This window comes from Caloenas nicobarica, chromosome 1 (genome assembly GCF_036013445.1).
Source record: "Caloenas nicobarica isolate bCalNic1 chromosome 1, bCalNic1.hap1, whole genome shotgun sequence".
NCBI lineage: Eukaryota > Metazoa > Chordata > Aves > Columbiformes > Columbidae > Caloenas > Caloenas nicobarica.
This window is the reverse complement of record NC_088245.1, coordinates 117,989,844-118,134,022: the sequence shown is the minus strand read 5'-3', so window position 1 is coordinate 118,134,022 and position 144,179 is coordinate 117,989,844. Positions and strand designations below refer to the sequence as shown.

At 40.9% G+C, this 144,179-nt stretch overlaps 2 protein-coding genes across 4 annotated transcripts; both read left to right on the top strand.

Annotated features, from left to right (window-relative positions):
* The first annotated feature begins 37,323 nt into the window (after window positions 1-37,323).
* Window positions 37,324-53,542, top strand: FUNDC1 (FUN14 domain containing 1). 2 transcript variants are annotated; one of them, XR_010606531.1, is made up of 6 exons: window positions 37,324-37,480; window positions 39,702-39,858; window positions 41,735-41,810; window positions 48,438-48,566; window positions 50,096-50,249; window positions 51,658-53,542. XR_010606531.1 is itself a non-coding variant. In XM_065640370.1 (5 exons), the coding sequence occupies exons 1-5, from the start codon at window positions 37,450-37,452 to the stop codon at window positions 50,171-50,173; spliced, it is 471 nt and encodes a 156-aa protein (XP_065496442.1). In that variant the 5' UTR covers window positions 37,324-37,449; the 3' UTR covers window positions 50,174-50,727. The 2 variants fall into 2 exon arrangements, 1 of the variants encoding a protein (XP_065496442.1); XM_065640370.1 differs by lacking the exon at window positions 51,658-53,542 and having other exon boundaries at window positions 50,096-50,727.
* A 23,453-nt stretch (window positions 53,543-76,995) lies between these two features.
* Window positions 76,996-143,851, top strand: EFHC2 (EF-hand domain containing 2). 2 transcript variants are annotated; one of them, XM_065653016.1, is made up of 16 exons: window positions 76,996-77,103; window positions 82,525-82,678; window positions 87,560-87,748; window positions 92,671-92,821; window positions 100,524-100,747; window positions 103,527-103,778; window positions 105,379-105,489; window positions 105,812-105,950; window positions 114,233-114,398; window positions 115,413-115,555; window positions 123,502-123,698; window positions 128,205-128,338; window positions 133,598-133,795; window positions 134,394-134,486; window positions 141,153-141,258; window positions 143,660-143,851. In XM_065653016.1, exons 3-16 carry the CDS (start codon window positions 87,617-87,619, stop codon window positions 143,753-143,755), a joined length of 2,142 nt encoding a protein of 713 aa, XP_065509088.1. In that variant the 5' UTR covers window positions 76,996-77,103; window positions 82,525-82,678; window positions 87,560-87,616; the 3' UTR covers window positions 143,756-143,851. The 2 variants fall into 2 exon arrangements, with proteins under 2 accessions (XP_065509088.1, XP_065509079.1); XM_065653007.1 differs by having other exon boundaries at window positions 82,525-82,779.
* Window positions 143,852-144,179: the final 328 nt, after the last annotated feature.

Sequence of the window (144,179 nt, the reverse complement as noted above, 5' to 3'; positions counted from 1 at the left end):
GCACAACCGGATAGTAATGGCTTCCTCGGGCGGGGAGCAGGGACCGTGCTGGCTCAGGTTCCATGCTCTTAAGCAGAAGGGAGGAGAAGGCGAAGCCGCCGCCCGAGGGGTTGGTTGGGTGGCCGGTAACGCCCGTGCGGAAGGGCGGTGGCGGACGAAGCGAGGGCAGCCCCCGTGGCACGGCAGTTGACTTCACCCGCCCTGGGAAGCGGAGGGCGAGGCGCAGAAGCGCCGCTGTCCGGTCCGTGTCTTTTCGCCGCCCCCTCGCAACGGCGCAGGGACTCTTCTGCCGCCGCTTTGCGGCGGGCGCACGCGCCGGCCGCGGGGGACCCGCCGCCTCCCTAACGGCCGGGCGCGTGGCTGTACTCGAGGCGAGCGGGGCGGGAGGGGGAAGGGAGAGGAGGGGCGCCCGGGGGAGAGCCGCCCCTCCCCGGCAGCCAGTGACAGGTGGAGCGGCGCCCGCCGGCGCGAGCCCGGCGGCCGTCACGTGGCGCGGGGGCGGGGCGGGCGCCGCGCGGGAGCGCTCTCGCGAGGCGGCAGCGGCCCGCAGGCGTGAGGGCGGGAGCGGGACAGGGACAGCGACAGGGCTGAGCGGGGCCGCCGGCTCCTCGTCCCGGCCGGGCCTTGCGGTAAGCGGCTCGGCTGCGGCCCGGGGGTGCGGAGCGGTGGGCCGCAGGGGGGCTTATTCGTAGTAGAGCGTGAAGGACCAAAGTTGGGCTTCTGGGAACGTCTCACAGGTGAGTAAACTGCTGAATTTCTTTGGACATTGAGGGGAGAGGGGCTTTGCGTGCCCTGCTTGCATCCCCTCCTTTATTAAGGCCAAGCCTAACCACAGACTTCCTCATGGCTTAAGAGCTACCTGGGCATCCTTGGTTCCTTGACCCTTCCCAGCTTACCAAGGAACTCAAAGGTCTGGTTTTCTCTTTACAGTCCTGTTAATTTGTCCCTGCAGCCTGGAAGCTCTGGGGTTTTCTCAGCGAGGGTTTTGAAAATCATCAGATCTTGCCTCTGCTCTGGTGCTTATGAGAAGATCAGTGTTTCGCAGGTGTGAGGTGACACAGCTCACTGCTCATACCCATTTTGCTCAAAACAGTTGAGCAACAGCATTCTGTAACATCACTATATCCCTTCTCCAATGTCTACCTGAAGCCCCATGACTGGGCAGAATTTTCTCTGCTACTTGGGTTTTCTCCCCTTGGGTAGGGGCCTGTTTTGTGACCGCCAGGCGCTGTAAAGGATAAGTGAAGCTATTAACCACCTTTGGGAATTAGATGAATAAGGTCAAAGGCCAAATTATGCAAGGGATGTTCAATCACAGTGCTGCTCTTGCTGGTTCTATCTTTTTTTTTTTTTAATTGCCAACTTTAAATCACATACTCCTGAAACTGAAACGTGTTTCTGCCTCTGTAGGTGTTACAGCTTACGCTTACATATCAGTGACTCTTTCCAAATGGATCCTCAAATGTTTTCTGGTTCTGATAGTGTGTATAGCACAGTGCAGAGACACTGGCAGAAGTGTGCAGGCCTGCACTGCTTCCCAGAGTACTGATTGGAGATCTGGTCAAGACAAAGTCTTGAATAATGCAAGTCTTGAATAATGTTCTTGGTCCTCTTAGAAGCAGGGTCTTGTTATGTAGCCGTGCTTTCTGATACAAATGCAACTGCAACAAGAAAGCATTTGAGCTTACTAAGGTTGCATATCTTTATAAAATAGACAGCAACCAGTTGAGTATTGGTATAAGAGGCAGGCATTTGTGTTTAAAGTACTTTTGAGTTTGGAATTCAGATAAAAAACAAGTTACTTTTTGTTCCGGGAATGGGCCATAGTCTATTAATAGCGAAAACAGCTATGGTCAAACATCTATCCTTGTCTGTATTTTACGTGGTTTCTCAGTCATGTATTTTCTCACCAGTGCTTCCTTAGGGACCTAACTTGGGGCCAAGAACTCACCTTATTTTTGGCACATTACCAATCAGTGATTTGAGCACATTATTTCTGAGGATTTTGATTATGAAGTCATACTGCAAAGTGGAAACATAAGCCAAGTGTAAATCAACAGAAAGAATAGTAGATGAAACTATTTCTCAGTACAGGGAAGGTAACTTCTAAATTACAAAGCAATTCAGGAGATTTCATAGAAACAAACAAGTCTCAGCTCAACTGAAAGCAGAACAAGAAAATTCCATGCACTTGAAGTCACAGCACCCGAGTTCCTCCTTTAGTACACCCTGCCTGTATTGTTTTAATTTTCAGTTGCTTTTTATTTTTGTATGTGAACTACTGGTGGGCTGACTTAATTGGTGCCATAAAGGCCTTTGTATTGTTTCAACTCTTTCAAGATGTATCCAAAGCTCACCTTCTTTAACAACAGCAGGAAAAGCTTGAAAATGCATACTTAAACTAGTGGTCCCTGCTCTTGCCGTCAGATAACAATTTTGGAAGCTAACATTGATATGCTAGCACCTGTAAGAAAGGAGAGAAATTATTTCAGACAAGTGTGATGCTGGCCTCCCACTGTGAGGAAGCTGACTCCAGAAGGAGTATGTCCTTAAATTCTTCAGAAGAAAGAAGGAAACAGCGCTGTTGTTCTGTGTCTATCAAATATTAGTTAACTTGTTAGGTTTTAGATTAATTTAAATTCCCAGGTCATCTATGAGTCCCCAGAACCACTTTACTACCTTCTTTGTGAAAGTTGTGGACCCATAACTCTCTTGGACTGAACAGTCCTCTTTGCATCCCCCTTTCCTGTATGTTTTCAACCCTGTTAATTTTCCATGCACATTTTCTTTGTGTATTTCTATACGCTGTGTTAAGTGTTGCCTTGCCATGCTGCAAAGACTTGCCCAATCTGTTAAGAAACTGAACACTGTTAGTGTGTATACAGTTGCAGAGTAGTTAATGCCAGAGAGAACTCTATGTAGGTCTTTGGCATGCTGGTCATTCTCTGCAGCTTGAAATTGAGATGCAAAATTAATGTCCCACTTCTTGAAAAGTAATGTTAGAAACAGCAAAAGGTAATTCTAGAGTTCTCCTTGCAAATACGCATCACCTGATGTCTTGCTAAGCTGAAAGGCAACTCCTGAAATCACTCAAAAAAAAAAAAAAGTTGATATGGGGGAAAGATTCAGCTTCAACAACTGGGATCAAGCTGCCATCTCACTTGATGTTGGTTAGTTCTGGTACCACAAGCATCTAGCTTCCTTGGCAAAGAGGACAAGCCTGAGCATACATATAAGAGCTCAATCTCAGGAAGATAACTTCATGTAGCATGGAACAGGGGAAGGGTGACCTGCTCCAGGTCTGCTTTTTACTTCACATGAGTATTACATTTCACTGCCATCAACCCCAGAAATCAAGTACTAGCTTGCCATTGTCATTTAAGGGAGGACCTTTTTAGAGGTGATGGTGATCCTACCATTTTTGTGAGCAAGAGTATGGTGGTCTGTCATGAATGTTCACCACAAATTCACTATAAATCTGGTGATAGGAAGTCCTTACTGGAGGCTTGTTTGCTACAATAAATACTGTCTAGTGTCAGGAATGCTTCTTGCGAAGCATGAAGCTCCTTGCTGCAAGTGTCCTGAATGGCAAATGCACAAGGCCTGATCTGCCTTTTCCCATGTCATGATCTGGGGCAAGACAAAGCAGCAGTTTGTTAGAAATCGGAGCCCGGTGAATTCAGTAGCTTTTTTTTTTTTTTCTAGAGAGAATTATACCTTCAAAAAAGACTTGGTCTTCAAAATGTAAAATGTTTTGGGCTACTTATGTAAAATATGGGGAGCAAATGGGTTCATAAATATTAATAAGCTTTAATGTGTACATCTCCTTAAAAAAGAAAACTCTGGATTTAAACTTAAAAGGGTTACCTGGTGGGAGTATATCACACTGGTTCGTTTTAGTTGTACCTAATCTTCTCACAACTCAGGAGGTGGAGCTGCCCATATGCTTTATTTGTGCTTGCTTTTGGGCTTAAAAAAACGAAGAGAGCTTTTTCTTGAACTCTCCAAATATTTTGTATAGTATCATACAAAAATATTTTTTTTCTAAAGGCAGTTACTTCAGTGTGTAGTCTGCAGGCTGAACTTCCTTATACGTCTTTCAGCATGGACAAGCTGGTGGAGGAATGATTCTCCGTGTTTTCCTTTGACATGGAATTCTCCCTGGACAAAGCAGCTACCACCAACTCACTTTTTTTGAAACAGCATTCTTTGCTGGACAAATCCAGCCTTATTTTCTGTGTCTTTATAGCTCTTGCTCTCCAGAAGTGCAGAAGTTCCATGCAACACTTCTATGGTCCATATCAAGTGTATTGAAAATCCAGACTTGCTCCATGAAGATTTTCTGGGTCAGTGTTTCCATGGACAGCTGCTATTCTCTTACCATCTGACTGCCTCATCAGATCCATTCTCAGATATGTGCTTATTTTCAGGAATAATGATCAACAGAACCTGTTGGTTATTATTAACTTATTTGGTGTGACTTCCAGGTCAGGTAGCAAATTTGAATGAGAATATATCAATCCCTGCTGGATACAATTTAAATCTCATGGTCTTCTCTTGTCCAACACATATTTGCTAGTCACCTACAGCAAGATTCATTATTTCAGCCCCTGAAAAACTGTGGTGCTGTAAGTTAAGCATATGAATTCAAACTGATTTTTCATTCCTGCTTTTTGAAGTTCTTTGCAGCTGCAAGCTATGAGCTGCTAGGGAAGTGAGGGTAACAGTCACCTCCTTATGCTGTTACGGGAGTTTGAAGCAGCTCAGGATGCACATGTGGTCTCTATTGATGCTACTGTTCAAAAAAAGTTTTCTAGGTGTGGAGTCAACATTGTGCTTTTAATAGCTCAGAGGATCTCTAACTATAAGGCAAAGCATTTTGCAGTAGCCCAGAAGAAACATGATGACAATTGTGGATTTTTGTGACAAGGTATAGCTACTGAAAAAAATGGCAAAGGAAAAGCAAGCTAACCAAAAGAACCTACAGGATGCCATTTTGTGTCTTACAAAATACAAATCTAACATTGCATTATTCCCACCTTGCCAGATTTTAGTCAAGCTGTCTGAAATATGTGGCTATTGGGCATATAAGGGAAAGTAGCATAAACTAACACAACCTGACAATAGGTTAGTCAGGGAGAAAGTATTTCCTTTGTTTAATCTTCTGTGTTCCTTAACAGGTTTTTTCCTGTGGTGTTTTTTTTTCTTGCTGCTCTTCATTTACTCCAAGGTAAAGGCAGAAAAACTTAAATTACTAAATTACATTGCTCTTTAAATTTGGAGCAAAAAAACCTGCAGTACCTAATTTTTGTATTTTAGCAGTAGCTCTCATTGTCCAGGAGTTCATAACAAAATGATCTGCAATTTGTTTGTTCCCTCTACTACCCACATTAAAGTTCTGATGAGTGTTGTGTGATGATACATGTAACATTTCGACAGTGGATGGTGGTCAAGAAAGGGGAAACTGATCTAAAACCCAAGAGTTTGGGGTTTTTTTCTAAATGCACAGAAAAGTCAAATGCTTTTGCTAGCTGTAAGAAAAAAAGATACATGTGTCGCAGTTAATTATTGAAACTAGAAAATGTTTGAAAAAATGTCTTTCTGCTACTCTTTTATCACTATGCTGATGAACAAATTGCTCTTCAATCTCAGAAATGCCATACTACCTTTGAGTGATGAGGGCAGTAAAAGTGAACTTATCTAGAAAATACATTATTATCGTGAAGATATTTTTCTCTTTATGAAGGTGTTAGGAAACTAGTAATTACTAAATGCTTTAGTTATAGACCTTGCTTAGTATTGTTCTGTCTTGCTTGAATCATGTAGTCATTTTTGTTTCTTGCCCTCTCCTCCCCTTGGTCAACTTCATTTTAAAACCTGGATTGTATCTGAAAGGCTTAATGCTTGAATTCATCTGGAATTTAAGTGGTAATTCATAGTCATAAGAAGTACATACAGCTATCAGTTAAGCAATGATATCCTTCACTGTTCAGTGTGTCAGCAGAAATCATAAAATTCCCCTTGAGCAATAGAAACTTCAATGGAATTGTTACTTGTTTAAAAATAACATGTCAAAAATTGAATCTAGACATGGAAAGCCATGAGCCTTAACTGTATTTTAAGCTGTTTCATGAAATTCAGAAATCAGTTGGTTTGGATATTCTGTAGATTTTCCTATGTGAGAGACTGCAGAATTGGAGAAGTAAATAATATGAAAAACTAAACTTGTCCAGTGGTTCCTTTACAGTGCTTCTGTTAGCAGATTTTAATTTTTTTTAATCATGCCAGTTCCTTCCCCTCATCTGCCACAATTTTGGCCGTGTCTGTTGGAGTGTATTCCGAATGTGGGCATGCTTTCATTTGTGTTAATAGTTTCAGAAGACAAGAGGTAACTGTCCACCCTCCCACTAGGAACTGGATGGGGCAGCTTATGATATTACACCTTCCAAAGAAGTCACCTGTTTGGCAGAAGATGATCATGCACAGGTACCTCTGCTCTTCAAAAACAGTGCAAAGAAAGGGACATTGCTTTCTTTCATGGCTATGCAGGAGTCTAATAAAACCGTTGAAGTTGATAATAAAAATACTGTGTTTATATTAATTTGTATTCATTGTCAGATTGACAATTGTAGCTGCCCTGTAACTTTATAGAGTTTGGCAAATGATATCAAGGTGGAGGGGGAAAAAGCAGCTTTGGTTTCTATGGCTAGGTATTTACCTATGTATTGACTTAACATAAGATGCTAAGCTAATAACTTTGTAGCTTGCTGGTTTCCTGCTTTGTAAGTAAAAAGTAAATATCATTTCTAAAACAGCTCTGAAGCAGAAGTTAAGGGTTTTATTTGAAAGGAGCTGTTCATGATGGTCAGCCAACTAGAGGAATGGATATCCTCTTTACTTTTGTAAATCCTGGAGCAGAATGCAATATTATCCAAAATACATTATTACCTGATATTTTCATTTTTCTCCTAAAGCAGAGAATGTCACACGCTCTTGCTGGATTCAGTTTTGTGCTTTATAAACAAATCTTTTCAAGAAAGTATCTGAACTATTTATTTTAAAAGCCTCAACTGTTGTATATGTTGCTTTTTGTTAACGTTCTTGTAGATGTCTAGAATGATAAAATCTTCCTTAACCAATCTGACAAACTATTTTGGTTGTCTACAAGTCTTTCCTATCTATTTCCTACTACATCTGCCTTTGCAGCAACTTTTAAAATCTGATGATTTGCACAAGTAATGGTATATATTAAATCTTGTAATCATGTATAGATGAAAGTTTTAAAGGTGCAAATAGCAGAAGGGGATCTGTGACATTGGATATATCTTGTCTGGAGTTAAGGCAGTGGCTCAAGAAGCTCCATTGTACACTTATTAGACACAGACTGGCAATTCCTTATCCTTGTCTAAACACAGTTCAGGATTCTGTTAGAGGAATTGGTGAGTCAAGGGCCAATTCAAATAAAACAAAACATGATGCTTAAATATAAAAGATGTTGCTGTAGTGCATGCAAGTCTTTATTTCTTCCCCTGTGTTTTAGAATTTTATCAAAATAAGGTGGCATCCCATCAACTTGATACATAAGACTCAATAAGGAACAAGGTTGTGCCCAAAGCATGTAAACTTGTTCATCATGTGTGACTGGAAGTTAAAACCAGTCTCGTACTAAAACACTAGACTGAAATTTGGTGGTTGTTTTTTCATAAAATTGCTATTATCAAGAGGTAGATTCTGTTTAGAAGCTCTCTAGTGGTCTGTGCTCCCTTGCATCTTTTGCCCATCAATAAGAGTTGGATCAGGCCTCTAACAGAGCTGAGAACATCGGGAGGGCATGAGGAAGACAAGTAGTTTCTACCCCAAGCTTGACTTTCATAACCAAAAGCTAATCCTGCCTTTGAACTATACATTTTCCCTTGCTTCCCTCACCCATTAGCTGCATTTCGCTTTAGAACCTGTGAAACAGGAAATTGCTAGTTTAGGAATGGTTTGGAGGATTTCCCATCTTAAAATTTCTCAAGGTATGGTTTGGTTTCTGTTTGAATATTTATAGTTGTATATTTGTTTGTTCAATCACACTCAGTACTATTGGAATCAGTTTGTGAGCAGTTTTTCTCTAGTGGTGTTTTGTTTTGTTTTTTTGTCTGTAAATGAGGCCTGTGGTGGTTTACTCATGTGAGGAAAATTAAAGCACAACATTTCTCACTGTGGATATATATAGTCCCAAACTGAAAGCCAAGTGAGAGGAAGGAAATTGCCCTTGGTATCAATGGGAGAAGAGCCTCTTGGGAAAGGAGGCATTAAGGGGCAGCTTCACTAAGAATGGGCAATATTTTCCAAAGCTGTGATACATTTAAATTGGTACTTCATACAACTGAATCAATGTTTGTCCAGTGCCTTCTGGAAAGTCCCTTTAATATTCTTCCAGCAATTAAAATTCCACTATTGAATTCACATGCTTACATGTAAGCATCCAAGCTTACCACTCTACTAGAGTCTCAATAGCATGAAAATATCAATGCAATTGGCACTATTTTAAAGACATTGAAGTTTAAGTATGTGGATACATTTCTTCTCTACTCAGAATTAGTCTATATTAAAATGATGGGGGCATAATCACAAGAAAATTATATTGGTCCTGCTAAGGCTGTAGTTTTTACCTGAAAAAAAGGAAGACAAATGTTTTATTATAAAATGTAAATATTGTTGTTGCCAAACATGTCATTGGTTCTTCTTTTAACAAGTGAGTGGTTTTGTTTTTATTACATGTCCCTTCAATGCAGGCGCACTTCTAATGAATAATCCCATCTTGCTAAGGACCTGAACCTGCAAATTGCAGAATAACATCTGAAGAGATTTTCTGCACATTACTTAGCAGAATCAAGTCCCATTTTTAATGGATTTATTCAGATAAGTTTGCAAAGTTTGAATGTTTGTCATAACTCCTTCATTCAGGAAATTGGGCAAGAAACAGGTTTTCTTGTAAATTCAGTGGTGTTCCTCGTTTTTGTTACATCAGCCCATGCTGAAGGAGACATCCTGTACTGCTTATGCTTCCGTTCTCTCTGAAAACATAATTGAATGCAATATGCATCATTAGTGAAGAACAACTCTTACATATTTACTGTTAAGCCTCTTTTATGAATCAACTGATTTTTTTTTTTCAAGTGGATTTCTATTTAGGGTTATTAATTTTGCAATGTAAATGCTAGGCGTCAGTGGTCTGCAAAAATGCAGGGAAGATACAAGCAGGATGAATAAAATTTCTGTCTCCCAGTTGGAGGGGTTTGGTTTTGAACACTGCTGTGCATGTGGGTGGTTTGGCAGTGTCCAAGAGTTGGAGATCACGGCAGCAGCTGGGGAGTCTTGAACAAGCAGGTGAGGAGAGAGCCAAGTGCACGAGGTGGATTTGACCACTGGTGGTAGCACCGAGGCCTTTTCTGTCACCAAATTCTTGACTAGTCACTCCAATTCTTATTTCTGTTACCGTCATACTTTTTCCACTAGTTTTGCAAAATATGAATGTTCTATTAAAATTACAAGGTGTCTGGCAAAAAGCAGAAATGAACAGATGTTTTGGGGTTTGGGTTTTTTTTGTGTTGTGTGGTTGGTTTTTTTTCCCCATCTTGGTCAAACCACTGATTATGACAGCACTTCATCAAAAATTACACAGCTGTGCAACCAACATGAAGGTGCCTCAGAACGTGGATAGGTGACATTTACTCTTTAACAGCAACCCCTGCTTCGGACAGTCCCGATCCCTCCCAGTCACTCTTACCAGCCCTGTGCTGCAGTTTGCTACAACCATCCCTCAGCAATACTGATTTAACTGTTTACAATGCTGAGCTGTAAACTGAGGCGAATTCATTGAAGTAACCTCAGTTAAAAAAAAAAAAAAAAAAATCTCCCTGCCCTGCCACCACCAACAAAAAACCCCAAACTTCTGGGTGGAGATAAAAGCCATTTCCATGCAACTTTTTTGGTAATTACTCACATGCATTATTGTGTAGCATGCTGAAAAATACTAGACTAACATTTTAATATGAAATTAAATGCCAGAAGAGATGAGACAATGATTGTATTACTGCATAGCATACTGAATTCAATTAAAACTTGTCGTCTTAATAAACCTTACATCATTGCTGGCTGCTGCTATGAAGAATCCTGAGATTTTTTTTTTTTGTAAGGAGGTCCAGGCTGTTCATAATAGTGTCTCAGGAGCTGGTTGACTGATGCACAAAGCAGTAAGATGATTGTATCTTGTGAGGTTGACCAGAGATTGCTATCACAGGAATAAAAAAGTTTAAAATTACAGAAACTGGAACCTCTAAAAACTTATAAGCCATAGGAATAACCTACTACTAGCTCCTTACCACCTCTAAGTAATTGTCAATTTGGTTGCCGGTTCATCAGATTTTAAGATGGGAGAGGTGGACAAATTGCTGTTGGTCTTTATCAGGTAGAGCTCTCTTTTTGTGCTGTTTCTGTACTGATGCACCTGTTGCTGGGAACCAAAACCCTGGTCCACACATAAGGAGGAATAACTCTTTTTTTTTCAAGATAATGCTTTTGAATGCTGTGTTACCTGTGTATACATCTCTTTTCTAACACGGTTTGATCAAAAAGGAGCACAATTCTGTGCAGCTGGCAAGGCTAAAAAAGAAACAGCATCTACCAGAAGATAGAATTGGTAGACTTTATAGGAAAATAACCCACACTCTTCTTTCATTCTAAAGGAAACTCTTACCAGGGTTTTCTCATCTGATTGCTGTTTGTACACTTTTTTTTTTTTCTCCATGTAGGGCACTTTACAAATCATGTCATTATTTACAGAAACTTTTAAGAAAAAACTCGTGTATTTATTAAGTTCAGAAGTATAGAGATTTATTTTATTGAACTAATCACTCCCTTTTAAGCCCAGCTTTAAAATATTTCCGTTACGCTTATTCAGAAGTGTAGGAATCATAACTAAGTTGTCAATCCAGGGAAATGTTTAAAGTAGTGATAAATAAACAATAAATACCATAAGAGTTAAAGGTTAAAAATTAAACTTAACTCCTATCTGCTTGCTTTGTAGCCTTAATATGTGGGCTATGATTCCTGCTCTACATTAACATTCAGAAAGTTTTTCACAATGTGTAATTGTTTGTATTAGAAGCTTAACTGTTGTATGCAAAATTAGAATCATGCCTATGGGTATTTAAAATGGAAGAATAATACCAGCTAATGACTTCAGTGTAACTAGTACAATTACATCAGGGAGAGTATTTCAGATTTTGCAGATTGGCCAAATTTATATTGATGAAAAATATATAAGATTTAGCTCAGTAAAATTTAATGAAACCAAGCATATATTTAGGAAATGAAAGTGTACAGACTTATTTGTTGCAATGTGTGGAAATTGGTTAACTTTTTATTTGAGCAAGAAATGAAGTTGTGCTTTATGGAAATTTCTGATTATTTTTCTGAAACATTGTTACTTCTTTTGACATAAACAGTTCTATGGTCTTGCAGATAGGTTTCTTTAGTAAATTAAATTTATGAACTTGCTGTTTCTTTACAAACAAATATATTTCTTACCAGGAGTACACAGAGGCATGTTCCTTTGCAGAAGGAACTGAATCGTTTTGAAATACAGAAAGAAACCAAAGAGTTTCTGTTCAAAGTTCCAAGTGTTTTCTAGGAAAATGCTGCACTGCTTTTCTGGCTGTTTCCAACTTTGTAACACCCTGTTCTGCTCAAAGACACACACAACTACTCTAAGGAATACACAGCTCGTTGTGTTGGGTGATGTCCATAGGCTCCAGCACTCAGGCCCTGGCAAAATTCATTTGCGTTCATCATGCGGCTTGCTGTATGAGCTATGATTTGTATCATACGTTTGGTTTTAATTACTCCCAAGAAGTACAACTGCTGCTCACTTTTATCTTCAGTGTGTGATGTAACTGCATCCTCCCATTTCAGCGAAGTTTTGCTTAATCTAAACTGTTGGGTGCTGTAAATAACTTCTTGCTGTGAAAGGTATGAGACGGCATTTTTGATCTTGATACTAATTGCAAAGAACCAAGAGGTTCAAGATGAAAATAGGACTGGTATTTTGATCTTCCTAGTGAAGATATGAAATCTGAAAAGATTAGAATATAATTAATTAAGTAATGTTGTGGTTTAACCCAAGCTAGCAATACAACCACTATAGTTGCTTGCTCACCCCTTCCCCCCCACCTCCCCAACAGAGGAGAGAATCAAAAGGGAAAGGAGAAACTTGGATTGACATAAACACAGTTTAATAAACTGACAAAATACTAATTCACTACTAGTAAATCTATATATAAAAAATAGAAACAAAAGATACTCAAGGCAATTCCAAATGAACTCCATCCACAACTGAGCAGCCAGTCCCAGCAACCTAGACCTTGTCCCACAGCTGATCCCAGAGAGATAAAAGGAGGAAAAAGGCAGAAAAGCCCAGAGGCCTCTGCAAAAGGGCAAAAGGCTGAACTAAATATCCTGCACCAAAAACTCCCCTGGCTGCACCCTAGAGCAAGCAAGAAGAATGGAAGAGCCAGAGAGATCAGAAGAGCCAAACTGGAAAGCCCCACTCTTAAGTCTGGAGCACAGTGCTAATGGGATGAAATACTTTCATTAATCAGGCTGGATGTCAGTCAAGCTCTGCCCCATCCATGCCCCCCTTCCTCGCTGCCTCACACCTGTGGGCAGAGTGTCCTTGGCTCTCAGACCAAAGCAATTAAAAACATTAACTCTGTCCCAGGGTGTTACCTGCTTGTTCTCAAACTAAGTCCAAATAATGAGCATGCTAGCTATGTAAAAGAAAGGTTTCTAACTGCATGAAGAAAATTAACCCATTTTCAGTCAAACCAGCACAAGTAATTAGTTTATTTATTTGTTAATTAATAGAATTAGTTATAGAACTTATAGCAAAATAGTGGACACTTGAAAGTGTTAAAAAAAGATGGATATTCAAATATACCTGTGCTTTAATGAACCAGATACAACTTTCAGGCAATCGGTGGATGCAGGAGTGCTAAAATAGAATGAGATAAATCTCATTTTTAAAGTTGGACAGTTTATTCAGAGATTGAATCAAAATAAGCATGTGTATGTTCTACTAGCATAGAAATAATATAGTGAATGAACAAAAAGGTAAGCCTAATAATGTTATCCGTAGCAGATCTGAAAGGAAGTAGAACAGAACAACATGTTTTAACCAAACAGCTCACAAAGCAGTCCTCTGATGTATGAAAGCTAATTAGGACAGAGTCCAACAATTACAAAAGATATTTAGTTGTAAAGAGATACCCAGCAATGTTTTGTCTTATCTCTGAAGCAGATCATTAAAGGCTTTCCTGTTATATTTCTTCATTACTTCTTTTCAGGAAAATCTATTACCCTCTCCTCAGGAGGAGACTAAGACCTACCAGAACAATTCGTGTGGCCTATTCCCAGCTGCCCCATCTTCTGAGATACAGCCAGGGAAGAATAATAGCCTGCATGAATAGTTCTTGCAACAACAATCTGCTTTGATTGCTGCCTTTCCTCATTTTCCTCATCATGCCGCGCAACAGAGGTTCAAAATTTTGATCCAATCAAATCTGTTGCACGTGTGCAGACAAACTTCTGAATGTATCAGCAAAGTCATCGCAGCACAACTTTGAGCCATGAGTTTTGTCACAGCAGCAAGTTTGGTACTGCTGATGTAGCATGAGTCTCAAATCCCTGAGGAAAAGATAGAAATTACCTGTAACAGTTAATATAAGGGAAAGAAGGGCTGGCATCATATGAGAAGTTTCTTCAAGTCTTTCTGTCAACACCCATCTTTTGCTTTCATATGATTTTGCTTGTGATAGTGGCCTCATAGTCTGGGGCACAATCCTTAAAACAACAGCAGCTCTTTTTTATGGTTAAACAAAGTCTGGATAGAACAGTCCTCCAGCTGCTTATTGGGGGAGTCTTTCTTTCCTGTACATACAAGAGATGGGACAATAGAGGTAATTAGCTAGCCTGTGTTCCAGACTGATGCCTTTTTACACATAGGTATCAGTATTTTTAAAATAACTTTTTAGCTGGATCTGTTCTCATGCTCTCAGTTGGTGCTTGTTCTTTTGTCCTTTCTTGGCCTTTCTCCACAGCCTTCTAATGGAAGTCACTGCACAGTTCTTGTTTTTCACTTGGCCTTTGCATTTCTAGCTCAAATTTATCATTTTGGGGAGGGGGAAATGCGCATGCCCCACAAGTATGTTTTTCCCTGCTTCCTCCTTGTCACGCTGTAAAATTGATGCAAATCCTGTGCTGCCATTTTTCTAAGCAGAGGGAGAAACTGCATAATTTCTGCAGAACAGATGCTTCATTGCCACTTGACCTGTATGCTACCCACTCTTAAGTCCTATCCATAGGTAGTGATACTTTTTAATGAAAAAGTGTTTTGGTCTAGAAAAAGGCAGATAACGCCTCTGTGTTTTTCATGTGGGTTTCCCCCCCCCTCTATTTCAATTTGTTCTTCAACAACGAAGCAACTGAATAGAATATTTAAAAATCAGTTTGAAATCAAGCAAACTTCATCCAAGCTCAAAATCCTGACTGTCAGTTCTAACATTTGCAAGTACACACTGAATAAAAATATTTTGACATTTAGGCTGTCAGATAATCTGTCAGTAACAGTTATATCATTCAGGGAGAGAAATTATAACTTCCAGAGTAATTTATTGGGAAAATAATACATTTACTGCAGTGAAATACCCTACTGGATGCTAGAGAAGTTACTTAACATTTTTGCAGGGAAAGTAGTTGGCTTCAGAACATGGGTTATTCTCTTGTGATAAAAACACAGAAAAATAACTACCGTCGAGAAATCATCAAGGAAGAGTACATACCTGCAAACAGCAGTATGTTCCCATACGTTTAGGAAGCATTAGTAATCTCACACTGAAGGATGTAATACACAGAGAAAGGGAAGGAGTGGTCAGGATCGTACTCCTTACACAAGAAGCTTGTGGGGCACAAAGAGTCATACACCAAATGCTTTACTTGGAATAGTTTTTTAAAAGCTGGAGAACCTCTTGGTGCTGTTTTGCTGTGCCGGGAAAAGGGCGCTGTCTTTGGGCAGAGGTGTTTCCTGGCATGATGCAATGACTCCTCTGTTGGGCTTTCACAGCTGCTGGTTTGAGGTATTCCAATTTTACTGATATTTTTCATTTTTCTCTGTCTGTTAAAAAGTAGTCTCATTTCTGTAGAGATGTGTTTAAGCGTTTTGTGTAATGATGGTAGTAATCATTTCCAAAGTGCTCAAGAGGACTAAAGTCCAGGTTTTGTTGGCTTGCATTATTACTGTTAGATGCTGTCAGTCTGAGGCTACATAGTGTGTCTGCTTTTAATCTGGCATAATTTGTATCCCATACTGATATAACATTTAAGTCCTAATTGTGGATTCTTGGAAAGAAAATAAGTTTTTTTCATTAATTTTATCATGTAATTAACGATTACTTAATTTGTTACTCTATTTATTGCTATTGTTGGCAATGATGACAATAAGAGCCATGATTTTGCAAGAATAAGCAAGACCAGGCCATATAAGAAGATTGGCAACTTTAATGATTATTCAGCACTTAAATAAACGTGTTTGTATAATAGCATAGGCAGTCTCAGCTTTCAGATTCTCCTTAACTCTGCCACTGTCTAATTAATCAACCAAGTCTCACTGGAGCTTACCTTTCCCTTGATGGTTAATGCCACTAGCAGTGCTCTGTTAAGCTGCTTCTTCCAAAGTATTTTTTCAGTGCTTTTCCTGATGCAGATGTTTTCCCTTTTCAGATCAGCTAAGCCATTGGATTCAGTTGATGACATTTTCTCTGAGCTTCATGTGTTCTGAGTCACTTGTTAGAAATTACAAGATAAAATGTGTAAGACATGATCTTAGATTGTTGCATCTTACCACATCTACATCCACTTTTTATTCTGTTGTCATTTTTAGTGGAAAGGAAACCTAACATTATTGTGGAACTTCCTTCTTTTATTATTTTCGTTTATCTTCAGTGAAACTAAAAAGTGAAAAACTCTTGCCATATTCATCTTTATTTATCCTCCTTATTTGTTCTTCTGTATTTCTTCTTCTTTTTCTGAGACAAAACAGAGGAGGGGGAAGGAGAAGGCTGAGGGTGAAAGGAGGAAAGGAAAGGGTAAAAGCAAAGCAAAACCAAGGAGGAAATTTTTTTAAAGTTTTGATACTATTTCATGAAAACTTTTAATTTGAAAAAATATCCTATTTAAAGGGTTTACAATTATTCCATATAGAATAACACTAGTTTTGTCTTTTAAAAAAAAAACCAAAACCAACACACCTCTACCATTTCTGATGTAAATCAGCATAGCTCCACCAAGGTCAACTGAGGACAAGTTATGCGAACTTTAACTACTGTATTAGGCCATACTTAGTACGTTTTAAAATACTTCATCCAAGCTGACAAATGTGTATAGGGCATCTGAGTTACCAGACTGAAGGGCCGTAGACTTTAGCCTTCCTCTCTGTCTCCTCACTGTTGTATTTCACTCATAATCTTACTGCATCAGACTTAGATTATCATCCCTTTTTAGTCAATAAAGTATCCAGCCTATTAAAATGTTTTGTATAAATTATAAGAAATTTTAGCCAATTTCAATGAAAAAAATTTTTTTTGCAAAATCATAGCAAATTTTTTAGAACAGCAGTTTAAGTTTTTTGAAATGTGTTGTGGATGTAGTAATGATTCATGTGCAGTCAGTTATTTATGTATAAATAAAAAAGACAAATTTCTATCTCGCATTTCATAAATCAATTTTTTCAGTATACAAAGCACATGTATCATCATCATAATCAGTATGCCAGTTGGCTTCTCCATGTGGCAGCTTGTAAACAAAAATATTTGGGGACTGCACATTTGTGATATGATGACATGTAATACAATGTACAAACACCAGTTATTTGGAAATATCTTGTTCCCCTGCAATGAAAATAGAACGATAAGTCATGCTTGCATTGCTGCATCACAGTTCAGCTGGTGGAACTTTGCAAATTCAGGTGGTACTGTTGTTTTCTCCAAGCAGGTGTATTGACAGGTTAAATACTTTATTAATAACGTATCTGCACCAGAGTGATGCATCAAAACTGACATGATGTTTTGTGCGTTCATCTTTAAGCTATTTTGATATCTTTTCCCCCATATTAACTGTGTTTCAATCAGATACAAGTCCTCGTTGTACCGAAATCAGTGAAAGGTTTTCCACTGGCTTCAGCGGGATCAGGAATCAGCTGCCAGAGGACAGGGGTGAACGCTGCTGCCTCCTGAAGCTCTTCTAAAACCGCGCTGTTGCCAAACGCAAAGTCGTTTTCTTCCACCAATGGCCACATCTGTCATGCAGGTCTGGCCATCGTGTGGCTGTGCGGAACGCATGGTCAGCTCGCCGATCTGCCTGGAAAGCATCACAGGAAAGGAAAAAAAAATGATTCATCTTGTGATAATTACCAGGGTAAACAGTGTCAGCTATTGTTCACGTAGTACAGGTTCCAAGCTGTGAATCAACATCCGCGAGATATTTAAATTCAAAACGATAGGAACTGAGAACACAAAATGCAGTACTGCTAACGTATTTTATTTTGTGAAAACCAAAACAAACAGGCTGAGTCTCATGGAGAGGACATGAAGGCACATTTTTATATTTTTCCAAAATAAATGCAGCTGGAAAAGGCTAACGAAAATCATGTTTAAAGCTAAAAAGTTTGAGCAGGATATAGGAAGAAAACTAGAATTAAGCAAAACTAGTTGCTATCTGTCTGAATGGCTATTTAAATAAGCATTGCAGTGCAGAAGCTTTCAGGCAGTGTTGAGGATCATCAACAGGCCTAACATATTAGGTAATTTTAAAACCCCAAGCATTTTATTATTACTTAGTCAATGATGTAGATTCTTTTAACATTTTATCCATTTTTTTTGTTGCCAAGCATGCAAATATATTAAACATTTATAGCATCCTCTATAAAATTATTTCGTGTTGTTCTTTAGTAAAAGTCTTGCATTTATGTTTATGTGTCTTGTTATTTTTTGTGCCACATCCATTTTTGTGAAAACAAGAAATACCAAATAAGAAAAATACCGCTAATGAACTGTGCAAAAGGTAAGTAGCTTCCTAGAGCGGTGACGGGGGGAAAAAAGCTGGGTTTATTCCTCAAATATTCCCATAAGTCGAAGTAATCATGGAAGTATCTGAACCTTTTATCTGTAATTTGCTTTCATAGCTTTTAAAATCTCTCTCTTTCAGCTAAATATAAACTAATTATGGTTCCAAATCTTTTAAAATTAGAACAGAGTAAGTTCTTTCTGCCAAACAGACATTGTAGGGTGAAGGCCAGACTCCAGATTCTGATGTTCTTGAAACTTAATTTCAAGAATTTTAATAAACTCTTTATTGTTTTGTTCTTGTATTAACACACTTTTTGGTGTCTTCTCTGTGCAGCAGATGCCTAGAATTACAAATTGCATTTCTGTCTTAAATTTGGTTGGTTGTTTTTTGGGTTTTTTTGGTTTTGGGGTTTTTTTTGTAGCTGAAACGTTCTGCTGCTGCTTTTTAAAATCTGACTACGTTCACAGTGTCTTTCTGTGGACTTTTTGCAGTTCAGACTTATTTGTTTAATTTATAATAGCTTTGCATACATTTTTGTATTCCCAGCTGTGCATCCTTTGCATAGCTAGTTTTGTAATTATTTCAAAAGAAGAAAACAAACTTGAAAAACTCAGTAAAGCTCTGCAGTTACATGGCTATTGAATAGAGAAACGCAGGATTAGTCAGTGAAGCAAACGTAACAAGTAAAGTATAACTGGGACTTCAGTGGAACATTTGACAAATGTGTCATTCAGCTTGGCACAGATAAAGTAAATGCAACCTGGAATGCGAGCACTCTCCTAAAGCCAGGGCAAGGGTAAATGTCTCAGACTGGAAGGAACACTGGAAAGCATGGAGCACTATTCCATCCTATTTGATATCTTGGTAAATCATTCAGAAGAAAAGGAAGTTGGTTATTATCAGTCAGCATGAATTGTAACACACAAACACCAGAGAGGAATGCAATAATGCAAATGCAGGACTGAAAGCAACAGATGACGGAAGTCTTGGCCAAGTGCGACTTAATGCTTCTAAGGCAATGTGATGAAGAACAACGCTGTGCCATGGGAGGAATAAGCCTGGATGGCAGAAATGCTGAATGAAACCTCGAAGCGGCATCTGGGAAAGTATATACAGCAGAAGAGTAATGCCATTTTGAATAGCAGAGATATGATGGAAGAGATCAACGTGGATGGCCTTCATTTCTCAAGGCTTTTGCAATCACATTTGAAGTACTGATTTCAGTTTCATCTTGATAGCAGAAAAATAACAAGGAGATTTACAAAACATCAGAAAACTGACAGGGAAGTTAAAAGTTATGATTTAAACAGCAAGATGTAAAAAAAATCCAAGCAGATCAAATTCTTACTGATTATCCTAATTAGCTATCTCTCGAGGAGTGGAGTTAGTAAGATCCCTAAGGTTTGGATCCCAAGGTTCGATGTTATGTGTTTACAGTTTCAGAGATTAAAATTGTCAGCAAAAAATAGAATATTGACCATGTTTATTTTGCTTCCTGGTTATCCCATTACCAAAATTTACCAGATGCTTGTGTGTACTTCTAAAACAGGTTTAAATATTCAGGATTGATGCACAATTGAAATATGTAAGCTGAGGAAGCCCTGCAACAGCAAGAAAGGAACTAGAGTAAAACTCATTAAATAAAATGAAAGAAAATAGATTCGATTTAAAAATGTAAGATTCAGGCTAATTATTAGCAAACATTTAGTTACTGATGTCTACATGGCAGCATAAATCATAGCTTTCAAAATTTAAAACTAGACGGAAAAGATAGGGAAAAAACAGTGATTAATTCTGTATTGGTTGGATGTATTAGAATGACAAATAAAGTAGGTTTTTAATATCTAAAATCTGTACGGCATCCAGGAAATTGAAACTGGCTATACATGCGTGCAGGAGATGCCAGAATTTGACCCTATAACAGGTAAAATCCAATTACTTCAATTTGGCAAGACAATCCTGAAGTATTCTATGCTGCATGAGAACGAAGACTATAAATAAGTAATGTATTTATTTTTAAATAAATGGGAAAGAGGAAATTTTCCCGAATTCCTAAATGCTCATAAATCATTGTGATTTGCTGTGTCAGTCTTATTTTTCAGTTCTGCTATCTATTTCAGTTCAGTTTAAAGGCTGTACACATGGAGAGACTGACTACAAGATTTTCAGTCTCTGGAAATCCAGATCTGCCAGAAGAAATATTCTGGAGGCAGAGCTTACCCCTTTACCTACAGGAAAAGTGGCAGCAATTTTAATGAGACATTGTCTCAATCAAAACTGCATTCTGTTTATTAATTCAGGGCCTGTGGGATATAGCTACACCTTTGTATAAAGAAGTACATTGAGGATTCACTGGAAGGAAAGCAAATAGCAGGTGTCAATAGTAACTTTTATGTAGTTGTGATGCTGTGGAGGTTGGTAGCTTAGTTTGAGGTCACCTTGTTGTAAGAAGGGACCAAGAAGCACACAGAATCACAGAATGTTAGGGACTGGAAAGGACCTCAAAAGATCATCTAGTCCAATCCCCCTGCCAGAGCAGGAACGCCTAGATGAGGTTACACAGGAAGGCGTCCAGGTGGGTTTTGAATGTCTCCAGAGAAGGAGACTCCACAACCTCCCTGGGCAGCCTGTTGCAGTGTTCTGTCACCCTCACTGAGAAGAAGTTTCTTCTCAAATTTAAGTGGAACCTCTTGTGTTCCAGTTTGAACCCATTGCCCCTTGTCCTATCATTGGTCGTCACTGAGAAGAGCCTGGCTCCATCCTCCTGACACTCACCCAAGCAGAACTGATCACCAGTTAGTATTTCTGCCGAGTGCTGGGAGTGACTACGGAGACCAGAGCAGAATTTCAGCTTTATAGTGTGTTTTGTCCAAATGCTCTCTTTAGTTGTCTCTCTCGGTTTCATTCTGCTCATTTTTCATATCAAAGCTAAAACTTCCTTTCCCTGCAATTCCTCCATTTCACATCAGTTTGCAGCCCAGTGCATTAACTCTTCCAAACCAGGAGTCAATAACGTCTTGCTTCAGGAGGTGCCTAATCACTGTGATGAATTGTCCTAAAAAATCACAGACCTTTACAGATGACATTTTCATTTGCAGTAAGTTGAAGATGGGTTTAGCGAACAGCTGCTTTCCACAACAGCCAGGATTAGTCATCTTATTCTTACACCAAGCAAAAAGTAGTTATTTTATATGGGGAATTACGGAAGAGACGAATAATTCTGGATTATCGATCTATTTGTCTGCTGAGAGGTTGTGGGTGAAAAATCTTTTGCTCTGTTGTTCTTAATTCAGATGCCATTAGTGTGGAGGTTACTCTAGGATCACTATGAAAGAAATTGATATAATGCCCATAGCGCTGAAAAAAAATGTTTCTTTTCCAAATAAAAATAAATGGAAGTTAACATAGCAAAAAAAGTGGTGTTTGGTAACTTAGAAACCATAATGCTTTACAGTGGCAACATCAATCAAACGCTGCTATAAAACATGGCTTAAGATCTTGTAGAATTGTACTTAATACTTTAGATATAAACTGCCTCACTACAGCATAATCAGTAATTATGACTGCTGTCTTCTGAAGGATCTAATTGCACTTATTTTCTTTGACTATCATTATAAAAGATAGACTAGCTCAATTTTATGTGTGGTATAAATATGTTTTTCCTGATTTCACAATAATTGCCTCTGGTCGTTTAATTTTTCACTGTGATTGAGATCTTTCCTCATTTACACTTCCAAACTTCTATTGACTTGATATAACGGTAACGTATTGTGTAACGATGAAAATTAGTTCTGGCTATGACGCAGTAAATAGCATTTGCAATAAAAAGTGGAACATAATTTGCCCTTATTTATACCCAAGTAATTGAGAGTGGTATGTACTAATTTCTACAGTATGTTTTTCTGTATTTAGAAATACAACAATGTATCTTTTGTAATAACGAATAAGAAACCGCAGAAATCTTCCAGTTCAGTGCAGGGTTTATTTTTTTTTTACATTTTTTTGCCTTTCTCCTGACTTGTGCCGGTTTGCATAATGGCCCAGTCGCCTCCCAGCACGCACCTTTCGGGAGTGCCCACCTGAAGCCCTTGAGTGCACCTGCCTCCTTGGATCACATCACGCTCCCCTTTCTTGCTCCTCCACTGTACTTCGCTGCCCGTTTAAATTTTTTTCACCTGAAGAGCAGAAACAATTTAGCTTTCTAATTTTACTGTTTTATTTTTTTAAAGAATTCATCATGTTTCTGGCTGCGTAGTTCTAAATGTCAATTTGAAACCAGGCCAGAAGGTGTTTTGGCCTGATGGGAGCAGGCAGCCGTGGGGTCCAGCACTTTATTTCCCAACCAGCTCTACATGGCTGTGCCCAGGCGGCCACTGGTACAGAGCATCGTGCCCAGCCCAGCAGTCCTTTGTCGGGCAGCCTTCTGGGCAGGCACGTGGAATATTTCTTTAAATAACATCTGTTCACTGTGAATTAGAAGTAATTTGTTTTCAAAATCCCCCTTTATTGGTAGGTACGTCTGTATTTAAAACCGGTAGTGGGAAGGAGGGACTGCTGAGTGATGGTTGTAGCTCGCCAGAAGAGCTTTGCTGAAGGCGGGTGCACGTGCAGTCCTGAGTCCTGCGGAGCTGCGCAAATTTGGGAGCAAGGAGGAAGAGTGGGACTGAATCCATGTCACCCATCAAAAAGGGAAGAGGCGCACCAGGCTGCTGGACCCAGAAGGGAGGACAACTCGCTAGAGATATCCTGGAGGCCCCTCAAAAAGTGGATCTTGGGACTTCTGGGTAAAGGAGAGGGTAGAGAGTTCTGGAAGACAGAAATGTGAGCAGGTACCATGATTTGTGTTGGAGAAAAAGGCTAGACAAGACCTCATAGATGTGTATGTGGTCCTTGTGTGTGTTTTGAGTGTCTTTCCTAAATGCTCTGCATATCTCAAGTGGTCAGAGAACTTAAGAGCCGTCTCAGGCTGCTGGAGGTACCTTCTGAGATCAAATGTTCACACCCTTCAGTTTCTCCTGGACAGACCTTTATTTACATAACTACGATGGACAACCTGCTGCCTGTTCAGACTGTGCTCACTTCTACCACCTGCTTTGAGCAGTTCCCTGCATGGAAGCTCCTTATGAGTTTCAGTCCACATGATCCCGAGTGTGAAATGGTGACCCCAGTTTCTCCCTGAAGTTCAATGATGCGCTTCCATTCTTTATTTCAATATTGTTATTGTCTGAGCAGCTTTCACTACAGTCTAGCACTAGATACAGACTTCAGCGCCGCACGGGAATCTCAGTATGAGTTAAGAATTAAAAGAGATTTTACAAAATACTACTCAAATTCTTTTGATATCAGCATAAATTAATATGCAGAAGTGCAAAGGCATGATAGTGTATGTTAAACAGTGTTTGTACAAGACTGCCCTTTAGCGAATGCAGTTGCTCGGAGCAGACTGTGTCACTGCTGTATGCATAAGGTACCAAAGGATTTTTTTAACAGACTTTGTTGAAAAGAAAAACTCGTATCTCATTTTATTTTTATTCTGTGGAAGATGCTGTTTATTTTGTAAACAGAAAGCAGCTGTTTGCAGCACTAGACATTAAACTATGAACTCTTCTAAAAGATTTATGATAACTAAGAGCATTTAATAAGTTCACAATGTGAGTGCTAATGAATGAGTTGATTTTAATAGGTAATACATTTCACTGTAGAAACATCCTTATGTTTTGTCTATCCACATTTTAGTTTTATCCTCACTTGACATTCCCAGTAGGCAAGGCCAAAAAAAGTAAACTGGGCTATCCAGTACTACCAATCCAGATAGATACATTAAAAAATAATAATAAAAAAAGAGAACCCTGGGATACATCTGAGCCAGCTGAGAGAACAGAGAGATGCTTGAACTCCCCAGCTGGTGAGGATGAAGCACAGGATCACCTACCCCACCATAAAATATAAGAGAGTGGTCAAGGCAGGCACCCGCTGGAAAAAAGCAGAGTGAATTTCAGGCTGAGAAAGGGAGGCGTGGGAGTAGGAAACAATGAGGGAGAATGGGGATCCATTTTTCATCGGATTTTCTAGCCTCTTGGATTTGCCATCCTCCTGCTTGCCAACAGGGGAAGTCCCCTGTTCCCTGCTGCTTTATGCTCATTCCCAGCTTGGCTTTGTGTGGCGAGGCAGCAACATTGTTCATTGAGGGACAAATTTGAATTCTTTGATCTTAGGATCCTAAATTCCCATTTGCCGGGTAATTAAAAACAGGCAAACATGCAAGCACACGTTAAAATACAGCAATGTATTTGCAAGTGAAATTGAGCTGTGAGTAATTCCTCACATTTCATTACAAACTAATAAAAATCCATTACAGGGCAGTGAATGGATCCTGCTAGGCGCAGGCCTGTGTCTCCTCTGTTCTGCATAATCTGTAGCCACACAGAACTTTGCAAAGCACGGGCAGACGCTGACAGGACGACTTGGCAGTATTTCCTATCTGCATTGCACATGTGAAAGCGACAGTGCAAGCTGTAAGAACATTTAGCATCAGAATGCCAGCAGACCTTTTAAGTCCTACGTACACTTCTGCCTCTGTGGAGGGTAACAGCATTTATTCTGTTCCTGAGATAAAGAGAAACTTGCTTTTCTCTCCTTTCCTTCAAAACAGACACTACAGGGACAGATGGATACTGTCTTCTTGCTAGTGACACGAAGGCAACATCTCAGATATGGATTGCCTCAGAATTATCCTTCCTGACAAATAGGTTATGAAACCATCACTTAGTCTTCTGGCAGGTCCCAACCCTGCATTTGCCCAAGGAGCCTCGAGCAGCCACTGCCTTCTCTCTGCCGCTCACCGCAGGTCCGCGTTTTCCTCTCCCTTTGTTACCCTGTGCCTTTCAGAGGCTTTTAATCCATCTGGTGCAAGGTGTGTAACTGCACAGAGCAAGCGCAGCGAGAGGGCTTTATCTCCTCCTTGTTCGGTTGAACACAGCAGCACCTGCCAGCTATTCCACCAGAGCCACAACCCATCTGTGTGGAGCTCTAGCTAAGAAGTTCTTCTGAAATACCCCTTCCGTGCTAAATATACTGATTCCCTGATGTCATCTTGCACCATTTGCTCCTGCTCCCAAATTCATGCAACAGTAGCATCCGGTTTTGCTCCTCTAACATTTGGGGAGGCAGGGAAAGGCACAAAGAGTATTTTTAGTTCCTTTTATTGCATTTCAATATGATCTCTTTCTGGTTTCAAAGGAAATGTAGCTGAAACTCAGTGTGGTTTTGGAGTAAGGAAAATGTTAGATAAAAATTAACATTTTAAATCAGGGAAATGATCTGTGAATTAAAATACTTTTCTTCTTGTGGCTTTGCAGAATCACCTTACCATTGCCTTCAGGGTAGCCAGAACAATTTTCGGGCCAAACCAATATTTGAATTCTTTTACTTCCCAAAGAAAACGAGTGGGTGGGTTTCTGTCTAGAAGCTAAAGCAGAGATCTGCCCTACTGTGGAGTTGCAGTTCAGCTGCGGGGAGGCCACCACCCTGTCCCTTTTGCCGACTTCTACCAATAACGGGCACGTGGCGCCATATTGCAGACACAGGGACAGCGTTATAGCAAAGTTGCTACAATACTGGCTTTCCCACTGATCGGCGGTAGAAACACAGGCTACAGCAAATACAACTTCATTTTCATAAAGGAGTGATCCACTGCTTTAGAGTAACAATGCTCAGCAGTGTCTCCAGTTGGCTGTTCTGACTAGTACAACCCAAAAAGGAAACACTGACAATATTCAGCAAGAAAATATCCTGCAACAAGCTTAATGTTGGGGCTTTTTGTTTTCTTTTTGAAGTTGCTTGTCTTTTTGCTTATGAAACAGCCAACTTCTCAGTTTGCCCTTCAAACCCTATCTCTGCCTGTCGCTATGTTCGTAACCTACGGCCTCCATAGGGTAGGGAACGATGGCACTTGTTCCCTTAGGTTTGAGGGAGTCCATTATTCATTGAACTCTAGAAAAGGGAATTATTTTCAGCATAATTTGGGTTGGTTTTGAATTGTGAACCAGGGAAAAGATGCTGGACGAGTGCAGGCTGTGCAAGCGTTGGTTGGCTGCAGCCCACGCGTGGAGGCCGCGTTGGGCTGCCGCCCTCGCTGCTGGTCTGCTCATGCCACCCTCTGAGGGGCCTGATAAAACCCCAAAGCCTGCAAACCTGAGACACAGGAACCGGGCTGTCACTTTTCTAGATGTGTTTCCCCGCACTACACCCCTTTATGGGGCAGAATGGCTTTCAGCTCCAATCCCTCCTGCAGCACCGGCATGAGGAAGGGCCGGGAAGCACCAGCGAAGGGTGAGGAGCAAGCGGCCGCTCCGGGGGGACGGGCACCACCACATAGGCTGCCATCCCGGCTGGAAGCACCGCCTTGCGAGCCCGAGTCCCAGGTTTACGGCCTCATCTCCCCAGGAGCACGGAGACATGAGGCTTGGGTCGTCTGGAGACAGAGGTTTCCAGTTAGATGTCTGCAGGTTTTTTTTTAAGCCTATTGCACTTCACCATAATGAACCTGGATCAGAACCAATGCAAAGCGGGGAATACAACCTTCTGTTCCTCAGTCAAGGACTACGACAGAGTTCTTCATTCAGGCTGCCTTTCAAACCCCATGCTGCAATCATATGATACCTCAAAAATTGATGATCAGCAAAAGATATTTCTGCAGGCCAGGAAACTTGGAGCAGGAATCCCCAGAAAGGAATCCTCCAGAAAAAATTACCCATTATTGTTTTGTTCATCTAAAGTATCTAGCTATCCCTGATCACTATGGATCTGAGTTTTTCATTCTTTAAATTATTTATCCTCTTACATTCTTTGTGAGATGTGATGTAGATAAGGCATAGAGACCCCCACACAACATGATGTAGGAGGTCTGAGACAAAGTAACACCTGAGCTGAAATCCCAGGCTGCAGCTTTGACCACCAAACCAACTTCCTCTATAATCTTGCTGGATTATGGAGAAAAATAAACAGTTCATTTCACCAATAACCTAATAATATGGGTTTTACATTATATTTTTATGTGCAAAGACACATACAAAATAGAAATGCATGTACATTTATTTCAGGTAATATTTATAACCTAATGGCATTTATATAATATATGCATGGTTTCTGTGACATTTAAATTATATATATGCATATGTTTTCGAAGTGCATCATTATGACATGTTGTCTCCCACTGCAGAATTAGTATTTTCTACTTTTTTTTCCCCCTGTTCATTCCTTACTGCAACCCACAAGAAAGCAGCTTCATCAGTAACTTATTTTGGCTGACATGCACCTATAAATGTGTAGCATTTTTTGCCATATTGCTGCTCACAAAATGTTGCCATGCTATTGCACTCCTTTGTTTAAAGTTCTCCTCTAAAAGGCTCTCTGCAAGGGCTGCGTAGGAGGCTTTGCAGCAGGGAGGTTTGAAATTGTTTTTCTGAAAATTATTCTGAAATGTCTGTCCTTTTCAAGGTCTTGGCCAGCTGCACAGATATTTTCCTCTTTTCATTTTCTTTATTTCTGCAGCACCGAATAACAGTTTCTATCTAATATTTTATATATAAAATATATAGTTGAGTCTCTACCATATACTTGCCTCTTTAGCAGCTTTTACTGAGCACTGAGCCACTTTCGGCCATTCTCCTTTTGCCAGCGTAGTCCCTTAGAAACCAGCCAATTCAGGGGTCAATTCTACCACCACTACTCTCACCTGGCATTCCTTATATTGCATGCAGTTCCTCCAGATGTCAATGAGCCTCTCTTATTTAGGGAGTAAATTGATACCATCTACATCAAAACCTAGCCTTCAGCAGTTGTCTCTTGCTCGCCTGTGATGCCAAACAGCCTCACGAGGCATTTCCAGGAATACTGACCAGCAGCATTAGTACAGCCACCAGACCCCTGGCAGAAAATTCCCTACAGTTTTGACCACAGCCACGGAAAGGACAACCAAACCCCCCAGCACCAGCAGTCTGCATAGGGTCTTACACTCCACTCACGCCAGAAGAGAAAAAGCGCCACACATTGACTTACAGCCAACCCTTTTCACCAAATGTTGTGAAGTACGTGTCTCACTGGGGTGGCAGCCAGGAGTTTGGTCCTATGCTCCTACCAGGTAGAAACCGAATGGCCCACTAGTGAAAATCCTCGTCTGCTGCAAACTGTGCCGACTTCTTTATTCATGGAGGTCACAAGTATCCTACACGAAACTCAGCACCGATCTGGTTCCTGCACACCCCGCAAGGTGATTCAGCCATCTGAGCAGCGACACCTTCCTTCACCCAGGAGACCTACCTGTGTTTAAAAGTCTTGCAGGATCCATCCACGGTTATGCTGTGACACAAGGCATTTCACATGAAGACAGGAGCAGCCTTAAGTTTTTTGCATATTTTGATGTATATGTGAAAAAGTAGATACTTTCCCTTGTTCCAGGCACTTGGACTATAAATCCAAAGAGAACTTGAGTAAACATAATTTCCTTAGTATGTTAAAAAGTTCAGACTGTGGAAAGAAGACATTTCAGAGGAACAGATTTTAGTCTTTGAAATAATTAGGCTGAGCTGAACAGATTTTTGGCATTATTTGTAAGCCAGTCATTGTTCAGCCTTTGTACTTAGAAGAGCAATTATGGCTCCTTTGGAAACATCCTTAGTTGAACTCTTAAAATAATAAAAACACTCCTCCATAAGACCACATCAACATATGGTTTTTGTAATGACAGCACAAACAAATCACCCACTCATTGAACACATTTAGGAAGAAGACAGGAACAAACAGAAAAAACAAATTTTCTAAAGATTACTTACTGGTCCTGGTCAATCAGAAAAAAAAAAAAAGAAAATCTAAATTGAATTCAGAAACTGCCTGTGGGTTACAGAACACACATAAAATATGCAAAACACAAATAAGCAAAAACATAAATACCACCAAACACTGTAAAGCGAAGTTTATAGATAATAATATGCTGTGAAGTTGTGTTTCAAAAATATCGAACTGCTGATGCTCAGCTTTATGATCCACTCACTAGTTCACTTTTTAACTTCGGTGATACATCATGAGATAAAGTACATCTACAGTAGCGATCATTATCAGAACATCCTCCCTGGTTTCACCACCTTCCTGGTAATTCCAGGGTGAGGTCCCAGCTGAACAAGAGCTGGTAGGTGATGTGCATCCCTGCTGTAGTTCCCTCTGGTAGATGCTGCTGTGTGGTGACTACACGGATGTTAACTATTCTGAGATTTATGGACCCTGTCACCTTTCCGTGTCTCCAGCCAGCTTGGTGCAGCTCTGTGGTGCATACTGACAACTTAGTGTCACCTCAGAGAAGTGGAGTGCCAAAGCACATCTGGCTTAACGCCAACACAGAAAATGCCCCGGCAACATAAGCATCCATGCTTTCCAGGAGCCTGGTCTTGGGGCAGTCCTGAAAGCATCCACATCTTCAGAAACGTGGAGGTTGAGGTAAATGGACTCAGAAAGTTCCTGAACTGTAAGTCACTCTTGATCTTACCTCATGGAATATATAGAAATGTACACACACACATAAAAAAGGCATATACCTTTTCATAGTTTCAACTTTCTCACCACTTTGAAGCACCTTTTAGGTACTAGCCAGGTTTTAGCAGAGCCTGGAAGATCTCCCCTTCTCCTTTGGGTCACAACATCTGTCTCTCTGCTTACTGCATCTTTTTATGCATATGCTGGAGACCATGTGCAACAGCTTCTTCTCCATAACCTCTTCCTCTGCCAGGCAACATATAGATCAGTCCTCCTGCATGATCTACATCCACGCGACACACGTACGGCTTCCTGGGGCTGAGCACTGAGAAACAAGCTGGCCGCCAGCAGCACCCAGCGCAGCGTCCACATAGCTCCCTGCAGAAACTTCGGCCAAACCTTGGTGTGCAAGAAAAGGGGAGAAAACAAGCTCCACGTTCAAAATCGGTTTTGTCATCTGACAAATACCCAGAGAGCGCCCTCAGCATGAAACAGAATTAAAAAAACTAACAGAACCAGATTCCTCCAAGAAGTGACCCTGCCTGCATGTAGGTCTGTTGTTCTTGCTTGTTCTCTTCAGAGTGAGTATGTGTTCTGTGAAAAATCATAGAATCATAGAATCATTTTGGTTGGAAGAGACCCTCAGGATCATGGAGTCCAACCATAACCTAACCTAACTCTGGCACTAAACCATGTCCATAAGAACCTTGTCTAAACACCTTTTAAACACCTCCAGGGATGGTGACTCCACCACTTCCCCAGGCAGCCTGTTCCAATGCCTGACAACCCTTTCCATGAAGAAATTTTTCCTAATATCCAATCTAAACCGCCCCTGGCGCAATTTGAGGCCATTTCCTCTTGTCCTATCGCTTTTTACTTGGGAGAAGAGACCAACACCCTCCATGCTACAACCTCCTTTCAGGCAGTTGCAGACAGCGATCAGGTCTCCCCTCAGCCTCCTTTCCTCCAGGCTGAACAGCCCCAGTTCCCTCAGCTGCTCCTCATCAGACTTGTTCTCCAGAATAGAATAGATTAGAAAACTCTACATGCTACTTTTGATTCCACTTGGAAAGTGGACCAAGTAAATCACGCTTGTCAACCTCCTCTGAGTAACTCTAGATGATAGTGGATGAGAACAGCATGGATGGCTGAACTGGAGCCCCTGGTACCATGCTCTGTCTGTTGCTGCAGCCTGTAGGAGTGGGCAGATGGTAGCAGTGCCAGAAAATATATGGCAACCAAAACTTCTGCAGATAGAGCCAGAGTGTCTTGCTTGTTGTCAATGCAATGAGTTAATGACAGGAAGAGAAACTAGGTTTCCTCCTCTAATCCCTACCCGTGCCATTTTCAGGTTCAATCAGATTCAGGATTGCTGCTGCTACAGATGTTTATCTCAGAATTATGTCCCAAATAGCTTCAGCAGCCAGCACTGCCTCTGTCTTGCCATGGGCTGAAAGCATCATTGTCGAGTCCTTGGAGGGACCGTAAGGGCTGAAGATGATCAGTGGTGATGAGTCACGGTGGGTGGAGTACTTCCACAGAAACAAATATTAACAAAAATCAGGTGGAAAAGGTGCACATTATCTGTCTTTGAACAGTTTTATCAGAGGCAATGTTTGCTTTCAATTTTTGTCAAACTGCTACTATTTTATCAGAGATCAAGTTTTGAGTATTTAAAAACTTGAAAAATTAACAGTGCTACTGGATGCAATGCTGTGATATAGTCTACTTTATTAGTATTGAGCTTTGAAAGGTAACTAAATGACAGTCTGATCCTTTGGGGAATTTCTCAAGACTTAATCTTTGTTATAAATAAATTATTTAGATTTTATTTGACATCACTATTGTGAACTTGGGGAAAGCCTTGGTGATGAAGTACTGTTACTCTGTGCGAGTGCAATAAGGAATGCCTAACTTGCCAGTCTGTCTCCCAAGTTGCCAGGGGCCTCAATCTTTGCAGGAAAATTCTCCTTGAAAAAGAAATCCAGTTCTTCTAATCTCAGGGCTTCTGAAATAAGTTAGTTCTTTGGCCAGAGAAACGTTATTTTGCGATCTGCATCTAGGAAGGGGATACAGCCACAGGGAACAGGGCAGTTCATGGCAGCCCTGCGCTCTGGGAGTCTCGTGTTTGACTGGGTTGGCATGTTTTCAGTTATCTGGGGGAAATTTATTTAGTTTTATTTCAGCCAAAAATTAGAAGCACAGAAGAAGCTGTAGGAGGGCTCTTCGTAAGCTTAAGGTGAGCTGAGAGCAGCCAGGTGTTTCAGTGAACGTTACCTATGACTAGCAGAGCAGTATCTGATTGAAGGTTTTTCCTTGCCAGCAGTGATGACACATTAATTATCTTTTCTCTTTGTATACTGTCTAGTGTTTACTTATTACAATTCTGTATTGTTTTTCATTTCTTGCAAGAAATTGAAAACATTATTACTACATTTCCCTTCAGTTTAGGACTTCTAACCTTTTCTTGGTGTGGGGCTTCACGAACAGAAAAGTCTGTAATTATTTGGGCTCTTTGCTGCTCAGACGGCATTTCTGGAGGGTCCTTAACTTTTTCAGTGTGCATTGTTTCTAGATCTGCCTTGCCCAGTTATTATCCTATCACTGTTAGCTGTGTAAAAAGCTGTGCAAAAGAGTTTTATTTTTCTCTGAATTGTTTATGTGCAGTTAATGCTACAGAAACTTAATAGGAACATCTGTTAACTGTGGAAGTGGTATGTATGATTGATTCATCATCATAGCTTCTCTAAAAAAGTAATTTCTTACATTTCCTTTGCCAGACAGACTGCCAGAAGGTCCTCTGTCAGTCCATGTTCTCACTCCATTCATTTGTCCGAGTACTTGAGTGACAGTGGCAGGTAACTCCTCAATACCCACAACATTTGACAAGGGAATTGGATATTTGTCTCTGAAGACAACTTAAAAATAATATATATCACTATATTGATGATCATGGCAAAGAGCTTTTTAAATAATTTCTCTAATACGGTACTATAGTCAGTACCCTTTTCTGAAGTTTTACAATATGGATATACAGTAGACAAAAGGTTATCTCCAGAAACTTAAAAACCTTTTAATTTTTTTACTTATAGCGAAACAACAAATTAAGAACATAGCAGAAGTCTTAAAAAAAAAAGAAAAGAAAGAAAATGTCACTTTGCATATACACGAACAAAGCTTTTAACAAGAACATGACGAGAGCTGCATCTCATTGAGACCCGTATAAGACAACTTTCCAGTGCCTTGTAAGACTTTCTGATTTTTAAGATTCTCAGTTCCCCTCCTTGCCTTTTATTTGCCTAGATAATCATAAGAAGTCTCAAATTTAGCTCAACACTCCAGTCTCTATTAAGCATTTTGCAAGATTAACTTCCATGAGTCACAGCAGTCATGTCCTTCTGGAGTCTGCTCCCACCGCTTTAGCATTAGCTCCCTCCTGGAGAGATCCCAAACCAAGAACGAGCTCGGCTTCACCAGACGCGCGCTCCACCGCAAAACCCAGCTCCTCTCTCGCTGCCATCCCAGCATTTGCCGCACGAGCGGCACACAGACCATCCAAAAACGCACTGACGGGATTCATACAATAGCATGAGGTCATGGTCAAAGCTCTGTGCTGCAGCCCAAGTCTAGTAACAGAGGTGAGATCAAAAGATTAATGGATAATCAGCTTGCTTTATTAACAATATTGTAAATAAAATGAAGAGGAAAGATCAATCTTTCCCCTTAACTTTTTATTTCCTCACTTTTCCAGGTTGGGGTCATGGGAATGTAACCTGCCACAGCCTTACCTGACACTAAACATTGTTTTTGTTTAATAATTAAAATGCAGGTGCTGTGGATCCAGTCCATCTTGCTTTGGAGATGCCTTCAGTTCTTACCTGTTTAAAAACCTCTCACAGCACATTAAACGTAAGGTTTTTCTTTTTTGTACCTATTTGTTTAATCCTTCAGCAAATGACAATTTAAACTCTTGTTAGTTAGACAACAGATATCCCTTTCTCCACCCTTTCCTCCTCTCCTCATACATGGATTGTGGTGGGAATTTCTTACAAAAATTTCATTAGGATAAACGAATTAAGATGAAAGAGATTGTTATAGGATTAGAGGACTACAAAATTGAAAAGCAGAATTTATATGATGATCACAAAACCAAAAAAAAAAAATTCTCGTAACTAAATAATCTTTCACAAAGTTAAGAAAAGCAACAAAGGAAGGTTGAATGCAACCAATACAAGTGAGCCATCATGAAACAGAAGGATATATATCTCTTAGCACTACAGAGAGGAAGATCCCCATTTTAACACCTTCCTAGTGCATCACAGGTCAGCTTACAGCCCCTCTCTGCCAGGCAAGCACTCAAGAGCTGGGATAACTCCTGGTGCAAGCTTCACTCCTGCTCAAAAAACAATCTGGTGGCTGCTGCGGAAGGGTTATAACCCCCAAGAGCCTGAGTCTGCTGCCTTCCCACCACAGCCCTTGCCCAGGATCTCGATGGACTGAGAACCCTAATCCCTTCCCATATCTCATAAGACATTTCTCTGACATTTGCCAGCCTATCGAGCTTTGAATAACAGCATGTCCTGTCTGTTTTTTGAAAAGGAATCATCCACTTCTTCCCGTATGTTTGTTGCCAGGTTATTCAAGCTGTATTTACCAGGTTACATCTGCCGAGAACCTAAGTTTTACTCACATATATGGCCTAGTGAGGATGGCCTGCAGTGTGTGTTGCCTTCAGTTTTTATAATTAACCACGCAAGACGGTTAAAAATTCAAGAATGTGTGTCCCAGTTTGGAAGTCTGGTCAGCAGCACAAAGAAGCTGCGGGACTGGAATCACGCAGGCGTTTGAAGGTCAGGGGGCTTTGTTTATTTGTTTGTTTGTTTTAGTATTTGCAAGATAAGTATGCCATGTATGTTCTCTTGCAAGCCATGGTAATGAACTTGCTTGTCACATGTACGCGGTCAGATGGTGGATGCACAATCTGAACTTGCAGCCAGGGTTTACAGAGCGAAGAGAGCAATTTTTCTGTACAGTCCTGCTGCTACAGGGAAACTTTTTATTTCTAAAGAGCCTTTAAGGGTGAAGCCAAAATGTGGACTGAGTTTAAACTGCCTACCTTTCCTTGAAAAATCTGTCCCAGTGGATAGCCTGAAGAAGGCACTTATGTGCACTTAATTTGAATGGATTTGGGGGATTTTATACATGAAAGTGGGGCTGGTCAGAAGCTCTCCAAGATATTCTGGATCTCTGGAGCCACTGGGTTTGCTGTCCCTGCACAGGCTGTGAAGTCTGTGGGAAGCAGGAGCAACCCCGACGGCCTTTTCTGTGCTGGCATCACGCAGCTGAGGACCTGGCTGAACTCCCCACCATGGCCGTGGTTGCCAGAGACCTACCGCACCCTCCAAAACTGGTACCCCATTGGGACGTGTCTCGTGTTGGGAAGTGGGTGCGTCCTGGTCCCAGAAGACAGACACCAGAGTCCTGCAACCTGCCGAAAGGTTCTTCTGTGTCTTTTTCCCAAACTCCTTCCTTTCAGCTTGTCACACGGCCCTGACTCGGCGGGAGGGGGTGCAAAGGGAGGCAGGGCTGCCTGGCGCGGGTGTGTGGTACACGCGGGTGGGATCCAAAGCAAGTACAAGGAGTCTTGCCAAAAATGCTGCAAAGGCTTGTAGATCGGGTGATGCTGGGTGAGGTGTGTGGGTATCCTGAGAGCACAGCACCACGGGGCACGGCAGAGACAAGGGAGCAGACATGGCCATTTATACCAGTGAGGAGGGTGAGCCCCAAGATCAGAGGGACCTCAAGACAGCAGTGTTAGGTTTGGAGGAGTAGTTGGACCACTAACTATGTGTGAGATGTCTCGGTAAGAAATCTCAAGCACTGACAGATACAAAAGGAGGTTTAAGGCTGGCTATAATGACCGTCCTGAAAATCTTTTCTGTTCTCTCTCTACAGCCTCGGCTCCGCAATGAACAAGCGAAAGGCTGCAGGAGCTCCACGGGAATGCATTCAGCCGTAAGTAAACAGTAGTAAAAAATTATCTCCTGGGATCTCCCCAGGAGACGGCAATAGAGGGGAAAGCCAGCCGTACAAACTGCTGCAGGGTTTGCAAACGCATCGACGGTTGTGAAACTGAAAACAGCCAACGGGTCTGTCTGTGTTGGTCGAAGCACCTTCCCTGTTCTCCTGGCCAGGAGACAAATCACCTGCTGCAGCAACCAGCATGGGGCAGCCACACGCTCCGGTATAAACCCAGACAAGAATCAGGAAGACCCAAATTATCTAGATAACGTCAACCTTCTCTAGAGATAACATCGATGAGGTGGCTGAGTTGCGTTTTTTCCTGTCTCGTTTTCATGAAAGGAACCAGGAAAGCAGCTTTTTTTGGTTTTGTTAGCACGCTGCCTTCCACTCCAGATTCTTTTTGTTTTCTACACAAACTGCTCATGTTAGAAAAAAAATTAAATTCATTTAGCAATAGAAGTGAACAAGCTCCTCATTACTGATTGTGAAATGAATTTAAAAATACACATATTTTACGCTTAAACATGAAAAGTCCAAAGATGTTAGGTGTTTTGTCAAAACAAATTGTAAGACACAAATTTGTGTTCCATAAAGAAAATAGATCTAAGGAAAACAATATACCACCTAGTTCTGTGGCATACTATGACCTGGTTATCATGATGGCAAATGTTTGTAACAAAAATCAGTTAATAAGCGAGATACTATGTTATAGGCTAACTTCAAATTTTATATGCTAACTTCAGTCTCAGAGCTGATTTAAGAAGTACCTTCATGTAGAACGTGTTTCTCTAATTTTTTGCATGTCTGTTAAGGCTAGTGTAATTAAGGGGTTAATTAGAATTTTAAATGCTCAGTTCATGTGTTGAGAGATCCCTCTAAAAAGGCCTTTATGACATGGGGAAGTACGTGGGGTTTTCATTATAGTCGCCTATCTTGTGTATCGGCAGCCCGAGAGTCCAAATGAGAGACTGTAAACTTTTTTAAATAATCTGTTTCCAAATACCTTTTATTATTTATGATAACTGAACTCTTTTGTTTCCTCGATGTTCGCGTCGCCGCATCGTTCCTGAACTTGCACTCAGGGCGCCAGCTGCCTCTGCGTTATGGCTGTAGAGCTCGTATGGAGCTGCACACGACAGGAGAACGAAACAAGGGCAGTGACATGAAGCTGGGCGGCTCTCAGCCCACCAAAGCAGGACCAGCAGCACCCATCTTTGCGTCGCGGAAAGGGAGTTAAAACCGGGGTCGGGCAGTTCCAAATTTCGCCTCTTATTAAATGTTTCATGGCTCGCATTGACTGTGACCTTTGTCCTTTGAGGGGCCTTGCGTGTTGTTTCGTTTTCCTGGTTATTGATTTTTAACGGGACGCTTCGCGCCCGCAGGTGCCGCTGCGTGGGGGACCTGGAACCTCCCACCTCCCCCCAACGGCCAGAGCTCGGGGGCTTTTTGAAAATGGCCGCCCTGCCCCCCCACGGGGAACTACAGCCCCCACAATCCTCCGCGGCGCAGCCCCGTGACGTCACCCGCCGCCTCGGGGAGAGCCCCCGAGCGCTGCCGCGGGGGAAGGGGAGGGTGCCGGGCGCATGCGCGCTGCCGCGCCGCGGCGGCCGAGGGGGCGGTGCCGCGGCGGGAGCGCGCGGGGCGGCGCGGCTGTTGGCGGCGCAGAGCGGCCCTCTGTGGGCGGAGCGAGGCGGCCGCAGGCCCGGCCCGGCTCGGCTGTCAACACCGGCCAACATGGCGGCGCGGAGGCCCCGCACCGCCCCAGGTCAGTGAGCTCCCCGTGGGCTCGGGTGCGTCCGCAGCGGCGCGTCCTGTTCCGTCCCCTTACGGGACAGGGGAGGAGGCATGGCGGCCGCCCTTCTTCCCGGGGGCGGCGGGCGGCCTGGTACCCCAGATGGTGCCGGCGCCGCGGGGAGGGCTGGCCCGGGCTCTGCCCCTCCCCCGTCCGTCCTCCCTGTCCGCGCGGCCGGTGGGGGAGGGGCGGGGCGCCTGCGCGCCGCGTCTCGCGCGCTGCCGTTGGCCCGTCCCCGCGCCGGCTCAAGTGGCGGTTGCCGGCGGCCCTGGCACCTCTCCCGGCCTTTGCCCGGGCTTCGCGGCTTCGTCCTGCGGCGGCGGCGCCGACCGGCCTTCTCGGGGGGGTGCGGCGTGAGGGGGTGGGGAGGGAGCAGCGGGCCCTCGGCTGGAAGCCGCCGTGGAACTCAAGTGCCGGCAGAGCCCGCGGGGGCAGAAAGTGGCAGGTGCCGGGCTCTGGCCTCGGCGGGGCCTCGAACTGCACCGGCAGGGCGGACTGGGGGAACCGGGAGCGGTTTTCCTGGGCTCCGCCGTCTCCACGTCTTTTAACTTGCGGATGTTTTAAGTGTGTCGGTGTGGCCTTATGGTGTAACGCCTTTTGCACAGCCACAGTTCTACTCCTGCTAGGAAACGAATATTTTTTTTTTTTAATCAATAGAAAAAGCTCTAATATTATTTTCTGCACAACATGTTATACTTGTTTGGGGTTTTATTTGAATAATATTGATTTAGGGGCAGAATTAACTGATCTAACAGTCTGCGATGGCATTTTTATGTTCTTTTCCATTTAAAGATGTTAAACAGTTTGCACTCTTGTCTCAAAGTTGGAAATAATGAAAATTCAGTAACACCATTTTAGCATTACGAGTCTTGCTATTTATGTTTTAGTGCTCTGGAACATTTAGGTGATAACAAAGGGAAAGAATTCATACCTACATGGGTGTTTCTTCCATTCTCTAACCTTTTACCCATACTTGTAGTAAGAGTTTAAAAAAGTTTCTGACAGTAGGATGTTTATATCTACAGTCTTTGTAATTCTAGGTAGTAATTTGATTTCTCTTTGTCTTTGGAATGTCCCAGCATAATTGCTGAGCTTATATTTCACCTTAAATATATTTTACTGAAGTGGGCATTAGTTCATGTATATTTGTCCATTGAACTATTATATGTTTTTAAAATACTCTTTCAAAAAAGATATGGTCATCTCTTTGATGTTTATGTGGTATTTAGGATCTCGAAGTTCTAGGAGGGCTATTTTGAAAGTGTTGACAGAACTGTACTGAAAGTGTCGAACTTGGTTGAAGTCCCAGCCTCATCCATTTCATCTGTTGTGGAAAAGGATCAGAAGTGTCCTTGGCTTATTAGCATATGCTGATGTCTAGCCCTCTGAGGAAAACACTGGGCCAGAAATTCTCAATCTTTCTATGTTTTTGTCTATCCAGAAGAGATGTGTGTCTTTTCTGTTACATTAGACATGTTTCAGATTGCTTAAGATTGTAAAAGGAATTGTAGTAGGTCAGGTGAAAGCCCAGCATCCCATGTCTGAAAGCCATCAGCTGCAGGATGAACTAAGATTTAACAGGGTAAGCATGTAGTGATACATTCTCAGAATGTTTTTAATGATTTTCAGCCTAAGACCTCATTAGCCACGGTTGTTGTCCTTGTGTCTGACAGCCCCCGATGGATTTTTTTTTTTTAATTTCCCCTTTTATTCTGGTGTTATTTGGAGGCCACATCAGCTTTTGGTATCTACAGCAACCTGCAGAGAGCTGTTTCATGGGTTAACCAGGGCTTTTTGGGGGGGGTGAGGGGTGAAGGACAGGAATACTTCCTTTTGTTGTTTTGAACCTTCTAGTTTCATCTGATACTTTTTGGTTTCTCAACTTGAACAGGTAGGAGATTCCTGTTCACCTTTTCTGTGCCAGTCATGGATTTTATAGATTACACCTTCCCTATAGTCTTATCTTCCTTAGTTTCAAAGATTATGGCATAAAAACTCCCAAGTCCTTTGTTCTGGGAGCTGCTGGACCATAGGTAGCCTGTATACTGCAATTTAAACAGTGGGATTAGCCAGTTAATACCACAACCAGTTGTTAATATTTAGGGGGTTTACATAGATTGTTAATTTACTGTATAACTGAGAAAATAACGCTTTTCTTTCTTTGTTTTTTCTTTTTTTGTTTTTTTTTTTCAAGAACATGAAAGTGACGATGATTCCTATGAAGTGTTGGATTTAACAGAATATGCACGGCGTCACCATTGGTGGAATCGCGTGTTTGGCCGAAATTCAGGACCAATTGTAGAAAAATATTCTGTAGCTACCCAGATTGTGATGGGTGGCGTGACTGGCTGGTGAGGGAGCATCACTTCTCATAACTTTGCTAGATGTTTTACTGTTCTTAGAAGATCCCTTTCCAAGACTATTTGAAACAGATTTCCTTTATCATTGATCAAGATTATCCATATGTGAACAATTTCTTGAACTCGTTACTCCGACTTGTCATTCTAAACTGTTTTGTCGTATTGGTAAAATACCAGTTAGCTAAGGAAACTCATACCAGTTATTCTGGAAAGGATTTGGGGAAATGTCAGAACTCTAGAAGTACAAGGAATAAATGGCAAATTACTGCATATAATTTTTGTTTGTATGGAAAAGCATATTTCCTTAATAGTAGAGATTTAGAAACCTAGTTATGTTATGGCTAACACATTTTATAGGTAAAAGAAATGAAGAAAATGTGTGGCAGAATGTACTTTGATTTAAGATCCCAATTTTATAGCGACTTTTTTTCCTCTAAATTCAGCTGGAGCCATTTTGAACAAATTAACAGTCTGCTCTCATGTTAACTGAAGAGAGATACCACAGCATAGTTACACTAAAATGATTCATGGTGAAAACTAGACAGTAATGATCAGAACTTAAACTGGAAAATGTGGCCACAGTCTTAGCAACTATGTCAAGTTATTTTCTGTTTGTCAAAGATATTTGAGTGGTATTTGTTTATTCCAGTATTCTAAATAAGTTCAGTGAAAAGCAACATTATGGTAGCACAGTAACTTTTAAAACAGAATTATGCCAGATTTGCAAGGTGAAGTAGACTAAAAATGGAATTGTCATGTCCAGGCTCAGTGCAGCTTTGAGGAGTGTAGACTTAGCTTTCAGTCTTTTTTTTTTTTTTTATTTGCCTCTGTATCCTTAAAGTTATTTTTAAAAGTTATTTGTGTATACGTAAACTCTGGTACTTCTAGGGAAGAGTTCATCTGGCATACATAAAAACTGGCTTATTGAAAGATCTGGAAACTGTATATTACAGGATCTGTAGATGTCTATACCTCTCCATCTGTATTCACGTCTATAAATATGAATTCACTATTCAGATGCAGGGGGAAAAAGATTCTCCTGTGTGTGTGTGGGCGGCAGGAGGAAGGAGTCAGACATGAGTAGAGTTGCCCAGAGAAGTTATGGAACCATCAACCTTGGAAACATTCGAGGCTTGCCTGTATTTATTTTAAATAGGACCCTGAGCAACCTGGTTTAGCTTGGAGGTTGGATTGGACTTTGCAGCTGGCCCAGTTTTGGAAAGGTGGCTGTATCAGATGGCCTCCAGAGGTCCCTTCCTGCCCAAATCATTCCATGATATCAGTATCTGTGCTGTTCTCTGATATGGGAGTGTTTGGAGACTGTGAAGGAGATACTAATTTGCTGGTTACTTTGATCCATTAAAAATAGACTGAGGCCATGGCCCAGTAGAAGGGCCCTGCTTATTTTAACTCCTGCGGTAGAGATGTAACTTCTTTTTACCTGAGATATTTAACTTATGGGTCATGTAGTTAAGCTAAATGATGGCGTAATATATTAACCTTCCATTTGGGAACAGTTTTAATGGCACTTCTGTATTTATTACACCGTGCTCTACTAACATGCTACATTTAATAGCAGTGTGCAGCTTTTGTGTATAGACAAGGTCTGGAGATTTCAAGCTTACTTTAAAGGCACCATCAGACAATCATGACCTAGCAACCATTACTCATTTTGTCTTCTGTTAGATGTTATTAATTAAATATTGTTTGTATTAAATATTCTGTTTTTAAAATTTTAAAATGTGAATTGATACATTTGCTTTGTAAAATGAAAAAATAGTAATAGTTGTAGTCAGGAATTTTTGAAGTGTGGCATTGTTCAGTAGACAAATTTCATTGGACTGAGGGTTTTTTTTGTTCTCCTAAGGTGTGCGGGATTTTTGTTCCAGAAAGTCGGAAAGCTTGCAGCAACTGCAGTGGGTGGTGGCTTTCTTCTACTTCAAGTATGTAGCATTTCATGCTTTATAAGTTGGCAAATGTTATTTACTAAACAATAGGAAAAACACAGCTGTTGGGTAGAATTTAACTAGGAAGGCTTCTTATCTAATTCATCTTTTTAGTCTTATCAATCAAAAACTTACATTTCAGCTGAAATATTGCGTGCAAAAGAGACATTTCTAAAAATCAGTGGTAAATTGGAATATACTGTGTCCTGTAAAATAGTTTGTAGTAAGCCAAAAAGAAACCTTTGTGCAGAAACTGAGATGCTATATGTAATTCAGTATTGCCAGATTAGAGGAACTGCCTGTAAACCTCTTGTTAGGGAGATCAAGGAATTTAACCTGTATTTATTTTAAATAGGTTTGAGAATTTTGTCAGTGGTTTAGAAGTAGGCTGCTTTGGCAGTTGCTTGGGGGGTGCTCTGGTCCCATTACAAAGCCACATTTTTCTCTTTTCTCCCCACGCTGTATTTACTAGTTATATCTGTTGAACCTCTGAAGCTTTGCTGACATCTGAGAGCTTTGTTGCATTCCTCTGTTCAATTGGATTTCAAGTCTGAATTTTTTTAATGATGTTATCTGGCACGGCCATTTGCATTTTTCATCAGATAGTGTGGTTAGGAGAGGGGATATTTCCAGAAAGCCTTTACATTAGATGAAGAAATTTCAAGTGAAGGAGAATTTTACATATCCTTCTCTAAGATGCCAAGTAATTCTTAATTTTTTTACTGGCATTTTTCATATCTTAATACCTGTGAGCTTATTATTTTTCCTCAAATAGGAAATAGACTGCAAATAGTATACCATTTTGAGACAGGATGTTGGAGATACATATTTTATTCTTTCCAACATCACCCTGGAGGGTTTCTGAAAAGCATATCTCACTTTTAGTTATTTCTTTGATAGTAATGGCTGTTGCAGTCAACCGTTGATCCGGAAGGTTTGGGTGGTACCTCTGATTGCTGCTGTGTAATGCATCGAACTGTCACAGTTGTGTGCTGTGCTCTTGCTTCCTTCATGATCATGTTCTCTACTGGTTTGGGGTTTGGTTTGGGGTTTTTTGTTCAGGTTGGTTTGTTTTAAACTCCTTGTTGAACGTATAACTGAACTGCAGCACTTACATGAGAATGCATGCTCCTGGAGCTATTTGATTTGTTTTCAAAAAAATGTGTTGTATTTTTAATTACTCAAAACCAAGCATCAACAACAATGCAAAAAGAGAGAAATAGTTTTGATAATGAAGCTTTATAGTATTAGCATTCATTCCACTTCAGCATTATGCGTTTATGGCCCTTCTAAGTCTCCTGGATATCACTGGTTATTGGCCTTGTACCTGGATATTTAACAAGAGTGTTGAATCTGAAAGGGTTTAGAATCATCCAGATGTAAATTTTTGGCAAAATGTGCTATGCCAGCAAATGAATCGATTTGATGGAGTTCTCTGGACTTCTTTAGCACATAACGTTATATTCCTGGATCATGAGGGAATAATTAAATCTTTATATATATATATGTATATGCAGTGGATCTTGAAGTACACATGATGCTTTTCATCTAGTTGACTTAAAGACCAGAAGCTCCTCTTATTGTATGCCATTGGTCTTAATTCTTTGAATGGCAGTTCTTATCTAAATATGACTGACAAGCCTACGGAACAAGGCCTGGCGTCCAGCGCTAGTGGGCAGAACGTTGCCTGCAGGTGCCTTCATTAGTGCGTCTAACTACAGGAAGCTGAAAAGTTAAAACTAAGACATATAGACAAAAGAAAACAGAAATTACTTAAAACATGTTACTTGTGCAGTATTTTTGCTTTTTGAGTTGTGAAGCTAGGGCAGCTTTCCTGTACATAAAATAGATTTGCCATGTGTTTGAGTGTCTCATTTCTTAGCTAGTCTCACAGTATATCTGAAAAGGAATATTATCCAAGGGGAAGAATGAGCTGCATATTTTGGTTGACTTGTCTATATCTTTAATTAAGTAAGATCAGATTCTCTTGGAAGAGAATTAAGCAAATGTCTTAGTCTTTCATTTTAATTCAAAACGGTTTGCATTTTAATGCTGTGTCATAAATTCTATAGCGTAATCACATTTCTATAGTCTTTAATTTTTTCATTTAAAGATCACACATCATGATTTTAATTTTCCTATGAACACATGTTCAGTGCTTACCCTGAGTGGGCAGAGGCGCGTTTCAGCACATGACTAGAAGCTTCATTTTTATCTGTATATTTCTCTGAAGCTGCAGATTTAATTTCAACTTCCGATTGCAATATTGGTGCTGTAATTACCTGCTAAAACAAGAAGAATAGCTACAGAAGGAAAGATTCTTGGTGAAAGCCCATTCAATGAAACTTTTTAGTCCTGAAACTAAAAAAAATGCCTTTTTTTTTTTTTTCTTCAGCATGTGATGACTTCATCTCAAGAAATCTAGCGGGAAACTGAAAGCAATACATTTTTTGAGTGGCAGTTTGTACAAGAAACAAAAAAGATTTTTTCAGTTTTTTGTAAGTGATCTAGAAATTTTTCAGTCTTATTACAGATTAAATGAAAAATAGTCCGAGGAGAGAATAAAAATTATATTAAGGAATTTGCACAGTTTATCAAAATTAAGATCTGTTATTACATCTTTGTGCTGGATGTGTCAACAGCTTAATTTAACCAATTAACCATCCTTTTTATTGAAATACGTGTAGCTCTTAAAATATGCTGGTGTAAGACCAGTACCCCACAAACTGTATTAAGGAAAAGACCATTCCTTTCTCATAGCAAGTAAGGGATTTTTCTTGTATAACTTCTGGTTTATACAGCACGGAGTTCAGTGAAATACTAAGAGTAGGAAAGTATGAACTCGTGGTTCTGCTAAAATCAATTAGTTAAAAACAATTGTTCTTAATGAGCACCTGTTCTGTCTGTTTTTAAACTCCTGTATCTTTAATGATGGTCTCGTTGCTTTTTGCTCTGCAGTCAACATACAAATTGCGGGTTTTTCCACTGTGTGTTGACTATTATTTAATCACTAAATTGTATTTTTGTTGTTTTTGCTTTCACTAATGTATTTTGCCTACTTACATTAGCATGCCATTGATGAATTGAGTTCTTCACTAAATTATTTTCTAACTTAAGTAAATCTTTGAAAACAATACAAGAAGCAAAATAAACTCTAAGATATCCTTGGTTATCTATCACACAGGGGTTTGTTGATAGCTTACCATGATGATGTGGCATCTCAGTGAAGTGAGGAGAGAACCATGTGCTTTTGGGGTGGAGGCTTAATGAGAAGTTGTATTCAGCTTTGCATTGAATATCCCACTTCACAGTTGACATCTGCAGACTTTGAGGGAACATTCAGTGGAACAGCCAAAGCAAATGGTAGTTGGGAGTTAGCCTTTGGAACAAAACCCCTATTTCTTGCAGGTTTTGACATGAAATGGAGTGGCACTGTTTCTTTGCCTTTGTTAATTGGAGTAGTTTTGCCGGTTACAGTGGAGCTGTGCCAGTCTCTGCCAAAAATGTTGTATCGTTTCTCAGTCCCTCCTCATTTTTATATTGAAGTGAGATACTTGTCAGATCTGTTCTGGAAACTGGTTGAGTGTGGTGGGGGTTGCTACCTATGTAAATACCAGTAAATATGTAGAAGTATACGTGGCTTCTGCATGCTGTGCAAGCAACTGAACACAGGGAGCCACCTGTACCTTCTGGGCTTGGTTGGGCTTTTTTAGTATCAGAGGTTTTCTCTTTGAGGAAATTAGAACTCTTTTGTCCCATCTTGCTGTATCAGTTTTTTGCTCTTAAATGGTTTTTTTTGCTCATTACCCTTACTAATGTTTCACATCAACAAAATATTTACATGCCTCTCCAGCATCATCCCCAAAATGAGGTCTTCCCTTAAGATCTCGGTTTTCTTTGATACTGTAGAGAAAGATGCACATATTTTTAGTATTCTTGAGTTGTTGTATTTTTTCATTATTTTTTCAGCAGTTCTGGAAGATCTTGCACAAAAATAAATTTTACTAATGTGATATGTGAGGGAGAGGTATATATGTATATATAATGTATATATTATTATATATACATATATGTAGATTTTTGTATATATATACATACACACACCCCCATATGGCTCTTCTAAGAATATATATCTCTATGTATAGACCTATATGACTCTCATACATAAAGTATGGAACTGCCAATGGAATATTACTATTTTAGCTTCTCTATTATTGTAGGGGTGGGAGTTCAAAAATACTAAAGAACTGTAAGATTTTTGTGTTTATGTAAATTTACTGTTGTAAGCTCATAGAGTTTTTATGATATATTAGGGTCTAAAAATTGAAATGTCTCACCAGCATTTCAGTTCAGTGGAATTATTTCTGCACTTACCTACAAAGTTATATAATTATTGCAGCCAAAGTAGATATGACACAGACTCTGTCACTGCAGTGAAGTACAGGTTTGTTGTTTGTTTGTTTGTTTGGGGTTTTTTCTTAATTATAAATTTTATATTCAAAATGTTGTCCTCTTGCTTATTTCGTAGATGTGTACAAAAACTCAAAAGCAAAACTTGAGATTTCTGCTACTAATCTTAGGGAGAAAAGTAGTATAATTTGTATTATTTAAACTGGAGTTTTGATACAAATGTGAGTTGTAACTACTGGAGAGATAAAGAACTTAATAAAAAACTTGTGCCTCATCCTTGTACTGTATGGATAAATGAGCTAATTAAACTGTATATAAACAAATATATTAGCATTTCGTACATTGTGTTGGACTGGGTAGATCAATCCATATTTAGTTTTCAGTTGTATGAGTTAGAAGGCACCATGTCAACACTTGGGCCTTTTTGTAATTCCTGTTAAATTTATATTATAAAAATTACCCCAATATGCAACACTTTCTTTTTCCTGGTATGTCATCCAGTGACTTGTTCATGTTTTTATACCATACACAGTCTTTAATTAGGTATCCCTCCCTAACACTAGTGCCTGTGTGGATAAGTGGTTTTACAACAGGCAGGCAAGGTCAGTGAATTTGTTATATTCTGATGTATGAAGTAAAGGAGAATATAATATTTAATAAGTTTATTTTGCATTTGTCCGATTAATTGTTTTCTTAAATCTTGTTCAAAGATGGAAACTGAAGTTTACTTTCTGACATACGTGGCCTTTTAGGAGCTTCATTTAGGAACTTTAATTTAGACAAAATCTGTCTGACGCTTGCTTCATTTTAGTTTGGGGAGGGGGTTGTGGTGATTTTTTTTTTTTTTGTGGTGGTGTGTTGTGGGGTGTGTTGTTTTTTTTTTTTAATTTTGAAATTATTTTTAATTTTTTTCCTGTGGTTTGGTTTTGTGTTGCTGGGTGTTTTTGGTTTTTTGTTTTTTTTTTTTCCTCCAGGATCATGACAGTTCTTTCTACCAAATAACTAAAATTAGACCATGTGAAAAATAAAATTCAGTGGCTGTAAGTGATGTCAAACTTTTTTTTATGCCACCCCAAATAAATTGCATATTTAAATATCTGTTCCACAAAACTTCATTATCTGTGAATTTTATTTACCAATTGTGCCATTCGCATAGAACACATTTACATAAAGTACATGAATTTGCCAAACATGACCTTAAGAAGGATCTGAGAAATATTATTCTTCATAAACTGCTTTTCATATTAGTCGCTTGCCTTTAAATTAGTGGTCTGTATCTATTTGTTTTAGCCCCTAAAACAAGCAGTAATCCTTAGTTTTGATTTTTCCTCTCTTTTTTTCCCAGGTAATGAGTTGCTTATTTTAACTGTTCTCTAGAGCATGTAGTAATTACCTGATTCTTTTTTTAAGCTATGATCTTATAAACATTTAAATATGTATTTCTTTTGTGAATTGTCTTAAGGAAATTGGTGGGACTGTCTAGTGTTGGTTAAGCAACAGAACATCTTTTGTTTTTCCAGGACAAAATCTTAGTAAGAGAAAAAAAGGGTTGGGATGATGGTGAAATGTGCTAAAAATCTCATGGATGTTGTTTAAGTGTTTTGGGAGTTTCAGCGTAAATTGGTATGAACAATCCCCCAAAACTTGCCCATTTTGCTGATGTTACAGAACTTGTGCTGTACACAGGGTGTGTTATTTTTCTACTAACTGGTTTTATAAAAAGTATGGGAATTCTCTTGAATTAAATACTTTTTTCTTGGCCGATTTAAATGATGTAGGAGAAAATAATAATTTTCAGTATTTCCAGGGATTATTCTGATTAGTCCCAAATATCCTGTCACAAATTTGAATTCCGCAATTCTGAAAGAAGCTGAAATGAAAGTTTTTTTCATTGTTGTCCTATGAACGTTTTTTTCTCTTTCCTTTTCTTACAAGTAAAGTTACAGTAAATGCTGAGGAAAAATATTGATATTGAAAGCTTTTATAACTAAACAATAGAGAGAGGTAAAATTAACAGTAGTCTACTGAATTTTGTCATTGCTTGTTCTAATTTGAATTGTTGTTACTGTGGAAAATACTCGTTTTTTAAGCAGAGTACCTGCTGTATTTGGCACAATGTCTGAAATTAAAGTTAAAAAAGTGTAGGTACTAAGATACTATATTTTGACTCATAAAATGTTAACTACAACTACTAAATACACTTTATTTTCGTAGATTGCTAGTCACAGTGGATATGTACAAGTTGACTGGAAGAGAGTTGAAAAAGACGTAAACAAAGCAAAAAAGCAGTTAAAAAAGCGTGCAAATAAGGCAGCACCTGAAATCAATACTCTAATTGAAGAGGTAAGTCTAAGGTGATAAACTGTTTTCAACCAGCCAGTTTTTGTTACGTTCCACTGCAGGTGATGATTAGTTGAAAATGCAGGTACAAAACTGGAAGGCATCAGAGATGGTCTGGCTGTATATCTTATTAAAAGTTAGCAGATTATACTCTCCTTTTCATTTAGCTTTCCAGTTCGTTCAACTTTTAAAGATGACACACAGGTCCTGACACAGTAAGAAGTCGAGGGTGTTGTGGTTAAAACATGGTAGCTACAAAGACAAAACCCAGATCTTCTTAGTCGGCTGATAACAAAATTACTTAGTTGGAAAATGACTGACCTTTGTTTCTGGAGAAAAGCTATAACCACGTCGTATCTGGAGTTGTGGGGTTTATCTCATTTTTATACAGTTTGAAGAATATCTGTCGTCAGAATCCATCAGTTGCATAATGTGTTGGAAAGAGGTAGCCTGTGATAGTGGTCAGTGTCACTAAGGCTGTCTCATTCTGTTATTTGAAGGCTTTTATTTAATCATGAAAAAAAAACCAAAACACTGCCACCAGCCTGTTTTTAGATATTTTCAAATTTCATACAGACTATCTAAGTTTCTTTCTCAGTAACTCTGAATCTTGATTTGGAATATGTTGCAGACAATTTAACAGCAGCCACACTAGCACTCTAATTACGAGTTTTGACATCTCAGATTTAACCTGTATGGAGTTGCATATAGGTTGATAAAAATTTAAATTTTAACGTGAATGTGAAGTGAAAGTTCAAGAGATGTTTTTTTAGCTGCTTCTGTACCCCAAATAGCTCAACCTGTTCCCCATCCCACTGCAGAAATGGGTGGGACAGAATGGGGGTTTTGGCTGTTTCCTTTTTGTTTTCTTTTTCCCTTTGTTTTTGTTTTTGTTTTTTTTTCCCCAGGTAATGTTACTCTCTTCTAATTGTGCACTAGTAGCCAATCTGAAGTGTTTGAAGTGGAGGATTTATGAAATGGCACTTGTTTGATATAACGTGTTATACTATGTGCTATTACTTAATGAAATATTGTATACAAATGTCATACATACATGGGTTTTGTAGCATTAAGTTGTCAGGAAACTGGCTCATAATGGAGTGAAGTGTATTTCTTTTTCAGTGATCTAGTCTTCCAAAGAAAAGTATTTTTAAAAACTTCTTTCATGTTATTAAAATTGAAGTGATGATAGTACTCGTGCTTTTTTTTTTTTCCAAGAGAGTTTGTAAAACATCTGTCTTGTTTTAATATCAAAACAAAAGTGGTAATGGCGTGAAATTGCGATGATAATTCCTCTGTATTTTGATTTTTAAAATGCAAACTGTATTTTAAATATATTCTTAAAGACAGCTGAGAATCAGTTTTCACTCCATTGGTGCCAGCAGTTGCCACCTAGCTTTATGTTTTTAAACACATTGCTTCCCTCCTCCATAATTTTAGTATTACTGTTTCCAGGCAGTTGTGCTAAGTGTTAAATATTACATCTGGGCACACCTGACTCAGTTCTTTACAAATATTGTTTTTCTTCTCAGTCAACAGAATTTATCAAACAGAACATCGTGGTGTCCAGTGGATTTGTCGGAGGCTTTTTATTAGGCCTGGCATCGTAAGGACCTGAATCGTCTCTTCCTGATGGCATTCCTGTCAGCAAAGAACAGTTGCGGCGACACGCTGCCTTAAAGCAGGGTGGGTCACTGGGCCTTCAAGAGCAGAACAAGTGGACTTAGCTAGACAATTTGGAAGCTTTTACATTTCAGGCTTTTGCCTCTTGAAGCTTGGCAAAACTAGGATTTGCTGAAAAACTCTGCAGTGTGCTCATTATAGCATTTCTGGGCAAAACTGGTTCATCTTCATCATGACTTTTTATCTATGACCTTTCAAGATCTAGCATTTTTTTAAAAAATGTTAGTCTTGGAATATAGATACGTTACCATACTGTAAGAAAGAAAGCTCCATTTCTATGTTTTCAGTTAAATACTGTTTATTTTAAAAGTATTTTTCTTCATGCTGTAGTAGATAGAATCAATTATTAAATATTTGATATTGTAGTTTCAGCCTCATGGCTGTTCTTTAGAAGTCACTGCAATAATCTATCAATCTGTAATACCTTTTTACAGAGTATTAAATAACAAAGAATCATGAGCTTATTAAAGGTGAAAATTAACTTTGACTCTGGCCTTTGTGTACACAGACAATAAAAAAGTTTCATGTTTATAGCCTGCAGGCATCTGGTACAAATATTTCCAAAGATGCTTGTGGTATTCGTGTGCTAAGTGAATGTATATATGTTATTTTTCCGAGATGTGTAGACGTGCATAAACTCATTGATAAAACTGTGGTGCACAGATAATCATTGCAAGCGCAGACTCTACAGTGATCAGATGCTTGATTGTTTTACACTTGGTAAACTACAGAGGTCATTTCAGACTTGGGTAGCTGGTGAGATGAAGACATGAGGTTCTGCCTGAGCACTTTGCAAGGACCAGTACTCTGTAGGGCATGATGGGATGTCAGTGCAATGTGCCTTGAAGGAACTGAAGGCTGCTACTGCAGTCCATTGTAGCTGGAAAGGATACTCACTCTCATCTTCACCTCTGTTGCCACTATGTTCCCTGCAGCTTAGACATAATTTCTTTTTTACAGTTGTCACTTGATTTGGCTTTCACTGACTAGGGTGTCAGCTATGGGAAAATGAGGGTACAGATTGGCTTCAGTTAGCTTACTGGAAGAGTGCCTATTTCTTCTGAAGTCTTGGAAGGCAAATGGGACTTAATCTACTTGATGTGTTTGCTGCATCCGTTTTTGACAGATCAAAGCAGGAAGTGGATTCTAAAGGAGATAGGAGGCGTAACTGTGGATGGGCTAGAAAATTTATTCTCAAGTCAGTTTTTGAGGTGGTTTTGGTAATTTGTTACTAGGTTATTCTAAAGAAGTTGAGAATCCAAACAAATGCCTAATGCAATTTTTTGCATTTCAAACTTGTGAACCTTTTAGAAATTTCTACCTAAGCAGGACTCACTGCTCTGCCCCAATTTCTGTCTTTTTTTTTAATTGTACCAGCAAGTTAATGTGAAATGGAGTTTCTCTCACGCAGGTTCTGTTGGGTTCATGTTCGCACGTCTGAACAACAATAGTGATTCATTAGCATTGGATGGATGGATGTGAACTTCAGATGTACAGGACATGGGATGAACATCCATCAGCTGGACTGTACGTGAAAGGTGTTTTGACATAAAAACCTAGAATATATTTAGATTAGGACATCTGTGGACTTCAGAGGTCTGTATTATAGGTTGACTTCATATATGCATGCTTCTGGCCAAGGTAAGATACAAAGCACGTCGTGCATATCTGTGAGGTTTAAGGGTTTAGTTAAGCTAAAGCCTGTTCCAGGCTCTTGAAAACAAAACTTAACCCCCTCCCCCCAAAACAACCCCCCCAAACCAAGGAACATAAATGGTCACAAATAACATCAGCATCTGAAATAATTTTTTATAAGGTATCTAAAGCTGTGTAGACATAATTTATTGGAAATGGGAATCCCAAGGAGGAATGTGTGTGCTGGGTCATCTGGGCTTTAAAGAAAAATTAGGAAAGATGAAAATGTTAAAATGTGAAAGTTTGTTTGCCTCAGTGTTTAGTCCAAAGGATAATGGGAAGGTAACCAGTCAGCTCTTTTCTGCTGATGAAGCTAATTGATTTTTGGCATGTCAAAGAGTTGCTGAAGCCAACTCATGCGAGTCACCTAGCCTGACTGGAATGAACTTGGGTGTTCTGAAGGGCTTTAGGAATGAAGTGACCACTTAAATAATGTGAGCCCATAAAGCTACATTTTTTAAAAAGGGTCTAATCTCTGAAGGGATTTCAAGGGAGCATCTCTTACTGTGCTTGCTAAAAAGGATGCTCATGTGACCAAGGAATATGCTTCATAGTTAAAACTGGAATTAAAGCAAACAAACAAAACTTAAATAGTAGTATGCAAGACTTATTTCTGCAGAGGAAAGTTGTTCTGCTATTCTGTTGCCATTGTCTGACATTCTTGGTAAGGCAGTGAATAAAGAACTGATTGAATTAAATTTGTTTGGGTTTCTGACGATAACTTTATTTTTTGAAGCCTTTGGAATAAGAAGCATAATGTTGTGGTAGATGTAAAACTGTCCAAGGGACCAAAAAATAAGGTGAAATGGTATCGCTGGAAAGGCGAACGCTGGTGGATTGGCCTCACATCGTGCATTCATGACTTGAAGAGAAGAATGACAGCTGGTGCAGCAACACATGCCAAGTTCTCCAACACAGTTCCTTAGGCTGGTGAGGTAGAGATGCTGCTGCCGGGACCTACAGCCAGAACTGACAGGGTGAGGAGATCATGGAGTGACAGACTTTGATAAACATAAATACTGAGACAAATAAGTGCAACTTTTCTTGCAAATACTTGAGATTTTACGTGCTCAGAACAGGATATCACTGTACATAAGGGAATGCTCTATAAACTTGTGACCAAATGAATGAATGGGATTGTCGAGAATGGAATGGAGCACAACAGAAATACTGTGTTTCTGGTGGTAAGTTCTTCTCTGAAATAATTTCAGAGTTACTACTACCATCTGAGAAAAACTAATGCAGCCTAAAAAGGTTCAGAGAAGGGTGAAATGAAGATTGAAGAAAATATTCATGAAGACCATTTTATTGTGGACGAAAGAACATCAGTTTTAGGAAGCAGATGATTAAGAAGGAAAGTGTTAGAAATACGTAAATTAATGAAAGGCTGAGACAGCATTTCTATACTTTGTATTGTCTAGCTGAAGAACTTAACTTGAAGGTGGAAAACAGGAACCTAGCACAGGGCAGCAGCTTTTCATGTAACATGTAACTGGTCCGTGGAACTCCTTTCCAGTGCATGCTAATGAAGGAAAAGAACAGGCTCCATTCCAGGAAAGATGGAGCAACATTGAGGTAAATTGCAGGAGTGCTCAGTTGTATCTAAAGATGCAAGAAAAGCAGCTTTAGGTTTCTCTGGCCATAGCTAATAGTGCTTGGTGAGGTTCATGATAAAATTGTTCTAGTGATCAGATTATCCTGCCTTTGCTTTCTACGGACTGGTGTATTTTTTCCCCCTCAAGCGGTTGTTAGCAGTCACTTTTCAAAATCAAATGCTAGGCTAAATAGTTGACTAAGGTAGGTCATATATCCCTCTCTAATGTAGTGAACCTCTGTTGAAAGTTTATGGAATATGTATGGAGAGATTGCTAATAAAGCATCTGTTTGTTTTGTATTATCTTAATGGGATAATCCATTTTCTAAAATTATTTTGTTAAATCAGTATCAAGAAATAGGTTTTCATTTAAAGTGAGATGACTGGTTGGTCAAAAGCACTGTGATCTTATTACTGAACTTGAAGAGGCCAGAATTTGGCTAAATCTTTGAAGGCTAATTCTGTTTTAGCAGTTAGACTGAAAATAAAAATATTGCAGTTAAAGATACAGCTGCCTTCTAGATTGAACTGCATTTGTCATGAGATCTTGAGAAGCAGCAGAGCATTACAGACTAAAATGCAGAAGTCAATATTGTAATTCAGAATTGATGCCTGTGCACATTTCGTAACGTGTAGCACACAGTAATGTGAAGAAGTATTGGTAATACTTGGAAACTTATTGGAAATCAAAATGAATGCTTCCTAGACCAGTAGCCTACCTACCAAGCCGTAAGGTGTGGATGTATCTCAGCATTCATGGGAGTGAGGACAGAAACCTGAGTCTAATCTCCTCAAAGTTTACCTGATGTCATTGCTAGATTGTTAAATATGCTGCTTGCAGTGGAAATGCTCTAACTGTAAGGCAATGAGGCAGGCAGGCTACACCCAGGGTATTTTGTTGCCCGCTTGGTAGGATGCTTTCCTGAGAAACGGAATATACTGTCATGCATCTAATCCTTGATACAAGAGGTTCTGGCTTCACCATCAAACCCCTGCAAAATCAGTTGTTCACAGCCTTCAGCTGTAAAAAAAACATTTCTGCATCTGTGGACTCTATATTTTAAAAATACTTATTAGAAGATGTTAACATCCACAAAGGGAATTAATGAGTATTGTACCATACAATTCCCATGTAACAGATGCTTTGGACTTTAATCACAGCAAAAGGCTATCTACGTGCCAACATGCACTCATAGGACCTAGAGAATTAGGAGCCAATATACCTAGTATGACTTTAAATTAAACAAATTACTTTCTTGAAGTATTAAATGTGAAGTAAAGGTTATGCTGTTTTCTCATGTTTTTAGCAGACAACAAACTCACACTGCAGCCAAATATACAGATTTTCAGATTTCAACTCCTCTCCAGTGAGACAATCGAAATGCCTTGATAGTTGGTGTTGCTCAGGCAGAAATCTAAGCCAAAATATATCTGAACAAATCTGTAAACATAAGGAAAATTTGCAGATGTACAAAAGGAATGTATGAAAATTGAGTGTTGCCAAATATTGTTTTGGAATCCACGGGGGACAATAAAGAGGAGAAACAAAAATTAATAGCAATAAGGGAGTAAGGGAGTCTATATTCTTGATGCTCCTCTAACTGCGTGATTGTGAAAGTTAAAAAATATTGAGAAATTGCCTTTCAAAACATTGATAATATTTTTTTCTATTTCTGTGGCATCAAATATGATACTTAATTTCCAAACTTAAAAGCTCCTTCTGCCAGCTAAATTGCATGCTGGCTCCTGTAAGAGCTTTGTTTGGAGGCTGCTTGTGCAAGTAAAGCTAAGCATATGCTTTAATGACTAACTGGTTTGTATACAAAAGCAAAGGTAAAACAAACACTGGAAGCGATATACACATTTTTTGTTTTTTCTCTTTTCATCTTCTTACAGGAATCTCTGGTTAGGCTTTGAGATTGTCTGCAGAGAATCAGAAAACCAGAGACTGCACACTCTGCAGGAGTTAAAGGGAAGGCACAAGACATGGATTTTGTCTGAATGTGGGGCGCCTGCTTACATAAAGGAAAGGAAATGGGTGTTTCTGTGGCACATTTACCTTATTCTAAAACAGGTGTCTACAGTGGCTCAGATGAATCTGACCTAGAAGGAGCCATTTTTCCCCTCTGCTTTTAAATGCAGCCCAGGCCATGACTTGCTGTCCTGTAGGTACTGAAGGTTGGGTGAGATGAATTCCATGAAATGTATTTGAACTACCAAGAGCGTGAAGAACGAGAAGGTGATTTACCAAGGGCAAATCATGCTTGACCAGGCTGTTCTCCTTCTCTGATGAAATGACTGGCTATATGGAGGAGATGAGAAAGCTTGATGTCATGTTTTTTGTAAAGCTGTTGACATCATTGCCCCAGAAAATTCCTACCAGTGAACGGAGGACGTGCAGGCTGGTGGAGTCAGCTCTTACATGGGCTGAAAATTGCCTGCACGGCCAGACCCTAAGGGCAATGATCAATGTCTTGGTGTCCAGCTGGAAGTGGTAACAAGCAGAGTTGCAAAGATGGTGGAGCCAAACCCCTCCTCAACAAGTAGCAGCAGCCACAAGTTGTGGCTTGGGAGCGTCACACTGGACATTAGGAAAAGCTCTTTCACCAGGAGTGGGGTGCAGCATAAGTCGCCCATGGCAGGTGCGGGTTCTCCCTCCTCAGGAGTTTACAAGATTTGGCTGAACAAAGCCACAGCTGACCTGGTCCCATGTTGATGGCCAATGGTCCTGCTGTGAGAAGAAGGCTGCAGTGGTCCAATCCAAGCAGCCCATCTATCATCTATGTGACTGTGAAAGTCATGTGTTACCGCACTCAGGCCCTCAGCCTTTCCCCTCGATTTAGCCTTGTGTTCCTGCACACCTGAACGTGCATCCAAACGCTCTTCTATGGCTGGGCTGTTCTTACTATTCATACTGAGCAGGAAAAACAGATGCTGAGTGTATGTGGCACTGCAACTAATCCTAGCTTCTCACTTAAAAAAAAATAAACCCAAAAAAACCCAACACACACACACAGAACTCCAGCAAATTTATTTATTATATCAGCATTGAAAAGGTTGGAGACCTGATAAAATGTGATATCAGATTTGCTTTTAGAAAATTAAGATCCTCTGGTAGGTGACATACATGAATTTGTGTACGTGTATAATTTGCTCGGAGCTGTTGCAGCAAATTCTCAAATATGGAACAGCCAGGATAGTTTTTTTTAATAGGTACTCCTACACTAATTTAAAAATAGTAAACTGGAGCAAGGTAAGTATCACAGAGCCTGATGTGAAAAAGTACGTTGATAGAAAATAAGGAATAGAATATGTGATGAAGATTGACATCACAAATAAAAAGCAAGAGGAAAAAAAAATCCAAACACAAAATAACAGAAGATGCAAAGTGATTAGGAAGTACTGACGGAGAGATGGGAATGGAAAGTTGGTGACAGATGAGGTTGATAAGGCAAAGGGCCTAAAGGAATTCCTCGCCCCAGTAATCACAGAGGCAGCAGAAGGCAATATCCCAGGAACAGGGATTTGTTTTCCTCAGGGAAGGAAGGAAAATGTCAAAAGGTTTTACTCTCGCACTGGAGTGAATAATAAGGCAATTAGTACTATTAAAAGTTGTCAGCGCACCCCGACTGGAGTGATGAATCACATCCTAGGATTATAAAGGGAGAGGGAGATGCTGGAAAGCTTTTGTGGAGCAGTTAAGATAACTTAGTGGAAAGGGAATTATTGAGAACTGGTGAGTGTTTAATGAAGTTTCAGCATTTACAGATCTCTAAGCTTGACTTCCCTTCTGCAAGAGAAACTAAACACTGGTGAGTGGTGGCTGTGTGTATTTCTAAGTGGCAACATGAATATATTATTAAAAATACATTCTTTTAGCATACATGCCATGGTAGAAATATATAATACAAATCATTTTGAGTCTGCTGCACAAAAGATTTATGCAAATAATCTCTATTAATAGGATTTCTCAGTGCAAATCCTTTCTTGTCAATATGAAAAAAGATCTTGGCAATGTTACAGTCATGATTTACCTTTCCAAAGGGTTTCTGATGTTTCTACAGTTTCAAAGGTTGTTTTTCCCTACATTAATATATATTATAGAGGAGGTAACTGCTAACCTACCTGAACTATGTACAGTTTATCATCTGCAGGCTGCGTTAAGGCTGGAGAGGAATACAAATTCTCCATATGTTACACCTCCAGACACCTTCCCTTGTCTGGTCTCCACACCTTTATATTGTTCAATTTGTTTTAGATAAGAAAACGAAATTATTTCAATGAAATGGTTTCACTGCTGCCCATCCCCACGTAGTTACAGATAGATTAAGACAAAATACTATTACAGCAGCCAAGCCACCCCACTCGGGCATCCGAAAGACACTGTGGCTGAAACCACGGGCCCGGGCAGGTTTCTGATTTGGTTTTTTTATTATTATTTATTTATTTGTATTTCTGTGAGCTCTAGCTGAAGGTTTCCCCACCGCTGAGGTGTTCACCGCAGCCCATGGTGGGCTGCCTGATGTCTAGTAGAGCTTGATCTCACAGCTGAAGCAGTAAATAAAAATAACGGGCTGGTTAAACCCCGTGTCACCCAGGGGTGCAAGATCCCGTCACCCAGGGTGGTGGGGGACCCCTGTGGCAGAGGTGACAGAGCAGGGCCTGTCCTACCCCTGGGTATGTGGCACCTCCCTGGGTCAGGGACATGGGCCCGGGGATGGAGGTCAGGGTGAACGGGGCCCATGGCCAGGCAGGGCTGCACCACAGCTCAGCTGGGGACCAGAACGAGGGTCTGCACCGGGCAGTAGCTCCATGAAGAGGCTGCCCGCAGCTTCTTCTGCCACAACCCTCTTCCCAGCGTGGGCTTCAGGGTCAGGTGGGAGCTGCTCTCAGAGCCCTGACCATCAGCCTGCATCTCCAGAGATGAAGAGGGGCTGAAGGAGTGAGACCAGGTAGGAACAAAGTAATGAGTTTTGGACAGTGTTTCTTTTACCTTCTCCTAGAGCTGCACGCAGGATGTTCCTTGGGAAGCACCAGGAGGATCTCTGCTCGAAAGGGAAAAAAGGAGATGGAAATGGGCTAGAAAAATCCAAAGCTCTTGAGAGGAGCAGCCTCTGCAGAGAACGGTCGAATAAACCAGTCTGTCTCCAGCTGGCAGGAGGAATTGTCTGCCAGAAGATGCCAGCCAAAGGGTGGCAAAGATGCTCTGCAGAGTGTTTCCACTGTGCCCAGCACCAGCAGCACTGCTCTGACTGGGTGGCTGACGAAAACCAGTGAGGCAAGAGTTGTGGGAACAACAGACTGTGTTAGAATAACCACCACTGGGAAACTGAGAGGAGCATTCAGGGACACAAAGGCAGCCTTCAGTGATCCATCTGCATCCAAAGGCATCCACCTACAGCGACCACCCTGCCTAGTAGACTTAGCATAGCATAGCACCTGCCATGAGGGGTTCCTGCTGCAGGACTTGTACATGCCCAAATCCTAAATGGGTGTCAATGGGACATGGTGATACCCTTCAGGGTGGCCAACAGACCCTAATTCGATAACTGCAGTTCTTGTGTGGTTCAGGCACGTGCCCAAGGCTGGGCAACCTCATGGACCACTGTGCAGCTGCACTGCAAAGGCAGAAGAGCTGCCAAGGCCAACCTCTGCAGGTTGCCTGGGGGCACGGCCACCCAGGGCTGGGGACCTTGGGCAGTCCGTGTCTTGCTCCCATCTGAAGAGGAGCTCCCCTCCTCCTCAGCTCCCCATGGACACCAGCTCATCCTCCAACACATCCTCTGCTCTTCTTGGCAGCTGCTGTGTGGGTTTGAACGTCCAAACTAATCTTTGGCTGAAATCCAGTGCTCAGGAAAACAAAGGAACAATTGAGCCCAGCTGGAATTAGCCTGTTGACGGCCCAGAAATCCTGCAGTGACCTAGTGAGGGGCTCTGTGTGTCTGCGCATGTGTGTTTGTCCAGGCAGGCACCATGTTCCTGGGATTTGTGCACTGGTCCTGCAAGTGTGACCCACAGGAGTCCTTGCTTCACCCTGACGTGTCAAAATTAATACTTGCTTTTCCACCCCGTGATGCTCAGACAGGACATGGCCATAGCCCCTGGTGCTGTTGTGGCAGCATCCCTTCATGCATGGAGCAGAACCCCTGAGGCTGGGAGGGACCTCTGGAGGCTCTTCAGTCCAAGGCCTGTCTCAAAGCAAGCTCACACAGATTTCCCGCGAGGAACAATGGGCATTTCAAAAAGCCAGTCATCCTCATGAAGTGGAGGTAACACCAACGACGTGACGAGACCCCAACCATCTCCTAATTTCTGACCAGCCCCCAAACAGCCTCACTGGTGTTTTTTTTAAGCATTCAATGTATTTTCTTGCAGATGTTTTCCCTCTTGAATCCTTGAGCTCTAAAACAAGCCAGTCTCAGCAATCCTACCTCTGTCTCTAATTTTACCTTTCTTATCTGTGTGCTGACTTTCTCCTGGCTCTTTCTCAGCAGCCTGACTCAAGGTTACGCAGCTGTGCTGTATCAGAGCTGGGCCTTGGGTCCTCGATAGACAAGCAGGCGAGCTCCCCAGGGTGAGGTTACAGACATAGGGGAGTACAGCACTACACTGCCCCTCTTATACTGTGGGTATTTCGGGAATGATGACCAAGCCTTCAAAACTATGCTTTACTCTTCAGGTCACATAATGGATGGGCATTGCTTTCAATTCCTTTTGACTTGGCGGTGATGAGACGGCCCACCACTGTCGTCCATCAGTTTTGCTCCTCCTTGCTATTCTGTCACACCACCAAGGACCTACATAACATGGAAACAAGCTTCTGAGTGAAGCTTGAGCACAAGTATTTCTACAAATGGCTTAAAGTGATGTTATTCCTGTGCAACATGTATTATTCTCAGTTTTGGGGTTGACTTTCTTCCTGTCCCATTAAGCCTGTTCCCTGCATCTTGGCAAGCATTGTCCTGATGTGGGGGTTGCTTCTGGCCACCCATTTGCTTTTGCTGGCAATGTCCCTGCCCCTGTTCCTTCATGGCATCTCTGGCTCACTGGCTGTGCTGGTGGGAGCAGCTTGGCTCTTTTTCTGTATAATTTAGAAAAAGACAACTGCAACCTGCTCAGCGTTGGGAGATTTGCCATCTTGCCTGCTCCTTGCTGCTTCTTCAAACCGATCTCCTTCAAGATAAAGAGCAGTGACAGACTTCATCTCCTCAGCTCCGTAATCTAAACTGTAATGGTAGCGTGATGCACCCATAGGTTTTGCGTTGCTTTCCAAAGGCTGTCAGTGCTTCTCACGGATGAATGGCAGCAGTGTCAGTTGGTTCTGGATTTCAGACAGGGTTCCTGTTCCTCGACAAACAGGTTTAATTTTTCAGAAGAGGCAGATTGAATTTTGTGCAAGAGGTTTCTTTCTGGAGAGAGGAGGAGATGTGGACATGTGTAGCCCAAGGTTTGCACCAGGAGCCAAACCCGCACAGCTGCAGTGGCAGCATTGGTCCTATGTGCTTGAGAAATGGCTCCTGAGTGATTCCTCAAATCAGTGTATTTTGATTTTGTTGATTATCTGCTCAGCTTTTCTTAATCTCCAGCTTTGTAAGAAGTGGGGAGTCTATTGTGTTACTATCTAAATTACCTAATACAGCTTTCCTTGGCTCAGGAACTAGTCACTTAGGCCACTGCAAGGTCAATAAGGCATCAGAGGCACCAGTCAGTTAAATTCTCCAAACATTTTTGTTGGAACAAAATTGCAAACCTTTATCTCACTAGAAGGATTTACAGATTACGCATGACACTGATAAATAAGAGTATCAGTTTAATGTCTGACAGGTTGCTTCTCAGAGGACTAAAACGTGCATTTGCAGAGGGATAGAGATTGTTATCAAATGATCATTCCTGTCTCTTTCTTTTATGAAAACTGTCTATTTTGTGGCCAAGTGGTACAAAAGCAAAATAATTTAGAAGAGTTATTTTAAGGCCAAAAATAAGTTCTCAGAAAATCTGTCTCCCAGTCTTCTAGTACATACAAGGTTGTTATAAAGAGGATTATGATCAACAGCTCATCATGTCCATCAAAAGAAGGACAAGAAGAAATCAGCTTAAACTGAAGTAAAGAAGATTTAGGCTAGGCAACAGAGAAAACTTCCTAATGACAGGAATCGTGCAGCACTGGAAGACATGACCCAGGAATGTTTTGTTCAGCTTTTCAAAGAGAAGATTAAGGAAACATCCAGCACTGATGGTTCAGAAATGCTCAGCCCTGTCTCAATGCATGAGGCAGAAAGGCTTGGGAGGGTGTCCCTTCCAGATGTGAATTCCTGTAACTCTGGGATGCACTAACCTAATGCAGCGAGAGGCTTTTCAGGTAGCCTGGTGTTGCTGAGGGATTCACAGAGGCATAATGAAGTCCTTCAGGCATTCTGCCTTCTTAAGCATCCTCAAATTTCACCTGATGGACCTCCTTAGTAAAAAGTGCCATGCCTGCCTGCATGGTATGATTTGTCTAGGGTGTTGTAGATCCTCATCTCTGGTGGGGCAACAGAGGGGGCAGGACTCGGGCGCCTGAACAAAGGGGTCCAGTGCCCTTGGGACACCTCAGGGTATCCGAGCCATCCATACGGGGTTTTGTGTCATCTCTACCAGCTCTATATGGATGACCTGCATAGTGTAGGGTGTGTTTCACATGGGATGGCTGCCTCTGGTTTAGATTTGGTTTAGATTACCGAATCATAGCCCCGAGAGATCCAGCTTGTCTCTACAGCTGGGAGTCTCACCCTCATCTCTGTACAGCTCCTGTTTGAAAACATGCAACAAACTCCCAACCTGTCTTCTCCACAAATGCAAAACTGCTGAGCCTGAAATGTTTTTCAAAAGGGCGGTTGGGTTGTTTTTCCAAATATTGTCATAGTTACTCAAACCTCCTGTAAATAATCTGCAGCAAAACAGAGCACACGCACCCCGAGGAGTGTCTCAACTGGGAGAGGAGTCATGGCCAGAATGACCACACTCCATGTGAAATGATGCCCCTTCCCCAGGACCTCGAGCTGATATGATCTGATCTGAAAGGCAGATACTTTCTGTGCTCAGCTCTTGCTGGCAGCTTGGCCCTGCAAAAATCTTCATGCTTTTAATTACCAGTGCCACCACAGCAATCCTCACCATGGCCGACCGAGCACTCAAAACATAGGAAACTGTGGCCAGCAGTAGCACAGGACAAAATGCGACCTCTTTTTTCTTGGTCAGGGGGCTGAGATCATGCTATGAGCAACGTGTCACTTGGTGTGCAGACTATAAAATTGTGATTAGACAACTTCCCTTCACCTTCATGTTCTCACCTAAAAGAGAAACTTGACAAAAAAATGGAAAATGTGATTGCAAAACTATGTAAATTAGCAGAGGGATCCCAGGATCTGTTAGTTCCTGAATTTATTGAGAATGACTCTTTTTAACTGCCTAATTTCAGTTTGATGGGTCCCTTTGAGAACTAAGCAGGTCATGTAGCTAAACTAAGCAAGAGCTTGTCTTCTTTATGAACTGCTTCTGAGTCATGCTTTTACTCAAAGGGAATAGTGTCATGCATTAATTGAGTCTCACTGGTTTAATTTCCGATTGACAAGTAAATAGTTCTGGTTCTTAAAAAATTACGCAACAGAAAAAACTCTCAGTAATACTCTGGTGACAGTCTTCCCAGGTACGTATTATTTCTTCTTTCCAGATCAGCACAACCTGCAAACACAGTTGATATTGCATCATTCTGTTTCGATGAATGTTATCATAGTTCATTTTGTTAATCTGATTATACTGAAATTTGACTCTTATTTACAGTTAAATTAACTTTACTTGTTTAAGACAGCTGCAGGTTTAACACTTAACAAAATTGCTAACTATTTCAGTGAATCCGATTTTGTTCCAAAGCAAAATTAATGCAATCTGCCAAAATGCTGGGTGAGGAATCCAGAAGAAAAGTGGTATGGACACAGTTTAAGGGTCAGCCTCTCCCAGCTGTTTACAGACACAGGAGAGAATTTAGGCCTCTTGATGTCTCCATAGAGAACAAGAAAGTGGGAGTGCTTACTTTCCTGATTATAAAAATTACAGAGACATCAGTCTCTCCTCTTGCCAGTTCTGAGATCATGCTAGGGAGAAGGAGTCCTGGTGGAGGAAGATAGGAGGTAAAAGGGATTGTGGCTGGGATCTATGTATAGATGTCAACCCATCACCCTAGCTGGGTAGCACGAACCAGCCCAGGCCTCTTTCGTCTCAGTTGCATACTTGCTGCTTTCTGGAAGACTCCCAGGACAGGGGAAATGTATGAGGTGGCAGTAGTTTGAACACAGAATTTTGCCAGAAGCCTGGTAGGAAGGGTACTTCAGGAATAAATATAGGTGCGTAGGAATGGACCTCTCTGTTGAGGTGTTCAACTCTAGAGGTCTGTGGGCTGAGAAAGTCTCCTGCTACCTCCACCCTGCCATCCCCTGCCCATCACAGCTGGGAGAAGACCAATGGGTGGTGGTGGACATATCTGCACCTGGAATACCTGAGATTCGGCACAAATACACTCCTTGCTAGCAAGCATGAGATCCCATCTGTGCAGGCACTCAACTGGCTGTTATTTTATTTCAATATGGTGTCGCATCTAAGAAAAAGACTGCTTAGTTAATAATGAATGTATTTGTATCCTTGGGATAGGAGTCTCACTGACTGTGGAGGGACCTAGCAGTTGCTTTTCCACACCCATGGGGAGGTCACTGAGATGAGTGAGACAGGCTCTTCACAGGGGTGCGTAGCAGGATGGAGAGGGACAATGGGCATACACTGAAGCAAGACAGGTTCAGACTGGACATAAGGAGTGGCTTGTTCCTGAAGCAGAGCAGGTTGCCCACCGAAGTTGTCCAGGCTCCGTCACTGGAGGTTACCAAGTTCTTTCTTGAGCCATGAGCAACATGGGTTGATCTCAGAGCTGATCCTACTCTGAGGCCCTCCACAGTCCCTTCCACGATGAGTTATCCTGTGATCCTATGTTTACCTTAACATTTGCTGTTGGCAATGCATCTCCCACAGGTGGGAGCAGCCTCACTAGAGCTCTGCCCCTCAGCTCCCTTCTCTGCTGCCATCTCCCCCCCGCAGAGAAAATAAATTATGCTCTGGCCAAGGGTACTTACTGTTGTGTCACCGCGGCTGGCTGATGCAGAGTTGCTTGACGATCTTAAAGGTCTTTTCCAACCTAAACAATTCTGTGATTCTAGGTGAGCAGTAGCTCAACTAGAACAAGATACGGGATGAGATGTGAAATGCGGAAAACACATGGCAGGTTAAATTTGAGCCTTGTAACTTCAACACCGAAATTTTCCCCTTGGGTAAATCACACAAATGTGCCTCTCCTTCTGTGTTATGTGCTACATTGTAGGGCAGGTTTTGCAGGTCATCTGTGGAGGTAATTCTCTCATGTCAGTAAAGCTGCACTGCTGAATATATAGTGGAACTGCTTTTGCACAAACAACAGGACTGATTATTGGCAAAAAATGCCTTTGATTAGGGATATTAGTCATATACTTCACAATATCAGTGACAGAGTCTTGATGCCATTTAGGAATATATGATATTATTCTCAAATTGATTTTGTTTTCATACCTTGTTTTCCTTGACCAGTGGATAATCAAAAAATAAGAATCCATTCCGAAGAAACCACACATTTATGAAGTATTTTGCTTCACATAGAATATGTATTTAAATTTACTAACCTGTATGGATTGTGTTCTTGTAAAATACTCAAAATCATCCAGTATCTGGGCTGATCACTGTAACTAAGCTGTGATGGCTACCAAGCACCACAAATTTTTACATTTCCAAATCTATGACTGTGACGAAGCATGCACAGAACACAATTAATATGTTCCTACTTTATTAAAGGGAGTTTCAGTCACCTACATGTTCTAAATATATAGGTCTTAAAAAGATGGCCTTTCTCCCCATTTCTTCATACCAAATAGAAAAAAAAAATATTGCATTTGGTTCTGGTCAGCCTAATGCTCTACAGAGACCTACTCAGAAGAGCTAATTTAGCTTAAGGGGCTTAGTCTCCCTAGGATCCTTCTGCAGACAAAAGCAAGCTTTGGGTTCTCTCCTAGGAGGCATTTCGAGCATCTCTCAGTGGGTTACTGTTCTCCACCATCCTTCAGAATAACTTTAAAACAAAGACTAATGTTGGCCCTTTTTCCATCAAGACACACAGAAATGTAAGGGATGGTTAATGACAATTGTCAAGGAAGTTGGGGAAAAACACATTGAGTTTGAGGAAGCTGTTTGATTTACACAGGAAGCAATCAGTATACAAGCTAAGGGAGTCAAGAGCGGGTAGACCTGGCACTTCTCCCAACTTTTTACCATAAAGACAGCAAAACCCACCAGTGGCACTGACAGGCAGGGGATGAGAGAGGAAGGCTGTTCCGCTCAATTAGAGGATGAAGCTTCATTGCCTCAACAACCTTGTGGGATTAAAAAATTGTCAGGCAGGCACAACTGACAGGAGTACCAACAGTTGTGCTAGCAAGGGTTAAAATGTGAGCAGTCTCTGGGCTTGGGTGCTTCGCTTCAGATTATGACTGAACCTCTTCATGTAGAAGCTGAATTCTCATATTTGCCGTTCTTCCACTGCTTACCCACTTGCAGAGCTTCTGTATTTCTCGCAGAGGTGTCTGGTACAGCTGCCCCTGGAGACAACACATCCCAGCCGCTGGGTTGGTCTTGTGATCTCCTCAGCCATTTCTGAGTGACTATAGAGTTGCTAGATGTGCAGAAGGAAAAGACACCACAGGGACAAGCCTGAACGTGCTCCTCAGAGCAAAAGATGAGCCAGATTGCTGTGAGGGAAAAGCTACCCATTCCCTCACCTTTCCTGTGGGGTTCCTGCCAGGCCATTACTGCAGATAAACATCATTATAACCTGGGTGAAAAACAGTGCTGAAAGAGACTGCACAAACTCATTTCCAACATCCCACTGACCCTGGGGTGGATCAGCTGTAGCCAAGCCATATGGAGCAGAAATCTGTCAAACCTGTTGCTACAAGCACTGCAAGATGCGGATGCTCTCCTCAGCAGGGGCGGGACCCTCTTCTTCGCCATCCTCACCACGAGAGCATTTTCCTGTTGTAACTGGATTACTTTTGTCTTATGCACTATGGCCATTAAACACAGATAAAGAATGACAGCTCCAGAGAGGCATTTTGAACTTTGGACTTTCTTACATGCAGCATCTTTCCCCGCATTTGGTGCTCGCCTTCAGGCATTGGCCCAAGCATCCACAATGCAGAAGCATGGCAAGATGCCCTCAGCACTGGCAAGGTTGGCTCCCTCTTATCTGCAAGGCTTTTGGGGTCTTCTCCTTGGCCACACCTTTTCAGCTCAGAAGCACAAGATGCTCAAAGCAATGCAGAAACTGTCCCAGCAAGCGCTCCCTGCATCCTCCTTTTTAAAAGGGCCACGACTGCTCCCAGCTGCAAAAGTGCACCCACCACTCGCTTCTCTCTTCCCAGCTCCTTTCAGCTTTGGTGCTCCCTGCATTTTGTGGCTATTACAGACCAGGCAGTCTTCAGCGTAAGCAGCTGCATGAGCACTGGTAGAGGGAACCAGAGGGGATCTCACATTTTTGCCTTTGCTTGAAAGCCTCCTCCAAGCCTGTCCAGTCCCCTTCTTGACCCCCAGCACACATGCATACACATATGCACATACACAACCTTGTGTGTGGCTCATATTCTTTCTCTTGGATCTACAATGCCTGTTTCCTTGTCACAAAAGGAAATTGGGTGGATTTGGAAAAAGGCAAATCATATCAAGCTGCATCTCATTTTTAAAAGTCATGGAATTATAAATCACCTAATTGGTTGTTTTAGTCTTTTCTCATGAATTACAGGGATGGTGATTGTTTCTGATTCCCTGGTTCCACAATTCCCTGCCCCCACTTTTAACAGAAGCACTACATTTGTCCTCTTCTAATCTTTAAAAAAGGCACTAAGCCTTCTGAGCTTCTCAGCATCATCTGCCAATTTTCCTACCCATGGAATAATTCTTCCCTTGGTTTCCCTTTTTGTTATTATCAAAAATGCCCTTAAAATGCCTTATAAGTAAAGAAGTATTTTATTTTGTGCTTTAGACTTTCTGATTTTGTCTCTGTATGCACATGCTGAGGGTTTTTTTTAACATTCATTTTTAGATATTTGACCTAGTTTCTATGTTCTGTACACTCCCTTCTTGCACTTGAGATCATTGAAGAGCTTGCGATTTCACGGATATCTATCTCGTACTGCGTTTTCTATCCTTTCTACACACAGGGATACTTTCTGATTATGTTCCTACTGTCTTTTGTTTATTTTTTTTTTAATTTAATGAACCATCAACTCTGTCTGGAGCACTTTTATTCCACAGATTTGATCCACAGGGGAATTTACCTGCTGATATCCTGTGTTCATTCAAGTCTGCTGCCTTCAAGCCCTTTGCCTTCAGGTTCATGTTTTCCTTTGTTCCTTGAAGCTAACAAATCCTGTCACTCTCTCACCAACATTGTCCTCCACCTTCACACTGTCCAGCTGTTCCTCTCCCATGATAGGAACTGATTCCAGGATTGCCACCTGGGAAGCTGCATTCTGTGCTGCTGGATGACACAATGCTGGTGACACACTCGCCAAGCAGGCCGTGCCCTAGTTTATCACATTCCTCGTAACTATTGGACTAGTTAAAGACTCCCCCAAACCAATCAGACCTGTTTTTTTAAAAAAGATTCGGCTAGCTGCTCAAGAAAGAGCCTGGTTTATGTGAATTTTTTAGTTAGGGGAAAGATGATGAGTGTAATGGATATGATTTTTTACCATATGATTACCTGCTGCTAGTCAGAGATGAAGTCTCTCATGTTCTGAGTTCTTTGAGAAGAAATGTATGTATCTGCTTTTCCCTTGCCAGTTCATATTTCTCTAGTTCACTGCTTTCCACTTCTTCCTCATGTGCACAGTCTCATGTAGACTCTGCAGAGCATTCTAAGGGGAGGGAAGGGCAGAGCTCTGCCAGCTGCTGAACCTTCCCTGTTTGTGAGAGGTGAGAGTTGCACAGAGAAGAGCCTCTTCACAAGCAAGACCTCTCAGGGAGATTACTTCACCCTTCCCAAAAGTCCCATAAATTAGGCAGTAAGACTTTTCCCAAGCCAGCAGCCACGATCTGACTACGAGGACTACTTTATTCCCCCTTTCTTTAATAGGCAGCTTTTCTTCCTGAACTTAGTTTAAAATTTGGTGCCAAGACCAGGCTGGATCACTCACTTTAGTCTGATTCGATTTTGTCATCTTCATTATGAACTGACCCTACAATCTGAAACAGAAACATCATAGCTACATTAAATACCAATAAAATTATGTGCAGATTCAAAGATTAACTCATTCTAACTTGACTTTTCGCTGCATGATCCTGTCGTCGTATCCGCATAAAAATTACTCAGCCGCAAAAGGCCCTTGAGCATAACATGACATTTACAGCATCTCTGAGTATTTCTTGTTTATTTCTCATAAATTTCCTTTGGTAATAACTTAGTCACTCAGCAACACTCTACAGGATACACATACATTACATGATTATCTCATATTTTATACAACACATGTTAAAGTAATTAATTTTCCTAGGCAAATGTCATACCATTTAGTTCATCGTTAGGAGCCAAATATTTGTGCAACCATTTGTTACAAATATATGCATAACCACAGAACACTTCAGCTCTGTGGTATTTATTAAGTGTAATTTAAAGGGACACTGTCGAGGCTGTTACAGTCTCAACTTTCATGTTAGTTTTTGTTCCACTTGAAATTCCCTTAGGGATTCAACCTCAACTAATTTATTTATTTGTTAACTATCCTTGCTACCACACTTAGCACACAAAAATAAATACAGTCTTGCTGTGGTGTGGAACGTGCTAGCAACCAGCTAATGCCGTGCCCTAGCATGACAGAAGGGTTTCATCTCTCATTTAAACCTTCTTTATCCTTTTCAGTAACAAGATCTGGAGCTTGCCGCATCTTCAAGGTAGCACCACAGCAAATAAGAATAGGTACTTCCTTCATAAAGACAACCGAGTTTAATCACAAACTCAAATTGAATTTCAAGTTCAGACATTTCAGTTTCAGACATTTCTTTCTGTAACACAGGTTACCTCCAAACAAAGAGACAAAACCCCATCAGGACAGCAGCTCTAATTTCAGCAGATGACAGACAAGTTAGCCATGCAGCATCAGGACCAGTTGCCTTGAAAAATACATTTTAAGGGCATGAAATGACTTCTGACAGATACCGAAGTCTGCTTCTCCTATCCTCTAGATCAGGTCTTACCCATACTCCTCACACACTGATACAAAAGCCCTTCACAGTATATTTAGAGAGAGGAAGAGCAGTGGTGAAGCTGTGCAGTAAGAAATTGTGCTCAGAGACTCGAGAGGCTGAACCAGACAGCTCCACTCAAGCCAACAGCCCAATAAATCCTATTCCCTGAAGACCACTTATTCTTCAGCACATTCAATCAGCAGGTTTGGAAAGCGGGACCTGACACTTTTCTCACTTATTTTGGCCTTCGATGAGAAAAGCAGCAGTGAAGAAAGGAAGCAGAACCAAAAGTGGTAGGAGTGAGAATGAGAAGGGGTAGGAGGAAGCACAAACCCCAGAAAGCAGAAAGACAGGAGAAAAATAGTGAGAAGACACAGCAGAGCGACAGCAGAGATGAGAGCAACTGGAACAGTGCAGCATCTTGGTGAGACTTCTTTCAGGTTGTTGTGCATAGCCACATTTATTCAAGCAAGATGCACTCAGACTGGAATGGGCAGAGACAAAAGCAGACCTGAGTGTTCAGAAGAAAGATGAACCGTCACACAAGCAAAGTGCCAAAAAGTCTGGTTCACTAAACTTGGCAAAAACCTGAAAGGAGATGTGATTTCTATCTGTCCTTATGTAAGGAGCAGGCATCAAACAGCAAAAAAGAGACACATTATTCAAAGGACAATGCCAAAACAAGGGTGAAACGGATCTGTTTCCCCTGAATGCCTTTAGGCTGGATGTTAGAATAAAGTCCTGATCAGAAAAGGGATTAGGTTTGGGGTAAACCTCAATTCCTAACTTATTCATAATTGACAGATTTCAGTCAGTTTTGAGAAGCTGCTATTGACCAAGACTTTTGATCCGTACAGATGACCTCACTATCACTAAGACAGAGCTTGATTAATTTAAGAAACAACTTCTGCTGCGGTGCCTGCAATTGCCAATGTCCTGGTCTCTGTGATGGAGAGGATTACTGTCACTCCCATTCTGTTATTATTCTGGCAGGCTCCACCAGTTTTGAGACCACTGCTTGGAAATCCAAAATGTACTTGCTGCTTTGATATCTTACACTGCCTTAATTTTTTCTGCGGACAATGCGCTATCATATTTGATGCAGAATGGATGAGTTCTCAAAGCAGCTTTGATCTGTCCTAGATCCTCAAAGCAGCCTGCAAGGATAGCTTGAAAGCTTTTTATTTAAAATAAGTGGCTTTTCCTCCCCTCTCATTTTAATTGAAACAGATGCTGAATGCAGGGCAAATTGTACTCTAAGCTTGATTGCAGAAAGCAAGTATACTTCTAAACCAGCCTTGATCAATAGCAGTTTCTGGTAATTGACTGTAATCTATCTATCTCTTTATTGCTATGGGAATTTTAAAAATTGTTCGTTTCTTTTTGTTGTTGTTTTATCCATCAGCGGAAAAGATTAACCTGAAAATGGAGGATGGGAGGAGAGGAGGAATTGATCAGTCATGCAGCCTAAACCAATAGCGTATCCTCAAGGCAACTTGCAAGACTTGGAGAAATGCCGACAGAATTTTCCTAGGCAGAAGGAAGCAGACTGGTAAGTCTGGCTGAACAGAGGAAGAGCTGGGGTTTTGAGTGTCTTGCAGTGCCTTGTTGGCTGGGTGGGAGAGCTTTGACAATGGGCACGGAAATTCAGACTACAGACAAGTTACACTACTGGTGCAATGGAGGAAAGATGTAGATCAACACTTCTGCTGAGCCAAACTTCTTGTTGTTTTCAGCAAGGCAGTGTGAGAGCAAAAAGAGTTAAAATCAGGAAATGTTTGTGACGTGGGTAGCTTCAGTCCCATTGACATGCCAAACAGGTCAGGAATAAAGGGAGGGAAAATAAATACAGTCAGGAGGGAAACAGCTGCCTCCCTTCTTTATTGTGGCCACGAATGTGACCACCGTTCTGCAATGTCGGGCACTCTCATCGGGTGTCTGGTTGCTGCAGCTGAGGAGAAAGCAGCATTTCTCTGACTTCCATGGGGCTGTCTGGGGGTGGCTGCCCTTTTAGGCTGCTGCCGTTAGAGAGTCACTGTGTGCCCCTGCCACAGAGGCTTTGCGTTCCCAGCTGATTTGTCTTCCCTCTGAAATAGATGTTACCTGGGGGAGGAACACGGGCTTTGCCCTTTGCGCAGGTGACGACATCACTTGGAGAGGCCTCGATTGCATTTTGACAAATGGTTACATTGCTGCTGAGTGCTATGTTCATACTTTCTTCCTGTCAGTTTGTTAGTTGCATTACTTATCATGGGTTTTTCCTACTCTTCCCAGCAACAACTGCATGCTGTGTTAAATGCCTGTCTGTGGTTTAATTGCAAAAAATCTGCATTCTCCTTCTGAATTAAATTAGAGGCTTTTCTGTCAGGTTTGTTTTACTAGCACGGCTGCATCTCAAATCAGCCCACGTAAGGAGGGTGAAGAGGAACCAAGCAGCTACTCTGTACTGCAGATCTCACTGAATATATGCAGCGGGGGCAACTCAAAGGTATCCACCAGGCCCAGATTCTTTATTTTTCATGTACTTTTAGAAGTGTAGGGGACTTAGGAAAGCGGCTCCTCATATTTTCCCCGACTTCAATGACAGGGCAGTCAGGCTGATACCAAACATCCCTGAAAAGCTCACACCTTATGTAAAAGAGCTGGGTATCAGATGAACAGGAACTTCAAAATACTTTAAACAGGCATGTCAAAGTGAAACACGCCCGCCGAGCTTGTTCTGTGAGACAGCAAACTTCTTCCACCAAGTTTACAGAGGCTCATGAATTTGTGAGATGGTGTGATGGGGTGGGGAGGGAACGGGAGGATACCCCCGCAGGGGTACCACAGCTCCCATCCTTCTCCCTGCCCCATGCCTGGCGTCCCCAAAGGGCATGGCAGATCTGAGCGAGGGTGACTCACACAAAAGTGCCTTATTAGGACATGCTGAATTGGAGCAATTAGCCCTTGAAAGGCCATTCTGGCTAAGGAAACCTTCCAGTGAGACCAAGCTGGATGTAACTGCTTTTGTATTCTCCGATCTCCCACAGCATCACCAGGAAAAAGACGTTATGGGCCATGAAATTAATGTTTAATACCTGAAGCAGTGGGCGGCTGCAGCAATAATGCCCCAAGCGCCACCATGGTATCTGGCCAGCACAGACCCACGGCCTCAAAAATGCCCAGTTTTCCCTGTGTGTGTTGTCTGGAACACTCCACAGCTGCACCAAAAATTACAGTCTCGGTGTTGTCTTTTGGCCACCGAACAAGTATTTTCAAATGCTACATGTTCATTGACTGGTGAAAACAAAAACAATGAGATCATAGAAGGCATGGGGAAATCTAAGGAATCGATATTTCTAACGATTGTTCATTGAAGGTATCAGCTGACCCATACTGTGCCACAATGAACGGCCACGTCAGGATTTGCCCTTTTCCCCTACACTGAGTAGCTACAGGTGGGTCTGTAGATCTCTGCGCGTGTGTGTGTGTTTGATTTCTCTAATCCTATCCCCTCTGTGGTTTCTGCAATAACTGTTACAGCGTTTGGTATTTTTCTAAGATAGGCCTAAGGAAGAAGGTATTAATAGGTAGTATTTTTCCCTTCTTAATTTCTGATATCTAGTTATGTCAAGAGTTCAGTTATGCTCAAGTCTTAGTGTGCTTGTGTGATGATCCACATAGGGCCATAATTCACTTTAAACTAGGCAGCCTGAGAACAATCTAATTTTGGACAGCCCAGCCTTAACATGGCCTGTAAAACCACTCCCAGACACAGGACGTAGTAACACGTATGACAGAAGCGGAGACATGTCTTCACAGTGATATGACACTAAATTATGCTGATTTAAGTCAAACTTTCCTGGTCTCCTTTCAAGCCTTTCCTTTTCTAAACTCAACACAACTTGGAAGTGGAAGACCTGGTCTTGCACTCAAGACAAATGGACTAACAAGAGCCTGGAGCCAATGGCATTTGGTCAGAGAGAAAACTAATCTTTTTTTTAAAAAAATTAAGCCTTTTCTGGAAAGTTTTGGGTTGCTCAGAAGTTTACAATTTGAATACTCTTACTGATTTTAAGTTTACTAGTAAAACTCAATTACAATACAAAGAGACTAGAATCTCTGTCTTTTATCACAAAACCATTATTTTCCATGTTTTTTCCAGCTTTAGCTTCCCTACTGCTTTCTTCCTCCTTTGTACTGTACAACTAATGCAGTCTTACGTACATTCACCGCTATTACCTGCAGAGTATGTTCAGAATACACAGTCAATTTACTACTGGCAACTGCTTGCCTTTGTTGTCATTAGCAATCTTCATTTAATAAAAAGCTTTTATCAAAAATGGTTTTCCTGTAGTACTTTTATTTTTCCCAGAAATGGCATTAAAATTAATTTGGTTTTGCTTGGTCTGTATTCTTGAGTGAATATAGCAAGGAACGAAACAGATAAACATGTGAGAGAAACCCCAAAGAGAAGGTAGTGTAGGAAAAATTAATTTTGGTCTAAGTAGAATATAGTCTTTTTTTTTTTTTTACTTTTGAAAGGAAAAAAAGGATCAAAAACTGGTAGACAACACCACATTGCAACGGTGCTTTTGGTGTACGAGGAAGATGCTCCCCTTCTTCACAGTTCCCTGTGGCTTCTTTACTGGGTGAGGCAGAAGGCCTCAACTGAAATATTTGGGTTTCAGCCAACTATTTTATCCATAAACTCATTTTTTCTGTAAAAAACACTATGCAAAAAGATTTGACCTGAAGGTTAGGGACGATTCACAGGATTTTCTGCTGGAAACACATTGGACTCCCTACTGATACTGTGAGCTTCACTAACCTGCCTAAAGAAGTGCTGCTGTTTCCCTTGCATGTTTGTCCCATACAGTCTCTCCCGTGCTGCCTGACACCTTGGAGCAAGTTTATTATTGATATGAGAAGGGTATGAAGACATTTAAACTGCCCCACCATGTAATGAGCCACAAAAACTAAACAGACAATACCAATTCTGGAGGATAAATGAAGTGAAAACAGACACTAACTCTTCATTATTGTGTTTTGACAATGGTTACTTCCCAAATGAGAAGCTGTGCCATGAGCTGCAAGGGGTCTGTGGGGATTCTGCATGAAGCCGCAGCTATGCTGGTTCAATAATCACAGAGAAACACGTTGACACTTACATGCTATAAAATGCACTTTCTGAAGATCCTTGTTCTAATGACGGCTGCCAAAACTGAAAGGTATGCTTCAGGATTATGCCAGCAGTCTCTTGTGCAATGTTTGTCAGGTACATAAAGACATGTTGAGAGGATATCAGGGATCACATGAACGTGCAAAGAACAAGAGATGCTGAAGAGCTTCACTGCTGAAATAGAGCAGTGTTGCCCGCCCTGCAATGACCATTTCAGAATTTGCACAGCCTCCTCCCTTTTTTCCTTTCCTTTCCTTTCCTTTCCTTTCCTTTCCTTTCCTTTCCTTTCCTTTCCTTTCCTTTCCTTTCCTTTCCTTTCCTTTCCTTTCCTTTCCTTTCCTTTCCTTTCCCTTCCCTTCCCTTCCTCTCCTCTCCTCTTTCCTCTTTCCTCTTTCTTTCCTTTCCTCTTTCTTTCCCTTTCTTTTCTTTCTTTCCTTCCTTCCTTCTCCTTCTCCTTCTTCTCCTTCTCCTTCTCCTCTTCCCTTTCCCTTCCCTATTTCAAACTTCTGGCAAAAAATAAAAAACTAAAGATTTTCACTGAAATTACAGTTTTTGAAATTGGAACACTTTGGCCAAATACAAATTCTGGTAGCGAATGCCGCACAAGCGCTCCATGGGAGCTGTACGGAAAGCACCTTCTTGACGCATTCAGACTGAACATGTCACCCACGCTGTTCCACAAGCCCCTGTTTCAGGGAGGAGAGATGAGATGTCAGAATTTCATGGCATGATGCATCATAGAGTGTAAAATATGGCAGGGGAGATCCACTCCATCTATGAGAATGAGGACATTAAGCAACTGAAGTACAGGTCCTCTGAGACAGCCTGATGGCATATCATAACTGAAATATTTGGGTTTCAGCTAATTATTTTATCCATAAACACATTTTTCTGTAAAAAAGCAGTTGTAATTAAAAAAAATATATTCATTAACAGCTTTATGTAGATGGAGGAGCATAACTTAGCATGGTTGCTGTTCTCTGGAACAGGCTTTGGAGGCGATCTGAACGCATCCTCCCTTATTAACAAGGAAAATGTTACTTCCACTAAAGAAACAACCCTTCCCCCCCAAGCCATCCGTGAGAAACTCTCAGTGTATTTTCTGTTTGAAATTTAAATTTGAGCATAATACCACCCACTGCATGAAACGAATGCAATTAAAACAATGGTTCCTTTTTTCAATTAAAATACGTTTTAACTGTTTATCTTTCCGCACTAAATGCAAATGCAGGTGCATAATACAGCACTGGGAAAACAGAAAGTGGAAACCCACTGACCTAGTTTTGCCATCCCCGTGGACTCAATTGCAAAAAAAAAAAAAAAAAGAGGAATAAAATAAAAGCATCCCACCCCCCCACCTCCCCAAGCCTTCGAAGGTCCCAAAGTAAAATGCGCTCTCTTAAAGTCACAAAATGAAAAATATCGGAAATTAATTCGTATAGGGAATGGCAAATGTCGCGTGATTTGCTCCTGTCTGTGACCCTGGTTCCCGAGTTATTTTTATGGGAACCATGTTCGGACAGAGGTTGCTGCCCCCCCGGCAGGTGGGAGGAAGTGGACTAAACGCTTTGGGCCTGAGGTAAATTTTGAGAGATTTGTGAAGAAGACGGGAATGAATTATCAAAAAATTAAACAAATGGATTCGTGATTCGGCCCCAAACCCTGACCCGCCTTCCCTATTTGGGCCGGCACCGCCACACCGCCCGCCCTCCGCGGGGCCGCGGCTCCCTGAGCACCACGGCCAGGGCCCCCTCCCGTACCGCCCGGGCGGGCTGTAACACCGGGGGAACCGGCGGCGGGGCCGGACGGAGCCACGACGCGGTCCCCGGCCGCAACGGCCGCCGCCAACCCCCGCCGCCAACCGCCGCGGGGCGGGGCCGAGGCCTCGCGCACCCCGCTCGGCTCCGCCTCCCTTCGCCCCGCCCCCCGTGACGCCATCGGGCCGGTCTCCAGGCAACGGCGCCCCCAGCGGCGCGGGCTGGGAGCGGAGCGGGTCCGCCGGCGGGGCCGGGGCGGCCATGGCGCTGCCGCTCCTGCCTGGGGTCTCCCGCGACCGGAAAGTGAGTGACAGTGGAAGGGACGCCCCTTCCCCGCCCCTTCCCCGGTGCCGGGGCTGCGCAGGGGCGGTGCCGGCGTCGGTTGGCCCGGCCGCCACCCCCTGGAGCTCCGCCTGAGGGGGGCCGAGGCCGGCACAAGACGCGCTGTGGCTGCCGGCGGGAGGGGCAGGGGCGCGGGTGTTCCCTGCGGAGCTGGCCCCGCGGGTGGCGAGCAAGCGCCGGTGCCACGGCGACGCCTTTCCCCCTTCTCCTCACCCGGGAGGTGGAAAGCGAGATGCGGTTAGGCGTGCGAACCTCCTCCGGCTGTGCCTTGGGACGGGGAGCACCCGGCAGCCGCGCCGGGGCTGAGGGGTCTGGCTGCTGCTTGTGGGGCTGTTCGAGCTCTCGTTGCGTCTCTCTTGGCCCTTGTGGCCGAGAAGGCCAATGGCATCCTGGGGTGTATTAGAAGGGGAGTGGTTAGTAGGTCGAGAGAGGTTCTCCTTCCCCTCTACTCTGCCCTGGTGAGACCTCATCTGGAATATTGTGTCCAGTTCTGGGTCCCTCAGTTCCAGAAGGACAGGGAACTGCTGGAGAGAGTCCAGCGCAGGGCCACAAAGATGATGAAGGGAGTGGAGCATCTCCCTTATGAGGAAAGGCTGAGGGAGCTGGGTCTCTTTAGCTTGGAGAAGAGGAGACTGAGGGGTGACCTCATTAATGTTTACAAATATATAAAGGGTGGGTGTCACGAGGATGGAGCCAGGCTCTTCTCAGTGACAACCAACAGTAAGACAAGGGGTAATGGGTTCAAGCTGGAACACAAGAGGTTCCACTTAAATTTGAGAAGAAACTTCTTCTCAGTGAGGGTGACGGAACACTGGAACAGGCTGCCCAGGGAGGTTGTGGAGTCTCCTTCTCTGGAGACATTCAAAACCCGCCTGGACGCCTTCCTGTGTAACCTCACCTAGGTGTTCCTGCTCCGGCAGGAGGATTGGACTAGATGATCTTTTGAGGTCTCTTCCAATCCCTAACATTCTGTGATTCTGTGATTATCTTAGCAAAGCAAACCGGGGAGAGGCAGATACCCTCTAAATAACCCAAAAAGTCTTTGCGGTGTCAGGGGGAAACGCTAGGGATACTAACGCGGCTTTACAGACTTGCCAGTGCTATTAAATGCCAATGGCAGTCTGAATGTATAAGATGGTATTTTCATCGTGAGCTACAACAGCAAACAAAAGAGAAGGCTGCTATCACTATTTCAAGCTTGTTCATTAACTATAGCTAGAAATTTGCTGAACGCAATCTGTACTGTGAAATGGTGCAGGAGGTGAGGAAGGATTCAGGTGTGGCACTGTAAGCGGGTGCCTTCAGGAGGCAGGTGAAACAATGTAGACTTTTTTAATAATGTTAAAATATCTGGCAGGGAATCTGTCATTTTCACACTATGAATACATTGTGGTCATTAGAGTCTCTGTTTCTGCAGCTGGCCTGCTGGGGTGCTTTGCTAGCTCCCGAGTCTGGTCTGCCCTAGGAGGGAGAATGTACAAGGTGATAATGTATTTCAGGGCCAATTTGCCAATGATTTGTCAAGGCACATGTATTAATGCCAATGATACCACGAGCATCGTTACCCCTTCAATATGAGACTTGTCCACGCTGGTAGCACATCCGGGAGCTCACTTTGTGAGCTATGGATCAGTTTACATTGTATGGTCCAGTGTAAAACCTCTGGCAGCTCTCTTAAAAAAACCAAGTAGAGCCAATGGTAGCTGGCTAGGTGCCGGGACACAGAACATGAAATTGTGTAGAAATATGTGGACTCCCCAGCCTCACTTGGTGTGTTAGCATTACACAGGTGTGTGCACACGCAGGACCTCTTGCAGCAAGAGCCCAGCTTACGAGCAGTGAGGATCTTACAGGCAACTTCTCCCCCATAAACAGCAGGCTGGGTGCTGTCATTTTAGAAGGAAAAACAAAGAAACAAAAAAGACCTGGTGGTGAATACTCAATCTCCCTTGCCGAATTCAAATTTGTATTAAAAAGAGTTGGTTGTGTATATAATGTTTCAGGTAACTGCCGAGTGGGCATACCAGCAATGTCGAAATAGGTGTATATCATTGGTATCTGCTGGGTGGAAGCAGAATAGCTTAGCTCAGTGTTATCCGAGACGTTTTTCTCCTCCAAATTTTAATTTAACTTAATTGATCAGGATTATTAGTTTTGGAGTATGACAGAGTGAGTTGTCTCCAAAACACCCTATGCTGAAGTACACATAGTGCATATATGTGTTATGAGAACAAAGGTGTGAAAACCAAGTCACTATTGCCGCTAGACAGCATTGTAAAACCATAGTTATACCATTGTCAGGGCTCCAAGTTATGCTTTTCGACAGTCCTTGAGACAGTGGAGTTAATACTGATAACTCACCTTTCTTGAAAAGCATTTCTGATCTCTGCTTAGTTGTTGGCTATTAGATCTAGTTTTATTTTCAAATAGTTCCACAAATAAGAGGCCAATAAGAGCATATTCAAAGGAAAAAACGTATCACTGCTATAGATAAATTGAAAAGGAAAAAAGTATTTTCACCTGTTAGTACTTTGAGCATCACCATCAACACCTCTTACCGCACAGAAAGAACAGTAGCAAAGCATGCCCTGAAGAAGGACAAGCAGAGGGCAGGGGATTGCTGTTCCTGTCATTCCTTGGTTTATAATTATGGGTATTAATTCCACTATTACTGCTGTTCAAGCTACTGCTTCAATCCTCTTTTCTCTGCCCCTAATGCCTCCACCGGCCTCATATATAGGCCCATGAAAGGCAGTGGAAGAGGAGTTTATATGGGTTTTGTCTACCTGGGATGTGCTTAATGAGGTGGCTGGACTGTCCCCAGAAAGTCAGAGCTTTAAGGTAGTTAGGGACATGGAGTCTGACTTAGTGCAGCAAGAACTGCCTCTGCACATGGGAACTAAGAAATCTTTTCACAGCACTTAGGTCTCTGGATCTAAGAGCCACTGGCCCTTGTGTTACTCCTCCATTATGGTTATTATTATTTCTAGTTAGCTCTACTGGGAATGCTTCCTTGTGCTCCAGCCAGGAGCAGAGATGCTTCATCTCCGGCTGGTAGCAAGTGCAGGGATGCTGGGCAGCTCACAGCCACCCCTGCTGCTGGCACTGGGAAAGGCAGCAGCCGCTGGCTGGTTTTTACTATTTTTCCCTCCCTTAGCTGTAACCAGCTGGTGCTCGATTCAGCAACATCCCCTAGAGCCATGCTGCTGCTACGGTCCTGTGTAGCTGGGACAAAATCTTGCTGCTTGGGCATCACAGCTAATGAGACCAGAGGGAAACATGGGAAGGTGACAGACACTTTTAGAACAGGCAGAGTGGTTCCTACAGTAACATAAGGTAATGTTTCCTTTGTGGTGAATGTAGAGCAGGGATGAAAGAGACAGGCACAGCACATGCAGTGCCATGTTTGATGGTTGGTTTGATGGGGCAGAGAAGAATGATGGCTAGCAGAAGGCATCAGAGGCATGAAATATTTACCGTTTACAAATAAAGTAAAAGGAACCACCCCTATTTTTTCAAAACTCTCTAAAATCAAAATTACAGTAGTTTGTGTACACAAATCCACACATCAAATAACCCCAGTTCACCTCCTTTAAAACTCCTGTTCCTTGAACAGAAGTCCAAAGATAAGCTGCTCATCAGCAGTGCCTGTCAGGTTCACATGTGGGCGACCAGGAGATGTAATGATAGTGCAGGCCAGTATTTTGTGCATGAATTAGCCCATCTCCCGCCTGCTTGTGAGGCGCGTCTCCTCGGGACTGTCTGATGGGCAGAGCTGCCTTTCCCCTTTGCTGAGGCTGGGGAGGCCAGAGTCTGTGCTGGGAGTGCTGCTGCCCCTCGGCAAGGCTGATGCTCCTCTGCTCTGACAGCCCTGGAGAAGTGCCCTCGTCTGCCCAGCAGTGGCAGAACGTGGTATTCACACATCATATACTATCCTGTTGAATTCAAGAGTTTATTCATTTCTTTATTTTCACAAACAGTAACTCATGGGTTACCTGTTCGCAAATTTCACTACCTGTTGCGTACCCTTGAAAAGGGGAATTCCTCTTTTCATTTGTTCCTGCCACTGAAGCCAATGTTCTAAGTGCCCTGGAGAGTCCTAGGTACTGTAGCTTCTGTGTGTAGAGCCCAACTGTGCAATAGTGACATTTTCAGCTTTGTTCATGCAAGTTACATGCATGTCACCTGTTTGTCAGGACAGAAAATCACGGATCTTGATAACCATGTTTAATCCTGCATGTTGTGGAAACGTAGCATATAATAGGTTTCCTCTGTTACTGCAGAAAAAGTTTGTGCATTCAGAGTCCTGACTGTGTTAGGAATGACGCTGATCGCAATGCAACAGCACCAGTACTTCCTTTGTCAGTGTTACTGGTCCACCTCCTGTTGTCCAAGGCAGCCGCCGCTTCTGATACCACATTCGTGTCCTTGCCCTATATCAGCAGCTAATGGAGAAGACTGTGTATTCATATGGATCAGATGTACCAGATGCTAGCTGACCAGTGTATTTTTGTGCCTGAAGTTTGAAAACTCTCTTGAAGAGAGAATTCTCTGCAACAATTCGGCATGGCATTTCTCAGAGAATTGGATAACAAGTTTATAGATCTTGGAGGGGAAATACATGCTTGAGAATATCAGTTTCTGTTGCAAACTTCAGCAGTGCAGCACAAATTCCCCATCTTCCTTGTTTATTGCAGGAGCTTGGAATTGCCCTCAACTGTGCTACTGTTGTTGTCTCTGTGTTTCCTGGCTTGAGTATTTTCTGCTGCTCTATAATCATTAGTGCCAGAATTGGGCATTAGTTTTTCTTGACAGAGTGCTTGCCAACCTCTTTATAAAGAAGCCTACCTGCTGTGCCTTCCCTTCTCCTTGCGCTGGCCTTCTTTCCTGAACCCCTTGCACTGCCTCCTGCCCCTCAGCCTCACTCCTCCAGATCTGTCTATTCACAACCCTCAAACCCAGATCTTCCTGTAGGTGCCCATCAGGGTTGCATTTTGGACCCTTTATATCTGTCTGTTGTTTTCTCTCAGGCTGTACCAGCTCAGGCAATAAGAGCAAGCTAATAGAATCATAGAATCATAAAATGGTGTGAGTTGGAAGGGACCTTCAAAGGCCATCTAGTCCAACCCCCCTGCCATGAGCAGGGACATCTTCAACTAGATCAGGTTGCTCAGAGCCCCGTCCAGCCTGGCCTGGAATGTCTCCAGGGATGGGGCATCTACCACCTCTCTGGGCAACCTGGGCCAGTGTTTCACTACCCTCATTGAAAAAAATTTCTTCCTTGTATCTAGTCTGAATCTCCCCTCTTTTAGTTTGAACCCATTACTTCTTGTCTTATCGCTACAGGCTGTACTAAAAAGTGTGTCGCTGTCTTTCTTATAGGCCCCCTTTAAGTACTGAAAGGCCGCAAAAAGGTCTCCCCAGAGCCTTCTCTTCTCCAGGCTGAACAACCCCAGCTCTCTCAGCCTGTCCTCGCAGCAGAGCTGTTCCAGCCCTCTGATCGTCTTGGTGGCCTCCTCTGGACCCTCTCCAACAGGTCCATGTCTTTCCTGTACTGATCCAGACTGTTAATGTTGATGCACCTTGTTCTGGGATGTGTTAGAGGGGCACAACAGTTGCCGGGAACAATGTCTGAAGGTAATCATCCTTTTACAATACCACTTAACCTCTGAACATACTGAAACCTCAGCGGCAAGCCAGAGATGATGAAAGATTTGTAAACTGGTAGATGAAATATGGCTTTTCACTAAGCAGTGACTGCTAACTCTGTGAGCAATGCTACCTATAAGTATTGCAGGGACTTCTGCTGTTTGTCTCATTTCTATCTGGTGGTGACCTGCACTTTCTACAGGGCAGGAGGTCACATGAATTTGACTGGCACAATGTGGAGCATTTGCATTTATTTCCATTGCTTAGCTGAAGCAAGCAACAGACTGTATCAGCAGCCTAGAGTAGTTCAGAAATGCCACAGTTCATCCTGATACAGGATTTGAACAGTACCTCCACAGTGCAGCTGCTGTTCTCAGGGTGGGAATTAAAACTGGATATGGGGAAGAGAACCGGACTGCTACCAGTGGCTTCTGCCATAGCTTCCTGTGGGACTTGGTTAAAAACACATAGCTTCTGAGACAGCGTGTGTCGCAGGGCTCCCTCATCCCTCCAGCCGCTGTGGTGAGAGGTTTCCAGTTGTGTTTGCTTCAGCTGAAACATGCATCTCGCTGATGAGTTTGCTGTGACTCTGTAGCAGAGTATTAAAAAGCAAGATGAGGAGAGCACGAGGCAGTCTTCCCCAAGGACTGCAGTGGCTGAGTTTGCAAAGCCAATAGCTGCAGTCAGAGAATCCTGACCTTTGCATTAGTCACTACTGAATATATCCTCAATATTTATTTCAGGCTCACCGCACGGAAAATGGCCAGCTTTGTTCAGCAGATATACGGCCTGCTCGGTTTAGCTGCATTAGCACAGCAGACACAGTAAAGCTCTTTCTCTGCACTCTCACAGATATCTTTTAGAAGTCATTTAATATTACTGTGGAGGTAACATGATGTTCTGTCACTATTTTAGGCTGGATGTGGTCTGAGTTCATTAGCTGAAGTTTCCCAAATGTCATTTTTCTCTTTTGTAATCTTCAATTATAACTACTCTTTTTCATAAACGTTCTTGTTGTTGTTGTTTTGTTTTATTTTTTAAGAAGTTACTGTACAGATTTTTGGAAGATGGTATTTTGCACATGGTTTTAGGTGCTTTTCATGGAGAAGGGGCTTATAAGTAATTCTGTGATTAGGAATCTAAAATAGTCTTTCTGTTGAGCCCTAAAAAGTAAGAATGCCACAAAAGATTCTTAACAGAATTTCAGATGTTGGGCCATGTATTTTTCATATCAAATTGGGCATGATGTTGTGGTTTCAGGCCTAAATTCTGGAAAATTTTCAGCAGGACCCAACCTAGATGACTTTGATGAACACTTTACCACACTGTAGCTCACCAACACCCAGAAACAGATGAACAGCAAATGCTTCTAGAAGCAGCTTTGAGGACATGAAAAGCATTCCTTTGCTCAGTAAAACTGCTACCCTTACTGTGCTTTGAGAACTATGCCTTTCTCCCTAACTCATGCTTTGGTAATAGGGGGAAAATACTTAAATACTTGCTGTGCCAAAAAGTGGATCAGTTCTGTAGCATCTTCAATATAAATCAGATGTTTCTACCTAGAAATTTCCACTTTAAAACTCAGCTTGACTACAGTTATTTTACATTTGAACTGACAAAATGCAGAAAGCTCCCTCCCTTTCTGTCTTCTCCCCAACTCTTTATCAGCTTACCAATGAACAAAATTATTAAAAAAAAGAAATGGAAGAAGAAAGGGCAGCTCAGTAGCGCCCAAAAGAGAGGGAGAAAACCATCCCAAGTGCAGATGTGTTACAAAGCAGGTGCCAAACCCTGTCAGTGCCCATCTATTCCAGAGTCCCATACCAAGAGAGAGCCTGTCCTGTGTTCATTTCTTCAGGGAAGGTTGGGATGACCACATGAAGATCTGCTCCTAAAGCCTGAATGTCAGTGCTTGCACTGTGCATCAAAGCGTGAAATTTTATGTCACAGCTCAAAAAAATGTGCTGATACGAAATATTTTATTTGGGGCATTATTATTAAAAAATCTTGTTAAATTCCTAGCATGAGCAGTGCTGTGAGGCAGGCGGGGCATGGGTTAACTAGTCATTATGCAAAGAAGTATTTCCTTTTGTTGCTTTTCTCTTTTATTCGGTAACCCTTGTTCTTGAGTTATAAACATATAGTTCAGGAGCACTTCTTATTTTCGTTTGTATTATTTTTTAAACTATAATACTTGCCATGTGCCCTTTTATTCACACCTTTTCAAAATGTTGCTTACCTTTTAAATATCTTCTTTGGGGAAGTGCTTCCATACTCCCAGTCATTACTGTCCCTAGTTTGTGAGCCTTCTCTCGTTTTGCAGTGCTAACCTAAGCAAGGTATGGCTGTTGATTATTACGGTGTTAAAAACAATTTGTAAAAATAGTAAGTCGCTTATTATTTTCCATGCCACTGTCCTTGCAAAAGGACACAAGTGGTATGCAAAATGATTTTAAACAAAGGTTAAGCTAAGGTGGTGATTGAGCTGTTCGTGTCAAGGACAGCTCCATATCCTGTGTCATTGTGTTTAGAGCACCGCAAGGCAGGTGAATGGTTCAGATTGTAACTCCCAGTGTGCAGTAGTGTTGTCTGTACACATGTTGAATGTCACGAGCCATGAGGCTGGTTAGGTGCCATCCAGATTCCTCACTCTCACATGGGCAGAATGAAATGAATACGTGGTTACTTTCAGATTTTGCTGCCTCACTGCTTGTGCTTCTTCCCAGAACTGCTGTGCTGAGTGTGTGTTATGTTATCTTGGAGCACTTAAATGTTGCTGTGATGAAAACCAATGAGCTGTTCCTTTGCTGTTTTTCATGGCCTTTTTTTTTTTTATTCCTTGTAGTAACTTAAGAGCTGTCTACACCTTTTTGGGGAATACTAGTTTAAATATATTTGTGTGTGATAATTAGTGTTGTTCAGTCTTCCGAATAAGAGGCAATTTTGACCCTCTGCTACTTTGCCAATACCTGCTCTGGCGCCACTATGAAGATGGTGCTGTCCAGTCTTTTCCTCTGCCCAAGGCCTTCTCTGTTCTCACCCATAACATCGGTTCCTTCTCTTTCAGCCTCATCTTCTCTCATGTTCACCCAGTCCCAGGCCAAGGAAGGGCACAGCTCCAGTAGTCTCCATCTCCTCTTAGGAGGTGTACTGGGGTGCCATTACCCCGTGACCCTTCTCCGCATTCCTGGACAAAGTGTTTTGAGGATTTGAGAGGGTGGGGGAGGAATGCTAGAGTGAGAGGAGCTAATGAGTCAGGGCTGCTGCTCATGGGCGGAAGGATTGGTGGAGCTTTCTATTGGCTTTTCCTGTGGTGGTGTTTTTTTTTTTTTTTTTCTATATTGAGCACTGTGTGCAGGTCTGGGCGCCACAGTATAAAAAGGATATAAAGCTACTGGAGAGTGTCCAGAGGAGGGCTACCAAGTTGGTGAAGGGTCTGGAGGGGAAGCTGTATGACGAGCAGCTAAAGTCACTGGGTTTGTTCAGCCTGGAGGAGACTGAGGGGAGACCTCATGGGGCTACAGCTGCCTCACAAGGGGAGGAGGAGGGGCAGGTGCTGAGCTCCTCTCTCTGGTGACCAACCACAGAACTCGAGGGAATGTCAGGAAGATGTGCCAGGGGAGGTTTAGGTTGGACATGAGGAAAAGGTTCTTCCCGCAGAGGGTGGTGGACACTGGAACAGGCTCCCCAGGGAGGTGTCCCGGCCCCAAGCCTGACAGTGTTCAAGAAGAGACTGGACAAGCCCTCAGACACATGGTGTGAACTGTGGGGTTGTCCTGTGCAGGGACAGGAGTTGGACTCGATGATCCTTGTGGGTCCCTTCTGACTCAGGACATTCTATGATTCTGTGATTCTATGATTTCTCTGTCCTTTTATGTGAGATTGATGTGTGGGGTCGTTTGGGGATTGCTGCCCGAGCTCAGCCCAACACTGGCAGCCTCCCTTGTAGGGAACTGGCCAGCAAACCTAACAGCTCATGAAGAGAGACATTCCCACAGGCATGACTGATGTTCATGTGAGGCCAGAGGCTTTTCTGCGTCACATCAAGACTGACTCCAGCCCCAGCCACAAAATGCAAGTAGGCAAGATGCGTTTCTTTGCAATTGGTTGTGCAGATTTTTTTAAGCACTCCATCCTTAGTTGCCTGAAAAAATAATAATAATATAAAGAAATCACTACAGAGACCTTTTGGAATAAGCCCAGGTAAAATGAATATTCTGTCTTTTGATTCAGATCCAACCTCCCAATATTCAAGTGTATTCACTAGTACAGTGCTATTTACTTTGCACTTGGAGATGCAAGATCTTTAAATAAGATCTTTGACACAGGTAATGAAAGAAAGCTCTTCTCTGGGTACTCCTGAACCATTTGTCCTCTGGAGATCTATAGAAAAGTCTTTTCCCTTCTGCCTTTTGCAACAGTTCTGATGGGTGACTTGCTGCTTTCTACCACACGCCTCAATCTTTGTTACAGGGAAGGAGAAGAGGGGGGATGGAAATGGCCGGTATCATCCTGTCTTGCAGCCTGGGTAAATTACTGGAATATTTTTCCATTTTTGTCTGCAAGGTTGGCAAACTGACCACAGAAATATGTCACTTCACTTGCAGCATTCCAGTTGTTACAGGTTTTTAGACTCTGTATTAAAAGTAATTATAGAGAAACTTTTGCATGATTAATCCCTCTTGCCTAGATAATTAATTCTTATGGATTTAAAAACAAACACACAAATGTTTCTTTTTTTTCTCTTTTTCTTCCAAACTTTTGACAGATAGGGAAAGAAAAGTTCCACAAACCACAATACTGGGGTTTCTGCAATAATGTTGCTATGCTGGTTGGAGAAGATAAACCTGGAATAGGAGGTGAACTGTTACCTGGTCAGAAGCTGAAACCTAAATACAGTGTGTTTCCTGAAGGGATGGGCAGTGATGCTCCTTCTTGGGTAGCATTTGACAAGCAGGTATGCGGAAATCTGTATGTTTTTTATGAATAGCTACAATATAACAAAGATAATATAAAGGTGAAATTCAGTTATTCACATACTTTAGAAGATTATTTTGTGCATGCAAAAAAACCCTCCTAGATTGACAAAAAGAGTAGTAATATCTATTTATCCATCATATTATAATAGTATGTTGGACAATTAATATTAACATGTATCATGCCGTACAGCAACATATACAAGTATTTATGTATTGGGATACATCTCCTACAGGGTATAACAAAAATAAGGAAGTGGTCGATATGTTTCTTTTTAGTGAAAATGGTGACAGTAAAGAAATTATTTGGCAACCTGGTGAGAGTGAATGTAGGGTAGGCACCAGTCTAGGAGAAAATGTGCATGGCCATTTGGGAACCATTAACCATGGTGGAATGCTGTAGGCTCAGAATTCACTTATGCCATCATTTTTGCTTGCTCGAAGTCCTGTTGGCTTTTGTGTGATCTGTTCATGTGTAATATAGGTAGATTGTGCTGTTATAGACACAGGAATTTAAAATTAATATTTTTTTGTTTTGTAAGAATGTAGTGACACCTTTAAAGTTAGAGACTTATCAAATTACTGTAATCTGTGATTATATGAATTTTCTAGCATGCTGTCATTTCTTTCCATGTTTAAATTTACATGAAATTCTACTTAGCAATGTTCTATTTCTAAAGCAAAAGGCCTACAATCAGAGAGGAAGAACGATCCAGAAAAAGAAACCATTGAGCAGATCACGGAAATGTTGCATGACTAAATGATTACGGTGTTTAAATATTGGGAAGAATGGCTAATCTCATAATTTTTGCTCTAAAAGATGAACCATGCAGGTAATTGCAGTACAATTATGCCTTTGTCTCTTTGGCAGACCAGAACTACTGCAAGAAAATGTAAGCCTTGAACAGATACATATGACTAGGTTGGACTACATGACCTTTGAAGGCCCTTTCCAACCCAAACTATTCTATGATTCTATGATGACTATGATGATTCTATGATTCTATGATGACTTTGGTTGGCATTACCTCAGAAGTCCTTAGCATTGCTCACATAGGTTTGATCAATGTGCTCAAGAATCATAGAACACCAGGTTGGAAGGGACCTCAACGATCATGTGGTCCAACCTTTCTTGGCAAAAGCACAGTCTAGACAAGATGGCCCAGCACCCTTTCCAGCTGAATCTTCAAAGTGTCCAATGTTGGGGGATCCAGCACTTCCCTGGGAAGATTATTCCAATGGCTGATTGTTCTCATAGTGAAAAATTTCCTGCTTATGTCCAATCGGAATCTCCCCAGGGGTAACTTGTACCTATTGCCCCTGGTCTTTTCCATGTGACTCCTTGTAAAAAGGGAGTCTCAGTCTTCCTTGTAGCCACCCTTTAAATACTGGAACATGGTGATAAGGTCTTCCCTAAGCTTTCTTTTCACAAGGCTGAACAAAAACAGTTCTCTCAGCCTTTGCTCATGTGGTGGCTTTCCAGTCTTTTGATCATCTTTGTGGCCTTTCTCTGGACCCTCTCCAGCCTGTCCACATCTTTTTTGTATAGTGGGGACCAAAACTGTGTGTGCCACAGTGTTAAGGATTCAGCCAGTCCTGTACTTGCTTTATCTGCACCCTTTCAATGAGGAGGTGTGCACTGGCTTCTCAGGGCCATACATAATTCAGCGGGAATTGGACCGAAGTTTATGAAATGAAGGTGTTAGGTAGGAGGCAGTTCGGACCCGCCATTGAACTTGGCTGGTGGGATGAGCTAAGTAGCTTTTGATGTTCCTTTTCTAATCAGTGTATTCTTCAACAGAGCAATATGGGACAGGATTTTGCAAGTTCAGAATTGTCCTCTGGGGGGCTCATGTGTTTGTATTAATTGCAGACAGTTCGAAGGTACTACCCAGCTGATTTAGCTTCCCCATTTAGGAGCCTAGAATGCAGGTATGTCCTTCAGTGCTGCAGTTTGTGACTCAGCAAAATGGACTACATGAAAAATGGTTTGAGTAGGTGTTTATCTTTTTAAATCTAGTCTGCTTTCTTACCATTTTTGTTTGGTTTCTAACTTTCAGCAATACCATAGTAGTTGGAGGGAGGATAGGCATAAAACTTCATTATTAAGTAGGTTAAAAAGTAATGTTTGCAATTTCATATGCCTAATAGGAGGCAGGTGTAAATGTAATTTATTTTACGATTAAGTCCACACACAAGTCGCTGGGCTTGAAACGATGTTTATAATTTGGCTACCACAGGTGCCAGGGAAACGCAGTGCCAACTTTACAAAATACCACAGAGCCTATTCAGTATTTGTTACTCTTGGTTTTCATACGCAACGTTTAATTTTTTAAAGAGAGGGACGGGAACGTTGCACACAGCAATGTACTACAGATGAGACATGAGTTAGGAAGTGTTACATCTCAAGTATTTTTAAAATTAACTTTGCTTTAAAATTAAAAGTAAGTCATCTTCTTTCCTGTTGCTTCCCCTTCGAAGCCTTCCTGAATCATCTGTTTTGATCTGCAAAATTGCAGTTGGCTGCTGCATATTATTTCATACACAAGCATGTTGATAAGGGTAAAAAGAGAATAAAGTTTAAATGCAAAAGAAGTTGTACAAACTCCTCAAATGGAGTAAATCAGGACATAGGTGTATGGTCAGTGAAAGAAATAAATACAGTGTATTTAGGACCTGATTGTGCTTGGAGATCTATGCAAACAGACCATTTTGCCTGGCTGGTGTCTCATGAGACAGCCATTCTCAGAGAAGATCATTGGCAAAATTAAGAACAGTTAGTAATCAAATAGGACACTTGAAGAATATGTTTGTCCAGTGCCTATACTCTAATGACGATATTCAGGTGGGACCTGTAGAATAGGGAGAAGAGAGTACAGCACCTAAGGAAGTTTACAATGGTTGCATGGCTTATCATCAGCTGGGCAAGGAATAAAATCCAGCTCCTTGTCAGCTGAACCCCAGGATGTTCAGACTGGGCTGTACTGGTTCCACCATAGTACCCTTTAAGTCCCCTGGAGTATTCAAGGGATTTACATAGAGCTCCTGGTCCTTCCAGAATAGTAGCTGGAGGCCAGGAAGGGTACCTTGGTCACCAAAAATGACACTATACGCCAATGTTTAGTCAAATGGAAGGATGACACGATGTTAAAGGGCGATAGAGTTATGTTGGCTCTGTTGTATGTCGAATGTTCTATCCGGTATTCTTGTGTTTGATACATAAAACAGTGAAATTCACAGTTAAAAATTGTACGTGGCCAGAATTAATTTTTGTTTATTTTCAATTCTTTTGTCTGTAGGTTTTTGGAAACTTGCACGTTGTACTACTTATACCATAACTGATCGTGTCTAGATTTTTTTTTGTGTGAAGATTTAATGCCATCGGGTTTAACAGGCAACAGTTATGTCATTTGATTAAAATTCAAATTTTATTTCCGTAACGGTGGCAGATCGCAGTGCAGGAGAGTTGATGCCAAAAATGTGTCTGTCATATTGTTTGATGCATGCTGAAAATGAGTGGGGTCTTAGCCTTTGAAAGAGTTTGTGGGAAGAGCGTTTTCTTAATCTCGCAGTTATCCTGACAGAGAGAAGGGAGAGTGGCCTATTGAGAAGCCTGGCCAGGATGTGGGGCAGCTGTTCTTGTGTGCTCCTGAGCAAGCCACTGGCTTTCTTTCCCCAGATGTAGAAAAAGACATTGTGTTTTTCTATTAGGGTGTTTTAAAATTTCTGTCATTAGTATTCATGGAAGTACTTTGAAGTTTTCAAAGACATGCGCTAAAGAAATACAGACTATTAACCAGTCTGTTCTGTGTCATATGGGGACCTTGGCTAGTTCACTAGATTTTAAGCATTTTCAAGCCATGGTCTGCCAGATGCTCATTGAAACAGGGAAGAGGTAAGTTGTCTTTTTTCCAATACTTCAGTTTGTCTAATGAATCAAGAATAAAGGTAATTGAATATATTAAATAGAAAGTTGCACAAAATGAAGTATTGATTAGCACTGATTTGACCCAAATGTGCTGGGGGAGCAGGATGGAAACCTTGTTTTAATTACTGCCTCCTTGCACATACTTAACCATGGCAAGCATCCTGGTAGATAATACACTAGTGAGGAGATAATTGTTGCACGTTCCCTTAAAATTGGTCTTGGTGATTAAAGACCATAAATGATACCAAGACATGCAAAACTTGTGTAATGGTTTGCTGAGTTTGAGCTGGGATCTCCAAACATAAAGGCCACTGCAATCAACCACTGAGCGCCCTGCCTATGAAGGGTTTTTTTCTTGCATTATTGCTATTGCAAGAGACTGTGAAGACCAGCTGATATCCTCTCTGAGATTTCCCCACTTGCTGAACTGCAGAACCAGGTAAGTTTTGAAATGCCAGTGTTGCACAGCTCTAAGTGACGCCTGAAAAACGTCATCTCTCTCTGATAATCTTCAATACCATTCATTAGCCAGCTTGCAGGGTCTGCTTGAAAAGAGCTCTCCTTTCCACTTACCTCAGTGATAAATCCATGACTGTCATAATGGTCTTTATTTTCCAGCAATTCATTGAATAGAAGCCTAAAATTTGCTTCAGGACCCAGGTAGCTCATTGTACTATCAAAAGTGCTTTGTTCAGAAGATTTTCTAAGCAGCCTGCTGATAGTTTTAGGTTTGATTTATTTCTTTACTTTAGAGTTCCATCGCTGCTTAGATGTTGTGATAATAAAAATGCCAAGCAAAGAATTTTACATTTATGTGATTTAATGTGGATTTCTGTTCTTACATTTCTGAGAAATAAATCTACCTCCTGAAATCCATACATTTAGTTACTTATCTATACAATCTTATTTTATTGAGGTATTTTGCAAAAACATTGGAGATTTTTCTGCTTTATACTTATTTATTGTTTTTAATAGGTATTGTCTTTTGATGCCTATTTTGAGGAGGAAGTGCCTGACAAAAACCAAGAACTCTATAGAATCAGATATTGTAAAATATACTTCTACCTTGAAGATGACACAATTCAAGTGCTTGAACCCCGAGTGAAAAATAGTGGCATAAATCAAGGTATCTATTTTTGACAGCACTCTTTTTTTGCCCTTTATATCTTTCTTCAGTACAGGCCTGGTCTATTCCAAAGGATATGTAATGTGACTTATAGTTAAAATGAGATGTAAGTGAGCAGCTATAATTGTCTTTTCTTGTTATGGATCATAACGTCAACTTTTTTATTGTCCTAGTTTCTGGAAATGTAGGTTTTGTAAGGCAGAATCTCCTCCCATACTCACACATACAATTTTTTTCTCTAATATAGTTGTTTGAAATCATATGATAGTAGGTCTTTTGTCAGCGTCGTTTCACTTCTGCAAAAGCAATTTTTGTTCTAGATCTCCATTTCTAAGCCTGGTTCCTCCCATGCTGGCACTGATGGTAAGTTCTCTAGCCACAGCTCTGTAATTGTTTGTTAGCTGCTGCAGTATCTACGCCTTTACTGAAGGAGAGCGCCTTTTGTGCCTCTGTTGGTTCTTTCATGATTAAAGTGCCATTGGCACAGTAATTTTTCCTTGACACCTCCAAGTCAAGAAGCTGCCTTGCCTCAGTGTCACATCACCGCACTTGGGCCAGCCTGAGGACTTTTGGAGGAGGGTTTACTGAGTTGATTTATTGGAGTATTAATGGATTTGGTTTACACTAAGAAAATGTGATCTAGCAGTCAACATCCTGTTACAGAAGGAGAACACAGCTGCTGCTTCTTGGTGTTTATGGGTCAGTGCCAGAATTAAAAAAAGTTTTCAAGGGATACAGTCCAGATAAGCAGGATGTCTTGGGAGGACTGCGCCTCCCAGTCCGCAAAGATATTTTGTACATTCTGGTGGACCTTAGCACAGCAATTTAAAAAAATAAGTTAACCATTTAACTACCGTATTCTTTTCCAAGATGAGCAAATGCTATCAATTTCTCTTGTCTACAGAGCAGTATAGTATTTAAAGGTGTTATGTGCATCATTACTGCTAGACCTGGGATAAAATTACCTGGGAATCTTTTCTTAAACCAGTACATCAGGCCCTGCTCTCCTTGTGTTGAGTAGTTCTTCTTGGCAGAAATCTTGTTGGCTCTTCAGTGGGATCTGATTTTGAATTCAGAGAAACTTCCTCCTACTCCTATCTGGGCAAGTGCTTTTTCAAGACCTGAAGAAAAGTATGTTGGATCTCTTCTGGGAATTTAGAAGTTACTTACCCTCTCCCTGCCCTCATATGCGTAAGTCTGGAGACATCATTTGGTTTAGGTTTTCCTTGACTTCTGTGTCATGTGAGTGGGAGCAGCTGTTTCTGGATTTTGTGGCTTAGAACAAATGACCATCGACAAAGGAAGAACAGTTAACCCGAGAGACAGAGGTGACGCCTTTGAGAGGAAAGGTGGAAGCCAGGTTCATTAGAGCAGGATAAAGCAAATTCAAAGTTGATTCCTTTGAATCTCACTATAGGAATGAGTCATTTTCATTGTCTTTGTGGTATGGGTTGTGCAAGCTGCCCCTTCAGGCCTGATGTTCCTGGCAGTCTAGTCATGATCCTGTGGTGACAGGAAGGTTACAGTTTCCCCCTATTAGCCTGGTTGTATCTTATATTAGTGGTTTTGGTGTCACCTTTGGTATTGGATCTAAAATAAATTAACTGAACAGTGTTAGAGGAAACAAGAATTCTCTGAGTTTTCCATGCAAGAATGTTTTGAGGGTCTCTTTGGCTTTGTATCAGTACTTTATTTGGGATAAATGAGTATACACAATGTATTAAACTGATGGTTTAAAAAGAAATGTTCCAGGGTCTGAAAGGTGCATGTAATTTATTTCTTGCTGGTACCTGGGCTGGTAAGGAAGCTCCATGTATTGATTGTGTTTAGGGAGGAAGAGATACTGTAGATTGAAAGGCCCAAGGACTACTTGGGCTTCACAGCTGATGAGAATATCTGGGGCCTATACTTATCATAAACATCTACACAAATATTCTTATCCTAGAGAATAATGTGATGTAGAGAGAAAAAGGTGGTGCAGATGCCTATCGGAGGATTATTTACTGACATGCACTTGGGCAGTGACTTCATGCTCCATAACTGAAGAGCAACCACAAAGTTTTTATGTTAAAGGCACTAAATATTTGTCATTGAACACAGGCAAAACAGGGTTCCTTAAAGAGAAATCCCAAACCATTAACTACTGGTCTTATTCCATTTTCAGTTAAAAATTGGCCCATTGCCACTTTTATTATAATTATATATCTCTCTTATATTATTCAAATTCGCTGTCCTGACTGGGAATTTGTAAGTCCAAGAACAACAGAAATGTGTGTGCATTGTGAAGCTTGTAAACTGAAGCACAAAGGAATGAAAATCTTGCCCTTGATCATGCAGAAAAAGTCATTAACAGGATGAGGAACTGAACTGAAGTTCAGGATCTTAACTGTAATGTTGTCCTCTGCACATCTGCTGAAAGACAGCTTTACAGTTAATTAGAAGGCCAGGGATTTGCAGAGGAGAGTTCAACTGTAGGAGAGCTTGGGATGTTGAAAGGCAAACTGCACTGAAGAAAAAGAGCACAGGTGTAGGGATGTGGGTGAAGAAAGAAGTGTGGGAACATCAGGAGCAGGATAGGCTCAGTCTGTGTGAACAGCTGGAGAGTTGCAGTGGCAGGAAAGGGGTTGTGTGAAGGAGGAACAGCAAAAAACCGTGATGGAAAAAGTGGAATTAAACTGTTGAAGGCAGAAGGTGGTGGTGACCTTAACTTGGATGTTTACGCTGGTGGAAAAGATGTAAAATAGGCAGCTCAAATGGCTGTTCTCAGGAGTCTTCTTGCAGAGTATAGCAAGTGGTGGGGTAGATCAAAGACAGGTGATAGGGTAGATCAAAGGTAGCTCTTCTTAGCCTGACTGGTTAATGCCTTGAGGCCACGGGATTACCAGAGCTTGTGCTGTAACCCACAGATGAGAGTTTGAGGGTCTGAATGGGTGTCTCTGGGCATGGTGGGATCAGAGAAATGTAGTATAATACTTTCCCACTGTATTCTCCACTGTGAGTAGCGCTTGTGGCTTTGCAGAAGAAAAACTTGGAGAGGTTTATGCACTGCAGGAAGATGTGGCGAAGGAATAACTGTCAAGTAAGTTAGAAGAATTTCTAACTTTTATTATGATTTTACAAAACTAAAACAAATTGGCTTTGGAAAAAAAGAAAAAGCCAGAAAATGTGCTTTGACCATTGATCAAGATCTCAGAGTGACACAGTAAATGATCTGTGGGAAATGCATTTCAGTGACTTTTTAAAAGTGCATTACGGAATTGGCTGCTGTACTTGGGCATGAATTTAGACAGATAAGGTTGCTACCAAATAACTGAAATTTAAACTTCATTTAATTTTGGAAACTGCCTTGCTGTAGTTTGAACTTTGGAAAATATTAGAAGCATTAGAAGAAATCTATACAAACAGAGAAACTCAATGCAAAACACAAAGGAATGCAGGGGTCAATGTGAACTTGAGAAACCAGAATCAAAGCAAAAAATACCAGGACAATCACAGTGCACAAAAAATAACTAAAGATAAGGGAGTACAGAGTGAAGAGAATGACAGTAAACTTAACGACGTAGCAAACTCCACTGTGTTCTTCCGGAGCCAGAATGCTAATTACACTTCCCATATAAAAATAAATCCTCCTATAGAAAGCCAGGCTAGATATGGCAGTGCAAGTATTTTGTAGATCTAATTCCCAGTTGACAGGACTGTGGCTGGCTGATACTGCCTTACCAAAAGGTCATTTATGTCCCATGGGGTTGACTGTAGCTTCCAGTACAATCCAGGCCCTGCAAGACAGAGCAGAGTGGAGCGGCTGGCTAGTTTCCCCAAGGTCAGCCAACTGAGAAAGAGAGTGGAGCTGCCTGCTGGCTGGGTTCCCAAGGCCAGCTGCCTGAAGAGGAGAGCACAAGCAGGAAAGTGAAGTTGCAGTCATCTTCTCCAATATAACTGATTATCTAAGGGTTTAAAACCTCTCCTGAGGCCTAGAAGTAATTGTGATTTTGCTATACTTGATGGTGGCCAAATCATGACCTCACTATGTTTTGAGATGGGTAAGTGAATGTGAGAAACCCCCTTGTTTATTGGGGTAAGCTCTTTGTATTGTAGGAATAGTAGTGGTTGCTTCTCCTCCTTTCTGTGCAAAGAGTATACAAACTCCAGATGTTACCCCTTCCTCTCTTCTCTCTAATGCACTCTCGAATAGTGCAAAAGGAGTCAGAAAGCTGAGCTGAGGAAGTTCTTGTTAGCACTTTATTTCTTCTGCAAGGCAGTGTAGCAGCAGAGACCGAATCATTTGCTGCCCAGCTTTGCGAGCTGCCCCATAGACAAAAGGCCTTCACTACTATTAAGTTCTCCTTAAGCTGTTGCTGTAGTTGCCGAATAATCAGAATCCCTGAGAGAAAAGAAGATATACTGTGGAACTTGATGCCACAACCGCTGTTGGAGAAAAGTAGTACCCCAACTCCCTTTACAAGAGCACAGTAAAAGAGAGCTTTAGCCTGACCAGATGCAAATATTTAAAATAGTTCTTGGTGGTGCACTAGAATAGCCTGCTTGATAAACTGACAAAAGAAACATCAAGAATAGCCATCCATCCTAAGCAACCTGAATGTTGCGTATACCCAGATCCTCCTTTAACAACTTGTAGCAAATTTCTAGAAGTAGAAACGTAATTATTTTCCAGAAGGAAGGACAATCTGAAAAATGCTGAGACCTAACCTCAGCTGATCAGGTTTTATTAAATTTCAAATTCAACAATATAAAATGCATCCTCTACATGTGTAGATCAGGCATAGTGATACCTAATAAAAGCAAAGGATTGCTAGAGATATTATCCTTTCAAGACATTTTCCATTAGGAAAGAAATTCTTATCCATCAGAACAAAATGGGTATGTGTGTTGTACTTTGAAAAGTTATACGAAAAACTAGCTGAAAGCTGATTTACCAGTTCTGAGGTGAATATATGCTCCGAAAACACATCATATTAGAAAATTGTCAACCATTCTATTTTTACTAAAATTGTGATTCAACAGGATTTGCATTTTTGCAGAGGACTGTTCTGACTTAGCACATTATCTGTTGATTTTTGTAGGAGTGACCCAAAGATTAGTCCACACCAGGTAAATATTTTAAAGTACGTGGTTTTGTTAGTGGTAATGTGATGCAGTTTTGCATCATGTTAAAATGTGCTAATTACCATATTTTCTAACTAATATTTCCATGAGGATGCATCTTAAATATGTGTATAAGTATGCTTAAACAGATAGAGATTAAAATTTGTTTTATACTCAAAGGTCAGTAACCAGAACGTAGGATTTGCGACGTGTGAAACATCAGGATACTGAAAGGGTCTTAAATGATTGTTTTAATGGGAATGTAAAGTAAATCTGCTTGGTTGCTTTATTCCCCTGAAGAATTAAGGGTATGTTTTCACTGTTAGAATTCAACAACTCTGATAATGTAGTAGTGGAAGGTATTTTGTACAGATTAGTCCTTAGGGAAATAAAGTAAACAATAAAGAATCTCCACAGACTAATTTAGGAATAAGGCCGTTCAAACACCAAACAAAACCACACAGCAATATCTTTCCCCCTCGTCCTGTTCCTCTCTTCTCCCCAGGCCCCCTCCACCCCCACCTACTCCCAAAACAAAATAGTAGTGCTGGAAAATCGTCGAACGGGACTCAGTGGGAAACATGACGAGATGCACAGCTGAAGGGCACTGGAAAGGGATCCAGTTCTGTAGCGAGAGATGATGAGATAGACCTTTTAGATAATTGTGTCTAGTAAACTATTATTGTAGTAGTAGTTTAGTACTGGAACTATTTTTAGTTTTGGTATTTTTGAGTGTCTACTGTAGCTGTCCTAAAGTTGCACATTTTATAATTACTGAAATGTAAAAAGTTGCTGGGAACCTATGGAATTATTATAATAATATGGACTGGTGATTCCTGTCTGCTCTTAGCCAGTGGGTATCTGCATTGTAAAGCTGGTGTTACAGAAGTGTCTCGGTTGGTAAACACAGCAAAGAGCCTGAGGCTGAAGATTGGACCATCTTTTTTATTCTCTGCAGGGTATTTTCACACAACTATATTGAGGTACTGATGTGGCAAAACTTTTGCTGTTGTCTTTTTTGTTCTCTTATAATGTTGAAAAAAATAATTCAGTCCCAGCTATGCCGATCCGCTGTTCTTTGTGAACTCTAACTTCACTTGGAATAAATCATAGCTTGTCATACATGCAGCTGCATACCCTTCTTTAATGTATGTGTTACTTATTTGTTTAATGAGGCTGTAGCTTATAAATAGTTTCTAAAATACTTGTAGTACCACAAAATCATTTAAGTTGGAAGGGATATCTTAAAATCATCTGGTCCCCCCCTCCCTGCTCCAAGCACCATCAGCTAGAGCCAGATGCCCAGGGCCATGTCCAGTTGGGTTTTAAGTATTTCCAAGAATAGAGACTTCCCAGCCTTTTTGGGCAGCCTGTTCCAGTGTTTGATCACCCTCACCGTAAAAAAGTGTTTTCTTGTGTTCAGATGGATTTTTGTATCTTTTAATTTGTGACCATTGCCTCTTGTCCTGTCAGTGGGCACCACAGAGAAGAGCCAGGCTCTGCCTTCTTAATTCCCTCCCATCAGGTATTTATAAATATTGACAAGTTTTCCCCCCAAGCCATCTCTGTTCCAGGCTGAACAGACCCAGCTATCTCATCCTTTCCTCATATGAGAGATGCTCCAGTCTCTTAGTTGTCAGCAGTGAGTACTTTTGAAGCATTACCCAATTAATCACTGTATTTGTCAGTTTTCAGCTGATAGACCAATAGTAGTTTCCTTCTCTTTTAATGTGGCAGATGTAAACAAATACAATGCTCTCAGAATAACAGTCCTTTCATTTAAAGACTACGAAGAAGAGAATTTAAGTGTGTACTTTAAAAAAGTTAAAATGTCTCTCTTTTTTCTTCTCCACCCCCTTCCCATTGGTTTTTTTTTGGATACTGTTCCTGTTAGACTATGGGTTATGAGTTCCTGGCTCTGTATTTTTGAGATGGATTCTTTACTGCAGCCCAGCAATCAGCCTGGCTCATCTCTGTTGTCTCTACTTTCAGTGTGCTCCTTAGGGAAGCTCAGTTGAATGTGCCTCCCTCTGTGCTTGATAGGTCACACTTTTTTCCTCGGTAGGGCAGGTTTTTTCTCTCACCTTAGTTACATATGGCTCTCCTCACCCTACAGAGTGTACAAACAAATCTTGTCCCTCCTGTACACCTCCACCACATGTTTTTTGCACAACTTTTGGGGTTTTTTTGGTTTAAATAAAAATTAATGATTAAACAATTAATGAGTACTGGAAACTGCTGTTACTTTTCAAAGAGAGTGAAAAAGATGTTTCTTTTCATAATGAGAAAAGTAGTTTGAAAAATACTAACCTGTTGTATTTGCACCAACAAATGGAAATTTATTGTAAAAGTTTCCTGTTTGCTCCAGAAGGTGGTGATTTTCTGCATTAAGTTCAGTCAAATACTAGAACTTGAGGTTCCAGATGATGATCAGCAAGTGTCATTGTTAATAAAATGATCCTCTTGCCTAATAGTTCTTTTGCTGAATGAAGGATAATTTTGCTTGTCCCAAATAACTTCATCTGTTTTGGTGATATCAGCATAGAAAACTAGCAAGTCTGTGAAGTTAGTCTATGAATATATTCTAATTCTTTTACAGGAACTATTGTTCGACGGCATCGGATTCCACTTCCACCTCCTCATGAAGATCAGTTCTATACTATAGATCATTTCAATATCAACATAGAAGTAATCTTTTATGCCCGAAGATATAAGATTATAGATTGTGACCAGTTTACAAAAAATTTCCTCAGGAAGATGGGATTTAGATTAAATCCTCCTGCTGATCGTCCAGATGACCCATACACCAAAGAGCGGCAAAAGGTCAGATGAGGGAGTAATAGTGAAAACTTGATTTTAATAAAAGTGCCATTGCTATAAGTAATATGCATCATAGAAAATATTTCTCTAATAGTAAATAGAAAGTAGCTATTTCAACATAATACAACCCAAGAGAAAACTTGCTTTAAAAATTTCTGTGATATGGCTCATTGTATTAACATAGTGAAGTCCCATCTATAACTGATTTTCTCCAGATGTATTCACATGCCTTTTGAAACAGAACAAAATCAATTGGTAAAAATAAAATAAACCTTTCAGTATTAAACTGAAAAAAATGGTCCTATTATATGTTCTACTTATGATTTTGCTTGAGCTAATTTAATGATAATAAACACTTTTAAAGTGTTTAAAGGAAGACCTAATTGTAATGGTGGTTCAAGCACTTCCATGGCTTCCTGCAGACTCACTTGATCTATTCGTATGTCATCTTTCATCTCTGCCCCCACATGTTATTAACAGCTCTTTGCATGTGTAAAGCAAGTTCTTCCGCCGCACAGAACCCAGCACTCTGCAGTTTTAAGACTTGTGAGGTTTTATTGGAACACAGTTCCCTCTTTTATGAGTATATGGGTACACATACACACCTCTTCCAAAAATCTCACTCACAGCTCCTAGATGCTATGTGGATTCTTCTCTGCAGGATTTGGGATCTTTTCTCTGGGAATAATAGCGGGAACGATGTTTTCCATAGGGAATAATGACAGTTTCCTCAGTTCTGGTTTTCTTGATTAATGTGCGTGCAGATGGCACTGGACTTTTCTCTTGACCTGGCTCTGTTAGGACTGTTGGCCCACGATATGCAGCCTGGTGTGATAGATCCAGCCTAGTACTCTGAAAGCAACAAGTGCTGCATGTATCTGCTGCATTCAACATAATCCTCCTATGGAGAAAACTGCGGCAGCTCTCAGCAGCAAAAAATGGAAGGTAATTGTGACTGAGATGTGTAGGATAATTTATGTGTCTCAGAGGCACTCTCAGGCCAATGTGTTGGTGTCACTTCATGCATGCTTTCAGGCTTTTTGCAGTCTCCCAGTGAAAAGTAGTATTTGTAGTACGTCTCCTGGTCCTGCATAGTGGTGACTCAGGCTGGCCATGGGTTACTTTTCCCTTACTCGGATCTTGTAGGTAACAGATGTGCATTAACACATGCTGAGGCGTCTTGATATTGGTAGACTGTGTCAACATTATATCTGGTACTGCGTAACCTGCTTACTTGTTTTATTGTTATTGTTGTTTTTTAAAAACAAGCAAAACGCTGAAGTATTGTGCATATGTGTGCCTTAAGAGAATGGAGAGGAGAAAAAGGTTTGAGAAATAAAAGCATCAGAAGACCCAAAATTACTGAAATCTAGGTCTTAGTATTCTCAGTTGTTCTACGGAAAAGTTATGTACCAAATTCTGGCTGCTTAATGCTCTCACTTTCCTGTGACTAATTTGTGGAAGGTATTTTTTTTATTTATTAAGGGTGGATTGCTCTGGACTGCTTTCAGCAAAATTAAATTGGTTTGCACTAGACTCCTAATAGATAGCCAGAAAATGAAGATATGAAGGAAAGTAAGGAATATGATGACATAGAACATGAGACCAATGAAAAATATAGCAAATCCCTTAGATTAATGTTTCTGTTTTGTTGGAGATGATATCCTATGGGTCAGGAAGGAGGAAGGATGGTAGTGGGATGGTATATACCTGAGTTGTAGCATATGAGCATGATGATGCCTGAGATGGAAAGAATGCTGCAAAAAGCAGGGACATTGTCAGGCAAAACTTGGTTCTGCTCTCCTTATTTTAAGAATTGATGCTCTGAAAGAATGGTCCTTTTCCCTTTCATATTTTTAAGGCCAGAAAATGTATCAGTGGGTAAATAGAAATTATACAAACTGTCCATAGTCAACAGTTCTTTCTGTTCAGACAATTCAACTTACATTGTCTTATTAATGTCTGTCAGCATTCTTCTTTGGAAGCAATTTCATAGAATTTTGCAGATTAGAAGGACTGTCTTGCCCCTTCACTTTGGACATGACGGATTTTGGCTTGGCAAAAACACCCTGGTCAGGTTACCATTTAAATATGTGTCTACAACTAACAGTATGTAAATGCAGACCTTGGATTGTATCATCATCCTGGGATCCAACTTAATGCAGTGCTACTGATTGTGCAGCAACCGTGACTGTAGATAGCTTCTTGTCATAGGTTTCATCAGCTGGAATACATCTTTAGTTTGAGATTTGCTATTCCTTTTCAGACCTATGGGTGTATATAGAGAGGAGAACATACAGACCCAGTATCTGCCAACTGTATGACATGAATCAAAAGATAATAAACTATGTATTAAAACTAAAAGAAAGAAAACACCAAAGGGAAAAGAAAGAATTAATCCTTTATACCACAGCATCTATAGGAAAGAATTTTGAAGGAAGTGAATCAGGAAGGGTGATGCTATTTGGAGATGTAGTCATATGATTACTATGGGCAATTTGTTGAAAATGTGAGCTGTACTATAAATAATTTAACAGTTCTCTGATCTGAAGGACCTTATTGCAAGAAAAACAAGGATCAAAACTAATCCAAAATTGTTTTCATATATTTTCTGAGGGCATAGCAGCCCTGCAAATAGTTCTTTGCTAACAGCATAAATAGTGTTTCATTTATTTTAATTGTGTGGTGTTATTTGAAAATCCTAAATGCATGAGTATGGTATCCTGTTTTTAAGAACAAATAATTAAAAAGCTGGTTCTCTTAATTTCTCATTTATCTGCAGATTCTAGATAGTATGAATCCATTGCGCCCTTATGAGCGCATTGACACTTTGAAACAATTTCTGGAGCATGATGGACATGTTTTACGTTTTTTCTGTGTGTGGGATGACCCAGAATCCATGTTTCATGACCCACGGGAACTTGTACTGCACTATTATTTGGCTGATGATACTATTGATATGAAAGAAATTCTACCAGTAAACTCAGGCCGGGATGCAGTTCCACTTTTCCTCAGAAGAGATAAGCTTCCAAAGGTAAGGAGTGAAAATTTCAGCTTATTTCACATTATTCTGTTAATTAAGAAATATTAAATTCCTTGTTTTGAAAATCCTGTTTTAGGATTGTAATGATATTTAGAAAGTGTTATCAGAATATTAATCATAACTGCATGGTTTAGGTTCCGCACATATATATAAGAACTTAATAACTGATGGAAAAAAATAAGTTTAGGCTTGTCATGCTTAAATTAAAAGGAGAACGAATTGAGGAATAAAGATATTCTATGATTTCTTTTCTCCCATATTAGCGTATTAAGGTAATGGAAGCTTTGCAGTAATGGAAGTGCAGAAAATTAATCAATATTGATAAATAGACTAATGTAAAACTGAGGTGAATTCAAATTTAATCCATGTGACTTGTATCTGGAACCTTTGGAAAAACTCGGTTTTAGTATTCCATAACATTACTTCTTTGTAGCAAATCTAGAGTGATTTCTTAAAATTGAGTTCCTAGATTTGGGACCTTATGCAAAGCTAGTTAAAATCAATAGAAATCCATGAATAAGCTTTGTCAGGCATTAATCAGGTTCTTATTTGAGAAGGCTTCTCTCAGAGAAATCTTCAAGAGGTTTGAATCCTCTGTAACCTATTATGAGTGTAAAATTAATGAGCTGGATACTCTTCTGTATCGCTCCAGACAGATCCTAATGATAGAATAATGTCAGCCCACGGAGTAAAATACTGTGGAATCTTTTTCCCTCCTTTCTTTCTAAAACCGGTAATCTATTTGTGATGCCATAAATGTGCATCAGATTTCACAGTAAAAGCCTAACAGCAAAATATTGCACTTTTCTCACCTTGTGGATCCTGTGTTCTGAGATGCTGATTTATCAGTGGCTCTATGTTAACAGACCCCTTCTATCACTGAAGTACATGTTTGCAATTTTAAGGGCTAGCTTCTTCCTCTGAATTCAGTGGAAATTTTGAGAAGGGCATCAGAGGAGAACAGTCAAAAGTTGGGGTGTCAGGGAAGGTGGTATGACAAAATAACCCACTTTGGTTACCCTGCATCATCAGTTTGTTCAGAATTTTAAATAATGTAATGTGTTTGCCTATTAAGTTTGATATTAGTGGGATAAATTACTGTTGTAATTTTGAAACTTAAACTAGAAACAAAAATGCTAACAATTTTTTTTCCAGTAGAATCATTCTGACTTGAATCCCCTGTATTTGTGCAGTGGTTAGCACAGTAAGACCAACCCTGAGTGGTTCTTCTGCATGTTTTTATAATAATTACCAACCAAAATAATAGCCTCTAGAGCAGATGTTGACAAGGATGTGCTAGTTTGGATGTGCCAACCTTTGCTTTCTGTTTGCTTCCAGTAAAAAGGAGGCTTTACTCTTGGATACATAGTAAGATTCTGATTGCTTCTTCTGGCATGCATACTGGCTTTTGATATATACTCTGGCTTTTAGGTTCAGTAGTGTAATCTTACCCTAGAATTTACTAAAAATTCTCCCGAGAAAATACTACAATAACAGTCAGTCTGTAAAAAACTTGCTGGTTCTAAGGTACCCAAGTTCTCTTTCTTCACTGTTAAGAGTATTTCTTAAGAGTTGCTCTCTTTTCTTGCAGTATGCACCCACTGGGCTCTATCAGCCAGGCACAATCACCAATCACACTGTTCTCAATGTGTTTGGAAATTTAGTAGGAAACAAAGGCCGTTACATTCTGGACAATCGTAAGGTCAGATATTATTGAATTCCTCCAGGTCTTGAATGTCTTTATAGTTATTTTTGTCATTTCTGTGGTTGTTATCCTCTACAACAGTTATTTATAAAATTGTGTTGCAACTGGAGAATATCTCAAATGAAAACTACTGAGATTTACTGTATGCAAATTCCACGTTTATGAAAGTGAGGTAGCTTAGCGTGGGTGAAAAATACTTGCAAATGGACTATGAAGGTTATATTTTAAATCACACACACTAAATGACCTAGATTTTAAGAAAGGTTGTGGGATTCGGAGATTTATAGAGCTGCTGTATAAATGATTCCTCTTTTATTAGACCGGAGCAGTACATCAGGAATTTTACAGAGACAGTGACCTGAAAATAGGGGCAGTAATTAATGTTTGGGGAAGGAAGATAATACTCTGTGATTGTGATGAATACACTAAAGAATATTACAGGACAAAGTACGGAATCGGTAAGTAGTGATAATTATCCTTTCCTTATGAGTATTTTTACACTTCTGAGTTTGACAGAGCTGTCTTCCAATTTTATTACTGACAAAACATGTTCATTAAAACCTTTGGCAATAACAATCTGTTGTAGGCTGTTAAACAGCAAAGCAGTAATTTTGCAGGTGATCCAGAAGGGCTTTCTTATATGTTACTCCATTGAAAACTAACACAAAATGTACATGTTCTGTTCCTAACTGCCTCTATTTTAAAACTAGAATGACAAAAGAGTCATATGGATAGACTGCCAGGTCTTCTCATCTTCCCCCTCCCAATCCAATAGCTGTGTTTGCAGTCAGAAAATAATGAAGAGCATGTAGTGAGTGGGTAAATAGAATGAGCTCAATTATTCCCCATTATACTATGCTTCATTTTATATGGATGTCAGAATCATCATATAATAAGATTTTCTGACACAACGGTAGTAGGCTGTCACATTACTGGTTTTTACAATGCAGTTTTGTGTATTCTGGACCATTAGCGTATGTATCCCCTGAAGTTTCAGCACTGCATTCAGGAAACATTAAGCAACTATGTCCATAATGGAAAAGCATTTTGGAAATGTGTAACAATAGGGGCTTTTGTTTATCTGTCCCTGAATTCCCTCAGTCAGACTTGCTAATGGTTCTATTAGGGACATCTTCCTGCAAAAACAACTTAGTTACTTTATGGCAGTTTATTCATTCAATAAATATAGCTAACTGGCTGACTGTTCAGAGATGGTTGGAAGAATCCTACTATGGCCTTTCTCTGACATTGTGAAATAAAATACCCAGGTAGACTATTTCTTTCAGCTTGACTTGTGATTAGATAGAGTGTAGTGTTTGGATCAAAGCTTGCCTGCTGCATTGGGGAAATTAAATGGCATAGTGCTGCCATTACAGCACTAAATTTCTTAATTGGCAAAACATGTCTCATTAGGAGTTTTTAAATAATAGCCTGGCATGCCTGTACCAAAATAAATCTTTTCTTATATTAGCCAGTGTGTGAGGAAGCCATATTCAATAACCATAGTGTTATCTATAATAACAGTGAGTCTAACTCCAGAGATGCAAAACAGGGGCTTCTTCCCTGAGAATTTTTTCAGCCAAGACTGCTGCCGCTGTTTGGCAGGAATATCCTCTGTCTGAGCAAAATATCCTGGAACAGTGAATGGGGATTTCTTACTCATGGCAGGCAATAAATGAAATGCAGCCGACCACTCTGTATCAACTGAGCAATGCAACCAAGTGTTACACAAATGCAAAGGCTCTTCCCCTCCTAAAATGCTGGCTCAATAACTATTGGTTATGTCCCTGCATGTTAAAGTTAGGTAGTTCGCAAATTAAGAGAACTGAGAAGTTGCTGATGTGTAGAATTCTAGAAAATTGGGACCATATGTGATCTAGTCCATTCCCATTATTCCGAGGCAGGATAGTGTATATACATAGATTGTTGCTGACTGATGTTTGTACAGCTTTTTATCAGCATCCTTCAGAAGAGGAGATCTCTTTGCCTCCTGAGGTATCTTGTCCTAACCTCATAGTTAGAAATTCTACTTAATAGCTACTCTGAAACTGGTTTGTGTAAACTGAAAGAGTAACTTTTATTGTCTTACTTTTGTTGGACATGGAGAACAACTGCTCAGCACCCTCTTTTTATAAGAACTTTGTACATATTTGAACACTATTCCAATACACCATCTTACCATCCTACCCGCTTCCCAGACCACTTGGTGCTAAGGGAAACCTTTCAGTCTTTCTCCATAGTCCATTCTTTTATATCTGTGATAATTTTTCTGTTTTATTCTCAGTGCTCTCTCCAGTTTCTCTGCCTCCTTAACACAAAACACACAAAGATGTGAGACTGGGAAGTGTTTTGCACATATCTTTAATGATACGTGATGGCAGAGACTCTGGCTACCATGAAAAAAAATCCATCTTGATGCAGCCTGTCTTGTTCACAGAAAATACATGGTTCCTTAGAGCTTAGAGAATCTCACATTTTGCTGTAAAATTCTTTCCTGTTTTCTCCATCAAGATTGAAAAAAAGTAGGTATGACTTTTTAATTAGAAGGGACTAGGAATAGAATCAGTATAGTTTTTAGCTTGGAAACAGGTTTTGAGAGAGAAATGGTGAGGATTCACCTTTCTTTCTTAGTGAGTTACAAATTTTGTTTGTGTCTGGTACAAGATATTCTCAAGGTATTCTCAGTGGGCTCAGTCCCATGAAGTGCCCAGCATTCTGCTCCCATCCAATTAAACACTGAAACGTGCTTAATTGCAGTTTGAGTCCAGGGAGACCATTTACTTGAGTAAGAGGAAGCAAGTGGATAAATTACTTCTTACATCAAGGCACAGTGCTCAGCACCTCGTGGCATCAATCCAGCTGTTTGTTATTGTGTTTTCACATTACTCCCCTTCAATTTATACTCTTCTGGCAAAGCCATTAAAGAGGCCGACATTTATTTTTGACTCTGCAGTTTCAGCATAAGTTGCTTGCCGATGGAATTTGCCCTTTAGCAGAATTAGATTTCCCTTGAAGTGCATGATTATGATATCCAATATATTTCCAATGTTGGTTTTGCCTGTTTTATTCGCTATACTGTGTGTAAAAAGCAAAGGAGAGCTTGTCCATGGGTAAACAATAGGTAATGCTCTTCAATAGAAAGCTAATGACATTACTGTCATCCAGCAGTGCTATGAATGCAAGAGAAAATGCCTTAATGTGTGATATTATCTGTCTAGACTTGCTAGTGCAGCCTCAGTCTTCTATAGCCATGTAGGTGTTGTGGTCACCCAGCTGAAATAGGAAATACACTGATGTGCAGTGATGGGAAGCCGATACTTTTTCTTCTCACTAAATACAGTATCTTAGCACAGAGTTGAGTATAAAGTACAGAGTCAAGTATGAAGTGTTCTTTCTTAAATAACAGATTGTTCCTGAAGGAAAAAAAAAACAACCAAACAAACAGTAAAATCTGGTTTCCTGCTGATTTTTATTCCACGTCCTGGCACCTCCCAAGCCTGTGTGTTAGGCCTTTTCGCAGCACCCTGCGATCCCTCTCCTGTCCCAGCTCTCCTCGCCCTCCCACCCCCTCATTTCTCAGGCTCCCTGTCTGACCCGCTGCCTGGGCAGCGCAGTGCGTGGGGTGATGGTCTGGCCAGGACATGTGTGCTTTTGGCCAGTCAGCTGCTGCTGGATAACAGCTGACTTCTTGCATTTCCCTCAGTGGGGGCATTAAAGCCTGCTGCCAATTTTCACTGGACTCATCAGAGATCAGAAGTTCTCTGGTGTCTAACCTCCCTGCTACATGTGGTGGAGACTGAGCAGTGGCTTCTAAATATACTTGTGCATTTACAGATGCTTTTTTTCTTCAGGTAACTAGAATAATCATGGAGTAAGACTCTGTAAAAGGTGATTTTATTTGAATGAGAATAAACACTGTAATGTTTTAGCCACATGGATGGTTCTGTGAGCACTAGGTTTTCTTTAATCCTGCATGTAAAAGTTGTGAAGATGGTGGTATTGCCTTCATATTTTACTTCTTACCTAAATTGTGAAACAGACTTTCACAAAAACCAGGTCTCACCTGTTTGTTATACATCTTTTCCTTATGTATAGAGAACATCATGTTAACCATGTCATCTCTCCAGGTTATCACCATCTCTTATATTGTCCAAGGCTAGTGGGATTTCTCTCTCCTGTTCTTGGCTGTAAAGCTCAGAGGTGACTCTTCTCTTCCTCTGAAGGTAGAATTTCTTGCCTGCCACTACCTACTGATATTCAGTGTGGTTATCACTCTAATCCAAAATAAGTAGCACTTGACTCTTCCTCGAAATATGGTTTTATCTAATACATGAGGGTTTTCCTACAGTTCTTTGACTGAGGGCGGAAGGTAATCTTACAATATATGCCAAAACCTTCAGTGTATATTGAAACTGAAAGCAGACAAGCTCATTCAAGGTGGTTTAATGCTGCCTCTGCGGCAACAAATTCTTCTTGAGGAATTTAGTTTTCCTTACTAAGCAGGCTATGCTATCTTCAAACTGTTTATATGCTAAAGATATGGCTGGAGCTGCTTTGTTTCTTCATGTTCCCAGTGCTTGTTCTAATCTCACTCAGGTTTTGATGTTGTGAGAAAAAGTTACTAGTATGTGGTAAAGGTTTGATATACTAGATGAAATAAATCCCCTAGTGCCAGCCCATCTCCTGCTGGGCATCAATTGATGCAGTAACAAGGGGTGAAACTGTCCATGGGGGAAATATCTGTGCTATTCTTTCTGGAAATAGAAATTTGTAATCCCAGACTTTCAATTTACCCTCCACCCACTGTAAATTCACACTGAAAATGGTATGGCATGGAAGAAGAGAGCATTGATTCCTTTTCCAGAGTGGACAGAGGCAATTTTCTTAAGAAACAGTCATAGCCTTGAGAGGAGTGCATTTTATGTCTAAGTGTAAGTTGCTGTCTTATTCTACCCTAATGGTGTGTGGCAAAGCAAAGATGAAATGAGGCTCTGGTATGGCTGTCTACTGCACCTAGCTGGCTCTTCAAAAGTTGCAGAAATGAGTTTGTAACTAGTTTGGTAAACTGCATTTCTCCATGGCAATTTCTTTCGGAATTTCCTCATTCACAGGAGAGACTCTGAATACATAATCCTTTAAAATCCTGGAAACCGTAGGTGGCACAATGCAGGATGTTTGCGTTGTTCTTGTTAGTGAATCTGAGTGAAGCAAGGTCATTTTGTACCAGGGAAAGGACGGGAACCAAAGCACTGAACTTCTCTTTGGATGTCGTTTACTCCAAGTTTGGGTTATGAGGGATTTGATATACCCTCTGGGGCTAACACGATATTCCTCTTAATTTGTAGTTCCCTTTTAGTTTATAAATCTGATTTTCATCCATATGGGCTAAAGGACATACAAAGGGAAATGTTTTAGCATTTCTTAATCAATGCCTTATGCGTGAGCGTTAATGTGCATACACTGTGACCTGCATGTAAACACATTAGCTTGTCTTTTGAGTTTATCAGTTCAACTGGATGTCCAGGCTTCCCAAACACATTTTGGCAGGAAGGGTGTTATTTGCAGCCACGCAAAGAGAAGGCGTTTGTTTCTGCCAAAAATACATTGCCACAAACCTCCGGCCTTTGAGGGAGAAAATGCTAGTGCAGATGAACACAGTGCATAATTTAAAAAATTACGGTTTGCGAACAGCATGGAGACCCCAATGAGCAGAGCCCCGCGTTGCCGACCCCGGCGCGGGGGGGAGCGGTGGGCGCGCGGGCACGAGGTGGCGCTGTGGGAGCGCGGGAGCTCCCTCGTGCTGCTCCCCGCCGCCCCCTCCCCCCCCGCCGCGCCGCCGCGATAAACCCGCGTCGGGACACGGGCCGCCCCGTCTGTCCGTCCGTGCGCGGCGCTGGGCGCACGCCCGCTCAGCACCTGCGGGGGTCGGGGCTCGCTTTCTGCCTCGCTATACGTCGGTTTGCGCGCTCCGTGCGTGTCGCAAGGGCGGCGTGTAGAAGTTACGTAACGGGGCACACCGCGGGTGTCCCGAGGGGCGATTTTGGCACAAACGGTATTTAGAAAATAGTGGTTTTGTGCACGTCTGCATATGCACTTACTATTTCACGGTGCAGATGGCTTTGAAATTTTCTGAATGGACTTTATTTTGCGTATGGGCTTGGCCTTTTTACTTCTGAATCACAGAAAGGGCACATTATGGAGGAAAATGTTGGCATGGTTTTGCAAAACCCCCTGTTGGTTTAGCCTGGAGAAAAGGTGGTTGTGAGGGGGAGAGCTTCTTGCTCTCTACAACTACCTGAAAGGAGGTTGTAGCATGGAGGGTGTTGCTTTATTCTCCTGAGTAGCAAGTGACAGGACAAGAGGAAATGGCCTCAAGTTGCACCGGGAAGGTTGAGATTGGATATTAGGAAAAATTTCTTCATGGAAATGGTTGTCAGGCATTGGAACAGGCTGCCTGGGGAAGTGATGGAGTCGCCATCCCTGGAGGTGTTTAAAAGATGTGAAGATGAGGTTCTTACGGACATGGTTTAGTGCCAGAGTTAGGTTATGGTTGAACTCGATCCTGAGGGTCTCTTCCAACCACAGTGATTCTATGATTCTTCAGTTATTTGATTCTGTGATTAGCTTTTCAAGTCAGACCAATATTCTTCTAAGAGGTAAAGGCCAAACGTGATCTTACTGTGTTTTCAAGTTAAAGAAAAACTCTGATGTCTGAATGCTTTCTATATTTTTCCGCTTCATACTACTGTTAGGCAAGTCAGATTTTGAGAGAGTATGTTTCTTTGATCTTTGGATATATCCATGTTTAAAACATTTTAATCACAAACCAATCCAGAAAATATTCAGAATGACAGCAGTTTTGTCCTTCTCTATTTGCATGAAAACTAATGTTACAAGTTTAGATTATTCATCTCTCTTCAGTTCTGGGTAGAAAAGTTAACTTTTAAAGAAAAACCCTTTATTTCATGGAATCCACTTTTATACATTGGTCACTTATAACACTCTTTGGCCCCGGCCTGTGGTTTGTGATCCATCTTCTTCCAGTTTGCCTCACGTTTGTCTTTCACTTACCAGCCCAGCCAGCTCTCTGTTCTTCAGGGCAGCATCTCCAGCCCACCTGGGTGCGGAGGTGATGCAGCTCCATGTGGGCAGTGCTGTGCCAGTGGGACCGCAGTTATCTCTGACCTTCTCATTGCACCCATGTTGGTGTGGGAAGGACTCTGTGGGTTGTGGAGGGCAGCAAGCTGGGATGGGGCTACAGCAAAGAGGGCCAGCTGCAGCCTTGGCTGCCCAAAAATTGAGGGAAGTGACTATCCCCTGCTGCTCAGTGCTTGTGAGACTTCATCGAGGTACTGTGTCCCCTTTTGGGTCTGCCAGGACAGGAAAGACATGGACCAACCAGGGCAAGTTCAGGGGAGGCCCCAGGACACTCAGGGCTGAGGAGCGCCTGGGGAGCGGGGATGCTCAGCCCGGGTAGGGACCTAAGCAGCCGTCTGCACCCACCTGCGAGGAGGTTGCTGAGACCAGGCAGCCTGGCTCATCACAGGTGGGAGGGCACAAAACAACATGCATGAGTGGAAACAAGAGGCTCAGAGTTGGATATCAGGAAAATCTTTCCTCCCAGGAGCAGGCTGCCAGGGCTGTACAGGCTTCATCTTGGGAAGAGTCAAGCCCCAAGTGGACACAGCTCTGAGCAGCCTGGTCTTGCCTGGGGCTGATCCTGTCCTGGGCAGGAGACCGCCCTAGAGACCTCCCGAGGTCCCATCCAACCTGAATTATCCTATGTTTCTACGATTTATGTCTTCATTTTCCTTAAGTCTGCCCATTTATTTTCTCCTGTGTACAAGTTACTTTTTTCCTTTCACCTTTTCCATTTTCCGATAACCTTATTTAACCAACAGACTGTATTACGCAGTTGAAGTTTTACGTGAACCCCATTGGCAGCTGGGAGCTGTGTTGCAGCAAAAGAGCAGTGCAGGGAAGCAACAAGGGGCCAGATGGTACAGCAAGTTTTTCACCAAGAGAGTAGTTAGGAGGGACTATAGGGCAGCAGGGCTTTTGGAAGCAACCCCTATGGGAAGCGAGTGCAGATTCCTGACCAGACATGTCTTTGCTGAGTCAGGAGAACTCCTGCTCTGTATCTGGGATAGTCAAGACCATTGATCACTGCGAGGAAAGACTTGAGACTGCGGAAAATGAGTCAAAACAAAGGTTCCAAAACTCTGGATAAAGAGAGATGTGGACTGAAGCTATTGGCTTCAATGTACCAAATTCTTCTCATATATATATACTTTAAATAATGAATAAAATTTTATGTATTTATGTATTTATTTTCCTCTGGCAAAAAATCAGAGGGCAGGAAACTCATAAGCCAAGTATTTACTTTATCATATTGTCTCAAAGGATAAAACTGAAAAATTAATTTTAAATTGTTAATTTATTATTTTAGTCCTTTTTGAAATAATATTTATATTTCCTTTTGCCTGTGTATCTTAGTGATATTTGTGAAGCATTTTAAGATTATAGATGAAATCCTGAAACCTTTGAAGAAACCATAATTTTATGGTGGCTTCCGTAGAGTCTTTTTCTACTCTGTAACAGTAGGAGGGATCCTGGTTTGACTTTGATCAGTTCTCTGCTATAGAAATAGGCTAATAAGTATTCATATTGGAAGTTTAAATCCTTAGTAAAGTGGCTTAATCAGAACGGTAATAAATAAATCTTGCTGTCTTTCTTGTAGAGGATTTTACCCCAATTCCATATAAGGCTCCACCACCTCCAAGACCAGAAAAAACATTTCCTCCTTATAATGGATTTGGTTCTGAAGAGGATTCTCTGTGCTCCTGTATGGGTCTGCTTCTTAAGCCTCCCAAAAAAGATTTCAAGAAATTAATGGAGAAAGACAGGTATTTCGGTGAAAAATTAATTCCAACATTTTAAATTCTGTCTTTTTGTGAAGGAGGTAAATGTTAAGTACAAATGTCGTTTTTTTAGCAAAATATGTAGCTCATCAGACTTTTAAGGGACAGGCGCATGAGGACTTGTTTAATGATATAGTACTCCAGTTTTCTCTGAACTCAGGAAAATGTCTCTTTTGAGAAGTCAAATATTCTGAGCCTCCTATCCCCCACCTCCTTCCCTTCTGCTGTCTTCAGTGGGAGTTTGATGGAGGTTCTAGTCCAGGAATTAGTCTGGATTTTTGTATGCTTCAGCAGTCCAACACTGATTTGGTTTTCTGTTTGACTTTCTGGCATTTACTTATTTTGTCTGCTGAATTTCGTGCAGTTTACTGTAGCAATATTAAAGCATTAACCCTTTACTTTCCATTATGAAATGTTTTGTCAGGCAATGGTTTTTGAAGCCTAAGCGGAAAGCAAAGTCACATGCTAGAGATTCACCTGTAGAACCTCTGTAAAAGAAGAAAAATGCTTGGGATGTATTGGTAGTGCATATGGTGGTATTGTAAGTCATTTAAAACACAATCGCTCAACAAATACCCAACCAGTAAGATCATCTGGTGGGCCTTATTTTGTGGAGATAATCCTAGTATGTATTGCTATGCAGAATTTGATTTGAAAATATATGTTCCTAAATGTATTCTTCCTTTATAAATTTTCTGGAAAGAAACTTAGAGCTTGATTTGCAACTGAATTTGACTACAAATTCATTCCAGACCTGTGGCAGAGAAGTAATTTTCCCCTGAAAATGATTGCTTTCTGTCTGGCTGACTCTATCTGGTTTCATTAATTTAAACTGAAAATGGTTTTTGACAAAGCAGGGAATCTTATGCCATTTCCTTTCTTGGCGTGGAAATAACATAATTAATGTGTGTTACAAAACTCAGAAGGGTGCATCTCTTAGTGGTGAAAAATTTTCTCATACTCCATTTTTGATTTCTTACCTCTTCTTTTGCTTTTTAGATATGGCTTGGAAAGTAACATCCTGCGCTTTCTTGCAAAACTCATCACAGATAGTCCTATTGACAAGGATCGGAAATTCCTTATTTGCTACTTCCTGAGCGATGACACCATTTCAGTTTTTGAATATACACAGCGAAATACAGGTAAGATGTAGTAATGTCTTGCAATCAGTCCCAGTTGCCCTGCTAATTCGATTAGAGTTTATAGTAAACACTGTGGCCAGACTCATCACTAGCAGAAGCAGGGATATGGATTTTTAAATGCAATGGGAATTACATCAGCAGGTCTACTGCATTACCTTGCATAGTTGTATGTCGTAGTAATTTATAATCTTCATCACTCAGAATAACACTCTTCATAGTACGACAGTACTTCACAATATCCTTTGGGAGCTGGAATTTTAATGCATTAGAACTTTAATTACATTTTAATTTGCAAATTTGGCCTTTAAACATTTGCTTTTGTTGTGGATAACATACAGGAATTAAATTGTAACTGATGATAAATAGAAACAGGAAATGTAAGACGTCAAGAATGAAAGAGTAAATCCTTCGTTTTGCAAGATTGTGTTAATGGTGTTATGATACCTATATAGCATCCATTGTACAGAAGCAGCTCATGAAAGCAAAACAGCTGTGATATTTTTTAACATAATTTATAATTAATCATGTAGTGCTGAGCATATAAAGAGTGAAGATTGCCCTGTGCTATTGTCTGTATGTGTGTGTATGTGTGTGTGTGTATAATACTGAAGTGAATTTCAAGAGCCAGATGACCAGTGTTTAAGTGACAAATGCTTTGTTACTTCTCAGTTGCTTGATCACGTTTATCCTGTTGCTGGGGAATGATCCTCTGATGTCATGGTTAAATTCTTTTGATGACTGTTGTCCATTGTAGGCTGCCTCCAGCTGGGGATATGAAAGGCTCTGTGATTTTCAGCATCTTTTTATTTCCTTGGAGTGTCTCGCACATGGATGGAAGGACATAATGCTGGGAAGGATGTTCGAAGTCATTCTGATAGATAGGGAAGCCTTGGCTAAGCATGACCCTGTTGGAGAGATTAGTGTATTTCTGTGAAGCCCACAGAACACCTACAGCAACAGTTTCAGAGCAGCTAACATACAGAACTGCTTGGGCACCTCTCAACATGTACGTTTGAAGGACTGACTCATAAAAGCTGCTATCAGCCTCTGATAAAACCACAGAGCAAAAAAAGTCAGGAAATCACATTCTCTCAAAGACAAGGGAAAAAGAGTAATAGAAGGTTTCCTTCATTACCATGTTAGGCTCTCGTGGAACCTCATGACTAACTCTTTTCATACTGCTTGAATTGCCGTATATCAGCTTCTTGGCACAGGGCACCATAATATGGTATTCCAGGTACACCTGACCAGCTCACTGTGCTCACTGCTAACATATTTGGTGCTCCCGGCTCACTGTCCAGAGCAAAGACTGTTCTGGAGAGAGCTGGTCACTGCCCTTTGCTTCAGGCTCTGGTGCCAGCAGTTGACTTTCTGAGGTCCAATCATTCAGTTTACAGTTAAGGGCTAAGTATTCTTGCGACCCTACGTTAAGCCTTTACGGAAAATTATTTCTGATGTTAATAATTGTCAGACCTATGATGAACTTCACATCCATAAAAAATGAAGGAGTGGTGAATATCTAGACCCTTCTGTATTCCTAGAGAATTCTTTCTGTGCCAGTGGTGCTACTAAGGCATTTTAAGTGCCATGCACATGAGTAGGTTTTTGGGAAAGCCTGAGCCTTTTCAATGCAAAGAACTTCTAATGACATTTGTGGTCATACCCAACTATGCTATGAATGCATAAGTAGCGACCTCACCCCCAATTAAAATACAAGCAATTCTCTGAGAAATATTTTGAAAATGTGTAGAGTACCTGCCTAAGTTTCAGAGAACATTCCCAGTTAGCCCTGCTGTACTGCAGCGTCAGGATTTAACACTGTTTATGGCAACAGTTTCCTGTCAGCATTATTTTACTGGTTTCCTGCCATCCAGTGGCTTGTAATTTATGCAACTTCTTTTATTACAGATAAAGATATATACATGTATGTTTGTATTTATTATATAATACTGCTGTGAGGTTCAAGAGCAGCTTAGTTCTGCACTGGTGAGTGACATGTTTGAATAGTGTTCTTTATGTCTGGAGACATAAAGGATGCTAAGGGTACAGCTGCACCGTTAGATTAAAGAAGTCCAGAGAACAGTTTGAATCTTGGACCCTCATCATCTGTATTGCCTGCTTGGTCACTCCTGGTTCTCCTTTGCACCATTACAACTAGACAAGGCCCCAGAGAGCCCGAGGCTTCTCATGAAGGATTCTTAACTCCAGCAAAGCCTCCTGCAAGGCAATAAGGACAAGGCCGCACCAGGTTTGGCTTGCTCCACCCTTGTCAGTCATCTATCACTGTCCCAGGAGGTTTTGCACACTTCAAAATCCAGGTCCTTCTGCCACACCCAGCTGCAATACATACCCTCAATTTTATGCTGTAAAACACCACTCTGTTGGACTGCAATATGGCCCTTACATGTCTTCAAACAGTTTGAAGACACAAATAATAGCTGTGTCTCAAGACCCCAGGTTTGTCACACAGCACCCAGAGCAGAGCCAGGGCCACATGCCATGCAGTGTGGATGTAGTCTATTGATCAGGCTCTCGCCAGCATGGGTGCCAGAGCAGAGATTGCTCTCTAGCTTCTTTTTGTTTTGGAACAAGAATATATGCTGGAGTTGCAGCTGGGAGTGCATTGAACATTGCTAGTCAAGCAAAATGTGAAACAATAAATGGGCAAGTTTGCATACAAACAATAAGAAATGCTTTAAGATGCATATGAAAGGCAAGGAAATGACTTTTTAATTTTCTTAAGATGTTGAAGTGGGTGGAGTAGCTGACTTTCAGAGGTGGTAGAAAGATTAAGTGGAAGGATGTGGCTGAGAACTGGCCATTGGAGAGTTTAGTGAGAACAGCTTTGAAGAGACAGGATAAGAAGTAGGGTTGGGGGGGAGGTAGAGCAGTAGTTGGGAAGAGGCCTGGGACTGTAGAATATTCTTTGTCTCCACCTTCCTCCTTTTGTTGCTTCTCCCCTTCTCTCTCTCTATCCCTCCCTCATTCTGCCCTGAGGCCCCAGAGGAAGTCAGGGCAATGGAGGAGTTTGCCTTCATTGATGAGGACTGGGTTAAGGACCAGTTAAGCAATCCAGACATCCATAAATCCATGGATCCTGATGGGATGCACCCAAGGGTGCTGAGGGAGCTGGCTGAAGTCATTGCTGGACCACTCTCCATCATCTTTGCTAAGTTGTGGGGAATGGGAGAGGTGCCTGAGGACTAGAGGAAAGTAAATGTTACTCCAGTCTTCAAAAAGGACAAGAAGGAGGACCCAGGTAACTGTGTCAGCCGCACCTCCCTCTCTGGAAAGGTGATGGAACACCTTATCCTTGGTGCCATCTCAAGGCATATCAAGGATAAGAGGGTCATTAAAGGCAGTCAACATGGCTTCACCAAGGGGCAGTTGTGCTTGACCAACCTCATAGCCTTTTATGAAGACATAATGAGGTGGATAGATGATGGCAGAGCGGTGGATGTGGTCTGCCTTGACTTTAGTAAAGCATTTGACAGTCTCCCACAGCATCCTTGCAGCTAAACTGAGGAAGTGTGGTATGGATGATTGGGAAGTGAGGTGGACTGTGAACTGGCTGAAGGAAAGAAGCCAGAGGGTTGTGGTCAATGGGGCAGAGTCTAGTTGGAGGCCTGTATCTAGTGGAGTGCCTCAAGGGTCAGTACTGGGACCAGTATTGTTCCATATATTCATCAATGACTTGGATGAGGGAATAGAGTGTACTATCAGCAAGTTTGCTGGTGACACCAAGCTGGGAGGAGTGGCTGACACGCCAGAGGGCCGTGCTGCCATCCAGCGAGACCTGGACAGGCTGGAGAGTTGAGCGGGGAGAAATGTAATGAAATATAACAAGGGCAAGTGTAGAGTCTTGCATCTGGGCAGGAAAAAACCCAGGTTCCAGTATAAGTTGGGGACTGACCTTTTGGAGAGCAGTGTAGGGGAAAGGGACCTGGGGGTCCTGGTGGACAGCAGGATGACCATGAGCCAGCACTGTGCCCTTGTGGCCAAGAAGGCCAATGGCATCCTGGGGTGTATTAGAAGGGGGGTGGTTAGTAGGTCGAGAGAGGTTCTCCTTCCCCTCTACTCTGCCCTGGTGAGACCTCATCTGGAATATTGTGTCCAGGTCTGGGCCCCTCAGTTCAAGAAGGACAGGGAACTGCTGGAGAGAGTCCAGCGCAGGGCCACAAAGATGATTAAGGGAGTGGAGCATCTCCCTTATGAGGAAAGGCTGAGGGAGCTGGGTCTCTTTAGCTTGGAGGAGACTGAGGGGTGACCTCATTAATGTTTATAAATATGTAAAGGGTGAGTGGCACGAGGATGGAGCCAGGCTCTTCTCAGTGACAACCAATGATAGGACAAGGGGCAATAGGTGCAAACTGGAGCACAGGAGGTTCCACTTCAATATGAGAAGAGACTTCTTCACCGTGAGGGTGACAGAACACTGGAACAGGCTGCCCAGGGGGATTGTGGAGTCTCCTTCTCTGGAGACATTCAAAACCCACCTGGACACATTCCTGTGTAACCTCATATAGGTGTTCCTGCTCCGACGGGGGGATTGGAAGTCCCTTCCAATCCCTAACATTCTGTGATTCTGTGATTTTAGTCATGTCTGAAGGAAAAGTGAATGGGTTTCTTTGAGGTTAAGAATAAAGCTTTGCAGAGGTCAGATAGGAGTGGCTAGGAAAAAGGAGCAAGGCATGCAAAATGGGAGTGAAAAGAACATTTGTGTGTGAGAAGAAAAAGTGTTGAAGTGGATGGAGTGTGAGAAGAGTAAGGTTGAGCACATCTTAAAGAGGGGATGAGTTAAAACAGTAAATGGCTCCCAAAATGACAACATGACCATCCCTTTTGTGTGCAGGTTTAAAGGGCTATTTTTGCCTTTTTATTTGCATGAATTGATACAAATTAGCAAGTAAAAATGTTCCGAATCTCAGTCCTAAGATGGAAGTAATAAAGTTGCTGTTACATTTCTCAATCCAGCAACCTGAAGGTTGCAGAGAAGTACTTCACACTACTATCATAGAATCATTTAGGTTGGAAAGGACCTTTAAGATTATCGATTCCAACCATTAACCTAACACTGCCAAGTCCACAACTAAACCATGTCCCTAAGAACCTCATCTATGTCTTTTAAACACCTTCAGGGATAGTGGCTCCACCACTTTCCTGGGCAGCCTGTTCCAGTGCCTGACAACCCTTTCTGTGAATAAATTTTTCCTGATATCCAATTTAAACCTCCCCTGGCACAACTCAAGGCCATTTCCTCTTGTCCTATTGCTTTTTACTTGGGAGAAGAGACCAACACCCTCCATGCTACAACCTCCTTTCAGGTAGTTGTAGACAGCGATCAGGTCTCCCCTCAGCCTCCTTTTCTCCAGGCCAAACAGCCCCAGTTCCCTCAGCTGCTCCTCATCAGACTTGTGCTCCAGACCCCTCACCAGCCTCGTCACCCTCCTCTGCACTCTCTCCAGCACCTCGATGTCCTTCTTATGATGAGGGGCCCAAAACTGAACACAGGATTCAAGGTGGGTCCTCACCAGTGCCGAGTACAGTGGGACAATCGCTTCTCTAGTCCTGCTGGCTTCACTATTTCTGATGCAAGCCAGGATGCTGTTGGCCTTTTTGGCCACCTGGGCACACTGCTGGCTCATATTCAGCTAGCTGTCAGTCAACACCCCCAGATCCCTTTCTGCCAGACATCTTTCCAGCCACTTTTCCCAAGCCTGTAGCGCTGCCTGGGGTTGTTGTGACCCAAGTGCAGGACCCAGCACTTGGCCTTGATGAACCTCATACAGCTGGCCTCAGCCCAGCGATCCAGCTGGTCCAGATCCCTCTGTATGGCTTTCCTACCCTCCAGCAGATCAACACTCCCACCCAACTTGGTGTCATCTGCAGACTTACTGAGGGTGCACTCAATCCTCTCATCCAGATCATTGATAAAGAGATTAAACAGAACTTGCCCCAATACTGAGCCCTGGGGAACACCACTCGTGACCGGCCACCAACTGGATTTGACTTCATTCACCACAACTATTCCAGCCCATCAATCCAGTTAGTTTATTAACCAGAGAAGCATATGACAGTGCAGGCCATGAGCAGCCAGTTTCTCCAGGAGAATGCTGTGGGAAACAGTGTCAAAGGCTTTACTGAAGTCTAAGTACACAACATCCACAGCCTTTCCCTCATCCACTAAGTGGGTCACCTTGTTGTAGAAGGAGATCAGGTTAGTCAAGCAGGAAAATTAGTAACACTATTAAACACTATGAAATGTACAGAGCTGGACGTCTTGAAGCACTTGTTGTGATGGGGGGTCAAAGAATGAGAACTTTGGCTCCCGATATAGGAGATCACAACTCCCTTTTTACTTGGTGTAAGACCAAGCCAACAGCTGTACAAACACCTGCAAAGTCTGATCTGATCTTAATGGAAGAGGGTCTTTGGTTGTGGTGTTTATTTTGTGGTTTGAGCCTGGCTCTTGTAGATTTCCATCAAAATATCTCATCAGGTTTCAGTGTAAAATCTCCAATGAGACATTTTTTGTTGCTTTTCTTTATACTGTGTGAAATGTACTAGCTTGTAACACTTAAAACCAATTATGGGACAGAGGTATTAAGGTAAATTTCCAATCTAAGTGCCCAGTTGCAGGGAAATACAGAGACGAGTGAAATTCCAATCCTGCAGTGACCCATTCTCTTTAAATATTACAAATAGTTGCCTAAAATTTCATGTTTGTTTTAATAGCTAGGTGAAAAATAGTGTGTTAAGATTAGAGTTGAGTTAGTGATTTGAATCATTTTTTTATTCCAGCTAGACCTGACCATTACCATAGTGTGTTTTTTGTCTTTTGCTTTTATGGTGCTAGCAAAGCAATTAAGACAGACATCTGATCCAAATTCTGGTTTACTAAGTAGTTTGGGTTTCACATTCATTTATAATTTTGACTATAAAGGGCATTTTACTACACTGTTCTTCAGCCTTTTATTTGACTTGCATCTCTACATAATGTGTAAGACATAATTAAATGTTACTAAAGTATGCTTTTTGACTTTTGGCTCGGAAGCTCAAATATAAACAGGAATGAACCCCAGGCACTCCAGAATTGTTGTAGGGCACATATCCTGATGAAACCAAACATGTGACAGAATGTTTTCTAGAAAGCCTGGTATATGGAAGGCAAACTTCTGGTGCACCAGAAGATATTACTGGAACGCGAAATGTTCCTTTTAGTATCTCACATACCCTTGAGCACTGCATGCAGTTTCCAGTGGCATGAATAAAATCATTATAATGTGAAAAGAAATGATGTGACATACCCAGCTCACAAAGGAAATAACAGATTGCAATTAAATTGCATTGGCAGAACAGTATTTGGAAGACAGTGTCAGTCTCTCCTGTGGTGTGTGTGGTTTTTTGTTGTTGTTGTTTTTTTGTTTTTTTTTAACATTCAAAAGCCCTTAAAAACAAGTTAGATTTATAGTGCACTAGAATTCATTATCTTTGTAGAAGTGTGTTGTCTTAAGTTGTGATTTTTTCTTTTCTTTTTTTGCTTTAACAGTTCAAGGATAATTGCCTGCATCTTACATTTTGCATCTCAACGTTTCTTAAGGGTTGGTCTCAAGGCTGGCGACAGGGTTATGGGAACTATTTGAAGAGACACATTTCTGTCCCATTTTAAAGAAAAGAGAAAAAGGGAAGGTATTGGGCAGGCATTCAAATGAGACATGTCACACAATATGCACAATGTAACTGTTGCTGTGGACACTGGCAGAGACAGTTCTTTGTTAGTAATGAGGGGGAAGGGGAGACTATTATGAGACAGGAAACTCAAGGATGAAAACTGATGTTTAAATACAAACCAGCTGGTTCAGGCTGTTTTTTGGGTTTTCTTTCATCAGGTTTTTTTTTTCCCCAAGTAAAGCCACAATTAATTATTTACAATTCTTTTCCCATAGGGATACTTGGTGGGAAGTTCTTGGAAAGAGGTCGCATTAAGAAGCCTGGGCAGGAGCTCCTTAAGAGTGAGCCATCTGAATACTTCAAGGCTCAGGATCTGTTTGTTGGAGCTGAAGTTTGTTTCCATGGTCACAACTTTCTTTTGGTGGGTGCTGATGAGTACACATTCAACTACATGGAGAAGCATGCAAATGAGGTGAAGCAGCTCTTGTTATTTTCTATTACCTTTAAGTACTGTATCATATGTATATATTTTTCAGAATTATTTATACCTAGTTTCTTCACCCAAAGTTCACAGCTCAGTGCTCTCTGTGTAGCAATGGGTTTAGGAGATGCTAGGTAGGGAGCGCATGCAAGCCTGGTCACTCTTTACTGTCCGTTCCTCTTCTACTTTCTCAGCATCCACTCTTATTGTATTAGGGGTTGTGAGAAGGTATAGCCATGCCTATTCATTCTTGAGACTGTTTGTGGACCTTTTGTCCCTGAATTGATGCAAGCCTTGTTGAACCTACAGATACTGTCCGCTTCCACAGATTTCTGTGGCAGCAAGTTGAAAAGTTTACTGCCTGCTTTGCAAAAGAATATATGATAAAAGAAGTAAACATCTTTTATCTGTTTTAAACCCACCTCCTACTAGTTTCAGTGCCACTTCTAGTGTTCTGGGGCTTATACACTACTTTCATAATTTTGTAAATCCCACGTGTTTTTTCCCCTCAGCCTAATCCTATCCAGATAAGAGTCTTGCTCTTTTTAGTCTGTTCTTGCAAGGCCACTGTGAGATGTGGAGGCTGGAGCAGTGCACAGTGCTCAAAATGGGGGCACATCCAATTTAGAGCCTTACCGATGAGGCTGCTTTATTCCCTGATTTCATTTTTGAGGATTCATGCATATTTATCTGCCAAAATGTTTCTCTTGTAATATTAGAAATTCATATCACAGTCAGTAATTCAAGCTTACAGTTTGTACTGAGCTTCACTGTCTTTTGGTGTTGCCTTCAGCGGGGAGAGCAACAATAGAGAGCTGGGGTGCCTCTTCTGATGTATACTTAATGCTACCAGTCATTACACAAATGGCTGATAAAGAAGCCCTCATTTGCCAAAGCCAGACATTTATCCAATAGGAGGTAATTCGCTGTCCTATAGCAATTGTCACAGAGGTCAAAAAAGGAGCAATGCAGGGATGGAGAACTGTAGGGAAGTTGCAGAGCGTTTTGTGGGATTTTATGTTGGTTTGGTAAGAAATGTTGATTTTTTTTTTTTGTTTGTTTATGGTGAAGTTTGTGCTGCAATATTTGAATAAATGGACACTGATATACTTGGAAATTCCTGTTATATGCAACTCTGACCCAGTCACTCTGAGACTGATCTTAAGAAAGCATCAGCCCACAAGCCAAGGCATTTCTGCATCCCAGTCCTTCTTCTGGATTGTTGCTTTGTCGCAATGTGATCTTGAACATCAGCCTTTGGACTGGGCTGTGCTCTGGGGACTTTGGGGTCGTGCATATGCTTCATAGCTCATGATGAGGTGGCGGCATGAACTGTGCCTTCGGCAGACCTTTCCCAGACCTACCCTTTTGCTTAGGCTTGTTGAGAGTACCCCTGGAGAAAATACCCAGAAGATACTACGAGATACTGTTGTCTGCCCTTCTTTTGTGGGTGGAGAAGGGAGGAGGTTCTTAGTGCAGGTTTTAGTTGTTCCCTGTCTGCTGGCTCACCAAAGTGAGTGAACCTGCAGGACTCCCAAGACGCCAGGAGGCCTGGCACAGCCTTGGGGACTGCGAGTCTTGATGCCATCGTGCTGCTGAGGCAGAGGTAGAAGCAACCTGCCCCTGCCCCTGCCTTTGGGCCACATATGCTGTTCTCAGTCAAATGGAAATAGCAGAACGGTGTGATTTCTTTGTAAATTAACGTGGAGTTAGCACCACCTGCCTTCCCTGGAATAGTGAGAAAGGTCTGCAAAATTCGTGTTGATGTGAAATGCTATGACTGCTAAATGCTTTAAGCAGTAAAATACAAAGCTATATACATTATGTTTTCTTACTGCTGGACTGTTTCTCCTCCGAGTAGAACCAAAACCAAAGCTGTTCTCCAAAATGCAGAGCGCATCATCAGATTGTAAGTGTTCTTTGGAAGAGCTGTTTTGCATTGATTATCTTGGATCAAACAGATGAGATTTTGGTTTTCCAGACTGAATGGTTGTATATTATCAAAATAAAATCTGCAAAATGGGAAGAAGCAACACTAAAAACTTACTAAAGTGAATTTTGAAATGTTCTTTGCACAGCTATCACTTTAAACAGCTGTTAGAAAAAAAGGTTTATTCTCCTAGTGATAGATGGTTTATTCACATCCTTTGAATAGAGCTCCAGAAGTAAGGACAAACCCTGTTTGCCTCAGGGCATCAGGGGTTTTCATACTCAAATCACAAGAACTTCAGCAATTGTTAGAGAAGAGAGAAGATGGTTTGAAGAAGGGGAAACAATTTTAAGATTACTATTTGTCAGTTATTTCTAAAATTAGAAAATAAAATTTCCTTCTGAATAGACAAAGGTTTTCTTTCAGTAGAATGCATCAGTATTTTTTCTGAAAACTGGTGAAAGAAATCCAGATGGAAAATGCATTTTGACCACATTTCGACCACATTTCTATAGGCATATGTTTATTTAGTTGAAATTTTAATTGGTCATCATAGTGCAGGTGGGAATTGATTTTGCCATCATTGAAACATTTGTTTGACACCATGTGAGATATTTGGAAAGTTTTACTTTTCTGTTTCAAAATGGTATTTATTGTATTGTTTTTAAGTTATGGGGGGAGAAACATCGAGTCTTGTAATTTTGATTGCTACCTGTGCTGAAAGTAACTTTAATGATCTAATTCTCAAAACTTTTCGTCACTTTTAGTTTCTTATCCAATTTGAGGAAAAGAGATGCATTTAGAATGTCTGCTTGCAAAGCAGAGCATGTGTGTTGTGCACAGTCCTGCTAGTATTATCCAGGTTTGAGGAGAACTCTTTCAAAGAAGGCATCACTGTGCCTCCTTGGAAATGAATGCATCGTCTTTTAAACAGTCTCAATTGTTCAAACTTTGTACTCTTCTGCAGCACGAACATGGAGGTTGGTTTTACTTCCATTGAATTCCACATAATAACCTCTGACTTAAGCAAGACAATCAAACAAAACTAGATTTGTGACTACTAGCATGTCAGCAATTGCATGAGAATGGGGGAAAGCAGGTAAAGAGTTATTGCCATGCTGCCTGGATACTTGATGTCTATGTAGGTGTTTGCAATATGTAGTTTAGAAAAAAGATGTAAAAATAACTACTTTGATAATGTAGAGAAGGCAGGTTTTTTAATAGACAGAACACTTTGTCCATCTTTAAATACTCTGCTGACTGATTCCTTCTGTCCTGTCAGTTTGCGATTTCTGCTTCTTGCTTTTTCAACAAAGGTGTGTGCTTACAGCTCAAACAATAACAGCTTAGGGAGGGGATTGAGAAAGTTGCTGTCTCTCAAACTTTTTGATTGCTGGTGCAGCTGCTCCACACTCTATGCCTTGCATGGCATCGCATGCCAAGGTTGTACCCGGAGCAGTTTTGGCGCATGCAGCAACTGTTTTCTCTAAATCTGAGCATGTTACCTGCAACCTCTGAGGTATTTTGTAAACTTGGATCACTTTATACTGCTCTGGCAGTGTCTTAGGGACTTTAAATACCCTTTTCTAGATCCCTTGAATGGATACAATGCTGTAGACAGACTTCAGCATAACTGAGAGTGAGGCCTAATCTTTGCTGTGATTAGGTCCTTAATACCAGTCATACCAAATTTCAAATAATTGCTAGTTAAAACAACGTTGCTTACTGGAAGAAATGGTAAAAAACTATTTTTGGACAGTTCATTACACTTTATAGGTTAGGTAGAGCATGGCAGATGTGCGCGCATATCAGATATTCATGGTTGGACTCAATCCCTATTTAACGACTAAATACATAGATGTTTTGTCTTAAAAATGAGTGGAGCAAAAAAATCTTTGCTAGAGCTCTAACACAACAATATGAATGTAGGGTGGAAGCTTAAGTGTTCCAGTTCTGTTTATCTAAATTTGAGTTTATTTTAATGGCCTATATTTACAGAAATAAGCATTCTTCTTACATGATAGGAACAATTGTTTCCTAACAAATTTTCAATCTCCTAATTCTGAGTATGTAAAACAGCATACTCAGTGTAATATGAATATCTGTTCAACAGTTCATCAGAGCCAATGTTGAAAAGATTAGTTTTAACATGGTGAATTTTATTAATTGAGAATTAAGTGAGATGCACCGACATAAAGTGAGGACCAAGTTGTTAGAACTGTACTTTAAATGTTTCTGCTTCTGCTTTAACAACTCAGTGTTTGAAGTAAAAGTGGATGCCTTTTTATGTAGCTGGAATAATCTTTCTGAGAGTGCATGATCTGATGATTTTTGTTTCATTTTTTTTTATTCTCAGTACGAAGCATTTTTTTTCAGTAGTAAGCTTCCCTCCAAACTTAACACAGTGCTGATTTATGCATTTGAAGTGAGACAATGAAGAAACTAGTAGTACTTAGCTGCTTAGCAGTTCAACATTGGCCTGCATCTTGACAACTCTTCCTGGGGCATGCATAGTTGGTTGCAAAGTGCCTTTCTCTCTAACCGATGTCTTGCTTTCCTTTGTTAAGTTCCCCATGGCTGACGTTGGTGTCATCCTCAAGAAACTGAAAGACATAGCTGAACCTTGTTCTCGAGAAATCAGACAGGTGTTTGCAGCTGCTGACCCTGAGCATACCAAGTTGATTGAGTATGACCCTTTCAGGTAAGACAGTGGGTTTTGGTTTTTGAGATTTAATGAAGGCACATTCCCCAAAAATGTATAGAGCATGACTGTTTCCTGATGCTTTCTGCACGTGTAAGCTGACAAATGGCATACATTTGTTTTGCATTTACTTGGAGACTGTGTGAGAAAGAAAGTGAATCCATGCTCCAGGAAAAAAGAGAAATGTGATAGTTTAAAGTAAGCTGAAAAGCACAACTACCTGCTTTTTATGGAGCTGGCACATGGTGGTGTGAAGAAAGTCATGTCAGCAGTAATATATACACTGAAAGATAAAGAAAAGTCCATCCTGAGAGTCAAACAAATTAATTAGTAGTTTTGAAATTCAAGAAAGAATGATTGAGTTGCCTCCTGAAAATGGTGTTATTTGGGTTTGGGGTCATTGATAGTCTTCACACAACCAAATGTATTGAAATTATAGGATGGAGTGGTAAGCATCTTTAAAAAAGACTGGAAAGCAGTAGTGAGAGCAATAATTAATACTTGGGTAGTAATTTCAGCATAGATAAGAGTAGCAGAAACCTGGATTCTGGCAATGATCCAGATATGGCAATGAGCAAATGTGTAGATACTTGAAAGAGGAAATCGTGCTGAAATGGAAGCTGATTTCAGGACATGGCCTCAAGTTGCACCACGGAAGGTTCAGATTGGATATTGGGATAAATTTCCTCATTGAAAGGGTTGTCAGGCACTGGAACAGGCTGCCCAGGGATGTGGTGGAGTCACCATCCCTGGAGGTGTTTAAAAGCTGTAGATGAGGCTCTTAGGGACATGGTTTAGTGCTCTGTGTTAGGTTAACGGTTGGACTCTGTGATCTTGAGAGTTTCTCCCAACCAAAATTATTTTACGATTCTATGATTCTATAGATACTTGAAAGAGGAAATCATGCTGAAATGGAAGCTGATTTCAGTTTATCTCTACAGCCAGAGTACTTGAGCATATGAACTGTGTTGGGTACTGGTAAAGTTAATGATGTAGAACAGGGGAGGAGATTTTACCTAGAAGCTTTTGGTTTTCACAGTGGAAATACATATTTAGGCACTGTCATAATAACTAAATCATATAGATAGATATATATTGTGTAGAATGTCATCCCTACAGGAATGCTCACCAAGGCAGAAATTGCTTCTGAAGCATATCAGAAGATATGTAGATCAGCAGAAGGTTCTTCCAGCAATTCAGAGTGAAAGTAGTGAGAAATTAAGACAAGCTGGTATTCAGAAATGAAAAAGTAAAATGTAGGATTTAAACTAAAAGAGGCTACAGTTATTGGAAGCTTTTGGTCAAAATATTTCTGGACTCAGATATTTTACTCAACAGAAGCAAGATTTTGAATTGTTAATTGCAGTAAGAGGAGAGGGAAAATGTTATTACCAGAGTAAGAAGGGGAGAAAATTGGAAGTTAATGTATATCTGGGGAAAATTTATAGCATTTGGAAAAGAGTTTTAATTTATATGCACAATAACTGTTTAAAATAAAATTATTACGGTTTTAATTCAAATTATGAAGTAATATTCTATAAAACTTTATCTTCTTACACGCACTAAGAGCAGGTCAAAGTTTTGCAACATTTGCATGACAAAATTGGTGGAGCACAGTTCTAGAATGCAGGGAAGAATTTTTATTTTATCAAGGAGAGGCTCAGTTGAGTGTAAATTTAATCACAGTCATATTCTGTTCAGCTGTGTACAGCCCAGCTATTTAATTTAGGGTCGTGCTGTTCTGTGCCATGGGTCTAGTTATATAGCAATGAGGCACTCGGTTTCAGCAACAAAAATGCGGTAGCCCTTGCCCTGAGCATGAGAGAAAGCAGCAGAATCTGTGCAGTAAATGCTTTCTTGGCCTCTGTGCTCACCTGGGCCAACACCTACCAGTCATCCATGTCTCTCCTGCTGTGGGACTGGGGGGGTCTGACAGGAAGCATTGGCGTTGCCAGAGGAAGAATTTGCCTCAAAGAAACATTTAACTTTTGTGCTTCATAGTGATAGTAGATTTTGCTCCTGTTCACTTATATGATATCCAATAATCCAAAAGCTCTCTTTTCTTTCTTTTTTTTTTTAATCTGTGTACAGTATTTTAGAACAAAACTCCCCACTTCTAATGCTGAAGGCAAGAGCACTTCTTTGCATCTATGAAAAGTCAAAGTTATTTTTCTATGAATAGAATATGTATTTTTCTTTTGGTTTTGTATTTTCTTAGGTACATCACTACTTATTTTTAATCTGTTGTGGCATTTTTTCATTATAACTGACTACAAATCATTCTTTTTAGTACAGGCAATTATCTGTGTGACAGCTTCAACCAGCATGATAATACTCTTATCTTAAATACAGCTAAAGCTTTACTGTGCTATGAATTTGGCTGTTCAGATTTCTTTGATTCTACCTATGTAATTTTATACGAGCTGCATTTAAAAATACACTTAAAAGTATGATGTAGCAAAGCAGAATTGTTATTATGCAATTTACTTCAACTACTTTCAGAACCCAAATCTATGGCACGTGATTCAAGAAATAAATACATGGTGTACACTGAAGCTATCCCCTAAGCTCTTGTTAAAACTATTGAAAGCTTTGTTAAAAAGGGAAGAAAAAAACCCCCTAAAACTTAGATGCCTGTGCATCACATGTTTCTATCCAGTCTGGTTTTCTCGTAAGCTACTGGCAAGACTGTTTGCTATTAGAGACAAAGAACCACGTGGGCTTAACAAAGATGCCTATCTTCAATTCAGCTTCAGAAACAGCTCTCTTAAGCAGTTAATTATTATTTATTCTTTGCCTACCAAATACAGATTGCAATCTGTCTTATTCTTCTAGAACAAAAAAAAAAGAAAAAAGAAAAAAGTAAACCGAAAGATAACTAAGATGTGAGAACAATTGTTGCAGCTTGTTTTTGTCAGGAGAAGCTTAGATGTAATTCTGTTTGTGAATCTTGGGTCTCATTCATTAGTCCCTAGCAACCACTAGAATATTCCTTAATTCCCAAGTGAGATAATAATTTTATCTGGCAGTTTTGTTGCCTTGATTGTCACTGACTGGTTTGAGAAAATAAAAGAACTTTAAAATCCTGACACTGGAAAAATTGGTGCCATGTGTGGAAATCCAGCTTGTGGAAATACTCAGATAGGTAATGTTACCTACGTGCCATTCAGTTTTGCCAGCCCAAGCGTTTAGAGTGCCAGGCTTCTCAGGCAGTATTGTCCTCTTCCTTGGGTTTGCAGTAGCATTACTGCAGGCTTCAGGAAAGATACTCCAGTTTTGACTGGATCTCTAAGTGCTGCTACAATATAAATAATAATATTCAGTAATTGGAATAGTAGTAATGACAAGAGAATGATAAATTGGTAGGTGGACCAAGTTTTGGTCATTGAGTTTGCATAATCTCAAATAAGGTTTGCTACTGTCAACAACTTGTCTTCTCTTTATATTTATCTCCTGCCATTGCAAATACAGGATCTTTCTGATTTATTTATGATGAAAAAAACTAGCAATTGAATCAAGGTGGACACCATACAGTATTTAGCATCCTTTTTTTGAATAGCTGTGTAAGCACAGTCATGTTCTCTGAAGAGATACCTTCATTTGAACAGGACTGCACAAGCCTCTGAGAGGAAGCAAGTGAAAAATTATTGATAAAAATTTGCTGTTTCGAAGGGTACTAAGTTTCTCTGCTTTCAGTTCACATGTGGATGTTAAGAGACCCATTATCAGATGCATTCAAGGTCTTAACTATTCTCCAGCCAGAAGTTTGAGTCTTGTGTCAGAAGTTGGCACGTCACTAATAATTTGTTCCGCTTGTTTTCGAAGATCGATATATAATCACAGTGATGCAGTACCCTCGAGGGTACCACAATGTACAGCTCTAATTGCATCAGCAATTATGGTGAAGTTTATTCTTAGTGCACTTTATCCACAAGTATTATATATAATTAATCTAATTTTGACTGAGGCCCATAGGCCTTTGTTGAGTTCACCAGAGGCAGACATTTGTGATGATAATATCACTGTAGTTACACTAATTCGGGTTTGATGAGAGGCCTTGTAACAGCTGAGGTAACCTATGGTCCAGGCCAGTTTGTTCCAGGAGAGCAGGAAGTCTCCTAGGTTTCCTTATGTACCTTGCTACTGTTGTTTTTCCTCGCTGATGTTCTGTCAACATCCAGGACATATGAAGAACGCTGTAATCATCGAAGGCAGCAAAGTCCCTACTGCAAAGACAATGTAGTCTTTAAAATTAGTCCTTCTCCTCCCCTCCACCAACAACATAAAGCAAAGGGAGATTGTTCTGAACTTTAATTACTAGTCCTACTTCTTAAGCTTCAAAGCCTGTGTCCATTTGCTGATATACTACAAGTGCCTTCAGGAGCTTGCCCAGGAATCACTCCAGCTCTAATACAAGTAACAAATTCTTGATATTAACGAGAATGAGTAGTTATTCAGTGCCAGCACTGACCCATCAGACGGATCTCAGGAACATTTCCTTGGATTGGGCTGATTTGTCTGAGCAGCACAAGCAATCGTGGAAGAGTGCATCTCAGGCTCTTCCCTGCATGGCATTTGATTCTGTGCTGACCGTGTCCAAGCATAAACTGGTCTTGCTGCTGCCTTCTGCCTTCCATTCTTGCCAGCAGGGCTTGTGATTTTCTGCCCTCTCTCTGTGACCAATTTCTGTTTCCCTTCTTTCACAATGCTTCCTGAAGTGTGGCTTGACACTTGATTTATCTGTTCTCTACTGGGATCTTCTGCCCCACTTCTCCTTTGCTGTTGTTAATTCTCTCTCTCTTTTTTATGCAACTGTTATTGTGGATACTTTGTGTTTACAGCTAATTAATCATGTGCTGCAGAATGCAAATTAGGAACAAAAGAGGGTCATATCTTACTAATTGACTGTCTCGTTGGGTAAATGCAGTGACAAAATTAATCTCTGCTAATATTCCATGCCAATATGGCATCTCCAGGTAAAAGACTTCAATCATTATTATTAAGTATTTTTGTAGGTATAGCCAACTAATGACAAAATGCGGACATCCTGCAAAAATTTAAGAATTCAGATAATTTCCATTATACCTGCTTAAATGGATCTGGATTTCAAATATAAGTGGATACATTCTTTAAAGATCTAAACACAACATTTTTTAACAAGTGCATTTTAATCCTTTCCCCCCCCTGAAATTTAGTGATTATTAACTGGTTTTAACTAGTTTACTTAAAACTAATGTAAGCTGTTGTTCTTGTGAACAGAAATTTGATTGTCAGTATCACTGGTGGAGCATTTTCGGAACATGAAATTATTACCCTTGGGCACTATTATGGTGTGAGAGATGAATATGAAATAGACCTCCACTACCTCCTTGCAGTGGCTCAAGAAAAACTAAAGAAAAAGAACTTTGACAATTTTGAACAACTGTCTGCAGTGCTTACATACAACGACCGTGAAAAGTAAGTTTCCTCTATTTATCCTAAGTTGTTATTTGTGAAGGTCTGCTTGTAAACCTACCTACTTTCTGTTTGTTGCTGAGAAAATGATATATTGTGGCCGAAGAATATTATTTGTAATGTTAACCCTCTCTCAGCACTTGACATTAGACAAGAAAAGGATAGATTTTTTTTGTGTCTTTTTCATTTTGTTTGTGGACTTTTAATTATAGCTGCTGTACTGAACATTCTATGAGATAATCAGATGCCCGTTCACAGGCCAACACAGTATTTTAAATCAAAGGGGGATAATAGTGATTTAAGAGAAGAAAGAAAGGATTTGTAACTGATTCTTTATATGACTCATTTACCCCTTTTGTTCTCTGAAGTCACAGATAAAGAATCACAGAGAATCATTAAGGACCTCACTGTCGGGGAGGTACGCCACCATGTGCATTTCAAGTTTCTCAGCTTTGTTATGGCAAAATTTCATAAAACCTTGTTTTCTTTACCTCTAGCCCAATATTCCTCAGGTGTTTTCCTATTCACAGCAACATTCACTTCAAATAAATCTGGAAAATACCTAATGTACACTTCTCCGCCTGTCTTTTTGTTTGTGTAGATGTGGAGTGCTGCCCCATGAGACGTGCAGGACTGTTTGCAAGTCCTTTAAGTTGCCGCTGGCTGATGACGATCTGCAACCTTTACTGACCATGTAAGTTAAGGGCAGATAGTATGACCTGCATGCACGGGTGCAAATCCATGCTAAATATCTACTGCTGATGCAGTTCCTAAGAATTTGTCATTTATATAATATCAATAATTCGATGATGCTGATTTTGTCCCTGTCCACATGCGGACTTTCCTATTTACAGAATACTTATAATAAACTGAGGTGCATCCATCTTAGCAACTTCATTTTATCTGGCATGGTAGATCATCTGGGTTTTGACAGAATTCTGTGGAACTAGTCTTACGGGAATCAGCTACCAATACTTATAATTATCAATTAGATTTTTTTTTTGTTTTGCGTTAGCTGTTCCTGTGTATATGTAAGGTAAAAAATAATGATATGAAAGCACATTATGTGAGTTTTAAGTTTTGGTATTTTTCTATAGCACATTTAAGTGTTTTGAGACTATTTGCTTGGCTACCTGTATTAATGGGAAAAGGTGAAAAGAACTAATATTCAGTGCACTTGTATTAAAGGCTAGAGTTCAGAGTAACCTGTGGTGTTTTGAACACTCATGTCATGTTGAGTTTGGTTTTCATGGCCAAATTTTCTGGTAATAGGTTTAAATGCATGCTCTTTGGTCTCTTTCCTTGTGGGAAATCCTTAAATGTTTGGTCTGTTCCTTCATACTGTGTTAAAAGCAGGAGCAGGTCTTGTCTTCTGTCATGTTTAGATGCTTTCAGGTAGAAATGCTTCTTGATTTCAGGAGGAATTGCAAACTAAGCATCTGGATTTATCAAATAATGAAAAGACTCTTGTCAGGCAGAAATGTGGAATCTCTTTTAATACAGCATCTTTGTACTGCAATCAAGACTTCCTACTTAAATCAGTATCAACGAGACTATTTTAGGAAGCCTGGGGGGCTATTTTTCACAAAGCCCTTGTTTCCAGACCAAAAACTTTCAGAATAGTTCCCTGCAGTAGCCAGATAGATGACTTTGGCAATTTGCTGTTCATCACTTCTGACAGGTTACAAGCATTAGTCATCAGAAGCATGTCTGAATTTTAGCATTAATCTAAAGCTCATTTTTTAGAACTCCCACTAAGCTGCCCAATGCAAAACGTGTTGGAGGACAGTTGACGTCCTGTATTAGGCAAGGAGTTCTCATAGTTTCACTTCATAAAAGCTGAAATTGAATAGATGCACAGACAAGGGACTGGAGGTTTTCCTTCATGTACTGACTCAATGCTGATGAAAAACAGGCAAGCCTGACACATCATGGGCTCCAGAGACATGTTTATTGTTTGTGAATTTATACCAGGGAAAGCTTTTGTAAAATGAACCCCTTCTCTCCTTAAGAGTCTCAGTGTAGGCAGTTAAAAAGAGAAAGCCCAGTACACGATAATAAAAATTAGAGATAAGCTTAGAAGACAAGGAGACTAAGGATTGGATTTCATCCAGCTTTAGCCAGGTACCCATGACAGCTGAGTTAGGATTCAGCTGCTGTAGGTTCTTTCTGCAGGCAATGGAAGAGTTATCTCCTCAGCCTGTATAAGAGATGGATTTCTAAATTACCATCCATTTCCCTTTGTCTCTAAAGGGGCGGTGGTCCGCCTGTTTTGTAGATTTCTGTAGGAGAAGGGTAAATGGTGTGCAGCTGGGCCTCAGAAATCGGTGCGAGAAGTACTTCACATGATGGAGTGCTATGTGTCATGCCAGGTCTGAGTTACACTGCCAGCTGCTTCAAAAGATGGCAGTTCATGGGGTGAGTCACTGTGCTGCAGGTAAGAAGGAAAGTTGTCACATTCTTAATAATGTGGGCAGCTGGTGTTGCTTGGGAAGTTTATTGTTGCAGAGTCAGGGCAAGATTTTTTTAAAGTCTATTTAATAGGAGTTAATTTCCAGTAATCTGGAAATCAAAGACTGGAGTTGGCTGAATGAGATTTAGACTTTTCCTTTCCTCTCGCTTCCTGTAGTTTTCTTCAAGACTGAAGAATCAGAAAACAGGCAGGTTTATTGTTAGTGAAGAACAGTCTTGCTCCTGGAAAATATGCAATTCAGTGTGGGCAAAGTTTGTCAACAATATTCATTCCCTAGTTAGGTTTTTTTTTTGGATAAGAAACTGTTTAATTTTGTGTCCACCGATGCTTCTTAATCAAGTGGTGGTGGTGTTCCTCTGGTTTGTTTCTGTATTTATGAAGGAAGAAAGTGGTACAATAAAAGTTGCTGGATTGATTCCCACAAAATCAGTATATATAGCTAATGCACTAGCTGGACCCTATTCAGCTATAAAACATGCTAGACAATGTGATCAGATAATAGTTGAAGACTGAAACTATATGTTTATTCAGCTTTGCTATCCAAGATTAGGTGGCAAAGATTTTTTCTAGGACTTAATGGCTCTGTTTCTCCATTTCGAAAGGTAGTACTCTAAAAGTATTTATTATTTACAGTTGTAAATTATACTGCAATTATCTGTCAGTTATTAAAAGCAAGGGATGGGACTAGAAGTTATTGTCTAATTTTGTGGTCACCTCCAGATGACCCAAGACTTTGTTTACTGTACCCAAAGACCATTCAGTTTCCACAGAGTGCAGAGAGAATTAGCACAAAGCCTGAGGTTTCATAAGACCCTTTTTAATTGCAGGATGGTGAAATAGTAGGATTTAGGTACCCGACAATGTGTCCATTTTTCCAGTTTACCTGAGCTGGCTGATTAAAACATATTTCCTTTCTCCATCAGCATTTTCTCAGCTTTTAATCACAGGGCAATACAGACTTCTAATCACAATGTATTAAGCAATGCAGATGGTACATTGTTTCTGCCAGAAAACCACAATAGTCATTATAAACATTTCTTTAAATTTATGCAGGCATAATGAACAATTATAGTTTGTTTAATAAATAAATGTTGCTAAAGTGCTTAAGTAATGAATTTAGGTTTGTTTTTCTGTTATTTTTATTTACTGCAATGCTAATTGTATGCTAACAAGGACTTAAAAAGATGCAGTCCTTCCCCAGAGGGTATATAAACAGCTGGCAGATAAGGAAAGAAAAAAAATGGAGAGAAGAAAAAACATGACAAGTTGAGAAGTGTTATATGTTGATTGCAAGCATATGTCCTATTTTTAAAAATATTTATTTTAATTTCTGGTAAAAGCGGCTGTGTAGTTCTTCGCCTCTCCACAGTACCAGGCTGAGACTGTTGACTCTGGAGAGGGGGGCTTGTTATGTTGAAAAAGTGAATCCCCAGTGTCTGAGGTAGCCGTGCCCGACAGCAATGCGGCTCCTACACGGTCATCCCAGTTCACAAGTGACTAATAGGCCAGGCCTGGCCATTCCTGCCTGCTCAGCTTTTCCCTGGTTTGCGACTGGGTAATAATTTTTTTACCTAGTTACCTACCTGTAAGGTTTTTTGGGGGCTGACCTGTTTCTTTCAGGAAGCAAACCCTCTTTTCCTGCTACAGCAAGTGTCCTGGTAGCAGGAGCAAATTTGGAAATGGTCACAAGATCTTTCTCCTGCGCTCTGTCTTCTGCTTGTTGCCTTTGATGCCAGAGACTCCCTGTGCCACTTGTGATGAAAAGACTCTCTAGCACTAATATTTGGATCTCTTATAAGAAATTATTGCTGTTATTCAGTATGCTGAGGAACTCATGCATAAATAAATGTATACACAATTACTTAATTCATAGTGATCAGCTGCATGGATTTGTCTGTGCTTGCTGTTTTACCTCTTCCCTTACGAGCAGTTTACGACAATTCAGGTGTATACCTGTGTTACCTAGGGACTAGCATGATGCTTCTCCTCTCTTATTATCAGATCAACTTCTTAATGTTATCAAAAACTAAGGAATTTTAAAAACTCTACATGTACATGAACTTTTTACATAAATGTTTGGGTTACAGATTTCTTGATGGGAAAGAAAAAATATTTGTAAGTAGCCTTTACTCACCAAAACATCCTCAGGAATGGCCATAATTAGATTTAACCAGATTTTTCACACATCTGGAGTATTTCATTATGAATATATATTTTTAGAAACGGAAATGTGTGATTATTTGTGTAATTTCAAAGATAAAAAGAAGTCTGCAAACTACAATAGGGATAGGGGAGTGACTTTCATAGTCTAAAACCAGATGCATTGGTGAAGTCATAGGCCAAACCTGAAGAGAAACATGGTTTCAAGAGATCTTTGTTGCATCTTTTTGATAAGACAAATCTAATTTCCTTTCCTGGAGAGCACGGTCAGCTTCAGTCATATTAACTCCAGCCACTGAAATGTATGGCATCTCTGTCCTAATAATGCACAAATTGATAACATCTCCTCAGTCCATCTGAATGCTCTGTGCCAAATTGAAAGTGTGTGCTTTTAGTAGATTGATACTATAAGTCATAGCTGGAAAGAGATCTAAAGAGTAGATCTTTTCTTCTTTCTGGATTATCCTGGAGTAATATTTTAAGCTGCTTTCTGTAGCTATTTAAATACGAGTTTTAGAAATCCCTTTTCCTCTGCCCACGTTAAAACGTTTGGTTATAGTTAACTTCATGTCCATGTTGTCATCTCAGTTTGCTAGTACTGTCACATCAAAAGTCTTTTCTCCTCGTTAATGTGTGTTGAAAGCAGAAGCAATGCTCTTCTTGACTTCATTGCTTCAACATAAAGTTTAAGTAGTTACACACCTTCACTACTTCTTTAAAAATCCTGCTTATGCAGCTCTGCATCTTGGCAGTAAACTTAATCCTTTGACTTTCCACAACAAGCAAAAGATAAATGCATATATAGTGAAAGAAAAAAATAGTCATGATAGTTCTGAAATTCAAAATCTGTGTGCCATAGTTTTTTTTCCAAGAGGTATAAGCTTTTTTATTTTCTTGTTACTTCTAATGCAAAACTCCTTTCTTTTCCCAATTGCCACCTGCAAAAGTCTGGAACAAACAAGAACTCCCTAGAAGTGGGAATGACAATATTCTTGTATATCGGATATATTCCCCAAAAGTAAGGCTTTATGAAAATGTTAACTTGCGTGTGAGCTCTAATAAAGAAGCAGGCCATCATAGGAGGGTTTCTCATGGCAATGTTTCAGGCTCCTCTTCAATACTAGTAACAGTAGCATTCTTTTCTGACTTTGCTTTCATCTTCAGCATAACTCACTGTACTTAACATCCCAGTTTATCGCTAGCATCTCTGTTTATGGCTCTCAGTATATTTTATTATTATCTCTCCTGCTGACTATTAAAAGAAAGATGTGGGGGGAGGAGGAGGAGAGGATGAGTTGCAGTTTATTGCAGATTATTTTTGTCACTAGATTTATTTCTCCTCTTCTTCAGTATTGTTTTCCAAGTTTGTGCTGTAAATTCTCCCTTAAAGTACCTTCACACTTAATTTTTACCAGAACCCTCTGCAGTGATTGAAGGGTTTTGAGGCCCATGTTTTGTGCAGTGCTATTTCTTAAAGAAGAAGATAAAATGGTTTTCTGGAAGACTTGTTTCCTCGAGATCATCTTGCTCCTGTGCAGTAGTATTTGTGTGACCAGATGACAGGGCAGAATTGTTTAACCTGATGTTTCCCACCAAAGAACAGGTATTGAGTCTCGCTAGTTGTATGCATCTCTCCGTGGACCCCAGTGAAGCACAGACACGTCCAGGGTGTGCTTATATGCCTAAAACAGGTCCCTTTTGTATGCAAGTAGTCTTAGGTGAGACAGATATCATTCACAGAAACTACTAGGACAGTATTTATAGCAGAGCAGTTAAGTTGCCCATTTCAAGAATGATTTGCATGGTAGCGTCAACTCGTGGATATCTTTTGAGCATGTGACTAGTCCCACTGAAAAACAGTGGTCCCCAAGTGCGTGGATCACCGAAGTGTTTTGCTGAATTGAGGACTTTTTTTCTGAAGCTGCTTCATCCAAATCAATGGCAGATGATTTAGGATGATGTAGCTTACAAATCTGCTCCCAAGAGGTTTATTAATGCAGGGTAATGATTTTAGAAATTTGAGGGAGATAGCATGTTCCACATGTGTCTGTAGACCGTAGCTGGCAGCATATGTGTCTTCATGCATTTAGGGGACCCTCATAACTGACACAAATATATATTTATTCCACAGAAATAAAGAACAATGCCATAAAACAACAACAAAATGACAAGGCTTGTGACTTAATTCTGGCTATTATTTGATAGGTTAGAGAGCTGTGTTTGTCAATTGTACAGTGATCCCAAGGTGTGTCCAAACAGCATTTTTGGAGGGTTGCTTATTTTCAGGAAATGATTGTAGAAGCCATATAGAGTAGATCACTTATGTTATAGCACAGCTCTCTTGCATCATTCTACCTGTTTGTTTTCTACATAAAGAAACTGTACACTGGTCATCCCAATTCATCACAATTGTGAGATCCCAGTGCTGGAAAAGGTTGGGCAATGCATCAAAAGTAAAATGAAATGAGTTGAAATGTAATAAACATTAAAGAAGTTAAATTCTACTATGAGAAACAATAATGTGCAAGAATATGGAGTAGAATGTATGGTATAGAAGTCCTGGCAGTTTCGTAGTGTTTTTCTGTACCCCTGCTAGTGTTTGGTAATAAAGGAGTAAAAAATTATTATCCTCAAGGTAATGTATTAGTATGCTGTAGACAACATGACACGACTTTTTAAAAAAAAAATTCCTTTAACCTTGAGTCATCTTATGGTTATTCTGCTTAGGTTTGAACATGATCATAAGCAAGTGGATTATAAAAAGTTTGTGGATGGGCTGAACTGGAGAGAGAATCAAATCCCTGCTTTCCAGACAATAAAGGTTCTTCCCAAGGTAAAACCAGTGCATCCCAGCAAAGGAACAGTACAGTACATTGATATAATTTGTCCAACTTTAACATAAGTGCCTTATCCAAGGGAGACCACAACAGTTTTCATATTTGCATATTTGTGCATGTTTTCTTCAAGTAATTAATTTTTTCTGGGAGATTTGGAAGGAAGCAGAGAAGACAAACAGGGACAAGGAGCCCTGTAACACCCCTGTGCCTAACAGGTGTCACATCTCTGTGACATTTTTCTAGAAGGCAAAAAAAAAAAAGAGAAGTATTGGTCCATGAACAATGGGTGTGAATACCACTTCACCCACAAATATCATTGTCACATGTCAAACAATCTGATTGCTTGCTGAGGTAGTCAGGAAATACTTTAAACTCCACTGACACTGCAGAAAATAGTGATATACTTTTTACAGCTCCATAGAAACTTGTACATGATACACCACATCACTGGTGGGTGTGCAGGAAGAGCAGTGTTGGTGGATCTGCTTTGTACATCTCCACCAGGCTGTTAGTTAGGGTAAATAACAATATGGTATCAGCAAACTGCAGAGATTGATCTTGCCCTCTTGTGCTGAATGGAACATTTTAAAATAGATAGTGCTTAAGGCAATTATGCTGATATTTAGCAACTTTGTAACAGATAAATCTGAAGCCCTTCTGCCAACACGTAGTTTTGTTGTTCTGGCCCAGCCAATGTGTTGTTATGCTTGTACACAATGTGTTTGATTCGGCATTCACACCGTTTAGAAACATAGCGTTCCTTTAAATTCAGGTTCAGCGGTGACATCATTTAAACCAATATTCCTCAAGTACTGTGCTGTTATCCTGACTCTTCTCTCTTACTTGGTTCACCAGCTTCTTCTGCAGTATCTCAAACTGTTGGTGATGTCTAACAAGAGCCCAATGCTGCTGGTTTGCTCTGCTTTCCATGGTGGTTTATTTTTCCCTTTGTCATTGAGAAGAATTTTTCCATCTTGTACAGATAAAATCAAAGGCCTTCCATGCATTTTATACAGCAGTCTTGTGGTTCAAAGTGTGCATTAGGTTTTGTTCAGTGGGTATTCTTTGTTTTCACCAAAGAATTCTGTGCTTAAGTTATAACTCAATATTTAAACAGTGACTGCTCTCAGGAGATTGCACCAGGATAAGAGGCCTCATGAGCCTTGGTACCACAGAAAAAGAGGGTCAGAGCCTGTGCCTGGCAGATATTTACCTTGGAGATTGTGCTAAGCTCTATACCAAAAAGCAAGGGTGAAAGAAGCAGGGGCACAGATCCCCTTGCTGTTGAACGTGTTTGGCCATTTTTTTCCCCTCACAGGATGGCTTATCTAGCCATTGAGCATGACCTGATATTTTGGAAGGTGAGGGAAGGAGATGGCTCCCATGGGGTGAAGGTGGGGTGCAAGTGGCCGAGGAACCAAGAGGCAGCCTTCACAAGTTGAAGGTGTGGAGGAAACATGCTTGTGAAACAAGCAGGAGGTTGAAGTGGACATTTGTGGTGAAACGTTTGTTCTGATCAGCATAAGAGATGAGATTTTGTTTGGGTACGAAGAAGGCAGGAGTGGCCTATGCCCAAGAGCCCCAGTTGAGAAAGGCACATGGAGTTATGGGACGAGAGTTACAGCTGAAATCAAAAAGGGAGAAAGAGCATCACTAGAAATTATAATCAGTCATCATCATGCTGGGATAATCAGTTCCTCATCAGCTCCAAAGCCTTGCTGTAACTGTCGTACTGATATATAGCACTATTTTTTATGAACTGTGTCCAGATTGGTACCAGTATAGTTTACGGAGTTTTGTTGACTTTCTTATTTTTTTAGTTAGCTGCAATATCTAGGCTATCTTTGGTACAATACAAGAATATTTTAATGAAGAGATCAGTATGGAATGGAAATAATCAGAGAAAGGAAGGGATTTAAATCTTGTTCAACTTTAGAATCCAATTGTCATTCTGTTTGTGACTTACCATGAATTAAAAGCAATATTTTGGGGCTACAGTGACAGATAGATTTTAGCAGCAGAGTTGTGCTTGTTTAGCTGACTTTTAAAATCTTTCCCTCTGTGTCATTATTTTCTATGATTTTTGGTGTTGAGACATAGATGACTTACAAGACTTGCAAGTATAAGTGGTTTAGTGAAGAAAATATAGCATTATTTATTTGGAAAATATCTGAAAAAGGGCTAATTATAGAAAATATTTTTAATGAAGTATTCTGCAAGACTGATAAAAATGTGCACATAGTAATCTTTTAAGAGGATATGCTACATAAAGGTCCACTTTTTCACAGATTTGTAAGTGGAAATGAAGCAGCTCATTCGATCTTATGTTGACTAGCTTTTAATTTTTCTTGTTTTCAATATTATATTCTAAGATATTCTCTGGGTTACTAATTTCAGAATGAAGACGAGTGGGGCGAACAACCACCATACCTTCCTGTGAAAAAGATCAAATACTTACCTCTTCTGGATGATCTGTTTGGCAAAGAAGAATAATCTGATCCGTGCGAGGCACTACTTTTGGATTACCGTTTCAGCTCCAAAGTTTACTTAGATACTGAAAACATTCCTTGCAAAACAAAAACCTCAGATATAGGTTTTATTACATTTGATTTCTTATTCCAATGTAGATGTACACTTTGTGCATTTTTCTAACTCCTTCTAAATCAACAGTACACTTTCATACTTATACAAGCATAATTAAAACTGTTTCCTCTAATCTTTGTGTCTGGTTATGTGGAGAACTTACAAATACTGAGAAACCTTTAAGCCAAGCAGAGCAAAATCTGACTGACTTTGCTTCGTTCTGCAAGCAAAAGAGGTTGTTGGATGACCTTTTAAAATATTAGCTCAATAAGGTAATTCCTCTCTTGCTCTTTAGCTTATATCTGGGTTTTTTTTTTCCTATATCCCTGTGGTA

Bases quoted from the DNA above. Each gene is read 5' to 3' on its own strand.
- FUNDC1 (XM_065640370.1), top strand. From the start codon at position 37,450: ATGGCGGCGCGGAGGCCCCGCACCGCCCCAG. The intron at 37,481-39,701 runs GTCAGTGAGCTC...TTTTTTTTCAAG, and splicing joins GAGGCCCCGCACCGCCCCAG to AACATGAAAGTGACGATGAT. The intron at 39,859-41,734 runs GTGAGGGAGCAT...TGTTCTCCTAAG, and splicing joins ATGGGTGGCGTGACTGGCTG to GTGTGCGGGATTTTTGTTCC.
- EFHC2 (XM_065653016.1), top strand. From the start codon at position 87,617: ATGCTGGTTGGAGAAGATAAACCTGGAATAGGAGGTGAACTGTTACCT. The intron at 103,779-105,378 runs GTAAGGAGTGAA...CTTTTCTTGCAG, and splicing joins GAAGAGATAAGCTTCCAAAG to TATGCACCCACTGGGCTCTA. The intron at 128,339-133,597 runs GTAAGACAGTGG...TCTTGTGAACAG, and splicing joins ATTGAGTATGACCCTTTCAG to AAATTTGATTGTCAGTATCA.